The following is a 135,027-nucleotide window of genomic DNA, read 5'->3' as shown; positions in this document are numbered from 1 at the left end:
TTGAAATCCACTCTTTCTCGATACTTGTGTAGTTGGAGCACTACCTTAATTATTTAGAAGTGTTTCAGTTAGTCACATATGTAAAAACAGCACTATTCACTGTTATTACGGGTGCCATTCATTTCACTAATTCCCTTTATTAAAGTGTCTGTCAGTGATAGTGATCCTGTCATACTATTTTATCTCCATGTGGGTGTCGTGATTCGTGTCCTCATGATATACTAATTTGAAATAAAGTGTGTAGTTGCTGTTCATTTATACGTGTCATTCTTATTTAGAATTGTGTCCTCAAATCTCTCCATCCATTGAGGTCAGTACAATAGTATATTTAAGATTTGCAATCACTTATGTCAAACAGTAAATGCAAAAAAGCAAAGCATATAACGGAAGATTGTGTATAAGATACTAAAAGACATATTGCATATATTTTCTTTTGAGTGTTCATCTCTGTTTACACGAAGTTCTAAAGGCAATCATAAGGCTAGAACATTTAAGTATGTTAAGCTGTGTGACATCAGAACATGCTTGTTATCAGATGGTAAATACTATAATAAATGTCACTATGTATTTGTTTAGTTCGTGAGTCGTTTGTTAAAAGAATCTAAACACATCCTATCTGCCTAAGAAATAGTGTAATTCCTGATCAATATTTAAACCGCACTCCGTGCTTCTCAATTTTAAAATCCCAAATGCTTCCTTTCTTCGTAGAGTCAGTTCCCTATTACCACCCCTAGGGTTTCTGAGAACATGGTCTATTCCATAAAAGTCAAAACGTTTATTGGTGGTCTGTTCCGAACACATCGATATGTGAGCAGCTAAAGGGTATCTCATGTCCCCATGTCTTACTGCCCGTATGTGTTCCCAAATTCTCTCCCGTAGTCTTCTGATGGTACTGCCAATGTATCTTTTGCTGCATCTACATTCAATGGCATAGACAACAAATTTTGTGAGACAATTGATATTTGTCCTAATCTCATATACTCTGCCACCTGGTCCTTGGAACTCTGTTTTTTTGGGATAAGCCCACTTGCATGCCGCGCAATGTCCACAGCCAAAGAAATCACGGGTGTGTTGGGTTTACCAGTTTTCTCTATTCTTAGGTGTGGGATAGCTCGGGCTTAAAATGTTCTTAAGTGAGAGACCTCGTCTGTAGGAGATGTTTGGTTTGTCTGTGATGACGTCCTTTAGAGATCCATCGGCCTTAAGTAAATGCCAATGTTTGTTCATGCTGCGTTTGAGCACCCCTGACCAGTTGTTATATCCTGTGACCATTCTTATCTTTTCCTCGTCCTCTGTCATCACTGACCTGTCTTTCAAAGTGTCATTTCTTTTTATTCGATCAATTCTTTGTTCTGCTTTTCTCAATGTCTTTCTGTCATATCCCCTGTTCTTAAATTTCATGAGGACTCGCTTCTTACATGTCAAATCTGTGTCCACACTACAGTTACGTCTAACCCTAACTAATTCTCCGTAAGGGATAGAGCGTATCTGGTGCGGTGGACGTGAGCTAGAGGTGTGAAGTAACGAGTTGCAGGACGTTTCTTTCCTAAACAGTCTGCTCTGTATATAGTAGTCCTTTACATAGAATTCTACATCTAAGAACGAGATTTTACACTTGCTCTGTTCAGAGGTGAAGTGAATGTTATATTCATTTGTGTTGAGATGTTCGATAAACTCAATTTGGCTTGAGACCCAGTCCATATCATGAAACAGTCATCTATGTATCCTCCCCAATAGAGTATGGAGTCATTCCAATTGGTACCCAAAGGGCCCCAGATTCTCATCGCCTCAAACCAACCCATAAAGAGATTCGCATACGAGGGAGAAAATCTGGAGCCCATAGCAACACCTTGTTTCTGCCTATACCATCTCTCTTGAAACAAAAATACATTATTGTCCAGTATTAGTTCCACCATCTCCATTAACATCTCTGTGGGATTCCAGGCACTAGCAGATCTGCTATTGAGCATTTTTCTGATGGCCAATAGTCCCACTTCTCTCTTGATGCTAGTATATAGTGCTGTTACGTCTAAGGTCACCATGATCATATTTTGATCCCAATTAAAATCTGCCAGTATGCTCAGAATATGCTCAGAATATGTTTGGTGTCTCTGATGTATGATGGTAGGTTCGTTACCATTGGCTTTAAAAATATGTCCACATATATTCGGATATCCTTTGTCGGGCCCCCAATGCCCGATATAATGGGTCTACCTGGGGGAAAGGGCAACCCCTTATGAATCTTAGGTAATGTGTAAATACACGGGAATCTTGGTCTGTCCACTTTTAAAAATGCAAGTTCATTATCGTCAATAAGACCCTGCCCATGCCAACGTCTCAGTTGTGTTAATGTGGTTAGTTGGAACCCAAATCGGGTTGATTTGTAATGGTTCATAACATTCTAGATTACCAAGTTGAGTGAGGATCTCATTATTGTAATCTACATGCGCATGATCACCATTTTACCACCCTTATCTGCCACGCGTATGGTGATATCACTGTTACCACTCAGTTCTTTCAATGCGTTACGTTCTTTAAAAGATAAATTATCTGTTTTGATTTTGGATATAATGTTTCTGTCATCATGTTTGTCTAGATCTGCTATCACCATTTTGTGGAATAGGTCGATATTATTGCCTGAAAACAATGTTGGGGTCCATTTGGACTTATCTTTTAAATTGCTAGAAATGCTGTAGTCAGTAGTAATATTCAGATCCCTCATGATCACATCTGCAGTCATCACTTCAATTGGTTATCGACAATAACATCCTTGTATCTAAGACATCTTGTATCGAATTTTCACCCAACATTAACACACCAAGATTCTTGTGCATGATTTTATTACCAGAATTTGTGGATTCAAAATGTTTCTTTAGTTTCAAACACCTTACAAATTTAAACAAATCAACTTTGACATCACAAACATTTCCAATATTGTTTGGGCAGAAGCTCATTCCCTTGGTCAATACAGAGAGAGCATCTTCTGAGAGGCACATGTCGGTCAAATTAACAACACTCACATTATCTACTTCTTCGGGTTCCAGGATCTGGTCCTGACTCAGGGCTGTTCTTCTACCCGAACCACCTTTTTTGCCCCTCCTTGTTTTTCTGCCTGTGGTTGACGCCTGTACTCTCTGTTGCCCTTTTTGATTCTCGTGACCTCCAATAAAAAACTATTGCCAATAGTAGAGGCATTATTGGTTCCTTCCGACTCGCTACCACTAGTAGGAACTGTACCGAAAGAGGTGGAGCTAGAGCCGATAGAGTTACTTTCTATGTTGACCTCTTTAGGCACCAAATGATCATACTTTTTTGCGAACGTGAAGATGCGACCGTCGCAATAATCACGTTCGTCCCTCCTTAGTTTCCTTGCTTTGCGTATTTTGATATCCGCGATATGGCGTTGAATAATGTCATTTAAGATGGCATAGTTTTTAGTGGTACCTTCTGGTATATTAAGGTCCTTAATTTCTGATTCAAGTAAATCTATATCTTTTGGTAGCTGCACAACCTTCCTCCCACAATTTTCAATCAAGATCTCCATGAGTTTATTTGAGTTGTTTTTTAATTCTTTTTCCCACTCTGTTAATAAGTCCGGTTCTAAATCTTCATAGGTGGGAATGATTTGTGATCTTAAACCTCTTGGAATCCTTCTAATCTTGATATAATGTTTCAGGGTGGCAGCATCCCACCACCGTGACAATTCATTTTTCTTTAGTCTTTCTAACTTGACAAATTTCTCTCTTGACCCCTCTTTTCTAGAGGTCTGTCCACCTTGTGCAAGTGAATTCAATGGTCTGTTGTTGGCAATATTACTAAAGAGGTCTATTGCCTCTTTATCTCTGTTTGGTCTCTCATTTGTGAGTGAGGTCATTGTGCCTTTTGGGCTGCCACCTATTTTCAAACGATTAAAATTTGGGCATGTGGTATTGGGTATAGGTATTTTGGCGCCACTAAAAAGAATCACACATTCAATTTCCTATCTTCCATTAATTATGACGGTGCTGCAAGGTGTGGAGAACCACAAACTCCACAAAAGAAAGCGTCAGCTAGCATATATTCAACTTGTTCCCCAGCACACGTAAATGAAAAGCTTTAGGGTATTCACGTTTGTAAAACAAATCATAACAAACAATGTGTGACAATGAATTGTAAGTCCAATCTTCTTTCTCTTTCTTTTTCTTTTTATTCAAAAGGCCTTCACAATAGCTCCCAACAGCCAACACGTGTTTCGTCGCATAGGAATGTAGTTCCACGACTTTCTCAAGGCTGTACAAGTAAAAACATACAAAAGGCCAATGTATAGAGTCAACATTTAAATTAAATAAGTGTCAATCATACTATGTTTAACACCAAAGTAAAAACTTGTATGTTTAAATAAAAAGGTGGACAATTCTCTTCATAGAGTATTTCAAAATTGAAAACTCGTAATATTTAGAGTGATTGTTAATAAGAATGCTGGAATGTGGGATTTAAAGCTATAACCCAAATATAGATGGAGAGAAACAGAAGATTTGGTCCTTATATCTCAAAAAACACTCGCCGTTCAATTTGCAGCAAGTTGGTGAACGTTCTAATGAGTGCGCCACACCAAAGTGCATTTTAAAGTTCTAACACGTATTCCGTGACGTGTACCCGTCTGTTAGAAGTGCCTAATGTCCATCTGTGCTTTGTTACCACTGGCAGGGCAGTAGAGAGGTCAGAAGAGAGGACCAAACGTAATTGGCATAAAGAGCCACCTTTCTCTCCAATCCTTCATACTTAAATTTTAGAATGTCCACCTCAGTATCTGAGCAAATGGCTCAATATACAGGTTCAAAGGGAGAGGGGATAGGGGACAGCCCTGTCTGGTGCCCCTGGTTATCTTAAAGGGGATGGTTAGATTACCATTAACCAACAATTTTGCAGACGGGTCTTGATAGATCAACTGGATGGCTCTACGGAATCTTATGCCAAGATTAAATTTTTCAAAAACAGCTGACGAATGCACCCAGTTAACCCTGTCGAAGGCCTTGGTGGCGTTTAAGGTCATTGCTGCAAGGGAAAGCAAATACGTTGTGGCTAGATCAATTGTGCCAATAAAATCATATGTTAGATCATATAGATTTCTTCCCTTGACAAAATCCTTCAGGTCAACATGGAGCATATCTCCTGATACCACTCCCAGTCTATCGGCCAGGACCCTAGCAAAAATGTTAAAGCCTGCATTTAACAATGAGATGGGTCTATAAGACTCACAACTTGCTGGGTTCTTCCCTGCCTTTAATATCAACATGATAGTTGCCTCACCCCACAAACCTGGCAGCTTTGCTCCATCGCATAGGATCTCATTGAAAACCTGGGTCATAGCTGGAATCATGACCTCCCTTAGAGTTTTGTAAAGTTCTATTGGCAGACCATCCGGGGCCTGATGCCTTTCCCCCTTTGCTAGCTAGAATGGCCCTCTCAACTTCTACTTGTGTAATGTCCTGGTCTAAGAATTCCTGTTGGGTTGCATCCAAGGGATTGAGCGAGCTCGCACTGAGCCATTCCACAACATCGGACTTATTAACTACCTTATCTTCGAGATATAGGTTCCGAAAAAAGTCATAGAAGGTGCCCCCTATCTCTTTATCTGTGGACAAGACGGTGTTGCTGCCAACATCATCTATTGCTTTGATCAGATTGCGCGTCCTATCTGATTTTACCTACCAAGCTAGTAGCCTACCCGCCCCCTTACTATATTCGAAATGGGCAAGCTTACTCGCCTCCCATCTCTTCATGACCCTCATCTGAAGAGTGGTAGCTAACTGCTCCTTTAGTTCTTTAAGTCTGGCCATTTCTCCTGCTGTTTCTCCAACTCTACCACTTTGTTCCCTCTATGGTCTTCATCTCTGCTTCTATTTGGGCAACTTCTTCCCTATATTGCTTATTTCTAAAACACACCCTACTCATGACTATCCCCCTGAGAAACGCCTACAAGGAGTCCCTTACTATGGAGGTCGATGCTGACCTTATATTGTGGCTCAAAAAGCCCTTCATCTCTTGCGTTAGATGTTTAATCTCTTCTGATTAAGAGTAGCGTGCGATCAAAAGTCCAGACTCCACCACTCTGCCTACTTTCCAAAGCTAAATCAAGGCATACTCCTGAGTGGTCGGATAGATGTGGTGTTAAATAGCCAATGTCCTTAATTTTTCTCCTCAAGCTATGACTGACCAAAATATAATCCATTCTTGATTTGTGGCCGTACTTCCTATTATAATAGGAAACTCCTAGCTGGTGGCCAAATCTTTCCCTCCCGGAATCGCAGTCTCCTTTCTGCTTCATCATTGAATGGAGATATCCCTGAGATGTAGATGGAGTAGTGGCTCTGCTATTCATTGACTTATCCAATTCAGGGTCTAGCACAATGTTGAAATCCCTAGCCATGATTACTGGGTCTGGAAAGTTTAGCAGACTTGCAAAAATAGATTTAAGAGAGGTAGGATCATCATGGTTTGGGCCATAATAGCCAACCAGGGTGAGAAGAGAGCCCAAGATGATAACCTTCAGAATAACCCGCCTACCGCCAGGGTCAACCAAGAAATCCAACAAATGAGCTGTAGCTTGTTTCTTAATTAATATCGCCACTCTTTTAATATTGGCACATTGACTAGTACAGATCATGTGAACCACCCATTTTAGTTTCTTAAATATCTCAGTTGACTCATCCCTTGAAGTGTGTCTCCTGCAAAATAATGACCTGCACAGGAGAATCCTTGATGTATTGTAGAAATGTATCCCTTCTGTGCCTGACGCGAAAGCCATTCACATTCCATGACAGGAACTGAACCATTCTCACGGAGGTTTAACCTTGCGATGCATGCAAGATATAGGAAAAAGGGATCGCCAACACCAGACCAAAACATCTGAACCCAACATAGCTAGGCCGGCTGACAGGCAGACAGCTATCAAACTAAGGTGAATGAGGAAATTTGTATTATTTTTTTTCCACATGCTCCCCACCCAGTGCACCCCACCCCTTCCCCCTCCCTGGAGAACCCACCCCATTATTATCCTGGACAGACGCAAGTCCTATCTGTTACACCCGGGGACTGCCCGCACTGTCCCCTTGTAGAAACAATGGAAACTAGAATCCTCTACAATCAATCATAACTTACATTTTTATTTATTTATAGATATTTCCGTATATAGCTTTATATATAATTCAATATAAGCCAGATTAGTAGTGATGATATGATGTACCCCGCCACTAACGCCTACTTACACGTGGCTAGAAACCGGAGGTGGGGCATTCCTAGCTAGGCATTGCCTTTTTTAATGCTTTCCAATAACTCATCTGCCTCTTGTAACAATCTCAGATTATGCATCTTGTTTTTGTGCATAACCTTCAGGGCCACTGACACTAGCTTTTTGAAGTCATCTGGCTTACTCCCCAACTCCCATTGCCTGCCTAAGGTTGCTTGGGCAAGGTCGTAGCGTATCTCGAATGAAAAATCCTTCACCCTAAGTGATTTTACCTTTAGGGCCATATTGAGGATTTTTTCCTTCAAAGAGTATGTGTGGAAGTTGGCAAGGATCTTCCTGGGTCTGGTTCTGTTGGTATTTCTTCTGTATGGGGCCCTATGTGCCCTTTGGATACCCTCCTCAGATTTCTCAATCTGCAAATGTCTCCTTCAATAGTGAGACAATTTAGGATTTTAAATTCTCCCTCTCCTTCCCCTCCAGGACATTAAAAATGCGCAGATTACTTCTCCGGGAATTGTTCTCAAGGCGCTCTAATTTATTCTTCTTTTAGCTCTACTACGGAGCTTTCCAGAGTCTCAATCCTTGTATTAAGGAGGTTGATCTTCCTACCCAATGACTCCCAGAAATTTCCTAATCTCTGCCTGATTGGACTCGGATACTGAAAACCCCTTCTTGATGTCCTCCACGAGATTGCAAAATAATGCTTCTAAGGACGCCGGTGGGGCCCCCTTCTCGGCCGCCATGGGTTGGACTCCTCCCTAAACATCGTGTACAGTGTTACTCAGAGTCCCAGCATCACCCCTTGTTCCACCTATCGCCTCTGTATTTTGCACCTGTGAGGTGGTGGCGATCAATGGTAGGGAGCCCCCAAGGCCTCCATTTGCTCTGAAATGGGCTCCATACGGAGCAAGGCAACAGACCCCCCTGCTGAGCACTTCTCCCTGTTGTACAACGTCGACCACAATAGGTTGTACTTTGAAGTATGATCTGAGTGAAGGAGTAATTCTTACTTTGGGATCAACAGTCTCAGTTTAAGACTCCCCCCCCCCCCCCCCCCCCGGCTCCCCCCCTGAATGCTTCGGCCTTTAACTTCGCACATCCGAAAGGTAGAGGAGATATTTCCTGACTACCCATTTGTGTGGAGGGAGGGGAGCCTGTCCTACTGTCCGCACAGCTACACTTCTGCTTCCTGAGGGCCTGTCTTTCCCCTTCAAACCTTTATTCAGAGGTCCCTGGGAAGCCCCTCAATACCCTTTACCTCACTTGTTGTAGAAGAAACAACCCCTGAAATTTGGTCTGGGCGGCCCACCTGTACCTGTTTGGGGGGGGGGGGGTCCGAGGTACCTCAGAGGCAGCGCAGGATTTCAACCATTCTGTCTCTTCTGCAGCAGCAGCCTCCTCCTCCTCCACAGCCAGGCAGACCTGATGTGTGCTGCCACTGTTCACGCCGACCTGGAGGAGGCTGCCCTGCAGCTCTACGGCCCCTACTTAGCTGGAAGTAGATTGTAAGTTCTGAACGTATCTGGGGGAGCAGAGGGACAGAGATCAAAAGCAGGCAGCGGGGCTCCCCTCCGGAAGTATGCTCCTGACAGTTTTGTATCAATGTGCCATGTGTCTATGTGACGCCGCCCGGCCTCCGGGATGTGGGCAGTACGGCTGTGTATACTGCACGGACTAACGGTTAAGGGGAGGACGGGAAACCTGCATTATTGACATGCATCCTAGTTGCTGTACGTTGTACTTGGTCCTGCAATAAAAATGGTTTGACAAAAAAAAAAACAATGTGTACCGCTGTGGAGAAAGCTTGCTCATCCATTGGGCGGGCTCTTATCTCACCTCTCAGGGAAGAATCCACAGTGACAGCCATCATCCTGCACATTGATGTACCAGGAATGGAGCAAGTCATTGTGCCGTTCTCTTTAAAACTAATTGTCATATTTAATTTGGCCATGAGGTCTCGTCCCAAGAGATTTACTGGGGACTGTGTTGAGTAGAGCAGGCGTTGCTGAATACATTTACCTCCTATTTCCATTGGTACTGGCTTGGTGAAAGGGACCCTTATTATTGCCCCAGAGAAACCCTGTGTGTCTGCGCTCTGGTTGGAGATGGGCAGTGCTCCTTCCCTGATGCAGGAAAATGTAGCACCTGTGTCAACCATAAAACTGTAAGTTTTGTTGTTTATCGTGACATACACATCTGGGTCCTCTCTGATATTTGTGAGGCACGATAACACGGGACACACTAGAGTTGTCTGTGGGCTGTCCTAACTTGAATACCCTCCAGCCTGGTACTGCTGGATGGTGCCCTGTGAAAAGGGATTGGTGGGGGGCAGTATCGTGACAGGAGCTTGTGTCTGTAGCACCATTTGGTACACAGGCATCTGTGGCTGAAGTAACTGTGGCTGTGCTTGTCGGATCTGGGGCTGCATTTGGGCCATCACAGGTGCCTGTAACTGTACCTGCTGCAGCATTGGCTGCTGTGCTGGGGAAGGATAGGAGTATACCGCTTGGGGCGGCAGCGGCTGCTGCTGCTGCTGGTAGTATTGTACTGGCACAGCTTGTTGTGGGTGTCCTCTACCCACCGACCTCCCTTCATCCCGTATTTTGTTATAGCATTCCCTCATAAGGTGTCCTGGTCGCTGACAGTAGTAGCACAGTCGTGCTCCTGGCTGTGGCGCAGGTCTTTGGAAAGCCGAATCGTCTACCTCTCCCCCGCATCCCAGTATTTGCATACCTCATCTGCTCATTACCATAATACTGCTGTTGTTGCTCATTGGTGTATGCCTGTTGTTGCACATTGTTATGGATGGGCTGTACCTGTAGGTTTGGTGCAGCTACCTGTGTATTACCTCCTAGTGCATTCTGGGCATCTTGTGGGAAATTAGTAACAGCAGTCATTTGACTCACTGGTGAAGCTACCATCATCATGTCAGGGGTCTCTCTTTTCTTAAGTTTTTGCTGCACTAATTTAGCTGCTGCATTCTCAATCGCTAATAACCTTTTCTTCTCCTGTTCCTGCTCCTTTTTGCAAAAATGAATGATGTGGTGTTGTATCTCTGGCCATGGTTTGCATTCCATGGCTACTATTCCATCTAATTTGTCCTGTACTGCAGTGGGCAGTCCCTTCTTCACTGTGTGGTAAAAGAACCTACAATTACCCCCTGTTACGTCCCATTTTTCTCCCAACTCCTGATGCCATTTCTCCTTCATTCTTGAAATGTACTGTGCTGGGTCTTCATTGCTTTGCATTGTCTGTGACATCAAAGAGCCAATGTCAGGAACGTCAGGAAACTTCCTACGCAATTCATTCCATAGGGGTGATCTTATCTTATTGAAGGGGTTACCATCACACCGTGTGTTAGTAGTAGACAGTCTTGTGTCAATGCGTGTGAACATATCCTCTGCATCCTCTCCAATCAAGGAGGTGAGCAGACTTTTTACATCTCCAATAGCCAATGGGACACCTGCAGTGTGTTTTTCAAAGGCCTGTATCCATTTTCCAGCACCCTCTGTGAGGGGTGGGAGTTGTTTCTTCAAATTGTCCTTGTCCATAAGTGACCAAGGAACATATAGGGGGGGATCTTTAACATTTTTAAATAGCAGGGGTAGCTGGCGTGTCACCCCTGTAGGCCTTGTGTTGTCATATCTATGTGAGTATTTCTGCCAAACTCTTAGGCCTTTGCTCATGTAATCGTAATCCCAATCGTCATCTCCTGCCCCCTGCGGAATACATTCCTCAGCTGTGGCCATTTCTTCTGGTTCAAATGACCCATCTCGAGGCCAGACATTCATTTGAGGTGCATTAGCTTCTGTCCAACCTGCTAAATTATCTGAGAATGGATTGACATAATAGTCAGTCCCTTCTCCAAGTATCACTAGCTCATTTGGCGTCAGACCATTGGTCATTGACGGTACTGGCCTGTTAGGGGCCATGTGATGCAGAGTTCTAGATCTTGTTGTTCGCAGTGTTGCAGTACCTGATACGTCATAATCTTGTGGGATGTCATCAGGTCGCCCATGGCTACCTAGCACTGCAAGTCTCTCTCTCTCTCTGTCCTTCTCTGCCTTCTCCATCTTGTGTCTGCCCGTTCGAGCACTCTTGGCAGATCAAAATTATCAAGATCCATCTGTTGTGCCTCTGGCCTACGTGGTGTGACTACGGGTGGCACTGCCTGAGGTATGTGCATGGATGGGGGTGTGATAACTGTTGGCAGAGCTTGCGGTATGCTTGGGTTGGTCGTCAGGGGAGCTGCTGCGTTACTCTGAGGTGAGGCTGGGGCCATGCTTTGGACTTCCTGAGTAAAGTCTATCCATGGCTCCTGTTGTGGTGGGATCATCGGGACCCCACCACTACGTGAACCCACCGGGCCTGCAGCTCCAGCCAATTCACTTAGTGTTGGTGGCTGCCCTCTTCTAAATTGGCCTAAGCCACCCATCAGTTCAGTGAGTTGATCCTCTACCCTATCCACTTGTAATGATAATCGCTGTATTGTTGCCGGGTGGCCAGTGGGGCTCCCTGAATGCTGCTCGTGTGACATGTCCCCTGATTCTCTACCCGTTCCTTGGTGCAAGTCGTGCTCTGTTCTCCATCTGCTGATGTCCGCCTCAGTGATTATTTCAGGACGATATTGTTCACTATCCCTGTTCCCTCCATTGAATTGTAGCAAGTACTCTTCCTCTCGCTTGGGACCTGTGTTAAGGGGCCGCCACCCGCTATGGTGTGTCTGTATATTGCTGTGCTGCTGGCCAGGGGAGAGGAATGGTCCATAGTGTCTAGTCCTTGTCTCTAAGGGCTCGCTATTTTCAGTGACAAATGTAGGTGCTGTAGGGTTAGGCCTAGGAAGCGGAAGGTGGGAACTGTGCTGCGAACCACCAGAGGCTCCATCACTCTCTGAGCCCTCTTCTTGCTGGTGAGCTGCAGAGTTGGGTGCTGGTGTCAATTTTATTGTGAATAGCGCGTCAATCTGACCTGGCATTCCTGATGTTGCACACTGCACCCCTGGGCTTTGGGAGCTTAAGGTTATTTGGCCCTGCACATTCTCTGACATGCTGTCTGGTGATTCTTCTGAGGGCACTGAGGCAGAAATATGCTCATGTCCTACAGCTGCCTGATCATTTAAATTAGGCTCTAGGTCAGCCTTAACAACTCGCTCTGTATACATGCCATCTGCGTCATAGGCTGGTGGCGGTGCGGTAGGTACTGGGGCCTTTTCATCATTGTTCTTAAAGACTCTCCACAAAGCCAGGGTCTCTTTACGTTTATCTAGCTTGTTACCAGAGTACTTCCCGCCCAGGAACGTTTGAGCATGATCTAGCACTGCCTTATCGAAGGTACCCTCTTTTGGCCAAGGGTGTAGCATAGTCTGTGTGAGCTTGTGCAGCTCTCCACAATGTTATCTTATACATTTCCCCAGAGCAGTAAAGTTCTTTATCACATGTTCTAGTGGTGTTGCCATTATTCCCTAGCGCTGTGTGTGTTCAGGAATAACAGTGTACCTCTACTGGGTGTTACTTTTCAGCCTCACCCAGGCTTATTTATAACAGCAAATTAACAATGTTATTCTTTTGGCAACAGGCGGTTTTGTAAGTATCCCCACAACAATGGGTAATGTGTTATAGAAAGGTGTCCTTGTAACTGCTCTACGATACTTAATGAGGGCTGCTGCTGCAGCTGCTCATGTAGCTGCTGGGCGTGATGCTCACAAACCAGGGGTAAGTTGGGGTCGTTGAGTGCCTGCAGCAGTTGCGTGTGCTGTTCACAGCCTAATGCGTCGCTAGTGAATTGTGAACCTTCCTGTTGTCCCAGGTGGCTGGTGCCTGGAGGAGACGGTGTGAATAGAGGGGATGGTGTAAGGAGTAGTTGGTGAGCGAGATCAGGGCTCCCCAACTGGGTTAATTCTGTGGAGGAGTCTCTAGCAGCACATGGCGTCGATGGGGACACTAGTGGCGACTGCAGTAGTGTATCTAGAGTGTCTCCCACAGAGGGGGTGCTTCGTGGCCCCTCAAGTGTAGGGTCTGGGCTCAGAGTGGTGGGTCTACAGGTTGATACTGGGAGGCGCAGCTGCACTAGGTGCAGTGAAGATACTTTTACCTCAGTGCCCTGTGCTAGTGTGACTCCCAGCAACTCCCACGCTTTGGCTATCAAAGCACTTTGTCGCTTCTTAAAGGTTGCTATAGTCTGTGCGCCAGGATTGTGCACTGCTATTATTCTGTCATCTAGTATGTGCAGAACTATCCCAACCGATTTATGTTCACTATAGCTCATCTGTATCCCTTAGTATTCTATATAAATATACTGCTCTCCTTATGTGTCAGTAGTTAGGGAGGAGGCAGGGTGGTCAAGTATAAGCTCGTCCCCTAATGTCTCTTTGATGGTTAAATAAAATGCCTCTTTAATCTCCCGTTTATCTGGACCGTTATAAACTCCTTCTGGTGAGAGAAGTCAGGAAATTGCAGGGCACCAGGATGTTCACCAAGGCAGGAAAGAAGGACCTTGCTTCGCAGGGGGTTACGGGGCCAGGAGCTGGTGACCTCAGTCGGTATTTCTAATCCTGGCACTACCATAGAAACCTGCACATATATGGTGTCTGCGGTTTTATAAGTTCTGTAACCAAATATTCTTTTCATCTGTGTACCTATGCTGTACCTCAAACCTTAGTGACACCTAATTAATGTTAGCAGCACTAGAAATGGTCAATGGTTTGTAAAGAAGGCAACACTAAACAATATACGTGTAACAATTGTGACGCACAAATATTTTAAAAAAAGAAAACACAATACTTTAAATCAAAAATCACTTCAGTTATCAGTGGCAGATCAATACATGTAGGAGTACAAAAAGCATTTACATTCCTCCCTAGTTATTGAATCTCACTAATAAACCAATCTTCTGCATTTGGCAGTGATATTCGGTTACAATTTAAACCCTACCTAGCAGGCCTCGCCCTAATAGACTCGGTGGAGGCCAGTTAAAAACAACTTTAAAAAAACTGTTATGTTCTTTATACATTTAATACACATTTGCAGATCATAAAACATATTATCAAAAAACAAATAGCAAATAACTGTGCACGTAAATAATATGGCCTCACTAAAATCAGTGTCTGTGTCAGCCAGTGACCCTTACTGCAGTGCCCATATAAGCACTAACCACAAAAAAATGCAACTGTTGCACTTAATAAACCTCTGTATGCATCGCCATACTGCATACTTTGCCCACTGAAGGACAGAAATACATGTGTTTCCTATTTACAATGGTGCACGCACAAAAGGGAAACTGACACACAACCCAAAAATACCCAAAAACACTTAATCATAACATCCAATAAACCGTCCCGGGAAACCTCTTATAATCCACATCAATCAGGCGATATCTATTAACCTGCTAGCTAGGCAGACATGAGATAATCCAGCCTCTTCCCCACTTTGTACTGACGTAGGGGTTCTCCTCCTCTGCCTACAATCAGAGGAGCACCATACTATTGCTGAAAGATTACGATAGTAAATCGAACCTCTCCTCCCCTCTACCAGGCCGATCCCTTGACCCCCTAAAGATGCCCTCTTTATTCCACGATATGCAGAGAGGCACTTTAGCAAGCAAATTCCAAATTTCAAAATACCTCCGAAAAGACTGCAGACATAAACAGTCTCTCCCTTATCCCTTATATCTTTATCATTTATTGTCTTTCTCCATATGTCTGTTTTCCACAAAAAAGATAATATACGAAAAAATGAAGCTAAGTGAGCCCGTGAAAGACGCAAGACGCAGTCGTTTCCTTCTGGCACTCAAAGCACAACAATAGCACACATCTATATATAGCACAGAATAAACACATACATCAGCTAGCTTCCTAACCGTATTCTCCAGCTCAGAATTCCATGCCGCACAAGCCTCCCCAGTTAAAGAATGTCCTTAGCGAGACCAACCAGACAGGCAGACAGGAAAGAAACACTGAGAGTGAGTGTAAAGCACAGAGGTGTACACAAGCGCTCCTTTCATAAACCGTCACCATAAGTCCCCCACATCAGGTAGCATAATACTCACCCGAGTGCTTGTACTCAGAGGCTTCGGCCAGAAAGGAGTCACGAGTGCCCAGTCTGCGTCTCCTCAAACCCAGCAGATCCCTGCCCCCGTCTGCTGGCACTGCTAATCCGAGTCACGGCACCAAAATGTTGGAGGGAGGGTATATAACGGGACAAGGAAGCTAGGGGGCGGTACTCAGAGCCCCGGGAGCCGCCACAGAACTGAGCAGGAGAGGGAGTCGGGGACTAAAGGGGCACCTTAACTTGAGCTGGGGTGCCCGGGAACGCTTGCTCTAAAACTGAAGAAAACAGACATGTGAGACATGGAAATAAAGGCAGAGTAAAATGGCAGTTTAATGAGAAGATGCAACTTCAAGAAACTGCAAGACAAAGGCATAAAATACAAAATACAGAATTCAGATAATCACATGGAGCTCATCATGATACCCTCTGCATCTGCACTCTTGTACTATCAGAGAGAAAGAGAACGCATCTAAAAGTGCAATTGAAGGAACAAGTTACACCAAGGAGAAATGTTTCAGAGTATACTCTAGAGCAAGCATTCCTGCAATTCCAATGAATACATTATTCAAAGAACAATGATGAAACATAACAGGACATTTCATATAGGTAAAATACAACAAAATGCTAAGCAGACACAAGAGCTTCAGAGCTGCTCTTGGGGAAAACCCTACGGAGTCTGCTACCTACAGACAGACACCAAGGTAGTCCAACGAGGTCTGTGGGGGCTCCCCTTTTATTTCTTTTTACGGGCTCCTTCGCACGCTACTTCTACCTACGTATGCTACCCAAAAAAGCCTCGTCTGCAGATTGCACCAGACATGTCGTCATTTACCCACTTAATGCTGACAATGGACTAGGTGAAAAGGTCAGTTTCTCAGGCCAATCGCTTGTCGTAAGTTTCACAGAGCAAGCAGAAAATATAAACAGATATTGTACGCGAAATACATATATACATATATAAATCTCCTCACTTCTCCTAACTTGACGCCCTGCGGTTGCCACTTCCTTGCAAGCGGGAAACCAACCCAGGAAACAAGTGCCAGGCCAGGATGCAGCTTACTGTATGTCCATGTCTCAAGGGATGCTGAACTTTACCGAGCACAGAGCACTCGGGTAGGGTGGGGGCTACTAGTTTGGAGCAGAAAGCCTCGCAGAAAGAGGAACTGAATATGAGTTGGGTCAGATCTGCCATCAGCCTGTAAAATGGCAGAGCTATGGTCAATTTAACAAAGGCTTATATAACGTATAAAAGGGCCTACACAGCACGGTCAAGTGGGAGGGATGTCTCAGGACAACTATATGGGACAATCAGTCCCTTTCTCAATATACTAGGGGCTTACAGAGGAGGTCATGCTGATCACAGGGGGACCCCAACGCATAGTGTTCCCTAGTGTATGTAGGTGTTTTCACTGTATTCTGAGTGTATTTTAACATAGCACTGGCTCTAGGACTGGTTAGTCAGACTCAGTTACCACCAGTATCCGTCTGAAAAAGTTGAGGGTACAGGATGATTGTGCAACAAGGCTTCTTTCTGCTCTTTTGTTTGTTCTTTCTGCACATTATCCTTCTTCCTGCACTTTTCTTCGTCTTTGAGGACTTCTGTTGCTTCTTTTTGCATTTCTGTTTTTTTCTTTCTGTGTGTTTTTTCTTCTTTCTTCACATGTCCTATCTCTGGAGGCATAGTTAGAAATTAGCATTTAGAAAACCTTAGAAATTCACAGAAAAAACCATAGGTTTCAGGGGCGTTATAGTTAGCTGGACTTTTCACTCGTACAAAACAATTGAAATTCCCCCGTTATAGTTAGTTCAGCTAACTATAACTCGCGCACCCGCAATGGACTGCTGATGACGTCACATATTACATCACTCATGACATGGTCAGTGACATCACTGATGACATCTCAAATGACATCACTAATGACATCACTGATGACATCATCCTTGTGATAGAGTGGCAGACCTCCTCTTCCCCTAATATAACCTTTGATACACACATTCAAAAATAGAAACTACAATGTTCAAAACAATGGACATACCAATACCAGTTACAACAACCTATTCAGTAATTCTAAGATCCACATACACATCCACTCATTCACCAACAGTCCTATACAGTCACTCATACATGTACTCACTCATTGTAGGAAGGTGGAATCTGACTATATGGTTGCTCCCACTTTTTTCCTGGTGTTTGAATGGTTTTTGACTAGTCTGGCTGGGATCCTGCTATCCAGGACCCCAGCCTATCTGCTTACTCCCTTAAACAACTTGGTGTGCATATTAGATGCACTAGTGATTGGATACTGTGGTACCTTATGAGCCCCTAGTATATGGTACCTTGGGTACCTAGGGCATTGGTACTTCACAGGCCTACCAGGGGCTGCAGCATGTATTATGCCACCCCTGGGAAGCATTCACAATCTGACACCACATGCCTGCTACTGCAGCCTGTGTGAGGTAGTGTTAGCACTCCTCACTGAGGTATAGGTTCCTATATCTCACCATACACACACATAAACACCTATCAGTCACCCCTCTAGCAGGCCCTAACAATCCTGAGGGCAGGGTGCTTTGTTTACTATGTGAGGGGGTGCTTCTGCCTGAGCAGGACCCCTCTGCAGCTAGCGGAGTCTATTCTCTACTGCTGTTTGTGGATGCAGTTAAACCATATACTCTTAAGTGCATTATAACCTCGCGGTTAATGCTAACTTTGGAATGACTGCATCAAAACATGTTGTGTTTGGTGTCAAACAACTTGGAATCCTACCCCCACACCAATAACTGGTGTGGGAGTAGGATCCCATCCTTCTAGAGGGGACGACATGTACCCACTGTACTACACGGTAGAAATCTTCTAGAGCCCTGGCATCACAAAATGGATGCCACCAGCACAGACACCGGGCTGCCCTCCTGCTGCTGACCGAAACTCGCAGTGGAGGAAGTCCAACAAAGGGTATCCTGTCACAGGGAGGTGTTACCACCTCCCAGACAGGATTTAGTGTATTGGAGATGGGTGGGTGCACTCTTAGAGTGCCTTTGAAGTCCTGCACTGGGGGAGCAGTAAGCTCCTCTGTGCATATGCCAGCTCAAACCGGTTCAGGGGCTACCTGCCCCTGCTCTGGCATGAAACTGGACAAAGGGAAGTGGGTGTAACCACCCACTACCCTGACCCTCCTAGAGGAGTGGTCATAGAGCTAGTCCCTCCCATCTTTTCACTATAAGATACCAAAGCTTGCCAGTGCAACTTAGATTACACCTGGACGATGCTCTACTAAGAAGAATCCTGGCCCTTCGACGTTCCACTATCTCTGGAAGACTGAAGAATCTCCCTTGGAGTCAAGGAGTGACTCCCCTGCTTGGCAGGCACCAAAACTCTCTACAACGGTTGCAAACTTTACCGCTCCTGCCGGAGCCCGAAGTCCCTGCATCCCCTGAAGTGGATTTCCTGACCTCTCGATGGCCATTTTGAGTCCCCAGCGAAGCTGTGGCAGCTGAACCCCACGAGTGACGAGGAACAGCAATACCAGAGAACCATGCACTTATTTCAAGTGCAAGCCCTAAACTACGTCCAACAAAGTTGTGCTTTGGACCACTTGTTGTCCAAGTCCCTAGCAGGTCTAGTACCGAATTTCAGCGGCCTACCACGTCCCGAGTGACCGTGGGCTGTTGTTAAACTTTTCCTGCAAAGGCGTCTTTGCGGTTGCTTGCCTATTGGCTAGTAACTCACCTGAAGACTTCCACATTGACTTCAAGGGCTCCCCTGGTTGCTCTGGGCTTGCCCTCACTTACCTTTGCTGGGTAAGTCCATCAGACCTTGCTGGTCTGCACCATTGCCAATCTTTACTCCACACAAGACTTGCGACTGCCAAGGTTTGTTGACTCCAATCCGGGTGCCGACACTGTCAACAGCTGCAGACATTGTGGGACCTCCCAAATCCAGCTGCTGGTCATCGTCGAGCCTTCTTGGACCTCGTGAGCAAAGAGACAAAACACCATCATCGACTTGAAGAGACGCGACAGCTGTGGTCATCCATCTCGCTTGCCACCGGTCACTGGCAAGTGACTCTGAACTCTGTCCCCTCAATTTCTAGGTCTTCTGCAACACCAATCCATCGTTCGAATTGTATTAAGCAGTGCTTTATCGCATGATATAGTTAAAGTGTTTCCGTGGTCTTGCTCACATGATGCGCTGGACCAATCAGAACAAATTTATCGAGTGCACATTCTAATAAACACCTCCCATGGAGCCATTACAATAGGAAAAATACTGGCGATACAAAGATCATTTCACATCGATGTTGTACAACTGACTGTCTACAACTTAAACCAATTAATGTCTAACAACATAAAATACTGGTTAAAAATGATTAGACATAGATGCAAATTTGACTGCTAAAAAAACAGAGAAATCGATATTATACCATATGCAAACGAGGAGAGACCTGAATTATTTAGCAAAATGCATGATTCATTAGACACTAATGCGGTTCTCTTGACCACTCCTAAATGTGCAATATTTGATCAATCAAACGGCATAAAGCAAGCTGTTGTAACGCCACAAAGTCAATGACTTGAAAATTAATCCTGGCTCCCCCTAAAAAGAGTGCAAAGGCTATAAAGTGCGAGTGCAAAATACCTAAACATGTGCAAAACATACTATTCATAGATATAAATGGCACAAATTTTGGCAACTGTTTGAATCTGTAAACATTAAAGTGCAAGTGCACAGTAAAATCATCGGATAAGTGCAAAGGGGCAATAGATAATCTTGGTTGTCTTTGGCTGAGGCAGCATTGTACACCACAGCCAGAAACATTCAACACCAGTACTCAAAAGGAAGCTCAATGCTCATAGTATAAACCAGGAATAAGGGCCAGCAACGTACTGTGTATGTATAGAAAATCAGTAAAAGACAACAGTACACTGAGAAATGAAAAATAACCAGGTCTAGAATTGCTTCCTAGAACTGTAGGGAGGAGCCTGGCTAGAGAAGAGCTGTAGAATCATTTATAGTTACTTTACAAAAAATTGTGATGGTCTTCCCCCATGTTAAGACCGTTGGGCATGCGTGTATCTAATAAAACAATGAAGCGTGATTCTAACTGGCGCAACTCCTTCTCTCTGTTGCCACCTCACAAGGACTTTGGTACAGAACCAATCACATAATATTTCAGGTCATTCAAATTGTTATGTACATATTTTAGGTGCCTAGTGACTGGGTAATTTGGATCCGAATTAACCGCAGCTCTAAGATCTTGTAAAATGTATATATAAATTCCATCAATACATTATACTCTGTAGAAAAGGGTTTCCTTTGGAAACATAAATACTCATAGTATAATTTGATAATATATACAACATCCATCAATATCATCAATAAATAAATCTACATCATCTAGCGGGAAAGTGCTAACAGGAAATTATTTGCTAATAATACCAGATTACAAGTCCTGGTCCATCTGCTTCATGGTTTAGGGGCAAGCTTCTACTTTTGTGGCACCTGAAGAGAAAAGCACCCTATCATCAGGAATCAACCCAAATGTACTTCCAACTCCTCATCTTTACTTATACAAGCCGGGAATTTTGTGTGCAGGTCTAAGATGTATCTAGACTCAAGGCGTTTCAGGTTGATCATCCTATTCCCTCCTCTAGCATTCTGGGCAGCCGTGTCTATGCAAAATAATTCAGTAATACTGGATCACTCTCATGATTGCAATAAAAATGTCTAGTCACCGAATAGGTGAAGTCATGATTTCTAATCGCTTGTTAGTGTTCAAGAATATGCTTCTTTAGTGGAAAAATGTTACTCTCCACATACATACAGGGGCAGGATAACACAATGGTCTGTGTTACAGTTATAAAACACATTGACCCTTCTTTTTTGTCCATCTGAGGACTGGAACACAGACTTTCTTAACCATCCTACAGGCTTTACAATTATGGCATTTAAAAAATCGCTTGGTGGTGGATAACCAAGTATCCAATTAACGGCTTCTCACACTGCTTTTTTTAAATTTATAAAACAATTGTACTTATTTAACAGGGGAGGAGATGTAGTGCATTGCAAGTTTTATCAGTGACCCCTTTTGGCTCTTAACGGACGCCATAGAGCTGTAACTTAGGTGTCAGAGTGGAGTGAAATTGTTTTAGAATGCTTGGGTTTCCAGTTACTTACAAATTAATAAAGACACGTAATATCAAGCTCCGTGTGTGGCGTATTTATTGGCAGGTGACCAGGCGGGGGAGGACACTACAGGTGTGAAGAAAGATTTGAAACATTTAAAAGCTTTACAACCTACAAATTCATTCTCCGAAAACATTGATACATTTATCAGTTCATCTACTCCTCATATGTTAAATTTAGGATATAAAATTAAAGTAAAACGGTTATGTGCTGGTGCAACAGCGAAGCATTGGTGAAGCGTTTGTCTTAGATCTTGAGTTTCACCGTGACAAAAATTACAATTTCTAGTTTCATCATTTGTATATGTATTCAGAGGAAGCGCACCCAGTCTAATAAAACAGACACTCTCTTAACACCATGTTCTAGTGTTAAAGATAAATACTTTTGGGGTTGCTTACCCTCTACAATATATAATATCAGGGAAAGATTTACAATTGTAAAGTCTTACAGTGATAGGGGTCACTTGGAACTGCATTTTAAAAACAGTCTAAGTTGTGCAAGGGCCCATGCTAGCAGATGTTGTGTCTTGCATTCAAATACTTCCAAGGCCATTTTTAAGTTCACCATGGATATAGTCCATGACCGGAGTCTCTAGCACTTCCTTTTTCAGTAAATCCCTGAGTGTCTTTTGTTGTGTGAAGAAATTTGTAGGCCCAAAAAATTATATTTGTCGTTGCAATTTCATAGATATGAGAGAGTGCAAATTCTAGCCGAAGTGCCCTCAATCTTCCCTTCGTATAGGTCAAGGAAACCCATTTTGTTAACAGGTGTACATTCTATTGAATATGTCCCAGTTTAAGGGATCTTTACTCTATATCAGTGTTTCCCAAACTGTGGTCTGCGGACCCCCAGGGGTCTGTGACACATTCCCAGGGGGTCCTCAGGCAGGCAGTAATTTTAAAAGCACAACAAAGTTCCTTGTAGAATTAGCAGTTTTCCAGCAACAATAAAAGTGTCAAGATAACGTCAGTGATTAATGTACCTGCTGGAGAGAGATTAGAGTTTTGTCAAGTGGCAGCTTTGACTTATCTAATGTAGCATAGAGGGTTAATATGCCTACTGCAAAGAACGTGTACCATGCATTTTAAAAAACAGTTTATGTGCATAGGTTAGTGGGTTACTGTTTTTGTCACAGAGATTCTTTTGTTACTGTGCAGTTCATAAGTGACAATCGTAATCTAGCACAGTGACCTATAAACTGTCTTCAAAGAGCTGCTTGCAAACTGCATGGTGCAAGTTAGAAACATATGTTTTTTCCAAGTCTTTCATTATCCTGATGCTGTTAAAAAAAGTTTATTTGGGTGGAAATACATTTTTATTGTTAGTCAATGCTAACCTCTATGTTACGTTCTGAATCCTGAGTTTGTGCTTCCCCAGACCAAGCACTCTTAAACCCCTTCAGCGCGGCGCGGATTACCGTGCTGTGCTGAAGGTTCTATTGCGCGGGCGGGGCCATGAGGGATCGGTTCCGTCATACGCACAGCGCAACAGATGCGCATGACGGAACCTCTCCGTCATGCGCATCGAAGGGGTTAAAAATGCCTACCAGTATGAATGACATGTGAATCCTACACCATGTAGTCACATTTGCCTTATGTAACATTTTCTATACACTGATTTACACATATGAATCATTGTCTCCATGGGGAAGATTTACAAGGAAAGTGACTCAGTGTGTGTCCCAAGCCATTTGGCGGCGCCGCACTGAGTCACTTTCAAAGCACAGGTATGCGACATATATGTACAACAATATGTCGCATCTCTGTGCTTCCCCTGCGTTGGCGCACAAATTGCTGCCAATGCGCCTCCCCAGGCACATTTGCACCATGGTGCAAGGATGCCTGCGTCGTGGGGAGATTGTTTATATGGAAGAAGGGTTCCCTTCATGCACATAAACAATCAGAAATGGCATTTTTCAAATTCTAAGTGTGCTGCATTAGAACACATAGAACTTGTAAAACGTCATTGTTTTACTGATTGTTTATGTGCAGGAAAGGACACCTTCCTGTACATAAACAATCACCAGAGGTGATATCCTCTTTCTATGCGTGCTGCAGAATGCAACACCCATAGAAAGAGGAAAATAACGAGGATAAATGAATACGTTTCTCCTCATTGCGCCTCCTTACTCCTCCCCTTGGGAGGCATAGCATTCAGACACACTTCTAGGTTTACGATTTCTAGTAAATCTGAAAATGTGTCCGGTTTCATCTGTGGTACGTGGGAACACCCACAGCAACACCCATGGAACGCCCCTTTCACGCAAAGTGCTGTGTGCAAATGGACCATATTTACAAGACCAGGAAAACTCACGCAGGGTGGCTTTTCCTGCCTTGGAAATATCGGGCACTAAAATACGTCACCGGTGCGTCACTTTTTGTGACACACCCGTGGCGCAAGGGGCTTGTAAATCTGCCCCTATATGTGTGTGATGTAAAGTGCTCTGACATCCTTCAATGGTATAAGAGATGCTATAAAACAAATGAAATACATGTGACAGAGGGGCTATGGAGAGATGAGAGGCACTGTTGGAGGGTGATAATAAGGGAATCATCAAGATTGTCTGGTCCTGGTGCATAGTAAGGTCATCATTTACTATTCTTGATACAATTCAATATATAATTATACATTTGTTGTAGAATGCACCATTGTTTCCTACATTTTCTTGGGGGGGGGAGAGCCTCCCAAAGCCCCCTTTGTAGTGGTCAGGCTCACTCACTGCACTTGGTGTGCACTGTGTGGGGACTGGTCTGAAAACATTTGCCAGGGCTGCTTTGGGTTTCCAGTCTGGCCCTGGCAGGAGCCTCGTGCTGTGAAATAAAACCAACCATTTAAAAGTTAGTCACTGAGATGCAGCACTAACCTTCCTGTTTTTTGCAAACTTTCAATATAAAATACTAAAATCTTCAGTAATTCGAGTATATGTTTTGTGTGCACACGTGTGTTTATTGTTTTCGAATTACTGTTTTAATGTTTGAAATTAAAATCATACAAATTGCTTGGGGGTCCCGGGCTTCCAGTGGTGACTCAATGGGGGTCCTCAGGAGTCAAAAGTTTGGGAACCACTGTTCTATATAGCCTAGGATTTGTTTAAAGTGTCTCCACCTAGAAGATATATAAAAATTGTTTAATTTGCATAGATCAAGGCATTGTTCCCCTACTGTGAGAAGTGTTGATTGTTATCTAGGTGTCAGGGAAAAAAACTCCAAGTATGTATAGAATTTACAGTTTCAAATGTTGTGCCACCCAAGGACTAGGAATAGGGATGAAAATGATTTCTTCCCTTAAAGACAAATATTTGGTTTTAGTGATGGTGATTTTAAAGTCATTTTTCTCCATATATTCATGTAGAGCCATCAAATTGCTTTGGAGTCCAATTGGGTGAGATCAAATAACATCTCCATAAAATAATACATGAAAATTAGGGTATGCACCTAAACCAGGCAGAACCCACCACTCTAGTCAGGGTAAGGGAGTTGCATACCCAGGAAAACCCCTGCTCACCCCCCTTGGTAGCTTGGCACGAGCGGTCAGGTTTATCCCAGAGGCAATGTGTAAAGCATTTGCGCAACACACACACACCAGTGATGTAACAAATGCACCAAAAAAGAGACTCTACACAATATTATATACACTACATGAGATGTATTTATATAACACATAGACCACAATCACATTGCCAACTAGGAAAATGTCAGCATCACAGTGAGGGCAATAAAGTGAAGACGTGTATGTTGCACATGTCAGAAAAACACCACTGTGCACAATGTGCAGATCCTGAATTGATACTAGTTATCTTGTCATATCAGGACATAAAACGACAAAAATCATAATATCAGGGCATAAAATGCAGGATATAACATGCTTAAATCTTAATTGCTGAGCATCCTATGCAAGACCTAGAAAAGTAAGGGAAAGCAACATATACCATAACAGCCGGGCTGGACATGCAGCAGTTAGGTTATGAACCCACACATTATAAAAGGGTCACCATAAACAGCACTGGTCACAGCACCCTTGCTCTTCTACTAGGCCTGTTATGGTAGCCGGTATATAATGTAGGGCGCAGAACCTCTGGGCACCTCCTACATGGAATACAGTAATCACTGCTCTCTGACAGGCTGCCGGGTCACCTGCCTACCTACAACAGTGAATAGGGTAGTTTAAGTGGAAATGCCCAAAGGGACCTCTGAGGATTCCTTCCTGCCTGGTGAGCTGAGGCCTTGAAAAGAAATGCCCCAAAGGTATGTGGCACACAGGGGAGTAACACACTCCCCCTGCAGGCTACATGGAGAGGAGGACACGCACATGACACCGTCTCATCTGATGACACTGCAACTTTGCATTTTTTTTTTTTTGCTTTTCCCACATTGGGAGTTTGATTAAAACAAAAACTAATGGTCCTAATGCACTGGGAATGTTTTCAGTGTCTGCTCGTTTTTATTTTTCCATCTTAAGGACTGACAGGGTTTTTTCTGGTGGTCCTGAGCAGGAAAAAAATTACTTTGGAATGTATGGTTCTAATACAGCAGATAGTCTGGCCTCTGGTGACCGACTGCACAATATCCTACGAGCCCCGGGTCAATGGCTTCCACCAGCACAGCCAGTTGAGTAGTCCCATTGGCAGAGACATAGCACTTTGGCAGACTCATGATAGAGTAGGCAGCCAATGGTTGGCCAGGATTACTGGCCTGAGATAGAGTACCCGGTCCCCCGAACTCTAAATAAGGTCATTGGTTTCTATAAAAAAAAAAATACATCCATGGGTACCACAGACTGATGTCCGCAGATTTATAAACATTGAATAAAAAGCGAACGCCTTCATTCCCCTAGTTGATGCATCTTTTTTCTAATCCAATCAAATTCAGGAAACATCATTGTGTTGTCACCTTAAAGATCCTGTCTGCCAGTGAGACAATGGTCTTGTGAATTTAGTCACCTTAGTGAACAAACTCAGGCTGCATCGTTGCACTTGTGGCATCTTGTATTCAGGTGAGGTATTCCACACCTGCAGTGAGTGCTCTCTGCTTGCTTCACACACATTGCTTTATGCAGTGGGGGCTTCCTATGAAACACACACAGTTGGATGGGGGGGTCGCTTGCAATAAGTCTAACCACTGGTAATAGCTCAGGGTAGCACTCCAACCCATTGTTCTTTTGCCCACTATGCTACCTCAGTTTGAACCCAGCCATATTCAATTCGATCTTGAACCTGCTCCAATGGTAACAGTCCAGCCCCAACTGCTAAGCCAGGACCTCCCTGAACCGGAACACAAGCAGGCCAGGCCCGGTTTTGTCCTAGTTATGGGCTCAACAGCCAGGTACAGCTTGGTTCCAGTGACACAGTGAGCATGGGGCCCACGCCTGGGCATACCCAGGCCACTTAGAGGGGTACAAGAAACGTACAAAGGGTGATGGAAGGCTGCTTGCAATAAGTCTAACCTCTGGCAATAGCTCGGGTAGCACCCCATCCTGTTCTTTGGGTGACTCCTGTACCTGCTGGTCAATGAGGTGCACATGGCAGCCCCTGGTTACATACCTGACGTGCTGGCACTGGGCACACACAGGCATCAGGACGCACCGTTGGCATTGACCTTCGACTTTTCTTGCCTCTCTCGTGGAAAGTAGTGCCTTTGCCAAGCGCGACCATCGGGAAGGGCGCCCTTAGGACCCGGCTCCCCCCGCCCCTGGGACACACCTCCTTGGGGGGCGTTGCTTGCCCGGCAACCTGATTGGTTGCCGGCCAGCGATAGTCCTTCCGGGTCACCACATCGTTGGTGCAACGTACACTTCCTGTAGGGATGAGTGGAGGTGGGGCTTAAGGGCTATTTAGGCCCGCTTCTCTCCTCCACTCATTCTCTTTTCCTGCCCGGACGACTACTATCGAATCTTGGTTGCCCGCAGTTGGCGTTGTCGTGACGATCGTTGAGGCTTTTTGGATTTTGTCGGCGGGTCGTGGGGTCTGCTGCTCGTTCGGGTGCCTTGGCTGCGGGGTTGCATGCTGGTCGGGCCGTGGAGCTTGCGACGGTGATCTGGTGGGCGGCGTAGCTGTTTTTCAGGTAAGGTGCTTGGGGGGGGTGTGGACACGGGCGCAGCTTCCGGGGTTTTGTGGACGGCAGTGTGGTGAATTGGTGCTGCTCCCGCAGGGCTCCGGGTGTGCCGTGGTGTCCTGCCGTCCCTTGCATCTGCGCACTAGGCACGGTGTAAGGGTTGTCGCGTTGGTTTCCAGGCTGTGGTGCACGGGGTATTGATTCCGGTGGGGGCGGGAGTTTTCGCCAGCATTTCTCCGTGTGTTCCCGCGCAAATTAATGAGGAGACGGGTGGAGCGGAGGCTCAGGAGCGCAGGGAGTGCTAGCGCTTGAAGTGTAAGGGGCGCCGTGTGCTGCGGAGGATCGGTAGAGCGGGTTCGCACAACGCTGCAGCGTGCAGGGGGCGTGGCACCGGTACACGGGGGTAAATTTACCACCGGAGCGCGAGCGAGCTTGGGGCTGCAACGGTCGAGGGCGCTTGGAGCGGGGGTGTTGTGGTGGCAAGCTTTAAGGCGTTAGGGCTTTGGGAGCAAAGTGGTGAGGGTGACTGGGCTTAAACGGTACAAGACTGTTGAGAGGTTGGAGTTGCCTTTCTTTGATCTGGCTGTGAGGAGAAGCGAGCTGCGTAGTGTCTTAGTCAGACAGATTCAGTTGCTCCACCATGCCTCCCAAGAGAAATCAAAAGAGGAAAGAAGGGGAATCAGAAATCGCTCAATTGTTAAAACTAGTGTTGGCAAAGATGAGTAGGGATGAGGACAGTGAGGGCGAGCTACCAGAGGACGCGGGGGAGAGGCGCCCGACTCAGTCAGTGAAGGGGGTCCAGAGCCAGTAGCGCCTGAGCGCCCGCGGAGGGCGATAGTTCCACCAAAAGCGGCTTTCCCCCGTTGGTGAAAAAAGCAAGGGGTGGCAAGAAGAGGAAAGTGGTAAAGGGGAGTGAGGGGTCTGTACCAGTTAGGCTGGACTTACAGCCAGAGGTGCCTCAGCTGCCAACAGGGCCTGCGCCAGATACGTTCCCCTCACCGGTAGCCCCCCTGCCTGCACCCGCACCGGTACCTGCATTGCTTCCCGCCCCTGGAGTGCCTCAGGCTCCAGTAGCCCCCATACTACCTCCTGCGCTAGCTCCCGTAATTCCTCAGGCACCCGTGGCTCCTGCACATATGCCTAAACCAGCGCCTAAGCCCATATCGGCTCCGGCGACGCTACATGAGGGGTCGGGGATGGCGAGGGATGATATTAGCTTGATTTTGGCTGAGATTAGGGGGGCCTTCAAGGCCTTGGCGCCGGCCACAAGTATCCCGGTGCCCCCGGTCCCAGTGGTTACTACAATACCAGCGGTGCTGCCAGTCAGGCGGGATGATAGGTAGCTGACACTAATATACTAGCAACGGTGGCAACATTGTTAGCTCAGCTGGGGGCGCCAGCGACGATCAATACAGCAGCTGCCCCATGGGTTCCGCAGGCAGGAGGTGGGGTCTTGGCGGAGCTAAGCAAACAGGTGTCGCTCTTAAGTAAGACACAAGAGGCAGCGGCAACTGCGAATGGACCAGCGGTGGGTCAAGCGGCCCCCGCTCAACCAGCGTCAGAAGTGCCCTCTGCAGGTAAGGCAGTGGATGCCGGAAATAAAGGTGGAGGCAATGAATGTAAGGGGCAAAGTGGCATGGAAACAGTGTTGTCAAGGAGAGGTAATTTGGCAGCACATGTGGCGCAGGACGTGAAAGAGAAGATTTGGAAGGGAGAATTTGTTGACATTTTTTCACTTATCAGACCAAAACGTAGGTAGGAGGGCAGTGGAGAGAAGGACAAGAAAGAGGGTTCCTTTAGAGAGAGAAAGCCAAAAGTGGAGGAATCCATCTCCAATTGGCTGTTTGGCTTTAATGTGTTCTCCATTGTAATGCTTGAGAAGAAGCCAGAGTTGGCAGTACCATTGATATGTTACGCGAATAAGATCTTAAAAGTGCAGGTGACTTATGGGAGGGTGGCTTGGTTAGACTACGACAGGGATTTCAGGTGGGCCAAAGTAGAAGATCCTGATATGGGGTGGGACCAGACGGAGGTGAACGTCTGGCTGGAAAGTGTGAACAAGTTGCCTGTGAGGCAGCCCTTTCGGACATCTCAAGGAGGCCCAGGGGAGAAAAAAGGGACATGTTGGGCGTTTAATCGAAAAACATGCACTTGGGCCCCGGGGACATGCAAGTTCAAACACGCATGCGCTTACTGCGGCCACCCCTCCCACCCAGAGTTCAAATGTATCAAAAAATCCAAAGAAAAAGGGAGGGAGTCCAAGCCTCCTCCGGTACAATGATTTACCTACGCCGGTCAACGTAGGGAAACTGATGCTCTGGCTAAATCAGTACCCTGACAGGAAGGCAGCCAGAATTTTGTATGAGGGGTTTCCGCATTCCCGCAATAGGGGTTCCACCAGTGGGCTACTGTAAGAATTTATTGTCAAGTCGTATGCACCCAGAGGTGGTTGCAAGTAAGGTAAACAAGGAAAAGGCTCTGGGGCGGGTGGCGGGTCCTTTTGGGTTGCCTCCATTGCCTGGGTTTGTTTGCTCTACCCTGGGGGTGGTGCCTAAAAAAGAGCCTGGGCAATTCAGGATGATACGCAATTTATCAGCCCCGCAAGGGGCGTCTGTAAATGATGCCATAGATCCGTCTTGGTGCTCGGTGACGTACTCTTCTTTTGATGCAGCTTTACAGAAGCTGCGAGACTTGGGGCCACACGCTTTGCTGGCAAAAACTGATGTTGAGTCGGCCTTTCGGCTCTTGCCGGTGCATCCAGAAGACTATCATCTATTGGGTTTTCAGGTGGACTCCCGGTAATACTTTGACAAATGCATGCCAATGGGCTGCGCTGTGTCATGCAAATATTTTGAAATGTTTAGCACGATGTTACAGTGGCTATTTGTGGTAAAAACAGGGCATAAGGAGATAGTGCATTACTTGGATGATTTCATGATTATGGGCCCACCGGACTCTGAAAGTTGTGGGCGGGCTCTGGGCCAGCTGGTAACTTTGTTTGAGGAAATGGGAGTGCCCTTGGCCCCGGGGAAGACTGTGGGTCCTGATACTAGCCTGTCATTTCTGGGGATTTAAATAGATACCGTAGCAGGGGAATGCAGGCTGCCGTTAGACAAAGTTAGGGCATTTTCACAGGCTATAGACGCCGCCTTAGCAGGTCCCAAGGTCACCCTGCATCAACTCCAGGTCTTGGTGGGGCAGCTAAATTATGCACTACGAATTATTCCTATGGGCCGCCCATTTTCAAGATCCATTGCTCGAGCCATGACTGGCCTCACTCAGAAATATCATCATGTAAGATTACGGGCTGAGGTCAAAGAGGATCTAAGGATTTGGCGTGATTTCCTGAAGGGCTTCAATGGAAAGGTAATTTGGCCGGAACCGGCAATGTCCAGCTCCGAATTGGGCTTGATTACTGACTCAGCAGGCAGCATTGGTTTTGGGGCAATTTTGGGGACACAGTGGTGTAGGGGTGTAGGGGTGATTGGCCATTGACATGGCATAAGAGCGGTTTGTCTAGAAACATCGCTTTCTTGGAACTTTTCCCTATTGTAGTGGCTGTCGAAATCTGGGCTCCTTTTTTCAGGAACAAAACGGTGGTCTTCTGGTCTGACAATATGGCGGTTGTGGAAGCCATCAATAGGCAGGGGGCCTCTTGTAAGCATGTGTTGCGTTTATTGAAGCATCTGGTTTTGGCCTGTTTGAAATTGAATTTGGTGTTCAGGGCAGCGCATATTCCCGGTGTACATAATCAGTCCGCTGATGCTTTGTCACGCCTCAAGTTACAGGAGTTCAGGAAGTATCATCCGCAGGCGGACGAGCGGATGACGGTTTTCCCAGCTTCTCTGTGGAGGATTGGAGTGCCAGATTAGCAGGGCTGGTGGGAGCATCCTTGAGCAAAAACACGAGAAGAACTTACCAGCAGCATTTCAGGGATTACAGGAATTTTGTGGGGCACTCAAGCCGCTCCTCCCTCTTTTCGGCAGTAACGCTTTGCGAATATTTAATGGTGTTGAGGAATCAGGGTAGAGCAGCTTCCTACGCCAGGGCATGACAGCGATAAGCTTCTTTGCAAAGGTGGCTGGAATACAGGACCCTGGGGCTACCTTCGTGGTAAGGAGGGCCCTGTCTGGCTGGGCCAGGCTGGAGGGGTCAAAGAAGGATACACGGTGGCCCCTGAACGTGCAGTTATTGAGGGACATCCTGGGGGTGCTACAGTCTGTCTGCGCATCACATTATGAGTGCATTCTGTTCAGGGCAGCGTTTCCCTAGCATTTTATGGGGCCTTCCGCGTGGGAGAATTGGTAGGCGCTTCGAAAGCGGACCAGGCAGGGGGACTCCAATGGCAGGACACAAAGTTAGTCCCTGGAGGGGTTAGAGGTGGTCTTGAGGCGATCTAAGACTGACCCGCTGGGGAAGGGGTCCATCATTTACTTATCGGCAGCCTCAGGCGACATGGCCTGCCCCATAGCCAACTTGGAAGCTTATCTATTAATACGCCCTAGCTGGGGTGGGCAGGCGCTGTTTATTCACGAGCAGGGCGATTGTTAATCAAAATTCCAGTTCAGTGCCGTCTTTAAACAGGCTGTGAACGCTTTGGGGTTGGATCCTAGGGGTTATTCATCTCACTCCTTTAGGATAGGGGCAGCAACATTCGGTGCGGGCTTACCGGCTGAGGTGGTCAAGAGAGTAGGGCGCTGGTTACTGTGAAGTGGCTTCCGGTTTCTGGATTGTATTATGCTGACATTGCTTTCTTCTCCCTCGCTATTAGTATGTCAACGAAGGTAATCTGGGTGTTGGGACATTCGTTCGTGCGGCGCGCCACGGTTCGGCTGCAGCAGAGGCGAGTGGTGAAACCAGCGGGGTTAAAGAGGACATCATTTTTGTGCCGAGGCGTCGGTGGCTTGCGAATCCGGCAGTTGTGCCAGCTGGTTCAGGAGACCCGAGAACGCGAGGGACTTCCGTCCCCGGATTTGATCATCTTGCACCTGGGAGGAAATGACATGGTGGATCTGGGTCGCATGGCTGTAAGAGAGGACTTACTGACTGAATTTGCCAGGCTGGGGAGGACATTCCCACAGGCCCGGATAGCATGGTAATGCATGATCCCCCGCCGGGTTTGGTCGGGAGGGGTCAGATCGCGGGCCCTGAACGTATCGGTGAGACGCCTCAACGGGGAGTTGGCTAGGTTGTGCTCAGTATCGGGCCGCTTATGTCACATTCCTATCAGACTAATATCTGGCGATCAGATGTTTCACCACGACGGGGTACACCTATCGGACATTGGAACGGACATGTGGATCAAAGCAATTTGGTCCTTTGTGCAGAACCTTTTCTTTGGTGGGGAGGGTGAAGGACCTGTGGCCCCTGGTCACCCTAGTGGCGGAATAGAGGTCACAGGGTTGTGATTTTAAGACAACGGGAGGCCTGCTGGCATACTCCTGAGGCCAGCACTGAGGGGAGAGATGGTAAGCTCTCCGCAGGGAGAATGGGGACACTGGCTGCTGGGGAGGCAAGGGCGACAGGTCACACGAGCCTCCTTGAACAGCCTGGTGGCGAGGGGTGGGTCCCCCGGAAATAGACGGACAAGGACCAAGGGCTGGGGGGCTCACCACTCAAGGACGCAGGTGGGTTGCGCCTTGCGTGGTTCTCAAACGGCGGTGATGCGAGCCTGGAGGCCCCTTAGTGCTGGAGGGTATTATGGTCAAGAATAATAATTAGCTTATAAATTCTGAACACTAGGAATTGAAAGTGTGATGCTTGAATTTATGGCCTAAAAAATTGTCAATGTTATTGATTGTCATGTTTGTGAAGATTTTGTTGTATTATGGCCTGTTTTTCCCACATCTTGAGTAAGGTATGCTTTGTGGCTACTTGGGTGGAGCAGATGGGGGGGGGGGGGGGTCCGGGTTCTATTTGTCTCTGGTTTCTGGGCGCTGGTCAAACTACACATCGACTGCTTTAAATAGAAATATGAGGTGTCGGTACTCCTGCCCAGGTCAAACTACACATCGACTGCTTTAAATAGAAATATGAGAAGTGTCGGTACTCCTGCCCAGAGTACCTGGTTCCTATTGAGAAGTGTCGGCACTTTTCCATTAAACGGACGGTACCGGTGCTGAGAAGTGGTGGTGCTGCTCCTTTCAGATGTAAGAGGTGTATGCTCCCAGTACCGGACAACTTAAATCACTGCATCTCACGTGCGATTAGTTGTGAGCATCGGGCTTCAAAGTAGGAGGAAAAGTATTTTTATTGGATTTCTTTTTATGTATAATCGTCTGGTTCTCAATGGTGACGAAGGGTGGCTGGTCAGGCGGGGTGGGGGTGTGCACCGGAAGTAGTAGTCCGTGCCCATCGGGTGAGATGGTCTGAGGGAAACGGGGTAAAAGACAGTGGGGGGGAGCCTGGGCAAGGTGTGGGTTAGGCAGGGGCGAGCATAGGGGTTCGGGGCGGCATGGCCAGGAGCCGTACGGGCTTGTGGGAGGGAAGCTGCCGATAACTTTTGCTCCGGGCTCACCGCTGGTTGATGAGGGGCGGCTGTGCGTGTAGTTCTTCAGCACTGAACTGTAAGCTGTCACACACAGACACGTATGTGACGTATAAACGCAAGAATACATGTAAATAAATAGCCAGTGCAGAAACTCTGAGAGGATCCTAGAAGACGTCCGGATGTTTGCTGCTGTAAATATGCCATCTGTGACTGTCTCCTCCGACAAACCTGAGTTCTTGACTTCCAGTACCACTTCAGCATCGAGTCCAAAATAGAAGCGCGACGTGGTGAAGTGGAAACCGTATGTGCCCGTGTGAAGGTCGCGGGCATCCTCTCCTTGACATCCTGTGAGAAGAGGTCAAGGGTTGGGGGAGGGCGGGGCGCTGGGCCCGTAGCCATTGTCTAGGATGGAAATGTCAGCCTAGGGCAAGTTCGGCGCGGGGGAGGACGGGACGAAGGGGCGTTGTGTAAATATTAGCAGGAGAGGTGACGAGACGTGTTCCCGGGTTTCGCGAAAACTGTGGCTGCCTGTGGCGCTGAAGAGAAAATGTTATTCCATCACTAGTGACTGCAAAGTGCCCTATAAGTGCCTCGGCCGCGCTCCCCGTGTCTCTGTTTGGTGTGGAGGCTGGCACTGAACTGACGCCAGGTTAATAAACCCACCGTCCGGCTGATAATTAAGTCTCACGGGCTGGGGGTCTCCTCCCGGCTGCAACAGCGCCGAGAGCACACAATCCCCCTTATTCACCCAGTGCCGAGCCCGGCTAGCGCCTCTCACTGCCCTCAGTTCCCAAGCGCCCCCTCTTCACTGACTTTGATCCCGTGTCAGATCTGAAATCAGTTTACAGAGGATTCCCACACAAAGGCTGGGATACCTGTCCATTGTCCGGCGCCATTTGCATTTTATTGGGCGCGTGGCCCTCCAGGGCTGCGAGAATCCGAGGCCTGGAAGTAATACACACTTGTCAAATGCTTTCTTTGTAGTTTCGCTTATTACCTTTGTCACATTGTTGATACATTTTTATATTTAAGTTCACCTTCAATGCACGTATTTTAATTAGCAGGTGCGTTAATAACTAAAACATATATATTTTTAAATATTTTAAAAAAATGATCGTCCTTCTATAAAGCAGTATTACAAGTGAACATAATAATTCTAACTGCAGTTTTGTGGGAACTGATAATGTGTGCCTGTTTCGTTTAGTGTTGAGTCCAATGCTCTTAAAAGAGCTGATGGTTATCCTGCCCTGTCTATGTATGTGTGCAACAACCATCGGCGCCTAGAAGCGAGATCATTCTCAAAGTGCGCAGAATAATAAAAATATTAATATTCATAACTGTAGATTCGTAGTTGTGTGTGTCGCTGTTTATTGATGATGATAATATCTGTTGGTGATTCATCTTTGTCTGACATGTATTCAATACTCAACCACAAAGTATGGAGCCGGGCAGAGTCAAATGTACACACTGTGGTCCTGATGTGAGAAGGATTTCTCCCGGTGTAACTCAGATTTGCATGTGGAAAAAGAAGATGTAATATATGCAAGTAGGAATGTGTATCAACAGGAGAGAATTGGTTAGAAACCTGCTTGTGACGTCATGTGTGTGTAGAATTCACGCATGTGTTTTAGCTTTCTTCACACTGGGCATTCCCGATGGGATATTTTTATCCTACACGCCCACAGCGTGAACCGCGCTCCGTGTAACACCAGCAAAGTGTAAGGTGTGGGATATTCAGGAATACGTGCAAATGCATCTCCTGGACTTTTCAGCGCAGCTGGGTAACGCTTGAATATGCAGGTACAAGTGCTGCTGAAAGTGTGGGGAAAGTGCTCCAGTCAAACCAGGGAGAATGTTGTGATCCGAAACAAAGAGGGGTTAGAAGTTAACGATATTTTAGGAACCTCCCAACCCTTAATACGTTTCTAAAAGCGGCGTTTTTTTTAAAAAACTGGTACGTGGCGAACATGACACCCGTTTCAAAAATATGTCTAATTATTTTATGTATCAGATTTTTCATATAGCTCACACTAGCCGGCTAATTTTCCCATTTCAGATGTCATTCCTGCAGGTACTCGGTGTTCACAGGGCTAGAGAGCGGGAGGCTGAGTCATCCTGTCCCGGAGCAGAGTACCGAGGGCCCCAGAAGGGGGGGGGGGGGGGCATTCTTCGCAGGTTGTGTCTGTCCTGCAGACCCTGAGGATCCCCCTTGCAGATGAGGACGACGAGTCAGTCCTCTCTAAGAGTCCATTAACATCCCCCCCCCCCCCTCCCCACTGGCCCCGCGCAGAGTACTGAGGGTCCCATTAGAGAATTTAACCAGGTCTCGTCGGTGCAGTTGAATATTATAAGATCTTCTCGGTATGTTTGAAAAAAAGCAGGCCTCGTGGGCACACTTGTACATCAGCAGGCCTCGTGGGCACACTTGTACATCAGCAGGCCTCGTGGGCACACTTGTACATCAGCAGGCCTCGTGGGCACACTTGTACATCAGCAGGCCTCGTGGGCACACTTGTACATCAGCAGGCCTCGTGGGCACACTTGTACATCAGCAGGCCTCGTGGGCACACTTGTACATCAGCAGGCCTCGTGGGCACACTTGTACATCAGCAGGCCTCGTGGGCACACTTGTACATCAGCAGGCCTCTTGGGCACACTTGTACATCAGCAGGCCTCGTGGGCACACTTGTACATCAGCAGGCCTCGTGGGCACACTTGTACATCAGCAGGCCTCGTGGGCACACTTGTACATCAGCAGGCCTCTTGGGCACACTTGTACATCAGCAGGCCTCGTGGGCACACTTGTACATCAGCAGGCCTCGTGGGCACACTTGTACATCAGCAGGCCTCTTGGGCACACTTGTACATCAGCAGGCCTCGTGGGCACACTTGAACATAGGAAGGCCTTGTGGACACTCTTGGACATTAGCAGGCCTCGTGTACGTCCGCAATGTTCTGTAAGGTCACGTGAGTTTTGCGAACTCGCCTTACAATAACTGGTCTATTGATTGTAGCCTGATCCAGGGGCAGCGCTCCGTGGGGTGCCAGCCTTTGACATGCCCTGGCCCACCGAGCACGCGGGGTGAGAGTGAGTGTGGTTCAAGCGGTGTGGGGCGCGCACCAGCCTCGCTTCAGACCGTCCCTGCCCAGCGCAGCCGTCCCTGTCATAAGGATGCTGCTAATAGTTGCATCTGCCTGCCTCCAGCTCCCCCCCCCCCCCACACACACACACACACACACACACATCGACAGTCACTGCAGACGGCCTCACATTTCCTCATCTTTGGTAAAGGGGTCCTATAGATTCAGAGTAAATATCGTTCGTCAAAGGTAATTTTTGGAAGGGACATTCTAGAAAACTGTGTTTTTATTAATACCCACTCAGTGCTTTAAATGGGTCGGTACTGTCCGGTACTGAATACGGGCACTTTTTTATTTTGAGGGGAGAGTACCGACCCTTCTCAGAAACAAACAGGTATTTTTACATTTCAAGCACTGCACATGTTACAGTGCCGAATAAATTCATATCGCCCCTCCCCAAACACACACACACCAGCACTCAGACGCCGGCTCTAGCGTCACACAAATACAGAATCTGCTCAGCGGCCAAAATCCCTAATGTTATGTGCTAAAGAACATATGGTGGTATTTTGCCACGAGCGCATCCTTATCGTGCAGCCCGTGGAGCTCCAGAGGATCACAAAGGGGGCCCCTCCTGCCAGTTGCTGGGCTCAGAGGGGGCAGGTAGGGTTTAGGGTTCGTGTTAAGGTACAAAAAAGACGTAGAAAAGCGCCCTGTCAAGGAGCTGAGGTGGGCGGAGCACTGCAGCCCCTCCCTCCCCCAAACACACACCGATCATTAACGAGAGACTTTCACGCGCCCAGGATCCCACCGAGCCCGCCCAGGATTCCAGGTGACCAGAATATCCGAGCGGGAGACTGGCCGGGCACTGCCAGCACCGGTGCCCGTATGCTGATGGGCGATAAGTGTTGGAGCTGTGGACTGACGTTTCACAGAGTGGTGGCTTCAGTCCTCAGACTGCGCGCGCACACACACACACACACATACACATACTCTCTCTCTCGTTTTTATAACCCGCACAGATTAATGATGTTCGCAATACCTGATGTTGCTGTTGTATGGTGCGCATTTTATCCACATTCCTTAAATGCTCCCCAGACCGCATATCCGCAGGGGCGGTGGATAAAATGTCGACTGTCGAGTTTACACTGTGCTATCTTAGATAAATTCGGTATAAACCGAAGCGCACATTATCAAATCTGACCCGATGGCATCAAATAACGACATGTTCGGCGCTCCAGCTGCACCTTATGTTATCTTGCGCTCACAAACGAATGTGGCACTTTAAGTCTAAACTCAAAGGAAACCGCATCGTGGTACTGTAATATGTGCTATGTATGTATTCTATTTGCACTTTTATGGTCTTCTGACCGAAATAAAGTTATCATATGCGCGCAGCTCACAAACACTCGAACATAAAGCGTTCTCCAGGGCCCGGCTCAGAGAGGTCGCAGATGAGCCGTCAGCGGCGCCTTCACGAACAAATCAAGCCCGTAGAAGCGGAAAACGAGTGCAAACTTATTCACGACGGCACTGACAGCGCTCTCTCGAAGACCATGTATGTGGCACACGTATGTACTGTGTACATGCTTGTGTTCGAATGAAATGTGTGCACTTTATGGGAGACATATGCACGATCATGTCACACGTGAACAGTCTAGCGCTTTAAATGAAGTGGAGGGGGAGGGGGGGGGTGTCCAAAGTTCTCGACACCTGTTAAGAGAGTATTTGTTATATGCCTGGACTGTGGTTATTGGGGTTCAATAACTTGTATTCAGTAGAGATTGTTGGCTTATTTAAAAACATCTACGAACATCCTTGAAACTATTTTTTCCTCAAGCTGGCGCTCATTGTAGGGTAGAGGGCACATACTGACGGAGTGGTCGGTTTCGGGGACACGAGTGCCGCTTTTCATATTGTGGCCAGGCTCACACGCCGCACATGCTGCATTTTTATGTTTACTGTCCCCTCTCCGGGTCCTTCGGACATAAGCAGCGTGGACTCTATCGGGGAAGGAAAAGTCATTTTTTAGACTTCCTGATTTTATTGTGATTGAAAATAAATTAACTATATTTCTCAAGGTGGCCAGAGCTAGAGGTAGTGTTCTGGCCGGCAAGCGCATACTGCTATTACTACCCGGGTCATACTCAGGGGCGTAGCTTGCATTGGTGCAGCAGGTGCAGTGCACCGGGGCACGGTTCAAGCAGCCGACGAGGCGGGATGGGTGCCTTCATGCTACGGCCCATGACACACTCCTCTAGAAGGTGCACCCCTCGAGCTCATCGCCCTCCTAACAACCTCACTGACTTCCATAGGCTCGAAAGGGTCTCCCCGTCACCTTCCGAAACAGTGCTCAACAGTGCTCAACTCCGCTGATTTCAACAGGTGGCATCAAGTTAACACGAGCCCAGTCGTTTACCCTTGTTGAATTCCGAACCTAGTGTCTGCCCGGCACCTAACCTGCCGCGCGCATTATTATAAACTAAAGCGCCTATAGCGCTGTAAAGCCCCCACCCCCTTCCTGTTTGGGATCAGTTTGGAAAGAGTACATTAGGTTGGCGGTTGAACTGCCTGGCCCTTGGGGGCGTCGCACCTACCTGTCACCCCCAGGCAGCGCAGCTTCCACCCCCTCCGGCAGGTGCTGCTGCTCGAGCGAGGGGCGGGCACGGCCCAGGGCGGTCTCTGTCCCACCCCTCGGACACCTTCCCGTCAGCGCCCCGCCCCCGCCGGGGATTGGCCGACGCCTCGGGTTTAAGGAGGCTGGGCTCGGAGTGCAGGGTATGAACCGCGGCCCAGCCCTAGTTCGAGTTTAGTGCCAACAGTGCCCGCAGAGTACCCCCCAGAGCCATGAGCAGCCCCGATGCCGGCTACTCCAGCGACGACCAGCAGCAGGGACGGTGCTGCGCGGCTCCCCTGGGCATGATGCAGCCCGGGCACTGCCAGTGGGCACCCGACTCCATGAACCCTCCGGGGGACGGGAAGATGAAGGCAGAAGGCGGCCACCCTCGAGGCGCGGCGGCCGGGGGCTGCAAGGGCGAGCCCCGCATCCGCAGGCCCATGAACGCCTTCATGGTGTGGGCCAAGGACGAGCGCAAGAGGCTGGCGCAGCAGAACCCGGACCTGCACAACGCCGAGCTCAGCAAGATGCTAGGTAAGGGGGTGGGCGAAGAGTCGCGGCGACCAGGCCGAACCTGCCGGGACAGTCCCTTTTCACCAGCTGTCACGGCACATTTCGGAAATGTTTTATTTAACTCTGTCTGCTTTGTAGAGAGTCGGCTGAAGACGGTGAAAACAGGGAGCATTTATCTGAAAGTAATTGAATTATTATGCACGAGGGTGGGTATAAACGTTGTATTCAATATAGTGCCTTGGTTTTGGTTGTCGTTGGTGTTTTTATTTTGGTAAGAGATGTCATTTAAGTTATTGCGCCCCTCAGCAGATGTAAGCTTGCAGTTCTTCCATGGCTGCTAAATGTCCCTAGTTTTCAATATGGCAAAGGTGGGGGTCCATGTGCTGCAGGGAGCAGGGCACGCATGGCTGTAGTCACTGGTTGCCAAAGATCACACATTGCAGCAACATGTTTCTACTCAATGTCATTAATATCAACCGCAATCCTAATAACCAACATTGGCTGCATTAATTCCAAAAGGTTGATGAAATGTAGATCCTGGTAATGCTCCGCTCTTCGATAAATGTCTCCTAAGATTTACACCTTTTGAGACTGAAAGTAGCTACGCGACACGTGTCTTCTGGATGTCTAATTAAATCGAACGAAGAGTGCTTTACCTGCACTGACTCCGTAGGCCTCTTGTTAATTGAAATATAAGTACTTCCATTAACAGTGCTCTTGATGACATTAAAAGTCTTCAAGGCGCTTCCCGTCTTGATTCAATCTCGCATTATCGCGCAGACTGATCTCTGCGGTCCTGCTAATGATGTTTACACTGAGTGTTGCGCGCGACGCTGAAAGTGCTTAGACTGTATGTAAGAGAAATGAGCGGCATTTCCAGAGCCCAGAGCGCCGCGCGCCGACGCCAGCCAGGCAGCACTGCAGCGCCGCTGTCACTGCAGCTCTAAAGACATACTTTTCAATGTCGCTGGGTCGGATAGATGTTAACTGTGTGTGCATGTAACCACTTTTATTCATACTTGGTCTTGGCGTATATTTCTCCATATCCTGAATTAGCACAAGATGCGCGTTTACCTGCGCAAGTGGCGCATATTCATAGCAGCCAGAAAGACCTGTTAAATCCTCTAATTGTTAAGGTGCAGTAGGGGAATCGCGTTTCGTTTTTTTATGGTGTACAACCTCTTAGCTATCAAACGTCGTCAGGTCTCTTGTGTTGCAGGCGCTTTTCCAGTGCTTTAATGGGCAGACCTTTCTAGTGAGAGGGTGCCGGCTCTGTGTGCCCTGCACGCACAATGGTGTGGAGATCAGTGTGCTTGTGTTGGGTGTGTGTGTGTGTGTGTGTGTGTGTGTGTGTGTGTGTGTGTGTGGTGTGCTCAGGGCACCTGTACTCACAGCCTCTCTCCTTTTCCCCCCCACAGGCAAATCGTGGAAGTCCCTGACCCTGGCGGAGAAGCGGCCCTTCGTGGAGGAGGCCGAGCGGCTGCGGGTGCAGCACATGCAAGACCACCCGAACTACAAGTACCGGCCGCGGCGCCGCAAGCAGGTGAAGCGGGTGAAGCGCCCCGAGGCCGGCTTCCTGCACCTGCAGGACCCGCAGGGTGGCGAGGGCCTGGCCTACAGCGAGCCGCAGGGGTACCCGACGCAGGCGCCACCGGGCCCGCTGCCGCACCTCGCCCACTACTACCGGGAATGCCACTACGAGGGCTACCCCCTGCCGCCCCCGGATTCCTCGCCCGCCAACGACATGGGGGACCCCCACCCCGCCTATTACAATGCCCACCTGCAGGATGAGTGCCAAGGGCTGCCCTACAACTACCACCCCGACTACAGCGCCCCCCAGAGCCGGCACCTTCCCCAGGCCGACCCCCTGGGGCACCTGGACTCACAAGGGGGGCAGACTCCTCCTCACATGTACTACAGTCAGATGTACCCATCGGGCCTGGGCGGCCGTCACCTGGACCAGCAGCCCTCGCCGCCCCCGGAGCATCACCCGCTGAGCGCCCTGAGCCAGGCGCAGCAGGCGGAGCTCCTGGGGGAGGTGGACCGCACCGAGTTCGAGCAGTACCTGAGCTTCATGGGGTACCACGGGCACGAGCCTCACCTGCCGCCAGCGGACAACGGCCTCATCTCGTCGGTGCTCTCGGACGCCAGCACCGCGGTGTACTACTACAACTACCCCAGCGCGTGAGTGGCTCCACATTTTATCTCGACTCAGACTAAGACTCCTGCCTACCGTGCTCTTGGATGCGAGCACTGCGAGGTGCTACTACCACTCCAGAGTGTTTGAGGGGACTCCGCATTTCATCCACAGCACCGGCCAAGCACCAACCACATATCAAGACGATTTAACATGAACGTGGGTGCCATGTCAGACGACCCTGAACTCTTCCGCACAGAGGGACGCTTACACTTCAAGAACTGCATGTAATTTATTACTTTCTAAATACTGTGCGGGTTGGACGCTATAGGACGCTATACTGTGGCTGTCTCTGCAGTCCCGAACTCTGTTCATCAGTCATGGAGGCACATTGTGAATCTGTCAGCACAAAAAGTAATTTATTTGGACTCTTAAAGACAATGAACGCTGCAAGACGACCTGGGCTCAAACATTGTCGGCCTGTGCGTTGTGAATACTGTATATTCAGATTATATCGGTTTTGTATTTGTATTTTGCACTTTTACAAATAAAACACTCAAAATGCAGACGTGTAGATGTGGCAGTCAGATCGAAGCAGCCCATAAATGTCCCTGTTATCTCGTGTTGTCATTGGCTGGGGGTTGGGGTAATATTACAAACGCAGTGTTTGCAAGACGTACAAGGTACCGCAGCCGTTCAGTCACCGTTTGCTCCCGTGAAGATGAAATAGCCGCACAAACCAGCGGACTGGGCTATACACAGGTGATATCGCCAACCACCCCCATCCGGTCAAGGGAAGGGGCATTACAAGGGCGTACCTTGAAGGGGGCTGTTCGGGGTGTACCCCCCCCCCCCCCAATGTATTCTGCAGGAAATATAGTTGGGTACAGGTGCTTGCAGTGGGAATTGTGAAGTGTCTGTCAGATTTCACCTGGAATTTTTACGTGTCCACACTGACAACACACACTCCTGCTTTGAAAACCTCTAAAAATGTGAATTACTTTTAAAAATGTTGTTTTAAGAACCCTTAACAATCCACCTACCCCTCGCTTTCACTGCCTCCTAAGACCCCAGCATGCTCAGCTTATCACATAATGTGTTTCAACAAAATGTCCCAGCGTGCTTGTTGGGAAACCTAAAGCTCGCAACCCCCAATCCCATTCACGAAGCTATGCCCCTGGGTGTATCCGGGATTCCAGAGCCAAACTTTATTCCCAAGCGGCTGTGCGCGCCCCCGGAGGCGCGCGCTCTTGTGCCTTGTGTGGTGCGGTGCGTAAATAAAGAGCGCTGCCTAAAAGGTCACGGAGACAGGTAACTACGCATGCGTGGCACAGGCGCAGCACCGCTCATGTTGGTACAGTATGGGAACACGTATATCCTAATCACCTAATGTGTCGGTATCTATCTCAAAATAATATGTCAGTCTATCGAAATATCTATCTCAAAATAATTCTCTAGCTGGCTGTCAATCAATTTCTGTCTCAAAATAATATATTAATGATTATCAAAATAATGATCTATCTAAAAAAGATCTATATCTAAAAAGGATGCTCCATCGCAAAATGGCCTAACTTTCTCAAAAATATCTATCCATCAATTTGTCTCAAAATATCAAGTTATATCTATTTTATCTAAAAATGATCGACCTATCCGTCTGTGTAACCGTCTATTAATGGAGCTGGGATAAGTGAAATAGACTTTGCACTGTGTCTGTGCTCAGCGCCACAACACGGCTGCTCCCTCGCTATAGATATCACCACAGCGCGCAGCACTGCACAAGAGCGGGTTCACAGACCGCGTACCCCTCCTTTTCATGTACCACGCTTCACCGCTTGTGTATAGGCGAGAGGATGTGGTCCGTCAGCTTAAACTGCCGACTTTGGTGCAGGAAACCAGGGTTCGAGCCTCGAGGTCGCGTCCACATCCTGTGATTCCGGGCAAATCACTTGAATCTCCCCGTGCCTGAATGTGGAATGTAAATACGGTGCTCCTGTACAGCGCTCCAATACCTTCGGGTCGAGTTCGCGCTATATCAAAAAAAGATGCAGAATAGTGAACCGTTCTCTGTGCAGGAATGAATTGTTCACTTTCCATAGTAGCGCTTTATCCTCGAAGCAGCCCGCCCTGGACAGTTCTAGTTTTCTAGGTGTAGGAACCCAGCCAGAGCGAGGCCCTTGTCGGAGCCGAGACTGGGAGTGAAGCCGCCAGGCCCGGATGCTCCACTTTAGTTTGGACCATCTCTCTGAAGGCGCCTGAACTGATTGTCGCTGTGATTTACGAGTCCGTCATCGCCGGTCTTTGCTTTCCTGGTTTGCTGGAATCCGCGAGAGTGTGTGTGTGTGTGTGTGTGTCTGTCTGTCTGTGAGATAGCCCAGTCACAAAGCCAATAGCGTTACAGTTCTGTGGCAGATCCCAGGGGGCAGTCCCCATAGATTCGTCCCATCCTCCCCATGTGCACTGATTTCTTCTACTTTCCGCGCACCGGGTTCAGGGTTCAACACACAGGTCCACGCCCACATCAAGCGCCGTGAAGCCTCCATGCAGAGGCAGGTGGCACATTTCTGTCTGCAGGGTCACATCCTGTGGCAGGCACCGAGGCCGACAGTTCCAAGATAAAGGAAGCCCCCTGACAGGGGCGTGCACGCCAGCAGCTTCAAACTGGTCATCTGTAGCTCACCGCACGCCTCGGTGGTGAGCGTTTAACTCACTTAAATATAAAGCCGTTTTCAGTACACTCGCTTAAAAAGCAAGGTGGGTGGGCTCAACATTTTTGCAAAAATATAACAAAAATTGGACTCGGACTGTTTATTCCACTAAAGGGTACGTGCAATTATGAATCAAGTCAGTGTGCCAATCCGCCAGTTTCGTGCACCGTTCTTGTCCCTTCTCCAATTATGAACTTCGCTCCAGGCCATGTGAAATAAAAAAAAAAAAAAGAACCCTGCACAAAATGAGAAAACACATCGCGGGAGCAGCCCAAACTGTGTGTGACATCTTTTGCCGGTTAATTCTATCACACGCATTAACATTATTTAAGAAAAATACACGGCGAACAATAGTTTTTTAAAAGAGAAAAAATTCTATGTAATTTTAAAAACAAGATGGCTCAAATGACTCCTCCAAGTTTAACCCAGTGCAGATGTCTATATTTACCATGGACTGAAGAAAAGATTATCACTCCCGTTTAGTTTCTGCTGGGTATAAAGAGAAAGCCAATCGAAAAGGGTAATTCTGAATTTTACAGCAACGCAAAATTTCTGTCCCAGCAAAAGCGCAACTCCACCCCCCTCCACTATGTGGCCTCTCACCTGAAACCACCGCTGGGTTGATCTCAGTGCGCCCAGTAAAACAAAGTTTCACTCGTGGAAACCTAAACAAATACACCCAACGTTTGTAATCCCCTCAGGGGAAATCTAATCGGGCCCTGCCCGGGCAGCGGGAACCGCTGGCGAGTGTGTGTTTACCGTGCGCTAATCTAATCCCCGGCGCAATCCGTCTCTGACTGCAGGGCGCACACGACTGACTTGTCTCAGGCTCCCGCAGGAGCGCGGGCGGGCCTGCTCAACACGGGCTCCATCCGCAGGTTAAAGTCTCCGGCTCACTAAAGCAGCCTCAGGGTACACCCACCCCACCGGCTCACTACATCTACAGCCTGGTACAGCCACAGGCTCACTGCAGCCGCAGGGTACAGCCACCGGCTCACTGCAGCCGCAGGGTACAGCCACCGGCCACTACATCCGCAGGGTACAGCCATCGGCTCACTGCAGCCGCAGGGTACAGCCATCGGCTCACTGCAGCCGCAGGGTACAGCCACCGGACACTACATCCACAGGGTACAGCCACCGGCTCACTACATCCACAGAGCACAGCCACCGGCTCACTGCAGCCGCAGGGTACAGCCACCGGACACTACAGCCGCAGGGTACAGCCACCGGACACTACAGCCGCAGGGTACAGCCACCGGACACTACAGCCGCAGGGTACAGCCACCGGACACTACAGCCACCGGCTCACTACAGCCGCAGGGTACAGCCACCGGCTCACTACAGCCGCAGGGTACAGCCACCGGCTCACTACAGCCGCAGGGTACAGCCACCGGCTCACTACAGCCGCAGGGTACAGCCACCGGCTCACTACAGCCGCAGGGTACAGCCACCGGCTCACTACAGCCGCAGGGTACAGCCACCGGCTCACTACAGCCGCAGGGTACAGCCACCGGCTCACTACAGCCGCAGGGTACAGCCACCGGCTCACTACAGCCGCAGGGTACAGCCACCGGCTCACTACAGCCGCAGGGTACAGCCACCGGCTCACTACAGCCGCAGGGTACAGCCACCGGCTCACTACAGCCGCAGGGTACAGCCACCGGCTCACTACTTCCGCAGGGTACAGCCACCGGCTCACTACTTCCGCAGGGTACAGCCACGCTGCTCACTACAGCCGCAGGGCACATCCACCAGGCTCACTACAGCCGCAGGGCACATCCACCTGGCTCACTACAGCCGCAGGGTACAGCCACCTGGCTCACTACAGCCGCAGGGTACAGCCACCTGGCTCACTACAGCCGCAGGGTACAGCCACCTGGCTCACTACATCCGCAGGGTACAGCCACCTGGCTCACTACAGCCACAGGGCATAGTCAACCGGCTCACTACAGCCGCAGGGCATAGTCAATCAGCTCACTATGGGCTCCATCCATAGGGCATAGTCAATCAGCTCACTATGGGCTCCATCCATAGGGCATAGTCAACCAGGTCACTATGGGCTCCATCCATAGGGCATAGTCAATCAGCTCACTATGGGCTCCATCCATAGGGCATAGTCAACCAGCTCACTATGGGCTCCATCCATAGGGCATAGTCAACCAGGTCACTATGGGCTCCATCCATAGGGCATAGTCAACCAGGTCACTAGGGACTCCAGCCGCTGGGCGCAGCCAACTGACTCACTACATCCGCAGGGCACAGCTAACTAGTTCACTGCAGGCTCCATCTGCAGGGCAGCCACATTGCACAGACAACTTGCTCATCGCGGCTCCCTTAAGTGCGCAGGCTGCACTGCTCAGCTTGGGCTTTATTCACAGGGCACAGCCAACCATCCCATCATCCGGAGGGCACAGTCAACTGGCATTGGGGTCGGACTGGCCCATGGGGCATTGGGCAGCGCCTGGCAGGCCCGTCTGATTGGTCAGTGTGTGGGACAGCTATTTGGCAGTTTCTGGGCCCAAGTTCTCAAAAGAAGTGGGGGGGGACTAACTAAGTGAGGCAGTATGCAAGTGACATTGCGCTAGCGCATGGTATAACAGAGGGTGACATCCCACGTGGCAACACAGGGTGTGACATCACAGGAAGTGGAATCGCAATTCATTACCTCACAGGAAGTGTGTCACAAGGAGTCCCATCAGATCTTAAGATCTTACCCATATTCATTCATGAGTACATTTCAGCGCATTAGGAGATTTGACTAGATTTTGTGGCATGGTTGTACCAAAAAACGGACACACCCCTGACTCAATCTGGGCCTCAATGTATATATATTTTTTAAAAACTCTGCCTCAAAGAAATTAACAAGAAGGATAAAGGTGACATAAATCTGTTCTGTTCTGCTAAATTGGTTGCAACGTCTGCATCTGTGTGGGGTTAAGGCATCTGCTACAGAGATTTTTGTGTGCCCAGTAAATGTCAGAGAACTATTATATTAATGAAGAGATGAGTGGAGGTTAACACGTTTGCTGGAGAGATCTTTGGCTTGTCTAGTCCCAGTTATATTCAAAGTAAAGTAGCATAGAGGGTTAATTTGTCTCATGCACAGCACATATCATGTAACATGCAAATGACGGATGTGTATTTTATGTAGCTAGGTAAGTGGCTCACTGCTTTTAACACAGAAATCCTTTTGTTACTTGCGATTCATAAATTGTAATCCTTCCAATATAGGATAATGCGCTTCGGGCACCTGGCTACTATACCGTGTAACCCTCACTGGTTTATGCACCACATTCTGTACACTGATTTACACACTTGCATGATTTGTCACTGTAAAATGTGTACATGTAATGCACAGTGCACTGACACCCTGCATTGGGATTAGTAGCGCTATAAAAGAAATATAATAGTGGTATTTAAATTATTTGTGTAAATACTGGGACAGACAAAACATCTGAAATTATTACGGCGTATACATACTTCTTAAATACAGAGACTGAACCATGGCTTTCTTAGGTACATGGGAAGTGGCAAAGAGCTGTGTGCCTTTGTTTGACCCTCCAATGCATAGAACCCGGACCCACCCCCCCCATATCGCCCCCGTTCCACCCAATGAATACCCACAAACCAATCCTTACTCCAAGGTGTGGGAAAATTAGGCCATGTTTAATACAAACAAGTTATTCATGAACATGACAAATCAATAACATTGATAAATTACTAGGCTATAAATTCTTGCATAACACATTTTAATGTCATAGTGTTCTGAATTCATAGCCTAATTTTCTTGTCCCTTATGCCCTCCAGCACTAAGGGGCCTCCAGGCTCGCATCCCCGCCGCTTGAGAACCACGCAAGGCACAACCCACCTGCGTCCATGAGTGGTGAGCCCCCCAGCCCTTGGTCCTTGTCCGTCTATTTCCGGGGGGCCCACCCCTCGCCACCAGGCTGCCCAAGGAGGCTCGTGTGACCTGTTGCCCTTGCCTCCCCAGCAGCCGGTGTCCCCATTCTCCTTGCGGAGAGCTTACCATCTCTCCCCTCAGTGCTGGCCTCAGGTGTATGCCAGCAGGCCTCCAGTTGTTCTAAAAATCACAACTCTGTGACCCCTATTCCGCCACTAGGGTGACCAGGGCCCACAGGTCCTTCACCCTCCCCACCAAAGAAAAGGTTCTGCACAAAAGACCAAATCCCCTTGATCCACATGTCTGTGCCAATGTCTGATAAGTGGACTCCATCATGGTGAAACATCTGGACGCCTGATATTAGTCTGTGTGGAATATGACACAAGCGGCCCGATACTGAGCACAACCTGGCCAACTCCCCATTGAGGCGTCTCACCGATACATTCAGGGCCCGGGATCTGACCCCCGACCAAACCCGGCGGGGGATCATGCATGACCATGCTATCCGGGCCTGAGGGAATGTTCTCCCCAGCCAGGCAAATTCAGTCAATAAGTCTTCTCTTACTGCCATGCGGCCCAAATCCACCATGTCATTTCCTGCCAGGTGCAAGATGATCAAATCCGGGGACGGATGTCCCTCGCGTTCTCGAGTTTCCTTGACCAGCTGGCGCAACTGCCGGATCCGCAAGTCGCCGACGCCTCGCCACACAAATGATGTTCTCTTTAACCCCGCTGGTTTGACCACTCGCTTCTGCCGCAGCCGAACCGTGGCGCGCCGGACGAACGAGTGTCCCAACACCCAGATTACTTTCTTTGACATACTAATAGCGAGGGAGAAGAAAAACAATGTCAGCATAGTCACATCTATTACCGGATGTCCTTTCACAGTAACTCAGGCCGCACATAGCGCTTAAAACAGGATGATGACCAGCGCCCCACTTTCTTGACCGTCTCCGCCGGTAAACCTGCTCCCGCAGCGAGTGCTGCTGCCCCTATCCTAAAGGAGTGAGATGAATAACCCTTCGGATCCAACCCTAAAGCTTTCAATGCCCGTTGAAACACGGCCCTGAACTGAAATTTTGATAAGCAATCCCTCTGCTCGTGAATAAACAGCGCCTGCCCGCCCCAGCTGGGGCGTATTAATCGATAAGCTTCCATGTTGGCTATGGGGCAGGCTGCGTCACCTGGGGCTGGAGATAAGTGAATTACGGACCCCTTCCCCAACGGGTCCATCTTGGAATGCCTCAACACCCCCTCTAACCCCCCAGAGACTAACTTTGTGTCCTGCCATTTGAGTCCGCCTGCATGGTCAGCTTTTGACGCTCCCACCAATTCGCCCAGGCGGAAAGCCCTATAAAACGCTAGGGAAAAGGCCGCCCTGAACAGAATGCATTCATAATGCGATGTGCACACGGACTGTAGCACCCCCAGGATGTCCCTTAGTAATTGCACATTCAGAGGCCTCTGCATGTCCTTCTTTGCCCCTTCCAGCCTAGCCCAGCCAGACAGGGCCCTCCTTACCACAAAGGTAGCCCCTGGGTCCTGCATCCCTGCCACTTTCGCAAAGAAGCTTATCGCTGTCACGCGCGCCCTGGCGTAAGACGCCGGTCTACCCTGTTTCCTAAGCGCCATTAAATATTCGCAAAGCGTTACAGTTGAAAAAAGGGGGGAGCGGCTTGAGTGCCCCACAAAAGTCTTGTAATCTCTGAACTGCTGCTGATAAATTCTTCTCGTGCTTTCACTCAAGGAAGCTCCCAGTAGCCCTGCTAATCCGGGACTCCAATCCTCCACAACAATGCTGGGAACACCGTCATCTGCTCCTCCGCCTGCTGATGATATTTCCTGAACTCCTGTAACTTGAGGCGAGACTAAGCATCAGCGGCTTGGTTATGTACACCGGGGATATGTGCTGCTTTGAACACCAAATTCAATTTCAAACAGGCCAGAACCAGATGCTTCAATAACCTCAACACGTGCTTACAAGTGGCCCCTTGCCTATTAATGGCTTCCACTACTGCCATATTGTCAGACCAAAAGATTACCGTCTTATTCTTGATAATTGGTGCCCAAATTTCCACTGCCACTATAATAGGAAAAAGCTCCAAGAAAGCGATGTTTCTAGACAAATCGCTCTCATGCCATGCCATCGGCCAATCACCCCTACACCACTGTGTTCCCAAAATTGCCCCAAAACCAATGCTGCCTGCAGAGTCAGTGAGCAGGCCCAAATCAGAACTGGACATCGCCGGCTCGGGCCAAATTACTTTACCATTGAAGTCCTTCAAAAATGTTTGCCAAATCATTAAGTCCTCTTTGACCTCTGCCTGTAGTCTCACATGATGATACTTCTGAGTGAGGCCAGTCATGGCGCGAGCAATGGATCTTGAAAATGTTCGGCCCATGGGAATGATTCTCAATGCAAAATTTAGCTGTCCCACTAAAACCTGGAGTTGATGCAGGGTGACCTTGGGACCTGCTAGGGCAGCGTCTATGGCTTGTGAAAAGGCCCTAACTTTGTCTAACGGCAGCCTGCATTCCCCCGCTACGGTATCTATTTCAATCCCCAAGAAGGACAAGCTAGTATCGGGACCCACCGTCTTCCCAGGGGCCAGAGGCACTCCCATTTCCTCAAACAAGGCTACCAGTTGGCCCAAAGCCCACCCACAACTTTCCGAGGCAGGCGGGCCCATAATCATGAAATCATTCAAATAGTGCACTATCTCCTTGTGCCCTGTCCGTACCACAAATAGCCGCTGTAACATTGTGCTAAACATTTCGAAATATTTGCATGACACTGCGCAGCCCATTGGCATGCATCTGTCATAGTAATACCGGGAGCCCACCTGGAAACCTAAGAGATGATAGTCTTCTGGATGCACTGGCACGAGCCGAAAGGCAGACTCTGCATCGGTTTTCGCCAGCAAAGCGTTTGGCCCCAAGTCTCGCAGCTTCTGCAAAGCTGCGTCAAAAGAGGAGTACGTCACTGAGCACAAAGACGGATCTATGGCGCCATTTACCGATGCACCCTGCGGCGCTGATAAATTGTGTATCATTCTGAATTGCCCTGGCTCTTTTTTAGGTACCACCCCCAGGGGCGAGCAAACAAACCCTGGCAGTGGTGGCATCCCAAAAGGACCCGCCACCCGCCTCAGGGCCTTTTCCTTGTTTACCTTACTTGCCACCACCTCTGGGTGCATACGTGCTGACAATAAATTCTTACAGTAGGCCACTGGAGGTACCCCCAACGCAGGAATGCGGAAGCCTACCGAAAACCCCTCGTACAAAATTCTGGCTGCCTTCCAGTCAGGGTACTGATTTAGCCAGAGCATCAGTTTCCCTAAATTGACCGGAGTAGGTAATTCATTGCGCAGGGGGAGGCTTGGCATCCCTCCCTTTTTCTTTAGAATTTTTGAGACATTTAAACTCTGGGTGGGAGGGGTGGCCACAGTAAGCGCATGTGTGTTTGATCTTGCATGTCCCTGGGGCCCAGGTGCATGTTTGCCGATTAAACGCCCAACATGTCCCTTTTTTCTCCCCCGGGCCTCCTTGGGATGTCCGAAAGGGCTGCCTCACAGGCGTCTTGTTCACGCTTTCCAACCATACATTCACCTCTGTCTGGTCCCACCCCATGTCAGGATCCTCCACTCTGGCCCACCTAAAATCCCTGTCATAGTCTATCCAGGCCACACCCCATATGTAACATGCGCCTTTAAGATCTTGTTGGCGTAACATATCAAGGGTACAGCCAACTCTGGCTTTTTCTCAAGCATCACAATGGAGAACACATTAAAACCAAACAGCCAATTGGTGATGGATTCTTCCACCTTTGGCTTTCTCTCTCTAAAGAAACCCTCTTTCCTGTCCTTCTCTCTATTGTCCTCCTCCCTCCGCTTTGGCCTAATGAGTGAGAAAATGTCCACAAAATCACCTTTCCAAATCTTTTCCCTTATATCCTGCGCTACGTGTGCTGCCAATTTACCTCTTTTTGACAGAACTGTTTCCATGCCGCTCAAAACTCTGCATTCATCACCTCCAACCTTATTTGCGCCATCCACTGCCTTACCTGCAGGGGGCACCTCTGACGCTGGTTGTGCGGGGGCCGCTTGACCCACCGCTGGTCCATTCGCGGTCGCCGCCTGCGTTTTACCTAAGAGAGACACCTGCTTGCTCAGCTCTGCCAGGACCCTGCCTGTGAAGCCCATGGGGCAATTGCTGTGCTGCTTATCGCTGGCGCCCCCAGCTGAGCTAACAATGTTGCGACCGCTGCTAATATATTAGCGTTAGCTACCTGGCCCCCCCCCCACCCGATTTGCTGGGGACCTGCCCTTCTGCTATCTCATCCCGCATGACTGGCGGCACCCTTGGCATTGTTGTAGAGACTGGGTTCTCTGGGACTATGGGCATAGGGTTGCTCATGGCTGGAGTCAAGGCCTTAATGGCCCCCCTGATTTCGGCCAAAATAATGCTGACGTCATCCCTCTCAATCCCCGATCCTCCACCCCCTGAATGTCTGGGCAACTCATGTGGTACCGCCGGAGCCATGACGGGCTCAGGCACCGGATTTGTCATAGGTATGGGAGCCACAGGTGCCTGAGGTACTACAGGAGCAGGTGGAAGTATGGGAGCTACCGGTGCCTGAGGTACTACAGGAGCAGGCGCAGGTGGAAGTTTGGGCGCTACCGGTGCAGGAGGTAATGCAGGTACCGGTGTGGGTGCAGGTAAGGGAGCTACAGGTGCGGGAGGCACATCCGGTGCAAGCCCCGCTGGGAGCTGAGGTGCCACTGGTTGAGAACCCGGCATAACAGGCACAGACCCCTCACTCTCCTTCACCACCTTCCTTTTCTTGCTACCCCTTGCTCTTTTCACTAAAGGGGGGAAGGCCGCCTTGGGTGGAACTATCGCCCTCCGCGGGTGCTCTGGTGCTACTGGCTCCGTACCCTCTTCGCTGTCTGACTCGGGCGCCTCCCCCCCAGCATCCTCAGGTGACTCGCCCTCGCTCTCCTTATCCTTGTTCAGCTTCGCCAGTACCAGTTTTAATAACTGGGCAATCTCTGATTCCCCCTCCTTCCTCTTGTGATTCCTCTTGGGGGGGCATGGTGGAGCACCTCAACCTGACTGAACACAAATTAAAATTGGCGCCTTGCTAGCCCCCAATGGCCCGTATTCCAATGCGGTGTTAAAAAACTAACAAGCCCTTATATACACTTTCGTTGTTCACCCCAATCCCAGCGACACTGCTGTGTTAGCCGCTTGTAAACCTCACACCCCTGCAAAGCAACGTCTGTCCTCCGTGCTTTCGGTCTGTTCCCAGCGCCCCTGCCCAAGCCTTGCTCGCGCTACCGTGGTAAACTTTTATTTTTCCCCTCCTGTTAACACACCCCCAGCACGCTGCTTCGTTACGCGTGAAAATTTGCTGGTCAGCCCAGACACGTGTTGTGTTTCCTTACGCCGATGATCGCCGCAACTAACCCCCTGCGCGCCCATAACTCCAAATTCCCACCTCAGCACCTCCAGAGCGGGACCAAGCTACGCAGCGGGCAAGATCCTCCACCCCCACGGGGACCAACACCCTGCACGCCGAGACCCAGAACCCTGCGGGAAACCCCACTACCACACCTGATACCCAGATGCGAGGACGGCAGGGCCACCACGCTACACCCGGAGCCCAGCGGGGGCAACAACAATTTCAAAATACCGCCGGCCTCCCACTGAACCCCGGAAGCCACGCCTGTGTCCCCACCACCCCAGCACCTTACCTGGAGAACAGCTACGCCACCCCGAGATCACCGCCGCACGCTCCGCAGCCCGGCCAGCACGCAGCCCCAACGACCAGCAGCTAAGAAGTCCGACAAGTAAGCAGTCCCGACGACCAGCAGCCCGACCACGACCTCGACGCCTCGACGACCTTCGCGACCTCGACAACCGCGGGGAGATATCCAAGAAGATAGAAAAGGAGCCGTCGTCCGGGCGGGAATCACCGCAAGAGAGAATGAGTGGAGGTGAGATCCGGGCCTAAATAGCCCCCAAGCCCCACCTCCACTCATCCCTACCGGAATTGACGTTTGGCCTAAGATGCGGTGCCCCGGAAGGACTACCCACGGCCAGCATCCAATTAGGTTGCTGGCCATGCCAGCGCTAAAGGGGGTGTGTCACAGGGACGGGGGGGCCGGGCCCTAAGGGCGCGCTTCCTGATGGTCGCGCTTGGCATTTACAGTTATGCGTGTGGCTGAGGATAGCTCTCATTCAGTATACTCGAGCAAAAAAAGGCCTGATGGCCCTGCTGGAATTTAAAATAAATAAGCCCGTTCCCTGCCTGCATGTTGCTTCTGGAAAAAGCAGACATGGTGCAGGTGTTCCTGAATGTGACCTGGTGTCTGAATATTAAACTGGGACAAGTTCAGCATATTTCAGTGGGGTCCAGCTTCTAGGCAGTGAGCGTACATCCTGCAAAAATAGTGGGTGGATGCCGTCTATCCTCGTGTTCCCTCGACTTGTGCCATGTGAATTATGGACTGCTGGGCCTGTTTTTACTGTTGATTTCCCGGATATTAAAATAAACATTGCCTGCAGCAATCACAAATCCATGCATTCTTCCATAGCTTGCAAAACACTTATACAGCATGTCTTAGCAAGTTCAAAATCACCCCAATTGGCAAACCTGGGTCACTTATTTATGTATGAAATTCATTAAGGGGACCACTTTTATGTTGGTGCTCTGGCCTATTATCTGTCCCATTTTGACTCTGACCTGCACAGATAGCCCGACTCAAAGTGGACTCCATTTACAGGTGTGCTCAGGCAGCCCGCTTGTCATTTGCTCCATCCACAGGGCAGAGTCAGCCACCTATTCAGTAGAGAGCAAAACATACAGTTTGGGGTGCTGGAAATGCTGCTCAGCAGATTTTTCAGGTCAGAGTACCATTCCTTGAGTGCAGGTGCATCGCCCAGAGCTAGTCAGCTCACCTAGCTCAAGGGAGCCTTATCAACCACAAACATGGCTCACTCTTCCGCTCACACAGTGAGTGCCGCCATCTCATCATGGGCTCAGACAGCCTTACTCATCTTGGGCTCGGGTAGCCCAGCTCATTAAGAATTCACACATCTCAGCACATCATGGGATCTAATAGCCAAGTTCACCATGGATGCTGCACACAGCCCAGCTCATCTTGAGATCACACAGCCCAGCCTATCTTGAGATCACACACCCCAGCCTATCTTGAGATCACACACCCCAGCCTATCTTGAGATCACACACCCCAGCCTATCTTGAGATCACACACCCCAGCCTATCTTGAGATCACGCATCCCAGCCTATCTTGAGATCACGCACCCCAGCCTATCTTGAGATCACGCACCCCAGCCTATCTTGAGATCACGCACCCCAGCCCATCTTGAGATCACGCACCCCAGCCCATCTTGAGATCACGCACCCCAGCTCATCTTGAGATCACGCACCCCAGCTCATCTTGAGATCACGCACCCCAGCTCATCTTGAGATCACGCACCCCAGCTCATCTTGAGATCACGCACCCCAGCTCATCTTGAGATCACGCACCCCAGCTCATCTTGAGATCACGCACCCCAGCTCATCTTGAGATCACGCACCCCAGCTCATCTTGAGATCACGCATCCAGAGTCATGGGGTCATACAACCTAGCTGATCCTGGGCTCACCCAGCCCAGCTCATCATGGACGCTGCTCACAGCACACCTCATCATGGGCTCTGCTCATAGCATACCTCATCATGAACTCAAACTCCCCAGCTCATCCTTTCTCACACAGCCAAGCTCATTATATGCGTTGCACACAGCCAAGCTCATTATATGCGTTGCACACAGCCAAGCTCATTATATGCGTTGCACACAGCCAAGCTCATTATATGCGTTGCACACAGCCAAGCTCATTATATGCGTTGCACACAGCCAAGCTCATTATATGCGTTGCACACAGCCAAGCTCATTATATGCGTTGCACACAACCCGGTTCATCGTGGACGCTGCACACAACCCGGTTCATCGTGGACGCTGCACACAACCCGGTTCATCGTGGACGCTGCACACAGCCCAGCTCATCATTGGCTACACAGCACATCATTGCTGCTGCATACTCACCTAGGCAGCTGGCACTCCACGGACTCTATTTACAGTGCGCAGGAGGCACTGATTTAGCTCCAAGAACCGTGTTTTAGTACAGCCAAGAGGTAGGGCCATTAGCACGAGGGGCACTGCAGCTATCCTAGGCCAGCTGATTCTTCTAAAGAGGGTTATGGGATGATGCCTGTAATTTAGGGCTACCTACATTGGTTGTTTGAGTGAAGGGTCATTTTTTAAGCGTCGAAGCTCATGGCACGACGTTTTCCTGCTTTAAGCTGTGGTACCAAGCACAGGTGGGGGACCGGCCCGAGACCTACCCGAATCATCCCTCCCCTCAAATGGGAATCCCTTCAAGGGTGATAGACACACAGACACCATCTCTGCATTAGAGAATATACGATTCTCCGTCCGTGTTTATTACAGTCAACATAAACATGACATTTTATATCAACAACATTATTTGATTATTCAAACGTTCTCATGGCATTTACAATATGTACATCAAGAGGCTTTAATTAGAGGAACTAATATATGTCCTTTCCTAGCAACAGATCCTCAAAAAGGAGCCATGGCTGGCCACCCCCCAAGGCACAGTGGCATTGACTATTCCAAATGATTCGGGACTGTGGTCCCATACAGCAAGTTGCATATCACAAGGTGAACTCACCTGCCCCCTCAAGCTAGAGGGAGCATGGGCCAGCATGAAAACTGGACCTCCACCATGCCAGAGCCAACTCAAGAAGGGAATCCCCCCCTGGCACCCAGTAGGGATGGGCCTGGTCAACTGGGCCATAGCTTAGACCCCTGGCGCGGATGCCATTCCCCAACATCCCCCGGGGCCATGTAATTGAGTACCATTAGAGACTAGGGACAATCGCTGTAGCAGGAGTCCCAACCACTACTCTACACCTCCACTGCAACTCCAGCCCCTGTTTTAAGCCAAAGGCTTCCTAATTCAGAATTCACCTGCACTTCAGTTGCTGATGCCAAGGTTGTCCACTTGTTTTGTGACCAAACATGACTCCATCCCCATCCCAAAAAGGAACAAGTCTGTCTAAGGGGATGGGAGGGTGGGGGAAAAAGGCAGCTTCACCGCTGCGTTCAGAGCAGCAGCGTGGCAAGGTACCGGGGCGGGCACAGTAATTAGGTCATTGGAAGCAGCCAGACAAGGAAAACCAGGTAACTATGTGGGAATGCACTCCCCCTTTTATCCTCGCCTGGCTGCCCGGTGATTGCCCAGGCACCCCCCTCACCACCACCGGCCTACTGGCCAATCACCTATCACAGGTGTCCCGTCCACAAAAATTCAGGATTCTGGCGCCGCTCATGGCATCGCCTGCTCCGAACTGACCCGCACCTGTTCTGTGGGCTCGCCATTGGTTTGCTTTGCCCCCTGGGCCAAATCCGCCCGTGGCTCCATTTTGCAGTAGAATACGCCCACAAATGGTCTTTACAGGAAGCAGCTGCCGCCATCTTGGTTTGTGAGCATGTACCTAACCTCTCCTTTTCATTCCAGTTCAGTCGTGGAAATGAATGCTGATTATCTCATTTCTACTGTAATTTTCTGCTTTGAAGCCTAAAAACCAAAAATCTATAAGCCACAACTGGATCTAGTAAAGACCCTTTGTAATTGGTCGACTGAATTTTTCACCACGGATGTCAGTGCATAGTGACAATAGAGCCCGGATCCCCTAGGATGTCCCCCGCCCCACCGTCATGAAATCCCACAATCAATACTTGATTCTTTCAGAGTGTGGGTATAAACGGCCATGTATAATTACAATCAACACACATAAACATGACAAAATGCAGTTATATATTTCACATTTACAAATTCAATATTTACACTTTTAATATCTACAATCATAGTCAAATATCATAACCCCCGGTTATGTGATACCCACTTGCTCCAGCACCAAGAGGCCCTCTGGCTTGCATCTCCTAATCTGAGAACCACGCAAGGTGCAACCCACCTGCGTCCTTGAGCGGTAGACCCAGCCCTCTGGTCCTTGTCCGCCATTTATGGGGCCCACCCCTCTACCACCAGGCTGCCAAGGAGGCTCATAGGGAATTACCAAGGGCTGCTGCCCCATGCCCTAGTTCGTGACCTGGCGCCCTTGCCTCCCCAGCCGGTGTCCCCATTGTCCCTGCGGAGAGCTTACCGTCCCTCCCCTCAGTACTGGCCTAGGGAGTATGTAAGGAGGACTCCCGTTAACCCTGCAAGTCAATGTTCTGTTGCCTCTTTTCCACCACCCTCCCCTAAACCCATAATCTCAGGGACAGGTGGGTGGGTGGGTGATAGAGAAACCATGATTAGTCCTGGGGCCTGGCGCAGGAAAAAGGGGACGTTCCTGGTGGCCCACAGGCCTAAATAGCCCCCTGGCTCGACCCCTCCCCACGCCTGTTCCCCGCCGGAAACGTGCCACGGATGACCCGGCAGTGATCGGTAGGGCTGGTAGCCAATCGGGCTACCCAGCCGGACAATGGGGGCGTGGTGTGTATCCAGGAGTCCGGGCCCTAATGGCACGCTCACTAAATCTCACACTTTTCCATAGAGCCCGGACCCCCTAGGATGTCCCCCCCCCCCACACCCTCATGAAATCCCACAATCAATACTTGATACTTTCGGAGTGTGGGTATAAACGGCCATGTTAAATTACAATCAACACACATAAACATGACATAATGCAGTTATATATTCCACATTAACAAATTCAATATTTACACTTTTAATATCTACAATCATAGTCCAATATCATAACCACCGGTTATGCGATATCCACTTGCTCCAGCACCAAGGGGCCCTCTGGCTCGCATCTCCTAATCTGAGAACCATGCATGGCGCAACCCACCTGCGTCCTTGAGCGGTGAGCCCCAGCCCTCTGGTCCTTGTCCGCCATTTTTGGGGCCCACCCCTCTACCACCAGGCTGCCAAGGAGGCTCGTAGGGAATTACCAGGGGCCGCTACCCCATGCCCTAGTTCGTGACCTGGCGCCCTTGCCTCCCCAGCCGGTGTCCCCATTCTCTCTGCGGAGAGCTTACTGTCTCTCCCCTCAGTGCTGGCCTAGGGAGTATGTAAGAAGGACTCCCGTTAACCCTGCAAGTCAATGTTCTGTGGCCTCTTTTCCGCCACTAGGGTGACCAGGGCCCACAGGTCCTTCACCCTCCCCACACCCGAACAAGTTCTGCACAAATGACCAGATTCCTTTGATCCATACGTCCATCCCAATGTCTGACAAATGTACGCCGTCATGGTGAAACATCAGATCGCCTGTGATGAGTGTGTGGTATATGACACAAGCGGCCCTGTCCAGTGCACAGCTTGGCCAATTCCCCATTGAGTCGCCTCACTGACATATTCAAGGCTCGCGATCGTACTCCGGTGCCCCATGTTCCGCGTGGTATCATACAAGACCAGGCTATCCGTGCACGAGGGAACGCCCTTCCCAGCCAGGCGAACTCTGTCAATAACGCTTCCCTGACCGCCTGACGTCCAAGTCCACCATGTTATTGCTGCCTAAATGCAAGATGACCAAATCCGGGGACTGCTGTCCCTCATGTGCTCTTGTCTCCTCCTCTAGCCGTCGTAGCTGCCGGATTCGCAGGCCCCCCGACGCCTCTCCATAGGAACGACATCCCCTTCATAACCCGGCGGTTTTGACACTCGCTTCTGCTGCAACCGGAAAGTGGCGCGCCGTACGAACGAGTGTCCCAACACCCATACCACTTTTGAGGGCATACTAATGGCGGGAAGAGAAATGAAAAAGTCCGAATGATCATGCCAACATATCTGTTCGTTATTCTACAGTAATTCGGGCAGCACATAGCGTTTGAAACAAGCTGATGACCAACGCCCAACCCTTTATACTGCCTCAGCCAGTAGGCCGGCGCCTGCTGCCAGAGTCGCTGCCCCAATTCTGAATGAGTGCGAAGAATAACCTGTTGGATCCAAACCAAGACTCGCCAATGCCCACCCAAACACGGCCCTGAATTGATATTGTGACAGGCAATCACCCTGCTCATGTATGAACAGGGCCTGCCCACTCCCTAATGAACGGATCGCCAAGTATGCTTCCATCCTGGCTACTGGGCCTACTGTCGCCCCAGGAGCAGGGTTCAGCCGAATCCTGGTCCCCCTCCCCAATGGGTCTGTCTTAGATTTCCTCAAGGCCACCACCAGCCCACCCTGGACTACTTTGGTGTCCTGCCACTGCAGCCCTCCTGAATGGTCCGACTTGGAGGCCCCCACTAATTCCCCTAACCGAAAAGCCCCATAAAAGGCAAGGGAAAAGGCAGCCCCAAATAAGATGCTCTCATAATATGAGCAGCATACCGCCTGCAAAGACCCAATAATGTCACCCAGTGTCTTCACATCCAGTGGCCTTCTGCCATCCTTCTTGACACCTTCCAATCTGGCCCATTCTGACAGCGCTTTTGTGACTACAAACGCTGCTGCCGGGTCCTACTCGCCTGCTAATTTAGAAAAGAATCCTACCGCTGTCACGTGCGCCCTAGCATAAGACACTGGCCTGCCCTAATCTTTTAAAGCTTGCAGGAAACCACATAGAGCCCCTGTAGAAAAACAGGCCACTAGGCCCGTGCACTTAGCAAACATCCTATATGACTTGAACTGTTGCTGGTAAGTTCTTCTGGTGCGTTCTCTCAATGAAGCACCCACCAGCCCCGCTAAAGCGGGCCTCCAATCCTTCACAGAGATGTCGGGAACACTTTCATCTGATCCTCTGCCTGTGGGTGATACCTCCGGAAATCCTGCAACTTGGAGCGAGACAAAGCATCAGCAGCCTGATTCCCTACACCTGGAATATGTGCCACTTTGAACAGCAGATTCAGCCTCAAGCAGGCCAGAACTAAATGTTTTAACAGCCTCAACACATGCTTACATGTAGCCCCCTGCCTATTGATAGCCTCCACCACTGCCATGTTGTCTGACCATAAAATCACTGATTTGTTCTCAAATAATTCAGCCCAAATTGTTACTGCTCCCACAATTGGAAACAACTCCAGAAAGGCTATGTTCCTGATCAGCCCGTTTTCGTGCCGTGCTGTTTGCCAATCTCCCTTGCACCAGCGTTTCCCCAACACTGCTCCAAAACCTACGCTACCCGCTGAGTCTATGAGTAAGCCCAATTCCATGTTGGATATTGTCGGTGCTGGCCATATCACCTTACCATTGAAATCGCTCAAGAAACTGCGCCACACCCTCAGGTCCTACCTGATGGTGCTTTTGAGTCAACCCCACCATCACCCCTGCAATTAACCTTGAGAAGGGGCGCCCCATCGAAATGATCCTTTAGGCAAAGTTCAGCTGACCTACTAGCACTTGGAGCTGATGCAGCGTGACTTTAGCTCCTGCCAATGCAGAATCTATTGCTTGTGAGAAGGCCTGTACTTTGTCCATTGGTAACCTACATTCCCCCAACACCATGTCTATCTCAATCCCTAGGAAAGACATGCATGTTACCGGACCCACCGTCTTACCAGGAGCTAGTGGCACTCCAAATTCTTCAAACATGGCAACTAGTTCACCCAAAGTCTGACCACACTCCCTGATGCAGCGGGGCCCATGACCATAAAATCATCCAAGTAGTGTACAATGTCTTTGTGCCCTGTTCTGTAGACAAACTGCCACTGAAGCATAGAACTAAACATCTCAAAGTACTTGCACGACACCGCACAACCCATTGGCATACATCTGTAATAGTAAAATTGGTGATTCAGCTGGAAACCTAATAAATGATAATCGTCGGGGTGCACAGGCATGAGCCGGAAAGCTGACTCAATGTCTGTTTTTACCATGAAGGCGTTGGGCCCTAAATCGCGCAGCTTCTGCAATGCCATGTCAAAGGAAGAATATGTCACCGAGCACAAGAAAGGGTCTATGGCATAATTCACCAATGCTCCCCTTGGCGCCGATAAATTATGTATCATCCTGTACTGGCCTGGCTCCTTCTTAGGTACCACTCCCAGCGGTGAACACACATGGCCTGGCAACGGGGGAGCGGAGAATGGGCCAGCCACCCGCCCCAACGCCCTTTCTTTACCGACCTTCTGCGACACTACTTCAGGGTGCATGCGAGCTGACAATAGATTATTACAATACTCAACAGGAGGCACCCCCTGTGCTGGAATGCGGAAGCCTGTGGAAAACCCATGAAACAATTTCCTGTCTGCCATCCTGTCAGGGTACTGATTCAGCCAACAAATCAGTCTCCCTATCTTAATTGGTGTGGGTAACTTACTCTTGTGATAGCTTGGACTCCCTCCCTCTCTCTTTTTTGATTTTTTTAATACACTTAAACTCGGGATGGGAAGGGTGACCACAGAACGCGCTGGTGTGTTTACACTTACATGCCCCGGTTGGCCAAGTGCATATCTTTCGGTTAAAAGCCCCTTTTTTTTCGCCTGCCCCCCCGCCCCCCGTGAGGCCCGAAAGGGCTGTTTCATGGGTACCTTGTTATTGACGCTTTCTGACCACACATTCACCTCTGTTTGGTCCCACCCCATGTCAGGGTCTTCAACTTTGGCCCATCTGAAGTCCCCATCATAATCAAGCCATGCTATACCACTGTACATTGTCTGCGCTTATCTTATTTGCATAGCATATCAAAGGTATTGCCAGTTCAGGCTTCTTTTCTAACATTACTGTTGCAAAAACGTTGAAACCAAACATCCAGTTAGTAATTGATTCTTCTACTCTTGGTTTCCTATCTTTGAAAGAACCCTCTTTCCCGTCTTTCTCTTTAGACTCCACTTCCCTCCTCTCAGGCCTGATTAAGGAGAATATATCCATGAATTCTCCCTTCCAAATCTTTTGTTTTGTGTCAAGAGGAACGTGCGCCGCCAATCTACTCCGCTTGGATAACACAGCATCGTGGCCCCGAATTGCCTTAGACCCGCTGTCTGTGCCTTTGCTTGAGCTCTCAACCGCCTTACCTGTAGCGGTCCCTTTTGTCTCTGGTTGGGCGGGGGCCGCTTGACCTGCCGCCTGAGGAGCCGTGTTCAAACCTTTGTCCTGCGCTTTGCCCAAGAGGGCCACCTGCTTACTGATCTCGCTGAGCGCACTCTCCGGGGCTGACAGCGGTGACCATGGCGCTATTGTTGCCCCACCGGTCTGATTCCCTACTGCCGGTGCTGCCTACTGATGCCAGTATACTAGCCATGGGCGCTTGCCCCACCCTCTGCTGCTACCTCCGGTTGGCCTGTGGCGGGAGGGACTACACCACCTAGTGCACCCGCCTGTGTCACTAAACCTCCCCCTTGCCCGCTCTGTAGGGCTGGCGCTATTGCTGGTGCTACTTCAGGCACTATGGGATTTGGGGGATTGGGCACAGGCATCAAGGCCTTCAAAGCACCCCTAAATTTCAGCCAATATTGTCCCCATATCATCCCGTCCCCCAACCGTTAATGGTGGTATTGGCTCTGGCAGTACATTAGGTGCTGGTTGTGGAGGTACATTCGGCACTGGCTGCGGGGGGTACAGTAGGTACTGGGAGCACTGGTTCTGGCTGTGGGGGTTATAATGGAGGCAGCTGGCCCGTGGGGGCTACTCCACCGGTTCCTTGCTCCCTTGGCCCCTCTTATTCACCCTGGGCCTCTTCACCAGGGGTGGAAATGCTGATTTAGGAGGGACAATGGTTCTGCGAGGGCGGGCCCCATCTACTGGCTCTGGGACCGGATCACTCTCTGGCACTGGAGCCTCCCCCCCCTTGATCCTCATCGCTCTCATTGTCCTTGCTCAGTTTAGCCAACACTAGTTTTAATAGCTGTGCTAGGTCAGGGTCGCCATCTTTCCTTTTCTGGTTGCGCCCCCTTGCTGGCATTCTCTGACTTCAAGTAACTGAGCTCTGAACCTCAAATTGAGATATCCCCCCCCCCCCCAATCGCACGCTTAAAAGTGCCCGGAATACTTGTGTATCTTAGCAACGCGTGCCGACTCAAACCTTTAGAGCATGGCCTACACTGCGCTGTGCTCGCGGTGCTGTACGCTCAACTCACTCACTGAGCACACCTCTGTCCTACAGCGCATGCAGCCAATAACTCCCTTAATTATAACTCAAATCCCCTGAAGCGCAGCCTGTACTATGCTGTGCATGCGTCGCCGTACGCTTCAATCGACAGATCGCGCCTTTATTTGACCGCGTGTGCAGTCAATCACTCCACAACTTCAAAAATGCCACCTGCCGTGAGCGCTTGATTAACGTGCACTTTCTAACTACAGGCAATACTTCCCCCCTCGCCACCCAGGATCCCTGGAGGAAGGTGTCGCCTGCCGCAAGCGCTTCAATAGAAGCGCGCCGAAATGCCGTGGGGAACTCCAGACAGCCGCGGATGTCCGATGGGGCAAAAAACCCATTAATTAGCAGAGCATCGCCCTGATTAAAGCACACCGGACACCCTCGGCTGCCCAAAACCCCCCCAAGACCCCGACACCTTACCTCCGGATCCGCGACACCCGCCCGATACCGCGCTAGCCTCAAGATTCTGCCGGCTGCAAAGTGGATATTCTCGTCGGTTCGATCTAGACAATCCGGCACAAACTCCTGCTCCCTGGCCTCTAAGGCCCCACCATGAACTGCAAGGCCACGCTGGAGATGGTGCAATCCACGAGACAGAGAAACCAAGATTAGTCCTGGGGCCTGGCGCAGGAAAAAGACTACGTTCCTGATGGCCCACAGGCCTAAATAGCCCCTGGCTCGACCCCTACCCGTGCCTGTTCCCCACCGGAAACGCATCACGGATGACCCGGAAGTGATCGGTAGGGCCGGTAGCCAATCGGGCTACCCAACCAGACTACGGGGGCGTGGCCTGGGTCCAGGAGGCCGGGCCCTAATGACGTGCTCACATAGAATGTGCTTTCTGAATTTTTGCTTTTCTTTCCCTAGACGTTTTAAAGACTTGGCATCTAACACTCCAAACAGCCCCCGAGCCAGCTGCAAAACTGAGACTTATACACATTGAAAAACCTGCCTTCAGCAAAGCTCGAGAGTGATGGTAAAGCAAGAGTATGCCGCTGTAAACGGGGACTACATTCAGCCCTCAATAAGAATAGCAATTACTTCTTACGAGGCTACAGGACAGTATTTTTCCTGAGGAGAGCATGGCTCGCCCTGCGCACTGCTTGCTAGAGCTGGCCCTCCGTTTCACGCGTAAAATAAACCTATCCCATTAGAGCTGGTCCAGGAGTGTGAGGGTAGCGTGCAGGATAATGCTTGCGGTAAATTATATTGATTTATTGAAGCACCGTCACACGCACGCATGTGCACAGAACTTGTTCCTGGTAAGCACTGATCCTGTCAGGGTTTTAATTACATTTACCGCGTCTCTCTTTTTAGTTGTTAGTACATTAACTGTTTTGCATTCCCATTAAAGGCCAGAATGCCAACTTATTTTTAATTTGATTCTCTTTTTAGTTGTTAGTACATTAACTGTTTTGAATTCCCATTAAAGGCCAGAATGCCAACTTATTTTTAATTTGATTCACAAACGTCTAAGTAAAAGAAGATTACGGGCTTAAAAGACTAACAGTTCGAATGTCACATGTTTACTGTCAATAATGTGTAAAAACAATGTATTTTCATTTGTAAGAGCCATGAAGCACAGCCGCCCCATTATCTGAAAGTAACAATGATTGGTCAATGCATAAGAAATCTGGCACTCTAGTTTTAGTACTACAAAGCGCCTCATTCTCATACTGACATCCATAAAGGCACTGTGTGTGAGGAGGAGCACTTGGAACGTCTCCGCCTTGAATCCAGAGAATGACTGAGAAGGACGGTCCACCGGGGCAGCTCAGTGAGTTAAAAGGGTTGCTGCTGACCTCTTTGAAGCGCCTGGATTTTGATTCATACCAAGGACAAGACAGCCTTACATTCTGCAGTCGATAATATATAGAATTGGTTGATAGAGACGAGCGTTAATTGCAATGCCTTGAAACAATAGCATTGCAGGTACAAGAGCAACATATAAAGGTATTCTAAAAATAAGCTATTGGTGCATGCTCGCCTTCAAACTGACATCTGTGCAACTGGCTGTGGGATTTCAGCACATTTGGCACATGACTCCAAAACAAGGACCTTCCATAGGGCCCCTGAGCCCACCCAGCTGCACCTTTCGCCTGCTGGCCACGAGGAAGAAGTCACTGCAACACATCCTGCAGGATACCCAACACTGGCTTTCCGCAGACAAAGCAACATCCCCTAGACATGACCCCTGGGTTAACCCTCAGGCTAAAATTATCCCTGCCATATTTTTAGTAATATCTATTTTTGATCACCCTCGCAGACCTTGTCAGCCCAAAAAAGAGCATTGAAATATACAAATGGGCAACTATTCTATGTAGCAGCTCGGAGCCCTGATGGTGTGCTGAAGCGCTTTAGTGCATGACTGGCATGCTGCTCCATGGGAATACCAATGATGGAATAGAGCCCAGACCCCCCAGGTTGCTCTCAACCCCGCCCCCTATGAAAACCCACACTCAATACTTGATACCATAACTGTTGGTACAAACGGCCATGTATAACACCATCACACATAAACATGACAAATTGAAATTACTTGTTTACATATTGGACAAATCCATATTCACACTTTTAATATTGGCACTCAGCCTAACCAACTGACAAGGGTCCCTCCGGCTCGCATCCCCCAACTGAGAACCTTGCAAGGTGCAACCCACCTGCTTCCTTGAGAGGTGAGCCTCAGCCCTCTGGTCCTTGTCCGCCACTTTAGGGGCCCACCTCTCTACCACCAGGTTGCCAAGTAGGCTCGTAGGGAATAACCAGGGCTGCTGCCCCATGCCCTAGCCTGTAACCTGGCACCCTTGCCCCCCAGCCGGTGTCCCCATTCTCTCTGCGGTGAGCTTACCGTCCCTCCCCCTCAGTGCTGGCCTAGGGAGTATGTAGGAGGACTCCCGTTAACAATGTGAGTCAATCTTCTGTGGCATCTTTACCACCACAAGGGAGACCAGGGCCCACAGGTCCTTCACCCTCCCCACCACAGAACAAGTTCTGCACAAATGACCAGATGCCGTTGATCCAAACATCAGTTCCAATGTCTGACAAATGTACGCCGTCGCGATGAAACATCTGGTCACCTCTGATCAGTCTGTGCGGTATGTGGCACAGGTCGCCCTATCCAGTGCACAGTTTTGCCAATTCCCTGTTGAGGCGCCTTACAGACACTTTCAATGCCCTCGATCTTACTCTTGGGCCCCAAGTCCGCCGCGGAATCATGCATGAGCATGCGATCTGCGCCAGCGGGAATGTCTGTCCCAACTATGCGAATTCTGTCAGCAATGCCTCTCTGACTGCCTGCCGACATAGATCCACCATGTCATTGCCACCCAAATGCAGGATAATTAAATCCGGGGACTGTTGTCCCTCGTGTGCTCTCGTCTCCTCCACTAGCTGCCGCAGTTGCCCGATTCACAGGCCCCCAGTGCCTCGCCAATGGAACAACATCTCCTTTAAACACGCCGGTTTCGACCCCCACTGCTGCTGCAACCGACAAGCAGCCCTCCGTATGAAAGAGTGTCCCAACACCCATATCACCGTAGAGGGCATACTACAGCGGAAAGAGAAAGGGGGTCATTAGAGTGGTCCCACCAGTGCATTCGTGCGTCATACTACATTAAGTCCGGCCGCACATAGAGGTTGAAACATGAGGAAGACCATCACCCAACCCGCTTCACTTCTTCCCCTGATAGGCCTGCTTCCGATGCTAAAGTTGCCGCCCCAATTCTGAATGAGTGGGACGAGTAACCAATGGGATCTAACCCAAAACTCCTCAAGGAACTCCTGAACACCACCATGAATTGACATTTAGACAGCCACCCCTCTTGTTCATGTATGAACAGAGCTTGCTCTCTCCCTTGTGGGTGAATAGTCAAATATGCTTCCATTCGGGCTATTGGACACACTAGTGCTCCGGGCGCTGAACTGAGCCGAATCGTGGTGCCTTTGCCCAAAGGGTCTCTTAAATCTACGCAATGCAACCAACAGCCCTCCCTGAACTAGCTCCGTATGGTGCCACTGCAAACCGCCAGAATAATCTACCTTGGAGCCCCCACCAACTCGCTTAATCTAAAAGCCCCATAAAAGGCTAGAGTGAAAGGAGCCTCAAATAAGGTGCTCTCATAAGCCGAAGAGCATACTGTCTGCAAGGCGTCCAGCATATCCCCCAGCGTGTGCAAGTCTAGTGGCCTTCTGCAATCCTTCCTTGCTCCCTCTGACCTGGCCCACCCTGTGAGCGCTTTTCTGACTAAAAATGAATTCCCTGGATCCTGCACTCCTGCAAATTTTGCAGAGAAATCCACTGCTGCTATGTGAGCTCTAGCATAAGAAACAGGCCTGCCCTGCTCCCTTCAAGCCTGCAAGAAACCACATATGGCTTCAGATTAAAACAGAGCCGCTACCCCTGTGTGCTGCACGAAAAACCTGTAGGCCTTAAAATGATGCTGATAAGCCTCGCTCAACAAGGCCCCCACCAACCCCGCTAATGCAGGGCTCCAATCCTCCACAGAGATGTCGGGAACACTGTCATCTGGTCCTCTGCTTGTGGATGGTATCTTCGGAATTCCTGCAACTTGGAGCGGCCTGATTCTCTACACCTGGAATTTGTGCCGCTCTGGACAGCAGATTCAGCTTCAAACATATCAATACTAAGTGTTTTAAAAGTCTCAGAACATGCGTACAGGGAGCCCCCTGTCAGTTGATAGCTTCCATTACAGCCATGTTGTCTGACCAAAAAACTACAGATTTATACCTAAAGAAGTCGGCCCATACAGTATCTGCTACCACAAGTGGGAACAATTCTAAGAAGGCCATGTTCCTGGTCAACCCGCTCTCATGCCAAGCTGCCGGCCAATCGTCCCTGCACCAGTGAGGTTCCCAACACTGCTCCAAAACCTACACTACCTGCTGAGTAAACCTAAGGCCTCACTGGTAAGCGCCGGCGCTGGCCACACTACTTTACCGTTAAAATCTGTTAGGAAATTGCGCCACACTCTCAGGTCCTCCCTCACCTCAGACTGCAGTCTCACATGATGGTGCTTCTGATTCAACCCAGCCATCGCTCTTGCAATTGATCTAGAGAAGGGGTGCCCCATCGGGATGATACGCAAGACAAAATTCAAAATTCAACTGGCCCACCAATACCTGGAGTTGGTGTAACGTCACTTTTGCTCCTGTCAGTGCCGAATCAATTGCTTGGGAGAAGGTCTGCACTTTGTCCTCTGGTAACCTGCACTCTCCCGCCATAGTGTCTATCTCAATCCACAGGAAAGACATGCATGTCGCAGGACCTACTGGTTTCCCAGGTGCCAATAGCACCCCAAATTCCTCAAACATGGAGAACAGTTCTCTCAAAGCCTGCTCACATGTCCCCGACGAGGACGGGCCCATGACCATGAAGTCATCCAACTAATGGACGATGTCAATGTGCCCTATTCTGAAAGTAAACAACCAATGGAGCATGGAGCATGGAGCTAAACATCTCAAAATATTTACAGGACACAGCACATCCCATTGGCATACATTTGTCATAATAATACTGGTTATTCAGCTGGAAACCCAACAAGTGGCAATACTCAGGGTGCACAGGCATGAGCCGGAAGGCTGACTCAATGTCTGTTTTTGCCATGAAAGCATTGGGACCTAGGTCACGCAACTTCTGCAATGCTGTCAAAGGAAGAATATGTCACCGAGCATAATGCTAGGTCTATTGCATCATTCACTGATGCCCCCTTAGGTGCAGATAGGTTATGTATCATGCTTAACTGGCCTGAATCCTTCTTGGGTACAACCCCTTACTGTGAACAAACATAATCTGGCCATGGGGGGGGGTAGTGAAGGGGCCTGCTATCCGCCCCAATGCACTTTCCTTACTAACCTTTTGAGATACCACAGTGGAATGTGTGCGTGCAGACAGTAAGTTATTGCAATGGCTGACAGGTGGTACCCCCTGCACGAGAATGCGAAAACCTGTAGAAAACCCCTGGTACAATATCTTGGCTGCACTCCTATTGGGATACCGATTCACCCAGAAATTCAGCTTCTCAATCTCAACTGGCGTGGGCAACCTATTGAGGGGGTGCCTTGTGCTACCTACCTCTATCCTTCAACTTCTTGATGCATTTAAACTCAGGATGGGATGGGTGACCACAAAAGGCACAGGCATGCTTAAACTTGCACGATCCTGCCGGCCGAGTACATATTTTCCGGTTGAATGCCCAGAAGGTCCCTTTTTTCTCGCCTGATCCCCCTTGTGAAGTCCGAAAGGGCTGCTTCATTGGTGTTTTGTTTTTAACACTCTCTAACCAAACATTGACTTCTGTCTGATCCCAACCCATGTATGGGTCCTCCACCTTAGCCTATATGAAAACCCTGTCGTAATCCAGCCATGCCATCCCGCCGTACAATGTGTGTGCCTTTAGGATTTTAATAGCATAAAATATCAATGGTATCGCCAGCTCAGGCCTTCTTTCAAGAACCACTGTGGTAAATGCATTAAAACCAAACAGCCAATTCGTAATTGACTACTCAACCCTTGGTTTCCTGTCTTTGAAAGAGCCCTCTTTCCCAACCCTTTTGTTAGTCTCTACTTCCCTCCTTTTTGGTCTAATTAATGAGAATATATCTAACTCGCCCTTCCAAATCTTTCGCCTAATGTCCAAAAGAACATGCAAAGCCAATTTTCCTGGCTTGGACAACAGTGTATCCTGCCCCTCCAATGGCTTTCACTCCGCCGTTGTCATTCGTGCTTGCATTCTCAGCCCCCTTAACTGTTGAGGCCACTGTTGCTGCTGCGGATTGCGCTGGGCCGCTTGACCCACCACTGAAGAGGCTGTGCTCACATCTTTATCCCGTGCCTTTGCCAAGAGACCTATTTGCCTACTAATTTCATTGAAAGTGCTCCCTAAGGCTGGTGGTGGTGCCCATGTTGCCACTGGTACCTGTTGCCCTGACTCCCTGACGCCGGTGCTGCCAATTGTACCAGCTATGTTACCACAGAGGCTAATATGTTAGCTGTGGTCCCTTGCGTTACTCCTGCTGGCCCCTCGGAATTCCCTGAAGCGGGGGGAGGTATTCCCCCGATGCATTACCCTGTGCTGGCACTCCCCCTCCTAACCCACCCTGGGTCGCTGGGCTAGTACTATTGCAGGAGCTGGGTCCTTCTGGGTACCCTGCCCTGTCTTCTCAATTCGAGGCCCAACAGTTGTCACGGTGCTTGAGGGTTGGGGCGCAGGCATTAATGCCTTTAATGTGCCTCTAATCTCTGCCAACACTGCCCCCACATCACCTTGCTCCGCCGCATTGAGTACTGCTTGCGCTGGTGTGGGAATAAGTGTTTCATTGGATGCTTCGCGGGGTGCCTCATGAGATGGGAGTTATTCCCCCTGTTCTCCTTCCCCATTTATTCCTCCTGCCCCCTCTCCCACCCTTACTCTTCTCTTTACTATGGCGAGTCCTGGGCCTTTTTTCCAGAGGTCGGAATGCTGCCCTGGGGGGGACATTAGTTCTACGAGGGCAATTTTCCCACTCCGTGCCCTGATCCTGCTCTGTGGCCTGCCCCACACCCTCATCTTCATTCTGACTTAATTTGGCCTGGACAAGTTTTAAAAACTAGGACAGGTCGGGATCGCTGTCCTTCCTCTTTGGGTCATGCCCTTTGGCAGGCATTCTATAGCTTCCTTGCGCAAGGCTCACCAACCCGCCTTACCCTATGCTTTGTTGCCCTGATTGCCTGCTTTCCATGCTGTAGAATGGTCTACTTGCTGGTACCGTGATACTAAAGCCGGCCCCTCAAGCAAGCCAGCTGATTCTGCGGGGCAGGTGCCAGTGCTGAGTATGATTAGCGCGTACTCGCTATTCTAAAAACCAGGCACTGACGAGATCTGACTCCGGATCACCTGCTCCCAAGATTAGCGCCTTAATCTGTTATGCCCCCTCAGTTTGAATTGCCGCCCACGGAAATGGAAGCGTGAAGATCGGTTAATGGAAGGTATTGAGATTATAAAGCGTGACCTACAGGCCACACCGGACGTCGGCGGCAGTGCCTAACTCCAAGGGCCCTTCGTTTGCCGGTACTATTGTTTTCCAGCCCCGCCTAGTACTCTGGGGAGAAAAAGAGAGGGGCAGACTATGTTCTAGCACGAACCAAAACGCGGCGATCTAGGCTGCGGTTGTGTTGTTGTGGACGCTGTTTTTAAAAAACTGTATTTTGCTGCTGATTTTAATAGCACGCCTAGAAAGCATTTTAAAATTGTAATTTGCACTTCTTGCACTTACCTGCATTTCCTTTCCCTCGTGACTCCGTTCCGCCCCGGCTCTGTGCCGTTTGTGCGGAGGGTCAGCTTGAGGAGCGTCACTTCCTGCTCGTGACACCACTTCCGCCCTGCACGAAACCTTCGCAGGTTAGCGGTCTAGTGCTCCCTCACCCCCCAGTATTTAATGGCAGTATGGAGGAAGCGCAGCGGACGAGCGCAGCGGACGAGCGCAGCGGGAGCGCCGACTTCGCGCCGAAGTCGCGCACAAGTCAAGCCCGTCTGCGCCCGTCCGCGGCCGACCAGGCCCAGGGCCCTGTCGTAATGCCCAATCTTACTCTTATTCCTCCTCCGATCTCCTGAGACTCAAATCCTCAGGACCCATTCCCGCCCGTGCTGTCAGAGCGGCTCAGGCATGTGGCATATTTGTTCCATCTGACTTCTCGGCACTTGATTCTCTTTACGACCCTTCCCCCTCACTACCGCAGATCTCCGCCTCTTTACTGATTTACTATCTTAATACCCGTTCCCTTATCCGCCATCAGCTTGAGATCTTCCAACTATTGCATCAGAGCTCCATCGATATCCTTCTCCTAGCAGAAACCTGGATCACTGAAGACTCAGCCCCCGACATTCTCGCAGCAATCCCTACGGGATACTACATTATGCACGCCAACCGGCCCGCGGGGAAGACTGGTGGCGGAGTGGCGGCTATCATCCGCTCTGAACATATCTTCTCCGAGATCACGGTGACTTCTATCCCTAAAACTGATTACTTGGCACTAAAATTTACCTCCCCTAAGTCGTCTTTTATTTGTGTTCTCGTATATAGACCCCCCGACTATATGCCTCTCTTTCCCAAACTCTTCAGCGACTCTATCGCCCAACTAGCAATCAACCACGCTAACATCGTGGTGATTGGTGACTTTAATTATTGGCCTTCTGATGTCCATGAAAGCCAATCGTCGGTGGAATTCAGACCTTATAAAAAGCATGAATCTCTCCCAACACATTCACACCCCCACCCATCAGAAAGGTCATATCCTCGACCAAGTCTGGACATCTAACCTCGACATTTCACCTCCTTCAGTTCTCCCTTGCTACTGGTCTGACCATTACTTCATCTCCTTTCACTTACATCTGCACACTCTGTGTCCTCCCCCCCCCGTATTAAGAATCTTATGGCTCGCAACTGGAAAAGAGCCAATCTGCCTGAATTTCACGACTCACTGGCTTCTACTGCACCCACGTCTTTGACCTCACTAGAGGATCAGGTTGACAAACTTGATGTATGGATACGTCAGGCTAGTGACAAAGTTGCCCCTTTAAAAAAGATCAAAGCTAAGCGCCCCCACGACGCACAACGATGGTTTACGGACCAACTCAAAGCGGACAAACTTGCCCTGCGGCAAGCTGAACGCCGCTGGCGTCGCCACTATTACCCACAGCTTAAACTTGTTTACACTGAGGCTTTAAAATCTTATAAACAATCGATCCTGGCAGCTAAAACAGCATATTTCTCACAAATAATCCTGGACTCAAACAACAAAACGAAAGATATTTTTTCAATTGTAAATGAGCTCTCCTTGCCGGATAGGGTCACCCCCCAACCCCAGCCGACCCAAACCCTCTGTGACTCGCTAAACTCCTACTTCATAGAGAAAATTACAACAATAAAAAACAACATCCCGACCCCGGCATCTTCTACTCCCCCTCCTCTTCCCCCTAGAAATACCAGCACCTTGTCGGAGTTCCCACCTATCTCTTTACAAGAATTCGCCTCACTCCTTCACAAAGTCAGTTCGGGATCCCCCAATGATTGTTGCCCCCCGCAGATCCTGAGAGAAGCCTTTCTCGCATGTCCAGGCCCCCCCCTAGCACTACTTAACAACTCTCTTGCTACTGGGGAGGTCCCTCTTTCCTTCAAGCAAGCTGCCGTCTTACCTATCCTAAAGAAACCCAACGCAGATCCCACAATACTCAGCAACTACAGACCCATTTCTCTCCTCCCCTACCTAGGAAAGATTCTGGAGACCTACGTCACCCGCTGCCTGAGCTCTTTCATAGAGAAATCCTCCTTCTTGGACCCTCAACAAGCGGGATTCAGACCCCTCCACTCCACCGAGGCGGTCATAGTAGCAGTCATGGACACCCTCAGGAAGGGCGCTGACAATAACACCTCCCAGGCCCTTGTCCTATTAGATCTCTCGGCGGCATTCGACACGGTCGATCACACCATCTTGATCGACCGTGTCCACAATGCCGGCATTCAGGGAGTGGCCCTTGACTGGCTCAGATCTTTCCTTCACCAGCGATCACAGTCCGTCCATCTTTTCACTTTTTCCGCACCCTACACATCCCTTCCCTGCGGTGTCCCACAGGGCTCTGCATTATCCCCTCCTTTTTAATTTGTATCTCCAACCCCTCTTAGCCTCCCTCTGCAACTCCCCGGTCACAATTTTTAACTACGCGGACGACCTCCAGTTAATTTTTCCCATAGACTCCCTTCCTTCCTCCCGTCTTAACTTCCAGTCCACCATGCTGACCATTGCGGAGTGGATGTACCACAGCCACTTAAAGCTGAACCCTAACAAAACTGAGCTCGTCCTGGTAGGAGGCCCCAATCACCCATGGAATTCCACCTTCTGGCCAACATCTCTGGGGACAGCACCCACTCCTGTGAGCTCAGTCAAAAGCCTGGGGGTGATAATTTCTGAAGATCTTTCGATGAGACCGCAAATCAACGCGGTCACCTCAGCCTGCTTCTTCCACCTCAGGCGGATCCGCAAGATCAGCAGGTTTCTCACCAAAGAAGCCCTGACCCAAGTTCTCATTGCACTCATCACCTCCAGGCTCGACTATGCCAACATGCTGTACGCGGGAATTCCTGCATGCCACCTTCACCGACTACAGCTGGTGCAGAATCAAGCTGCCCGCCTGATTTTCCGCCAGCCCAAACATCAGCACGTCACTCCCCTCCTCCGTAGTCTGCATTGGCTCCCTATTTCCAAACGTTGCACTTTCAAACTGGCATGTTCTACCTTCAAGGCCCTCTCGGATGCAGCCCCCGCGTTCATCTCTTCGGGCTTGACCCGTCACATCCCTTCTAGAGTTCTTCGCTCAGCATCATTTAATCTCCTTGAGGTCCCTAAATTCAAAAGAAAAAAGCACGGTGGCTTGAGCTTTTCTGTCCAGGCCCCCTCCACCTGGAACTCCCTGCCACCTTCACTCCGTCTCTGCCCAAAGTACGACTGTTTCCGCAGACTTTTAAAAACCCTGCTTTTTCAATCCGCATATGACTAACCCTCTCATCCTGGATCACGTTACCTGTCAATGAGCGCCAAGAAACCGATGGTGATAGTGCGCGTTACAAATAATTTTAACGTAACGTAACGTTTAACGTAACGTTTAACGTAACCACCTGCAATGCGTTTCGGCAATTGAGCACACAAGGCAGCCGCAGGGGCCGACGGCGTGAGGGATTTACCTGGCTCAATCAATATTACATTTACCAAGTCCCCCACAACAATACCGCCTTCCCTGTGACTGCCCCGTGCCCCCAACCCCAGGCCCTCGACACCTTGCCTCAGAGTACCGGGAGTATCCTCACTATGACCGCGCGCCTTTTCTGCCCACTGAGCTCTAAATCACTCGATGCCACACTCCCGCTGACTAGTCTGTATTCTCCGACTCCGGGGACTGCTGCAAAAAGCCCGACCCGATCTTCGCCTTCTAAAGGCGAGCGCCGGCCAAATCACATTGCGTCACCTTCTTCGCTCTTCTGGCTGACCTGCAGAGGAAAAAAGGAAACCACTGGAGATTCTACGCTGACGACTGCGACATGGGGCCAGCGCGGGATAAAGAGAGAACGATGACTGGAGCCCCCAGCCATAAATAGGCTCCAGCTCCTCCCCTCTCCCAGCGCCGGTCCCAGCCGGAAGCACGTCACAGCCTGACCCGGAAGGACTCGCCCACTCGCCGGTCACCAATCGGGCTACCCTGGCTCGCTAGGTGGGCGTGGCTGGAACCCCAGGGTGCCGGGCCCTTATGGTGCGCTCCTTGAATTTTGCGCTATCCAGAGTGACTGTTGTGTGTGCTACATGGGCAGTATAGATGCACTGCATGAGGGCTAAGTTGTGCTTTTGTCTTGTTATTGTACCTGTGCTTATGCATGTACTTGAGTTGAAAAAAAAGGAGTGATACATGGGATATTAAAGCATAAGGGACACATTATGCAGAGTTCTTGTACACAGTCAATGCCCATTTGATATTGTAATCTAGGAAGTGTGGTACACCATCATTCATCAGACAAAGTGGGAAGTTTAATTACAGTTCAATAGTAGTAGTACTAGCGATATGGTTATTCAAACCAATGGTTTGTTAACCTCTAGCATAACATTAAAAAACAAGGTCGTTGAAAACCATTAAAATCCTGCACCCCTCTTTAGTGTTAATAAAAATCTACCCACCTACACAAGATGCATCCAAAAATTAAATTTCAAAGACAAGTTTTACTGGATTAGCCCTTGCCCAAATTACATATTTCCCAAAACCGGGGTTAAAAATAACCACAACATTTTAAAGATAAAAAAAATATACACAGTCTATCAAAATGTGCACAGTTGAGCAGTGCACTCCTAGCCAAATCCACTCCCTGACCCATAACCCCAACTCCCCCACTTGCCGGAATAAACCGGGTTAAACCCCACTCGTAATCTCAAACTGCTGAATGCATTGTCGGGTTGGTTAGAAAAGATAGATGGGGAAAGCTGATTCTTGGGCTCAGGATTCCCAGAAATAGATGCTTGACTTCTTTGTGCTTAAATACTACAGATCCCTATTCCTGGATTCCAATCCCCCTCTCTGCCTCAATTCCCCTTTTGATATCTGCAGAGGCGCACCCGTTTTTTAACCCTGTATTTTTTTTGTTTAAAGTTATTTTATTACATTTCAAAATCAAGTGAAACAGGCCAGTAGGTGCCTCACATTCATCGGATTGCAATCCGGCTTTAGATCCATATGTCTGGCTTAGAAAGTACAACAAGGAATTGAACAAAGAATAAAAAATAGCCTCCCTCCCCCCCTAACCCTGTATTATTAATGCAAGAGCCATCCTCACCAGCTGATATCTTACCAGTTTTGCCCAAACTAACTCACTATCAAATTTTTCCTTGTCACATAGAGTGGACATCTTTGCATAATTTCAAGATAATAATTTTTGCCAAAACCGTACACAAAGCCTAGCAACAGTAGTATTCTATGAGTTCACAAGTGGGGGACCGCAGCGAGGCCAGTCATTTCTCAAACCATAAAGACATTTCCATACTCATAAACATATTAGCTGATTTTGCAAAAGGACTCCATGTAAGCCAAAATTCTTGCGTTAGAGAATATACAATTCTCTGGCCGCATTTATTATTATTATTATTATTATTATTATTATTATTATTATTATTATTAAAATTGTATAGCGCACAGCTACCCTTGACAGGGTTTCCCGGCGCGAGTGTGTCCACAATTGTAGACTAAGTAAACTGAGCTAATTACTGAGTGAATAGTAGGGGTGGGCGGAATCTGCGAAATTCACTTTCGCAAATTATCGCGAAAATGTTAAAAATCTCCGCAAACACGCGGAAATATCGCGAAGATGCGGAAGTTTTTTCCGCCCGCTCACGGTATTTTCTGCGTGGTCGCGGCTCGCCAACTTACCCATGCGGTTGCTCGCGGGCGCGGCCATCTTGTTTTCACTTGTCTCGTGGTGCATCGCGAGAAGTAAGACGTGATCGCGTGACGAATGACGTTGCTGCGGGCGCGAACTGTCGCGTGACAGCGCAAATGGCTACCAACAATCCAACATCTCGTGGAGAACGTTACCGGATCGGGAAAACTTGTCGGCGAACGCGGGGATTCAGGTAAGGCGATCGCGCGCACGCGAGAATGTATTATTTTACAGCACGAGCAAGCAAAAGATTTCCGGTAAAATGCGGATTGCGGAAATTTTGACATTTTCGCGCTCTCCGCGGAACGCGAAAATGTCAAATTATCGCAATTTCCGCGAGCGGAAAGGATTTTTAGCCCAGGCCTAGTGATTAGCCAAGTTTTAAGGTCTCGGCGAAACTTGAGATAAGAGGATTCATGTTTCATAAATTAGGGAGGGAGTTCCAAAGTCTAGGTCCAAGATAGGCGAAGGATCGCCCACCCATTCTAGTCAGTTTGAACCTAGGAAGAACTAGGTTACCTAGAGTGGAAGAGCATAGGGCTCGGGGAGGAACATAAGGGCAAATAAGTTCCTGCAAGTATGTCGGAGACGAATCTTGCTTAATTTTAAAAATGTGACATAAGGTCTTGAATTTGACGCTGCTTTCAATACGAAGCCAGTGCAAGTTCCGGAGATAAGGGGAGATGGAAGTTTTCCTAGGAACGTGGCAGAGAAGGCGAGCCGCAGAATTTTGAACCACCTGGAGCTTGTTCAAAAATTCCTTGCTGCCTCCCAAATAAAGTACATTGTCGTAATCCAGGCGAGAGGTAACAAGTGCCTGCGTTACGATTGCCAGTCACGTTCCACAGGAGCGTCAGGAACTTGGAGAAGAGTCCTCAATCTTCCCCTATGGCCTTCCGACTCTATCAGACTCTAGAGTAGCGGATGACACATCAGGGGAAAACAGGGAAACAAAACAAGGGCAGGCGGGGAGAAAAGCAGGTTGTGATGATGGACCACGTCAGGAATAATGGCGCGAATACCCAGCTGCAAAACAAGAGAATGTATTATGCCCTATTCTTATCATACAACCCCAGTGTAGGAACAACACCCATTTATGGCACCTACCACGGCTATGGGTCACAGCTAGTAGGATAGGAGGGTGGAATACCCAGCACAGCTATTGGTCACTGCTAGTAGGATTTGTATCCCTCCCTATAGTCCCCTACGATAAAAGAACAAAGGTTAGGTAAGTATCTCCTCTTTTTAACTAAACATACACTACAAGTACACTTGGCTCACCCCCACAGGTCTCCAGGAGGACTAGATGTAGGTTAGGATGGTAACCCTCCCATTGCTTCACAAAACGAGAGGAGTGTGCTTGTTCTTGTATAGGTTAGGGGAATCTTCTGCCAAAGAATCCAACCACACTAATTATATCCAACATAAAATGTAAACAATAATATATATGTCAGCGCAAAGCGCTGTTACCGTGATTCTGATGATAAAGCGCCGTCACATGAAAACTGCACAGTGGTCCACGCAGTACTCCAAACAATAGTAAAAGGACGGGGTATTAGTAGGGAAGATGATAGAGATTCTCCCGTTACTGTGTAAGGATTGGTCGCAGTACCTGGCTAAGAACCAGGAGCGAGTATGGCCGCCAAGCTGAGCAATAGATTAAGGCACAACAAAAGGGAGCCTCAGCGTTAGACCACACTACGGGGAATCAACTGGTCACCAGGCGGGGCACCAGGTCAGGTCATAACCACCGGGTCAATCAAATCAGGGGAGAACGGGCTCAGGGGAAATGCACGCACTGGAACAAGGTATACAAGACAAAAAGATAGCGACTTTCCCAAACGGATGAAACCGAGGCGAAGGTACACCAAACAGGGAACACCGCAGCTTACAGCTCCGACAACTACGAAACAGACGTCAGCGGAAACCGGAACTTCAGAAATGGAAGTCAGGCAATGGCAACAAGGACGGAAGGGGCTCGGAGCAAGAACGCTAAGCAGCGTTTGAGGAAACCTACGTGACTTAAATGCTAAAAACGTCTTGGGGGCGAACCGCAGGGCATGACAGCCTGGACCACAGTTTTTTGGGTGGAGGCAGGAAGCATCCAGATGATCTTCCGCAGCCACCTGAGGATGGTAAAGCAGATGGCAGTGGTACTAACGGCCTGCTGCCGCATGGACAATTGATTGTCGATGATGAACCCAAGGTTACGGACCTGAGCAACCGGCTGGGGGAACGACCCATTTCCTGAGGCCAGTGGAGAGGACTCCAAAGATGTTTGTTTGCCCAAAATGATGACCTCAGTTTTGTCACCATTCAATTTAAAAAAAAAATGGCATTCATCCACTCTGATACTTGACGTAACCCACTCTGCAAAGAGGATACAGGAGCTTCTTTAGAGGAAGATAGAGAAAAGATGATTTGTGTATCGTCGGTGTAGGAGTAAAGGGAGAGGCCAGCATCCTCTACGATGGTCGCAAGGGGTCTCACATAGATGTTGAAGAGCAATGGGCTCAGGATGGACCCCTGGGGAACTCCATACGCAGATGGGCGGAAAGTAGATGAACAGGAGGAGAAAACCTGGAAAGTGCGATTGCTGAGAAAGGAGGTCAGCCACAAAAGGGCTGAACCTTCCACCCCTGCTGACCGGAGAGACTTTAACAAGATGGAATGAGACACAGTGTCGAATGCTGCACTCAGATCTAATAAAATGAGTGCCATAGTCTCACCTCGGTCAAGACAGGAGCGCAACTTCTCAGTTACTCCCAGTAAGGTGGTCTCAGTTGAAAAATGGGTCCTAAAACCTGATTGAGACGGATGTAAAAAGCCTGAATTTTCAATGTGCGTTGCAAGCTGAAAATTTACATGTTTTTCTAAAATTTTGGAAAACGCGGGTAAAAGTGAGATTGGGCGGAAATTAGATAGGATGGATGGATCTGCGTTTGTTTTTTTTAAAAGGGGGACCACCATCGCATGTTTCCAATCTAGAGGAACAGAGGACTCCCGTAAAAAAGAGTTTAGGAGCATCTTAAAAATTTCCAAGACATCAGGAGATAGTTGTTTTAAAATGTTAGCCGGTAACGGGTCAAGGGGAGAGCCCGATTTTACCCTAGCTAGGCAGTCAAAGAAGGAACCGTCGTCAAGAAGGGGCCAGTTAGAAATTTTTGATATAGCGGGAGGTAGGTTCGTACAGATGGTGTCTGACCGAAGCTTATCAGATTTAGCGGGAACAGGGGGACGGTAGATGAGCATTCCGGATAGTCATTCGAGGAGAAATGGCAAATTTAAATAAAGCGGCTTCGCAGTCAGGAAAGGATTGAGGTTCCAGCTTACACGAGTACTTTGATTTAAAGATAATCGCAATCCCACCTCCCCTCCCGGTGCTTCTGTCACTCCTGACAATAACATAGCCAGGGGGGAGGGCGCATGCGATATCCGGACCGGAACAGGTGTGAAGCCAAGTTTCGGTAAGAAACAGAGCATCAGGCTCACCTGATAAACATGACAAATTTTCAGTTTTTCATATAGAGTTACAATATGTACAGTACGGCATTGTGATTAGCACATGGACATAACTAATACATTAAATTTCCTAGCCAATACTCCAAAAAGTAGTCATGTTTCTCACCCCTCAGGCCCTTGTAGCATCGATTGATTCAATTGACTTGGACCCAGGACAAAATTCCTTCTGGTCCCTCCATAAGTTGTCCTCTACAAGGAGAACTCACTTGCCCCCTCAAGACATAGGGGGCTTGGCCAGCATAACAACTTGTCCCCAAACAACCATACCAGAGCCACCCAATACAGGGATTTCCCCTGGCACCCATTGGGAGATGGGCCTTGGTAACCGGGACATACCTTGGTCCCCTGGCGCACCTACAATCCTCCAGTATCCCCAGGGCTGTGTAATGGAGTACCCTAGCCGGCTAGGAACAATCGCTGTAGTGGGCATCCCCAGCCTTCCAGTAGAGACCATAGTACCCCTGCCCCGGCTTGAGCAAGAGGCTAAAAAATCCAATTCCATCGTTGAATTCACCTGCACTTATATTCTTAATGCCCAGGTTGTCTACTGGTTTTGTGGCCTAACGTGATTTGACATAGGGATGGGAGGGTGGGAAATGAAGAACTCTGATGCTTGAAAGGGCAGTGGCCACATCGATAGTCATCAGGGGCAACCAGGCAGCAATGCAAGAGCAGGTAACCTTGCCTATTCTTTAACCTGCCCTGTCATCCCTGACAACCACTCAAACGATCCCGCCCATCGTGCAGTAACCAATGGTCGCATGCTGTGGCAGACCGTGAAATTCAAAATGGGGCCACTGCCAGCCACAGAACCTGACCATTCCAATCGGCCCACCTGTCTCTGGGGCCTGCCATCTAGTGCCCTGGCTTCATGTCCAATTTAGCTTCAACCCTGATCGCTTGGATCATAGAGCTTGGCGGAAGGTCTAAAAGTGTTTTTAAGCACACTTCTTCCAATTTTTCTCAGCTCTGCTTAGATACTATCCATATAATTTTGGCCTTATATAACAATTGTGGGGGTACAATCGCTTTGTGAACTGTAAGAATGGGATCCAGGGAGGGGCCTCTAATTTCTTCACGCTGCCCACCGTGGCAAATGCCCAGGCTTTCAAAGTTTCAAGGTGCAACTTACTTTTAAATGTTACCCCCCAGATGTTTATAAGAGGAGCACTCCTTTACGGTAAATCATCTTGAAAGAAAGGAAGACTAAAAGAAGAAAGATTGACAATGCACTCCTTGGTATTCACTAGAAAGTTAATAATTACTCAGTCTTGTGTGCGGGTGGGTTTCCCCTTCTGAAGGTGCACCTTCGTAGGTGTAATTAATAATCGAGTACGCACTCCCCTGACACCGGAACTGTGTCCCCTTTACGCACTAAAATTTAATTCCAACTGGAATCACTTTAAACTCATAAATTAAACTGGTAAATTCAAATTACACTCCTACCATTCCAGACTCAATTAGATGAAGCTCATGAGACCAATGTTTGAATGATTAATATTCTTGAAAATGATTTTCAATCAATTCCATGAAAATTGGATATTACATCTCATAACATCCCGATGCATTACAGGCTGGGCCCTTCTTCAGGGGTATGTATCCTAAAAAAAATAACAAGATTAAACGTAATCAAAAACATTGCTTGTAAAATACAGTATCAGAATATTATCACATTAAAACATTAATTTAACAAATAATTATTTAAATAGAAACTATCTCAATATGCATAGTCATAATTGTCTTACTATGAACTGATCTGATGTGAACAGGTGCATAATTTCATCACATGCATCAAATTGTATTGCACAGAATGAATGCAAAAATAATTTTGTACGTATTCATGATTGTTTTACAGTTACCAATATATCCTATAAAATGCATTTATCTTGCTGTATAATAAAAACATTAGAACAGGTCGTATTAGAAAATTGTAGAGTCTATGCCAATGTGCTGTGGCACTGTGAATAATTGTATATGCCGCAAATGAAAAAAGGTTGCACGTGCCGATGATAAAATAGTAAGCAGTGTAAAGCACATACCGTTATGGAATGTTGTTTTAGCTCCTAACCCTAATTCCGGAATAGAGGCATTTATCCCTGAACATGTCTGGGTTGACTATCTTACTAAGCTATATGATTGCAACAAATTGTTATCTCCTGAACACAGCTTACCTACTAGTGCAGGTGGTTTGATAAATAGAGATGATTTAACCATCACACTGGGAACTGTAACTTAGGCGCTTAACAGGTGTCCATCGAATAAAGCTCCGGGACCAGGTGGGGTGCTAGCTGATTTCTCTATGGACAACCTATCTTTCTGGGCCCCCATTTAGGTGAGCGTGCTTAGGAGGGCGATTAGTGCTGCTCCGCCTATCAATATCCTGATGCACAAAAAAGGAGACAGAAGTGACACCCATTATTTTCGTCCTACATGGTTGATCGATGCCACAGCCAATATGTTGGACAGGGTTCTGCAAACCAATTAGAAGGCTGGGTAAATGATAATTGCATTTTCATACCTGCCCAGCGTGGATTTACACAGGGACTAGGAATACGAGACCAATGCTTGAATCTGCACATGTTGGATAAGTTTGTGATCATTAAAGAGGGTTGTTTCTTCTTGGCGTTTATATGGATTTAAGTGCAGCATTCAACTACGTTGTGAGGGGTAAGCTGTGGACTCTATTAAATTGTACACCTTCTTTTACAATTGCGTGCTGAAGTAGAAGGTAGGATAATTTGTGAGCCTAATGGAGAATGTACCCCATACATCAAGATCAGAAAGTGTCAGGCACGGTTGTGTCATGGCTCCCTTTCCTTTTTAGCTTCTAGATTAAAGGCCTGTAGGATTGCCTGACTGAAGCCGCAGATGACTCCCCGAGGATAGGGACGCAACACATGCCCGTTCTCATGTACGCAGACGACTGCATATTCATGGCTCGAACTGGGTGGAGCCTTCAGAAACTCCTACATAGCTTTGTGTATTTTATATCCGACCTAGGCCTCCCCACAAACAAAGCCAAATCCTATGCCATGGTTTGCGACCATCCAAGCAGCAGGCTAGCACCCTTTCATATTGGTGTTACTCCCTACAAACGTGATTCCACATTCTCTTTTTTGGGGCTACCTTTTGACAGCAGCAGCACTTGAAGCCACCTGAAGAATGTTAGGGTTACGCTGTTCAGGAGGCATCAGCGTCCTTATGTAAATTTGCATCCAGTAAAGGCTCTATGCCCCTAGATGCTGCCATCACTATTTATAAAGCTAGATCAATATCTATCGCTATTTAAGGTCACTGGTGTCTGGGGGTACATGGACTGCTCGTCATTACAGATTAGTGAGAACACATTTCTAAGAAGGCAGTTGTCACTCCCTGGTAGGACTGCATCTGTCATAGGCAATGAAGAATTATCTAGGAGACATAGTAAGGATGGCTCCAACTATGCTTTGACTTTCAGTGTGGTCCAGGCCAGAAGCGACATTGCACGGTCCTTGATTTCCTAAGCTTTTCCGATACAACGGCTAAAATGGTTATGGGGTACATTTGCATAAAAAGAATATATTTACCCACCCTACAAATTGACATAACGCATGAAAGTGCGAATGAAGGTACTTTCTTGAAAAAAGGCTTTTTGTTATCGAAATAACTTATTGGAGAACAAAGTATATCAGAAATAGTACACACACATAAAAACGGTGCTCATGGAATTACACATAATAGACATTTTGAAAATACAAATTACAGTGTAAAAAAAACAATGGCAGAGGAATGATACACAAAGTCTGATATAGCAGAATATCAATAGTACAATGAATGCGTCCTCTAAGTTGCCAAAGGGAACCTTGATGGTGGTTCGACCATGTCAATTTAAAAGGTCATCACCAGGACACAAGGTAAGGATTTTGAAACAACCATCAGAAAAGAGTCTATAATTTGAATAATAACATTTATAAGTGTTGGGGTACCGATAGTCATAAACAAACAAAGAGCCCAACCAAGGGCTAACGAGAAGAGATTAAAAAGAATGAATGCAACAGAAGTCACTGCCAACCACCAAACTGATGTGACAAAGCAGAGGTAAAAAGTAAAAATCCATAGTGAATCTCAAAGTTCTTAAGAAAAAGGGGAGAAGCAAAGGAAAAGAAACCACCTAGTAAAACAAAAAAAGAGTGGATTGAAGTACAAAATGTGAATTATATTTGAAATAAACCTGCTCATAAGTTGAAAAAAGCAACCTTCTTTTGACTAATTGATTAATCACATCAAAAATATCCAGCGATCCAACTGATTTTAGAGCCTCACCATAATCGTAGGGCTCTGCAGAATAACAACACCTATAAGTATTGGCGTGCCTAAGAGGGAGACTAAGAAGTTCATGCCAACTCAAAAGGTTACACGTACTCACAAAAAAAATACTGGTCTCAATAAATCCCAGAAATTAAATCACAAACAAAGTGTTTGGAACAAGCCGACGATGTTCAAAGGACCTCTTCCAAAAGAACACATCTGAAGAAACAGCTGTGATTCACTTTAGACGACCCATAATTAGCCATAAGAATTCAAAAATTTGAAAGAACCGGTCTTACCAGTTGAGGAATAAAACTTCTCTAAGAATTTGTGGTGCTCTCTGTCCACCTAGAAACATTGTATGGGGTACCGCGTTTTAAAGAACACTGATCCCCATCGGCATTAACGAAAGACTGCCCGGGTTTGGGATTCTATGCACATCAATTGACCACATATATATTTCAAAAAGATAATTATAATTTGATGTAATTAAGGGTCAAAAGAGCATAAAAATGTAATTTTTTTAAAAACTGTATATTATTTTTTTTCAAAGAAGTGACTCCGCTCCATGACGCATGAGTGTACATGCCAGTGTGATAAATATATATTAGAAAAAAGACTTTGGTTATTAGTCGCTATCAAATGTAGCCGGAGGAAAAATAAAATATATAAATGGGTCTGCTTAATAGAATTTATTTCGGCAGAGAGAGGAAAAGAAGCGTTTGAACTTCACAGTGGTCTTGGTCACATGACGATTAACAAATGCTGAAGTCTGTTAAGCACTTCACACACGCCGTGTTGCGCAATAGACATAGAAAACAGTGCAACAGATGGTATAAAGTACAAAGTGAGATTCAACATGTTAAAACTTTATGCTATTGTGTCATTTTTGCATATATCACCTCAATAGATGGGTTTCACATGATTATGGCATATTTATTACCCATGATTTACCAATTTTATATTTTTTGTGTTCACATCAACTGATAATTTTCTTACTGCTCTCAATTTCACTTTTAAGCCTACAGAATTTAGGCATTGACTAAAACCTCTATTTGGGCCATACAATAAAAAAAAAAATACATTGTAGATATGGAATCAATTAAGAATACTGACAGTAAATTCAATTTCAAAGACATGGTATAGTACCCAGAGAGCAGCTCTAAATTAGCTCGATCAAACAACATTCAACCATATTATGGATGACTACTTCATTACCACTCCCAATTATTCATCCACATAATATTTCAAATCAAGCTTTAGAAGCACTCGTAATCACGTTAACCCCTTCGCCGTGGCAGGTATTCCGCCGCGGCGCTGAGGGTTTTGGGGGCAGGTGCGGTGGCGCTGTGCTCATGACAGAACCACTCCGTCACGAGCCACGGTTGAGCTGTGTTCATGACGGAGTGGTTCCGTCACGTCTCCGCCCACTGCGCTAATCGCACAGGCGGGGAATTAGCGCCGCGTGGGCGGAGCGGCCGCCAACGGCCGTAGCATGACGGAACCACTCCGTCATGAGCACAGCGCAACCGTGGCTCATGACGGAGTGGTTCCGTCATGAGCGGGGAAGGGGTTAAAGAGCTAAGGAACAATCAAAAGGAGAGGTGATCGTTGCGCAGAACATCACCATGTTCCGGTGCTCTTTAAGTTAATAGTTGCTAAATCAGGAACATTCAGCATTCTCTTTTAAAACAGATAACCTGTAGTCAGGAAAAAAACATTTAATCTGTTAATCAAGGGTTTCTAACATATTTAGATGTAAATTCAGTCAGTTTCCTATAACTAAGTTTTAATAATGCAGAAATCTCTCAGTTGATACTTTAATCACAGAATTGTTTAAAGAGACATTTAAAGACTTATGCAGGAAAAAGGGTGACAGGAGGCTTTTCAATTGCTATAGATGTGAGTGTAATTCCTCATCATTATTGATCCCTTGCGGGAAAGTGGAGCCTGCTTGCAAAATGAATCAAGACTCTAGTATCCGTAACGTGGAGATGCGATCACTTCCTCTGGGGTGTTTTTGTATAGGGTCCAGGCTAAAATACATGGCATTGGTCCAGTCACTCTGGTGAGCCTTCTGAAAGTGTTTGGCTGTGCTATGTGTGCAGTCATTGTTGGTAATGGCCCTCCAATGTTCAAGAATACTTTTCTTTACTGGAAACGTTGTTGAGCCAATTTACCACTTACCGCATGGGCATGTAATGGGGTAGACCACAAATTTCATATTGCAATTGATTAACTTTGGAATCGTCATTTTTTGTTAGTACGTTCTAGGGTAACCTCTTTAATGTTCTCACTATGTTGGCAGGCTTTACATCGTCCACATTTAAAGAAGCCCTTACTTGGTCTCAACCAGTTGGATTTACAGGGTGTTAAGTGGCTGTGAACTAGCATGTCTTTGAGCAACAGATTCTTTTGGAATGTGATGTAGGGTGTCTGTCCTATCTTGTCTTTTAGGATAGGGCCTTGTTTCAAGATGTCCCATCTACGTTTGAGAAGTTTTCTGAGATCTTTGGCCTGACTGCTGAATTTGGTGATAAATCTGATCGGATCGTTATCATCTTTGCTTTTCTCGTTCTCATGATGTGCTGGTTGGAAAAGGCCCTCTACTCTGGTTTAGTTACATATCCTTTGTTCTGCTTGTTTTAGCGCCTTCCCTGGGTAGTTCCTTCTCTTTAATCTCTCAATCATTGCTCTTTTGATTTTCTGATACAATTCCTCAGAACAGAAATTTCTTTTAGTTCTGAGAAATTCGCTAGAAGGAATGCTCCATTTGAGGTTGTGAAGGTGGCAACTAGATGCATGTAAGATTGAATTTCCTGCTGTACTTTTTCTATGTAGTTCAGAGGAAAGGGTTTCATTCGCTACAGTAAGTCTTAAATCTAGAAATTCTATATTCTTTTGACTTTGTTGCATAGTGAATTTGTGATTCAAGTTATTTTTGTTCATCTCGGAAACAAATACAGTAAATTTGTTTTCGCTGCCTTCCCACACAATGAATATATCGTCAATATACCTCATTTGGTTAGTCCATTGTTCAAATTTACTGCTCCAGAGTACTTCCTTTTCCCACCAGCCCACCAGGAGATTAGCGTAACTGGAGGCAAAGCAAGTATCCATAGAAGTCACTTGTATTTGTTTGTAATATTAGTTATCAAACCTAATTGTTTTTTTACCTGGGTGTGATGTTTGACAGAGAGGTTATCTACTGAGTGTCACTTTCATACTGTATGTACTTTATATAACTTCAGTTTATGTGAAAATGTATATAAATCAATGCACGTTTGGGCATAGTCAAGTGGTGTTTCTGGACAGAAAGTCAAAGCAAGTTTAAAAACTTTCTCCTCAGTTACAATAATCTTTCTATCTGAGAGAATATTTACTGTTAGTTGTTGGTTCTTGTCCCCCATTATTATTATTATTATATTTAAGTTTGTAAAGCGCTCAGCTACCCGTAGGTTTCCCGGCGCTAAAAACCAAATGAGAGGGGGAGAATCAGAAAGGAAGGCTGTTACATATTGAATAACCAATTTTTTACCTGTCTGCGAAACTTAAGGTAGCAGGGTTCAGTTCGCAACCGGAGAGGAAGGGAATTCCAGAGTGAGGGGGCCAGCCAGGTGAAGGAGCGGCCACCCATTCTGGATCTTTTGATTCTAGGAACCGAGAACAAATGCTGATTAGATGATCGCAGAGTGCGGGGGGGACAGTAGTGCTGTGCCAAGGAGTTAAGATAGGGAGGGGCCAGGCCAGCATTTATTCTGTACATGAAGCAAAGGGCCTTAAATTTTGTACGGCTTTCAATGCGGAGCCAGTGCAGAGTGCGTAGAGAGTTGGAGGTAGGGGATGTATTGGGGAGTTTACAGAGCAGTCGCGCTGCCATATTCTGGACTGTCTGTAATTTACGAATCACCTCTTTGCAAGCTTCCAGGAGAAGAATGTTCCCGTAGTCCAGTCTAGAGATGATTAAGGCCTGGACCACGGTTTTCTGAGTATCCTGGGGGAGCATCCAGATGATCTTACGCAACCACTTAATGATAGTGATGCAAGTGGAGGAAGTCTTAACCACGTGGTTTTTCATAGATAACTGGTCGTCAAAAATGACGCCGAGGTTGCGTGCTGTTTTAGATGGAATAGGTAGAGTGCCCATTTGAGAGGGCCAGTGTTGGTATTATGGCCAAACAGAAGAAGCTCTGTTTTCCCCCGTTCAGTTTCAGTTTGTTATCATACATCCAAGCTGCGATGTTACTGAGTCCTGTGCAGAGGGAAGAGGGGGAGGAGTGAGAACCCGCAGAAAGAGAGTAGATGACCTGGGTATCATCTGCGTACGAGTAAATAGTGAGCCCAGCTTGCTCCGCAATAGTAGCCAAAGGTCTGACATACAAAATAAAGAGCAAGGGGCTCAAGATGGAACCTTGCGGAACACCGTACGCCGATTTATAGGTTTGGGAAGCTGATGAGGAAGAGAAGACTTGGAAGGTACGGTCTGATAAAAAACTAACAAACCAGTTGAGGGCTGAGCCGGTAATGCCAGATGATCTAAGGGCATTGATAAGAATGGGGTGGGAAACCGTGTCAAATGCGGCACTCAAATCAAGCAAAATGAGAGCCACGGTTTCCCCCCTATCCAGTCGGCATCGTATGTTTTCAGAGACCCCCAATAGAGTAGATTCCGTCGAGAAACCAGACCTAAAACCGGATTGGGATGGATGTAAAATTCCCCTGGATTCAACATGGGAAGAGAGTTGAGAGTTGATGTGCTTTTCCATAATTTTTGAGAAAACTGGGAGAAGTGAAATAGGATGGAAGTTAGATGGAATGCTAGGGTCAGCATTGGCCTTTTTTAGCAGAGGCACTATCATCGCATGTTTCCATGCAGAGGGTACTGTAGCTTCTCTAAGGGAGGAGTTAAGAAGATCCATAATGAGTTCAAGGGACGAATTGTCAAGCATTTTTAATATTTGAGGGGGAAAAGGATCCAATGGGGAGCCGGATTTGATTTTACTGATAATATCAGAGAGAGTATTGATGTTAAGAGGATCCCATGTGTCGATCAACTGTGAAGCAGGAGGACCGGTATCCTGTGGGACCCCTGAATCACAGGAGGTCGTAAGGTTAGATACTGTGGGGGGGTCTGCTGTGCAGGGGTAAGGGACCTATCCTCTAAAGTCACTCGATCAGAAGATGTGATTGGGGCTGGTAGGTGAGACAGAGAAGGAGGAGGGGCAAGTTTTTCAAAATCAGAATAAATGGTATCAATTTTGGCGATAAAAAATTCAGCCAGAGAGCTGCACTGTGCAGTATCTAGACAAGGTGGTTTGGGCTGACACAGTACACCCAAGAGTTTTTGTACTACCTTAAAAAGTGCTTTAGGATGATTTTGTGCCTCAAGGATAGTTAGGTTGACATGTTCAACTTTTGCAGTTTTGCATAGAGAGTGATATTTAGTTAAGGCAGCTTTGTAAATTTGCTTGTAACACAGATCATGTTTTATGCGCCATTTGCGCTCGAGGTTTTTGCAGATGGTTTTTTCTTTTTTTAAAGCAGCTGTAAACCAGGGCCCCATTATTTATTCTTTGCTCCCTGGCCCCTTGTTTCCATACCAGGATTGTTTTTCTTTTCTCTGTTTTCGTCTACTTGGGCTTTTCCCTTGACACCTCTTCCACCTCGGCCCCTTCCTTTTGCTTTCCCATTGAAGGAGTGTTCTTTGTCCCTTTGCAAGAGGTGAAATTCCTTGGAAAAAGATTTTTTTTCGGCATGAGCGGCCAGGGTGCTGTCAAGTGATTCCTGGTCCAGATTTAATCAGTACATGACTCCCATCTTTCTTTATCAAGTAATCCCAATGCTTTTTCTTTAGATAAATTTATTCTTTGTGTTGCTCCCAAGCTTTTTGAACTAGGATTTGTAACATTACCTTTGAACAGGCACTGGTATTGTCCATCCACTCCTTTGGAACTTGTAATTTTGAGCTGGCTAGTGTTGGTATTATGACAATTCTTAATCCTGTGAGATGCGGTTTACTTCTAAGTAATTCTATAGAGAAGTGGCTTCCCACCACCTAATGACTTTTTTCTTCGTTGTCTTTCTAGCAAATTGTCCTTTGGTTTAATGGTGGTTGAGTTGGCTCCTATGAACGAGGAATTTGCAGTGTTCGAATTGCGTTGTTGCGTGTTGCGTTTTTTTTGCAGATTAACGTTGGGGAAGCCTCCCGGCCCCTCTAAGAATTCATCTGCCATTATTGGTCCAATTGTTCAGCATCCAACCACGGCAGAAGGCATTAGTGCTGCAGCGTACCCTGGCGAAGCTTACTTTCATTATTATGGAGTCTGAAAATTCAGTTATCTCTTTTCTTTATGGTGGTCCTACCATTGAGAGGGAGGATGTTAACGCGGACCCAACACAGTCCTGTGCGGCCCGGGACCTCACTGATGTCTGTTGCACACAGTTGAGTATTCTTCTGTCAATTCACAAGCCGTTACTGATGCATGAAGCGGGGATCCTCACGAAGAGTTGGCGGATTAGAGAGACGCCCATCCACGCAGGCCTGGGCTCCTTAGGCAGACGCCGCAGCCATCATATAACAAGCTTCCTCTCATTTGACGGTAAGGAAGGAGTTACATCGGTTGGGTCTGCTTAATAGAATTTATTTCAGCAGAGAAAGGAAAGGACGCTTTTCGACCTGACACAGGGGTCTTGGTCACATGACAGTTAACAAATGCTGAAGTCTTTTAATCACGTCACACATGACGTGTTGGGCAATAGACCTCAAACAGTGCAATACAGGGTATAAAGTGCAAAGTGAGATGGTAAATGTTAAATTTCTTACTGCTGCAAATTTTACTTTTAAGTCTACAGAATTTATACATTGAATAAAAACTCTATTTGGGCCATTCAATGTTTCTGAATACATACAGGAGATAGGGTTTGAGGGTTTGGCATTGGACTGGTTTCGCTCCTTCTTAGAGGGTAGAACTTTCCAGGTCATTGTCCCACCCTATCACTCCCAGGATTCGGTGATCAGACACGGGGTTCCACAGGGATCTACATTGAGCCCTGTGCTCTTTAACATCTATGTACAACCCTTGGCAGTGATGGCAAAAAGCAGAGGGCTGTCGTTGGTCTCTTATGCTGACGACACCCAATTAGTCGTCGTCTTTTCCAAGAATTGTAGAAACAATCTTATTAAATTTAAGGAGGACTTGCTAGCAGTCGCCAACTGGCTGACAACTAACTGTTTGCAGCAAAATGCCAGTAAAGTCAGAAATTTTGCTGTTCGGAAGAGATAGTGAGATGTGGTCAGAACAGTGGTGGCCAGACCAACTAAAACCAGCACCACCGCCAAAGGAGGCGGTCAAGAACCTGGGCTTCTGCATTGATAGAGGTCTCTCGTTTGACGCACAATCCAAAGTAGTCGCAGGGACATGTTTTGGGCTTCTGAGAGGGTTAAAACCCCTACTTGTTTTTTTTTTAGCCCAAAGTTCGGCAGACTATAGTACAGGCCACAATCCTATCTAGATTGTATTATGGCAAGTCCCTTTATTTAGGTGTCAACAAATCCTGTATTCAGCGCCTTCAGAGAAAACAAAACGCAGCAGCCCGCACTTTATTGGCGCTGCCGAAAACCTGTTCTGTGTCTAGGTCCCTACCAAAACTACACTGGCTTCCGGTAGAGAAAAGAATTCATTTCAAGACCGTTGCTCAGAAAATCTTAACTTAACAAGCCCCCCAGGGTTTTATTAGACCTGCGAACACCGTATGTTCCAAGTCGCTGCCTGCGGTCTGTGGACCAATGGCTGGCATGCACCCCCAGAGTTTTAAGAGCCAGAGACGTTGGTCGTTATTTTAAAGTTCTGGCGGCTAAACTATGGAACTCCCTTCCGGCTGCTATTAGAGGGCTTCGAGATCACCTAGCTTTCCGGAAAGCCATAAAGACCTGGCTATTCCCAGCGTAACTCTCTTCCCTCTCCTGGGCTGTCACTACTTACGGGTATTGGTGGGGCAGTGCTGGGACACCCCGTTGCTGGCGTTGCAGGGATTCTGCTCATGTACAGAACTATGCGCAGGAAACCAGGACCTCAGTGAATTGTGGTGTACCAAAAACTCACCTCAGAACCCAGAACCCCTATCCGACCAGCATCAGTGTCCCATTTGTTATCCGTATTTATCTCAGCGGTCCCAATGTATAGACAACCCAGAGCAAGTGACTTAGTGTATTCTCAGGAATGGTGGAAATCAGAAATACCTGTTCGTTATTATTCTCATATCAGTCCACAACAAGAGTAAACAGACACAGTAAAGTTTAAAGAGTTTATTTATAAACCTCGTGTCCTAAGATGCAGTACTTTGGCTAACATAAGTAGACAAATGATTAAAATCAAAACCATCAGCATAGTTACAATACCATAGAGAATGAAAGGAGAAATCATAATATAATGACAGTGTAATACAGCCACCTTCCTTTCGCTAGTAAACTAATATTATTATTAGACTAATAGAAGGTCTCTAGGCTTGAATGGGGAACCCCATACCGTAAAGATCAGCTTAGTGGAATCACATCACAGGTTCAGGTATACTCTGCTCCTGGGAAAGCTCTTCTTCCGAATGTGTGTATCAAGCATGCAGCCTGCAATATTAAAAGCGCTTGACTCTCAGGTATTTGCAGCTGTGTGCGGGTTATGGCTAAATAGTGGGCCGATCAACCTGAACCCAAAAACATGCACCGTCTAGCGAGCCAGACGGTTTCTTTACACAATGTTCAGACCAAGGTCGCAGCTCACGGCTAGGGATGTGAACAACAGACAGTTCTCATGTGAAGAAAAGGCGAGCAAGCATTTCTCAAATAATAACATGTAACTGTAGTGTCGTGTGCAAAAGCAGCAAAAGTGGCAAGATGGCTTTCTAACATCTAACGCGGTTATGCTAACTTAGCAATGTACGTATATAAATTGCAGCCCTCACTACACTGGGGCAGCTATGCGCTGTATACATCTGTTAATAAATACATTTTAGTTATGGAATTAAATAAGAATACTGACATTGAATTCAATTTCAAAGATGAGGGTATAGTACCCCAAGAGCATGCATACATACACACACACACACACACACACACACACACCCACACCCACACACCCCTCCCTCCCTCCCCCACCCTCCCACCACCTCCACAGCCATGCGATCATTGTCTATTACATCAAATCTGCAGTGTGGAGAATTTGGTAATCAAAATATATGATGTTACTAATACCCGCAAGGTGCATGCGCTTCCGTTAAGCACTACTTATTAGCATAGGAAATGTAGGTCGAACGGGAAGTTGCGATCCAATACTTGTTATACTTATGAGAAATTAAGGTTCCTTGAGTGGAAAAATCAATGCAAATGTCATCATGCAAAAAAAAAAACGCTTAATATTCAAAAGTTGTATCAGTAAGGACTGGACGAGAGAATTACCGCAGCCACAGTATTTTGAACACCATTTAGATATAGGGAATTAATAAAGAATCAGAAAAGCCAAACAATCAGAATTTTTTTTTTTGTTTTGTTAAAAACTGCGTCTTGGCCAATGATTAGCCAATAATAAGTAATGCTCATACTTATAAGTGCATTAAATCGAAAGTTGGAAGAAAAGTAAGAAAAAAGTAAGAAAGATCAGCCAATTGTCTAAAAAGATTCTTTTGGGGAGACAGGAGGGGAAACAGGGAGACATCGATTAAATCAGAGCAGGTGAGCCCTTGGTTGGGTTCATAGTCTATAGGATAGGATATAGGTTTTTAAAGCGCTCGATTGCCGTAGCGTCTTGGCGCTGGTGAGTGTGGAATTGTTTCAGTTTTATGTAGGGGCTACATTGAAGCAAACAGCCAAGTCTTCAGGACCTTCCTGAAGGATTGGTGATTTGGCAAAAATCTGAAGGAAAAGGGCAGCTTATTCCAAAGCTTCGCGGCACAGTTTGAGAAGGTTCTTCCACCCCATCAAACTCTCCTAGTCCTGTTCACCTGAAGAAGACCCAAGGTACTGGATCTTAGAGCACGACCGGGAGTATAGGGGATCAGCATTTTTTGAATGTCTTTAGCTCCTCCCCCATAGATAGCTTTGTGGACCAGGCATAACGCCTTGAATTCCACACGTTGTTGTACAGGAAGCCAGTGTAGTGCTCTAATTCCCGCCAAGGTGGATTGGTCTCTAGGAATATTCAAAAGCAGTGTTGCGGTGGCATTCTGTAATGACTGTAACCTACTCAACTGGGCTTTGTTTATCCCCAATAGTAGAGCATTACAGTAGTCAAGCATGGACAGCAGAAGGGCCACCACCACTGCCTTTCGTAGTTCCTGCGAAATAAAAGGAAAGATCTTTCTCAAGGTCCGTATTACGAAAAAGCATGAAGAGGTAAGGCTATTCACCTGGGCCGAGAAATTTAGCTGTCTGTCGAACAGAACACCAAGGTTTCTCACCTTGGACATGGGGCGGGGGCATTGGCCAGCCTTCAGGGGCCACCAGGAGTCGTTCCACAGGGATTGCCACTGACCAAACTCAATGATCTCTGTTTTGTCTGTCTTGATCTTCAGGAAGCTATGGTTCATCCAGGTCATGATTTATAGAATAAACGTGTGAAATCTAGCGGCTGTATCATCTGACTGATTGGCCGTCGTGATTATAAGCTGGGAATCATCCGCATAAGACACTAGGGCGAAACCATGCTTCCTGATGAGTCTGGCCAAGGGGGTGACATAGATGTTAAACAGCGTAGGTGACAATGCTGATCCCCGAGGAACCCCACAGGGAAGATGGAAACTGTCAGACTGAAAGCCGTCCCAATATAGGCTCTGCTCCCTGCCCTCCAGGAACGATGAGAGAAGGGACAGAGCTGGGCCCTCAATACCGATCTCCTGTAGTCTCTGTATTAACACCGTGTGGTTCACTGTTTCAAAAGCTGCTGACAGATCTAGCAGTACGAGAATAGCCCTCTGTCCACTATTCCTCGGATCTCCTCGGCTGCTACGAGCAGAGCTGATTCTGTGGAATGCTGTGAGCGAAAGCCATACTGCGTGGAGTCTAGCAAATTGTGGGTATCGAGATAGTCAGTCAGTACCCTGTTTACTGATTTCTCCAAGATTTTAGCTGCTATGGGCAGGGCAGCAATCGGGTGATAGTCCTTGGCTTCAGAGGGGTCTAAGGTGGGTTTTTTCAATATTGGCCTGATAGTAGCTCTCTTACAACAGGTTGGATAACTACCTGACTCCAACACTTGGTTGATTAAGGGAGTTAATTAGTCTCCAATTCTATTTGCGGCCAGGTGCAAAATCATAGGAGGACAGGGGTCTTTAGGTGAGCCTGATTTTGTAGCAGCAATAAGGTTACATGTTTCTTCCTTAGTGATTGCTGGGAAGTTCATCAGACTGGGATGTATTATACCCTTCTCGACCTGAGGTTGCTCTAGCTTATCTGGGCTCGGGCGAGTGTTCAGAAGATCATTGTAAATTAGTTGGACCTTGTGCTGAAAGAATGTGGCTAATTTATTGCACATGTCTTGATCGGGCTGGAACATGTTAGCTTGCTGTGGTTTGGAGAGCAGGGTGACTCTTTTGAAGAGCTCCTTAGTGGAGTTACCTCCTTCCTCTATCTTGGTGGTATAGAACAGTCTTTTAGCAGCAATTATTGCGTCTCTATACTGTTGGAGGGCACGACTGTAGCTTATTTTCTTGTCTGAACTATAGTCCAACCTCCAAAGGCGCTCAGCCTTTCTGCAGATTACCTTTAAACCTTTGAGCTCAGAGCTATACCAAGGAGCGGAGGGTTTTGATCTCCTAACTGTTAGCAGTTTTTCAGGAGCCACCGAGTCAGCTGCTGTCGCGAGCCATTTGCTGAAAACAAGTGCTGCCTCATTATTGTCCTCACTGAGCAGGAAAGGAAATTGGCCAAGGGCCGTGTTTAGACTGTCGGCATGGACCCTAGTCCATTGTCTGGTCTTTACCTTTGATGGTTGGATGGGATTGCTGTGTTGGTAGGACGGTCCTAATATTGAAATAGACCGCTTTATGGTCTGACCAAGGAAGAGCAGTAACTCTGATCAGGTCCATATCTATGCTATTAGTGAAAATGCCATCTAGGATATGGCCTGCTTGATGGGTGGGTTCGTTTACTAATTGGCTGAAGCCAAAAGCTGCCAAATTATCAAGAAGTTTGCTGGAGTCCGGGTTGTTAGTTAGTTCCAAATGATAGTTAAAATCGCCAAGAATAATGACGGGCTGGGGATCGACACGGGATTCTAGATGTCATTAGTGCCTGTGAATAAGCGGTCCTAGGACCAGGTGGGCGATGGATCAAAAGTCCCTGAACCTTAAAGAAATTACTTAAGTATATAGTGAAGTATAGCGCTTCTGCTGGTAAGTCAGAGATAGTTTCTATTCGTATTTTCAAGTGGTCCCGGTGGACGATCGCTATACCTCCCCCTCTCCTCTCACTTTATCGTGTGCGATAACGGCATAGCCCTTGGGAAGTGCTATGTTCCAGTCTGGACCCAAAGCTTTGTCGGTCCAGGTCTCAGTCAGGAAGACTATATCAGGTGTGGTGTTTTGAATCGAATCCGCGATCTGGTATTTGTTTTTACTGTCGGACCGCACGTTAAGCAAAACGCAGAGTAGTTGCTGTTCCTGACCTAACTTAGTGACTGCATATGGGTCTTGCCTAGGGGTATCCTTAAATAATGTTTCACCCACCCTGTCTTTACGGGTGTCTCACCACGTAACTCCCCGGTTTCTGGCTTGATCAGGGCCGTCGGTTCTACCTTGGCTTATCCGATAAGCACATTTGATACAGGCAACCTCCTCTGGGTGTCTGTCTGACGGAACCAAGCCATGCATTCTACAGGAGGTCAGATCTAAGTCCATCAGCTGCAGTCTGCTATAAGTAGTTACCTTTAAAGCACCAGGGGTCCTGGCGCTGGTCGCACTCCGGGTGCCGACGGGCACAGACAGGCTTGCCTTTGGCGCAGCTTCGGCGCGCACGGACGCCCCAGCACGCCTTATATGGGAGTCAGGAAACATCAACTAGCGCGTCAACCCTGGTGCAGTGCGGACCCGCCTAACTTCCGGGTACCACCAGGGTCGAGCGGCGAATGAGGCAGAGGTAGAACGCGGGAGGGCAGCAGCAAGGTGGAGTGAGAGTAAGTCGAGTTTTACAGAGTTAAAAATCCACATTCAAATTCAAATATTAAAAGTTAGAGCTAAAATCACAATACGTGCAAATGAGCGCAAGAGGTCTAGCAGCAGGGGGAGTGATTAAAGGAGGTTTGGAGCAGTCCCAACAAATGCTAAAACACACACGCTACACACACGCTATCCATAGTTATGCAATATTAAAACATATTCAGTGAAGATTACATAAAATATCATTGTGCAGTGTGGATCTATGCAGCCAAAGAACTTTAGAAGGGTAGATATAATGCAGAAGAAGTAACTATTATCCGGACTCCAATATTTTTCCAAAAGGATACTTAAACTCATTGTGGTCTTTGATGGATGAAAGGCATTTTAATGCTAGACCACAGAGCTACATTCATCCATGGTGTTAAGACCTTTGTTGATGCTGTCACATTTCAGAATCCAGCAACATTTGCCTTGATTTAACAAAATTAGGATATCCTTCCCCAGGTGGCTTTTTTATTTGTTCAATGTTTGCCAGCGTATGTAATTTGATGTATCGTTATGCTCCATAAAATGTGATGCTAAGCGTGGATTCAGATTCTTACATCGAATGCAACTCTTATGTTGCACCAACCGTGATTTCGCTTTCTGAGTTATCTATCCTATATAGATTAAATTACTAGGACACCAAAGGGAATAGACCACATTTTGAGCGATACAATTTGTATCGTCCTTTAGATTATGAAATATGTTAGCGTGTACAAATTGTTTTGTGTTGGTGGTAGAGTCACACATTATGCAATATCTGCTTTTGAAGTGACCCCCAAGAAGTAGCCAAATCCGATTTAGTAGGCTTGATAGAGAGGCCGGTACATAGGTGGTTTTGGATATTACAGCCTCTTCTTAAAATAAAATAGTGGCAAATCATTTGTAATATCTATATACTGAATAAGAGGCCAGTATGTTTTAACAATCTTAGTCAGTGTTGCTTTGTGTGCTGAAAGTGGTCACACATGGCACCCTCTCCATGATGTTCTTAAGATGTGGTGTCGGTAGAATTTCACTAGGATTATACCACGGTCTTTTTAGAGAGCGTTTGACCAATCTGGTGGGCTAACCACGAGGTTCTAACTTTTTTTGCCAAAATATTTACCTCATGAAAATAGTCTCTTCTGAACTTAGAATTTCTTTGTATTAGAAGGAAATGACCAAAGGGGAGTTCGTCCTTCAAACCCTGGCTCCTATAAAGAAGTACTGTGGTGTTTCGGGCCGTGCAATTTAGTTACTAGCTTCCCATCATGATGGTCAAGTCTAACAATTCAATAGATTCTCTATTAGGGTGTGATGTAGAATTCAAATCAGGTGAACATGTATTCAACCACCCAAGGAATCTACTTAGTGCAGAGCTCTCCCTTCGTCAAATAAAGAAGACGTAGTCCATATAGCATCTCCAATGATGCACGTTCTAAAAAAGGGGGTTGGTCATCTGGTTATATATGTACTTCATCTCAAAATTATTCACAAACTATATGGCAAAATTGGGGTTATAGATGTTCCTTTGATTTGTAAATAGTACTGACCGTCAAATTCAGAGTCAATGAATTTGTAAGCAAATCGGTAATAAATTCATTTGGAACTATGGCTAGACTAGGTCTCATGTTCAGGGCTTTCCTTATGACATCAATGCCTTCAAGCTGGGGGATGTTGGTGATCAAGGATTCAATGTCCAAGCACACCAACTGACCCCAAGCTGAGTCAAAATTGATATCTTCAATTTGTCTGATCATGTCACTGCTGTCACAAATATAACAGCAACTATCCATTGCCAGATCCCTTATGAAGACGTCAACATATTTGCATAATGGTTCGAGAACGGAGCCACAAAAAGACACAATAGGTCTTTCTGACAGGCATGTTAGATTCTACTGCATTTTTTGGCAACATGTAGGACTGGATTCCTAGGGAATTTTGAGATAACATATTCAAATTCATGTGCACTTAAATATCCCAATAGTTTCCCCTTAGAAGTGAATTCAAGAATAACTTTTTGGATTTCTAATAAGGGATTAGCTCTCAACTGGGTGTAGTGGTTGTCATTGGAGAGTTGTCTTAAGAATTCTGTTTTATAAGATGTTATCTGCTGTACCACGATCACCCCCCACCCTTGTCCATGGGCTTTATTATCAAATCCTTGTCGGGGGTATACAAGGGTAAGTGGGTCATTTTATGTAAAAAATCATTACATGCAATTGACAGATCTGAGCTATTCACTAACCCATTGTGTATAAATACCCGGATCAGACCACTTGTTAAGGGAGAACTTTTAAATCAGGTAGCTGAAGAGAGATGGAAGGCTGAACTAGGAAAGGAAATTGTGGTGCCATTATTTCCCCTCATGCACGTCCCCACATATCGATGCCATACCACCTAAGGGTTCCTCGACAATACAGATATTTTTTGTTAAGGTATTGGCTTGGCCTGATTAACTTTTTTGTGGGCTACACTTCCAATGTGCAAACTGCAAAAGAATTGGCTCCATGCCCATGCGATTTTATTACACCTCAATCTCAAATACACATGTTGTTGTCTATGTGGGCTGTACCATGAGCAGAGAACACTGATCTAAACTCCTCTTTTAAGGTATCTAAATGTCAGGCAGGGTACAGAAGCCTTAATGTATTTGCAATTGCTTCAAACTGACCATGTATGTGTTACACTGTACAGACTTATTTTCCCACGGTTAAAGCGGGGGAATGAGTCTTTCCAAATATATAGTCTACCTTTGCACGTAATGGCTACCAGTTTTATGCCCTGTCCGATTGAGGGGTTAGCTCAAAGGGGCTTTTATGTCTTTTCTATTTAATCAGCTGGCAAGGTCATGTTCAACCATCCCTCTATTTTAACATTAATGATGAATTGATAGGGGGCTATGAAATTGATTTTAGGGATGTGTTTTTAAGAAAGGGTTAATGTCTACAGTTTGAGGCATTTTATCATTGACTCTGATAAAAACATGAATTTCTTGCTTGTTTGGACAGCTTGCTATGGGGATTAACCCCCTTTTTAAGTAGCTTTATATATGTATGCTTTTATGGTTTATCTTTTAATTGAATAAATCTTATTTGAACTTGAATTGTAAGCAGTGTAAAGCACATATCTACGGTGAAATTATAAGTAGTGTGAGACCAGATGTAAACATAAGCAGTGTCCATAACCCGTCTCCACACTAAGCTTTTAGCTCGTGTGTGCCAGGCGATGAACACACCAGCATAGAAATTGCCACTTAAGCAAGAAACAAAATCCCACTTGACCTGTATTTCTTCTTTTGGGTCTAAATAGTACTGTGTGTTATGACCCAAAAAACAGTAATCAGTATACATGCCGTATGAAAGAGGATATTTTATTTAAGATTTTTAAGCCTACTTAGTTACCATCAGCAAATGTATTAATCTCACATACTTAATGATTTTACTATAGTTGCCATGTCGTAACATGAACATCTAATGTGTAACATTTAATAAAAACGAAATATAAGACAATATACTCAAACAATACAGAAGTTACAAATATTACTTTATCTCCCATACTGCGCTCACTCATACATACTACAAGCATACCTATCAGACAATCCTAACATACCACACCCTAGCACCTCCACACACATACTGAACAGATCAAAACAACTGGGAAGGTATTCTCTTTCAACCGTTGAGGTGGTATGGGCTGGAAACACTTCTAAAAACAGTCAACAAAGGTTTCGGTGTGGAAGTGCTTTATTTCAAACACCTTCTTCAGGACCACACTAATTGGGAATACTTCTTAAGGTGAGTGTGGGGGTGGATACTGTATTCCCACTCTGAGGGCACAAATCAGTCTGAAGTTCTTTTTTATTGAAAGGTCATATGCTCCTCTATACCACAGGGGTTGCTGTAGCCAAAAATAGATGGTCCTTTAGAATCCACTTACATTAAATTATCCCTCTGCACATTGATGAGATGTCCTTATTCTATATTATTGTGTCCACCGGACACATCATGTCTGTAGCCTTACTCTCAAGTGGCAGTGGTTCTTGGGAATGTTAGTTGGCAGCTACCAAACTGGCGAAAAAACAACCGTGGGACCAATGCATAAAAGAGCCACTGGCAGCAAAGATTAAGTGGGCCACTTATAAAAGGTTAAGTCCATGTTTAAATTCTTGTGGCCAAGGGTGGACCCGTCCGTGCCTGTCAAAACTGGAGGAGGCTGGGCACACCTCTTTCACCTGACCCCATCTTAAGGTATGATGCCCATCACTATCCCTGCCCTGATTGCCATCCCTGCATGATTGCCGCCCCCTTGTGCCGCCTGCCTCCCCTTGTGCCGCCTGCCTCCCCTTGTGCCGCCTGCCTCCCCTTGTGCCGCCTGCCTCCCCTTGTGCCGCCTGCCTCCCCTTGTGCCGCCTGCCTCCCCTTGTGCCGCCTGCCTCCCATTGTGCCGCCTGCCTCCCCTTGTGCCGCCTGCCTCCCCTTGTGCCGCCTGCCTCCCCTTGTGCCGCCTGCCTCCCCTTGTGCCGCCTGCCTCCCCTTGTGCCGCCTGCCTCCCCTTGTGCCGCCTGCCTCCCCTTGTGCCGCCTGCCTCCCCTTGTGCCGCCTGCCTCCCCTTGTGCCGCCTGCCTCCCCTTGTGCCGCCTGCCTCCCCTTGTGCCGCCTGCCTCCCCTTGTGCCGCCTGCCTCCCCTTGTGCCGCCTGCCTCCCCTTGTGCCGCCTGCCTCCCCTTGTGCCGCCTGCCTCCCCTTGTGCCGCCTGCCTCCCCTTGTGCCGCCTGCCTCCCCTTGTGCCGCCTGCCTCCCCTTGTGCCGCCTGCCTCCCCTTGTGCCGCCTGCCTCCCCTTGTGCCGCCTGCCTCCCCTTGTGCCGCCTGCCTCCCCTTGTGCCGCCTGCCTCCCCTTGTGCCGCCTGCCTCCCCTTGTGCCGCCTGCCTCCCCTTGTGCCGCCTGCCTCCCCTTGTGCCGCCTGCCTCCCCTTGTGCCGCCTGCCTCCCCTTGTGCCGCCTGCCTCCCCTTGTGCCGCCTGCCTCCCCTTGTGCCGCCTGCCTCCCCTTGTGCCGCCTGCCTCCCCTTGTGCCGCCTGCCTCCCCTTGTGCCGCCTGCCTCCCCTTGTGCCGCCTGCCTCCCCTTGTGCCGCCTGCCTCCCCTTGTGCCGCCTGCCTCCCCTTGTGCCGCCTGCCTCCCCTTGTGCCGCCTGCCTCCCCTTGTGCCGCCTGCCTCCCCTTGTGCCGCCTGCCTCCCCTTGTGCCGCCTGCCTCCCCTTGTGCCGCCTGCCTCCCCTTGTGCCGCCTGCCTCCCCTTGTGCCGCCTGCCTCCCCTTGTGCCGCCTGCCTCCCCTTGTGCCGCCTGCCTCCCCTTGTGCCGCCTGCCTCCCCTTGTGCCGCCTGCCTCCCCTTGTGCCGCCTGCCTCCCCTTGTGCCGCCTGCCTCCCCTTGTGCCGCCTGCCTCCCCTTGCTTGTGCCGCCTGCCTCCCCTTGCTTGTGCCGCCTGCCTCCCCTTGCTTGTGCCGCCTGCCTCCCCTTGCTTGTGCCGCCTGCCTCCCCTTGCTTGTGCCGCCTGCCTCCCCTTGCTTGTGCCGCCTGCCTCCCCTTGCTTGTGCCGCCTGCCTCCCCTTGCTTGTGCCGCCTGCCTCCCCTTGCTTGTGCCGCCTGCCTCCCCTTGCTTGTGCCGCCTGCCTCCCCTTGCTTGTGCCGCCTGCCTCCCCTTCCTTGTGCCGCCTGCCTCCCCTTCCTTGTGCCGCCTGCCTCCCCTTCCTTGTGCCGCCTGCCTCCCCTTCCTTGTGCCGCCTGCCTCCCCTTCCTTGTGCCGCCTGCCTCCCCTTCCTTGTGCCGCCTGCCTCCCCTTCCTTGTGCCGCCTGCCTCCCCTTCCTTGTGCCGCCTGCCTCCCCTTCCTTGTGCCGCCTGCCTCCCCTTCCTTGTGCCGCCTGCCTCCCCTTCCTTGTGCCGCCTGCCTCCCCTTCCTTGTGCCGCCTGCCTCCCCTTCCTTGTGCCGCCTGCCTCCCCTTCCTTGTGCCGCCTGCCTCCCCTTCCTTGTGCCGCCTGCCTCCCCTTCCTTGTGCCGCCTGCCTCCCCTTCCTTGTGCCGCCTGCCTCCCCTTCCTTGTGCCGCCTGCCTCCCCTTCCTTGTGCCGCCTGCCTCCCCTTCCTTGTGCCGCCTGCCTCCCCTTCCTTGTGCCGCCTGCCTCCCCTTCCTTGTGCCGCCTGCCTCCCCTTCCTTGTGCCGCCTGCCTCCCCTTCCTTGTGCCGCCTGCCTCCCCTTCCTTGTGCCGCCTGCCTCCCCTTCCTTGTGCCGCCTGCCTCCCCTTCCTTGTGCCGCCTGCCTCCCCTTCCTTGTGCCGCCTGCCTCCCCTTCCTTGTGCCGCCTGCCTCCCCTTCCTTGTGCCGCCTGCCTCCCCTTCCTTGTGCCGCCTGCCTCCCCTTCCTTGTGCCGCCTGCCTCCCCTTCCTTGTGCCGCCTGCCTCCCCTTCCTTGTGCCGCCTGCCTCCCCTTCCTTGTGCCGCCTGCCTCCCCTTCCTTGTGCCGCCTGCCTCCCCTTCCTTGTGCCGCCTGCCTCCCCTTCCTTGTGCCGCCTGCCTCCCCTTCCTTGTGCCGCCTGCCTCCCCTTCCTTGTGCCGCCTGCCTCCCCTTCCTTGTGCCGCCTGCCTCCCCTTCCTTGTGCCGCCTGCCTCCCCTTCCTTGTGCCGCCTGCCTCCCCTTCCTTGTGCCGCCTGCCTCCCCTTGTGCCGCCCGCCTCCCCTTGTGCCGCCCGCCTCCCCTTGTGCCGCCCGCCTCCCCTTGTGCCGCCCGCCTCCCCTTGTGCCGCCCGCCTCCCCTTGTGCCGCCCGCCTCCCCTTGTGCCGCCCGCCTCCCCTTGTGCCGCCCGCCTCCCCTTGTGCCGCCCGCCTCCCCTTGTGCCGCCCGCCTCCCCTTGTGCCGCCCGCCTCCCCTTGTGCCGCCCGCCTCCCCTTGTGCCGCCCGCCTCCCCTTGTGCCGCCCGCCTCCCCTTGTGCCGCCCGCCTCCCCTTGTGCCGCCCGCCTCCCCTTGTGCCGCCCGCCTCCCCTTGTGCCGCCCGCCTCCCCTTGTGCCGCCCGCCTCCCCTTGTGCCGCCCGCCTCCCCTTGTGCCGCCCGCCTCCCCTTGTGCCGCCCGCCTCCCCTTGTGCCGCCCGCCTCCCCTTGTGCCGCCCGCCTCCCCTTGTGCCGCCCGCCTCCCCTTGTGCCGCCCGCCTCCCCTTGTGCCGCCCGCCTCCCCTTGTGCCGCCCGCCTCCCCTTGTGCCGCCCGCCTCCCCTTGTGCCGCCCGCCTCCCCTTGTGCCGCCCGCCTCCCCTTGTGCCGCCCGCCTCCCCTTGTGCCGCCCGCCTCCCCTTGTGCCGCCCGCCTCCCCTTGTGCCGCCCGCCTCCCCTTGTGCCGCCCGCCTCCCCTTGTGCCGCCCGCCTCCCCTTGTGCCGCCCGCCTCCCCTTGTGCCGCCCGCCTCCCCTTGTGCCGCCCGCCTCCCCTTGTGCCGCCCGCCTCCCCTTGTGCCGCCCGCCTCCCCTTGTGCCGCCCGCCTCCCCTTGTGCCGCCCGCCTCCCCTTGTGCCGCCCGCCTCCCCTTGTGCCGCCCGCCTCCCCTTGTGCCGCCCGCCTCCCCTTGTGCCGCCCGCCTCCCCTTGTGCCGCCCGCCTCCCCTTGTGCCGCCCGCCTCCCCTTGTGCCGCCCGCCTCCCCTTGTGCCGCCCGCCTCCCCTTGTGCCGCCCGCCTCCCCTTGTGCCGCCCGCCTCCCCTTGTGCCGCCCGCCTCCCCTTGTGCCGCCCGCCTCCCCTTGTGCCGCCCGCCTCCCCTTGTGCCGCCCGCCTCCCCTTGTTTGTGCCGCCTGCCTCCCCTTGTGCCGCCCGCCTCCCCTTGTTTGTGCCGCCTGCCTCCCCTTGCCCCCTGTCTGTTCGGCCTTCCATCTCACCGCCTAACTGCTCCCCCTGCCCCGTTGCCCCCTGCCCCGTCGCCCCCTGCCCCGTCGCCCCCTGCCCCGTCGCCCCCTGTCCCCCTACCCCCCTGCCCCGTCGCCGCCTGCCCCCCATCCCTGCCCCATCGCCCCCTGCCCCGTCGCCCCGTCGCCCCCTGCCCCATCGCCCCCTGTCCCCCTACCCCCCTGCCCCATCGCCCCCTGTCCCCCTACCCCCCTGCCCCATCGCCCCCTGTCCCCCTACCCCCCTGCCCCATCGCCCCCTGTCCCCCTACCCCCCTGGCCCCGTCGCCGCCTGCCCCCCCGTCCTGGCCCCGTCGCCGCCTGCCCCCCCGTCCTGGCCCCGTCGCCGCCTGCCCCCCCGTCCCGGCCCCGTCGCCGCCTGCCCTCCTGTCCCGGCCCCGTCGCCGCCTGCCCTCCTGTCCCGGCCCCGTCGCCGCCTGCCCTCCTGTCCCGGCCCCGTCGCCGCCTGCCCTCCTGTCCCGGCCCCGTCGCTGCCTGCCCTCCCTGCCTGCCCACGTGCCCTCCCTGCCCCCTCTGCCCCTGCCCCGTCGCTGCCTGCGGCCCGACGCCCCTGCCCCATCGCCGCCTGCTGCCCGATGCCCCTGCCCCGTCGCTGCCTGCCGCATCCGCCCAAAGGGGAGTTTCTCCTTCTGCCTAATGGCCATTGTCTGTTTTCCATACTTGGGACTGTCATGCTTCCTATGATAGTACAGGCATGAAAAATGAGTGATGGTCATCCCTCTCTAAACTGGCCAGAGCAACCGTCACTGTGACTCGATGGCAAGTGGTAGGTGGGCCTTCAGGTCAAAGGTTAATGCGGGAAAATACAAGGCTCTTCCTGTGTAAGCCAATCACTTCCCCCTACTCTTGCATGGAGCATGGGAACTGTGAGATTGGTGACGGGGAGGACCACTTTTTTATGGTGCTGTTCCTGTCCATCATACTCTAATTGAATCCCTCCACCCCCACAGGATTCAAGTAATGCTTCATAGGTGATAGGAGGAGAAGTAATATTTCCACCAGTGCATGCATCAGTCTCCATTGGGGACTGGGATTTTTGTGGTCAGTCTCATGGCTTGTGCTTTGAATCATTATGGTGGAGATGGGAAGCTAGATGACCTTTAGTCTGTGGTGATCCAGTGGTGAATAGGCTCCTGATTTGTGTTTTCACGGCCAATGTGGGCAGGGTAGAGCACATGGCCACAAGGGGGAATTTCACATCTGCAGCAGGTTATCCGAGCTAAAGCCCACCGGGTAGATGAGAAGGGCCAGCGCTAGGGGTCCAGGTTAGGGCCCAGTTGCCCAGGACCATATCCCAGAATGTAGAGAGGAGGGGGGTGTTCGGAGGGCCCTGTGGGTCACTTAGGCACTGTTAATTGGTCCTTTTTAATTTTAGGTGTCCTTCGTAGGGAATATAGAAACAATTTTGTAGATATATGAATGTGTGGGTGGATCTTTTGCTAATAAAAAAAATGGCATGCAGTGTGATCGATCCATTCAGGGGTGATAATAATGAGTCTGCAAGCTTAGTTATGTGACATCATTGTATTTAATGCAAAGTTACCTGAAGCTGTTTCTTCTCTGATATGTGCTTATTATGGGTATTGGACAATATTTGAGTGGGTTAGAATATGACCTTTGATGTTTTTCTCTCTTAGCACAAAACAATTTGTGTCTGGTTGTTGCTTGTGCTGTATCATCACAGCTCGCTAAGTTTTACTTACTGCTGCGACTCTACATGAACTGTTGCTTTCTTTTGCCTTGTTCCTAGTGTCTGTGTGCTTTGGCCATTCTTTATTACTTGTTTTCCGATTTCCTTTATTGCTACTTTAGCTTCTCTATTCTGTTCACATGCAGATTCTTAGTCTTGTATTCCAGTGTTCCTAGTTCAGCCTCCATACTTCCAGTCCTACCCTTGTATATGTGAGCATTCCTTCTCCTATATTTCAGTGTTCCTTTATCTGCGTAGTTCCAGTTTAGTCCTGTTCTTGTCACTTAGAATCTGATCCTGCCTTACCCTGCGACCTGATTCTGTATTCACTGTTTCTTTCTCAGTTCCCTTTGTCCTCTCATGTGCTGATGTTGAAATTTTAGTTTTTACTTTAAGTCATTAAAGAATGTATTGTTCAGTTAATGAAAGTTTACAATAAACAGTGAATAACTTGAAAAAGGGCTAAGAATCCATAGACTCTACTCTGGAATATTCAAATAAGCAATTTTTTTTCCAACTGTGAATCTAGCATGTTGCTGAAAAGTTGTGTCGGGTCGGAGACAGTCATTAGTATATAGTGAGACTCTGGACTACATCTGGGCCGTTAGGTGTACGAAATGGCAACATGGTTCCAGACAGTGATTAAAGTCTGTTTACGGAGTTCAAAGACTACTGCATAATTCATGAATCTTACCATATTATAGCCTCAAAGGATAGTTTTGTGAAGGAAGGCCCCCCCTGCACTACAGCACACGGGTGCCTACGTTGTCTCTAGGCAGCTCAAAGCGGAGACAGCCTGGGTGGGACTGAGACAGAATATAGGCATGGGCACCAAAATAAGTGGCCCTCATTAGCAAGCCAGGTAGCTAAAAAAAAATCCCCAAATTTGCAAATAGGGCATTTTGAAATTGTAATTACATGTTGTATAGATGTTTTTGTAAAGTATAGGAGACAACGTGCATTTCTGTTTGCTACAGGCAATTTTTGTGGTAATACCAGATAAATCAACAGTGGTAACTACCCACCAACCATTAAGCAGGCCCACAAACCTCTCAAAACCCGTCCCACACATTGACCTATCATACTAGCTAATCGGGCATTTCGTGATTGTCCCATAGGTCAGTCCAACTCTGGATAGAGCAGAACTGTGCCATTTCTTTAAAGATATGGCACAGTCCTGCTCTCTCCAGGTGACGAATCGCAGCACAGCAACTTTGCTGCACCATTTGTTAGTAAATCTGGCCCCTAATGTCTTGGCACTTGTAGTCAATTCAGAGAGCCTTCGTCAGGAAAGGTGGTGTATGTCATTTTTATTCCATTGAGTATGGCACTCTAGAGTCTTTTGAGCTGTACAGAGATCTGCATTAAAGAATTTATAATAGAAATGTGACAAATCCAAAGCTACAAACGAAATATAATGCAATGATAAGATTATAGGAGGAGTCGATGCTATTCGAAAGTTGCTTGTTCAAAATCCACATTTTCAACTGCAGCAATCTCAATGGCAGATGTGTCTAGTTTCTATGCAGAAAATAGCTGAATCCGCCTAGAAGAAGGATGGATGGATAAATTGATGTTTTTTTCCCCTTAATCAACTCTATTTGACCGTACAGAGCAAGGACCTATATCAGCGATAATTTGCCTTCCACAAGGCTTCATAGAACTTGGGTCATGGCTACATAGAAAAGATGGCTACACCATACATTACCATCAGAACCTACAGTTGACCATATTGAACCTCATGCATCCACAAGTCTTGAGATTACAGAAATTTGGACACAGAGTATTGACTGTTGAGTGTGGATCTGTTGCAGGCATAGAACCTTACTTGGCGCAGATTTATAATAAAAATGACAGATTTTTAATGACCAGATTTAGACTGGACCTTTTACACCACATTTTAGCTGTTCCCGAGGGATTCACAAAAGATATTGGTTCAAAGGGTCCCTGTGGCTGCGATCTGGGATCTCCACAGGATACCCTTCATTTTGTATTCTTTTGTCCCCTGTATGAATTCCCGCGGGATGTCTTTTTAAAACCCATCCTAAAAGCGAATAAATTCACCCACGTCAGGGTAGCTCCTTTATATTTAAAACTTTCTGCGGAACCTCTTACACTGTTTTGCACTGTGAACTTTTTAAGACTTGCTGCAAAATTGAGGAAATCGAGACGCGAGACATAAGTTATTTCGTTGTCAGTGTATTGGAGGTGGGGTTTCGCTTCATGTTATTTGATACGTACGATGTATATAATAGTAGTAATAGCCAAAGAAGTATGTAAATGACGTATTGGATGGTTTAGCGCATTGGGGATGTTATATGGTATTTTTAATGATAAAATTATTTTATAATATGTGTTTTAAGCATCTATGATCGTATATTTTATTCTGGACGATGGTTTTTGCACTATATAGTTTTTTGCACCCTGCACTTTAACAAGTAATAATTGATGAACTTATAGCCTGCCAGTTGTTTTGTGTAACTTAGTCATTGAGGCTATGGACAGGACATTCAGAATCGACCTATTTTGTCTTGCTCCCACTGTGTTAATGAGTTTTAATATGTGAAGTTGTTTGTAATATTATTTTGTAACATGTGTAATTATTTTTGTTCTTTTCTTGGATGTTTTTATATCCGAATAAAGATATTTTGATGATGAGTGTGGAACTCAATCACCTTCACTAAAAGAAATGGCAAATTATTTATATGTTTGTTACACTCAGTTACTCGCCAAGAAATACATATTGAAACACTGGCTACAGAGTGTAGGCCCTAACATTGATATAGGGTGATCTGCTGATCCCTCATGATTAGTTGCAGAGAAGACACACACTGCAAGGATGAGGACTGAGGAGAAGTTGGTGGCGTCATATGCCTACTGTTCTGACTGAACCCCTTGAGTGCTCTACTTGATCTGTGTATTTATTTAAATGTATGGTCAACCTTGTCTGCAGAGTACCACCTACCAGAGCTGTTGGATAGATGTTTTTACACATTCTATGTTGTTATAATCAAAAAGAGAGAGGAGAACTAGAGAGGCTAGTCAGTTTCCCCAGTTTATGTGTTAGTAATCAATGAGAACTAGCTCTGGTTTAAATTGTTTGTATGTCTGCGGGTGGAAAAAAAAAACATTAGGTTTTTTATGGAGGCCCTCACCCACCAACCTAGTTGGTGGCATGCTTCATCATTGGGCCCCACCCGAGGTACCGAGTGTACCTCAGGTGTGCTTCGACGCCAGATTACTGCGGAGCGGGTTTTTTTGGTTTGTGAGGGTGCTGTGAGTGTGCTCTGAGTGAGGTTTAAAATACTGTCCTGGGTGTCCCAAAGACAGTTTTAATGGTGGGCCCCAGGAGGTCTATAAAATCAAATGCTGTGGGACGTGCACAGTAGGCTTATGGCCTCCGACGTCCTGTGCGGTCAACTAGTTTCAGCCAGGCCTTTTCTTCTACTGGCTTTCGTCAGGACCTTTATATGTGTTGGGTGTTACAGGGGTAGTTATGAGTTTGTCAGTGCCCTGTGTGTAAAGCACACGCTACGGTATTCCAACTGCAACAACGGCGGGCCCTTCTTGCCGCACCTCACACCAGTTCTTGAGATAAATGTGATAATTGTCGTGCAATCCACCCCATACGCCAGCCGCTGAATGGCGCTACTGTGCTCTAGATCAATACAACATAAACAAATGAAAATGGCGGTGCACGAATGAGATAGTCCAATGAGCCAAAATTTTATAACTAAATGTCCTCTTTAATTTCAATTCAATTTCAGTAGATAAAAGGAATGGTCAGCCAACGCGTTTCATTCCCTCAAGGGGAACTTCATCAGGGATGTAACATGATAAAACAACATGGATATTACAAATAAATCATAAAGCACAGGACTAGCAACACGAACAAATGACCATATAATATGTAAATTATAAAGACAAAACAGATTTTTGACATTTTAAAAGTGCCCATAAAATCAAATAGATAAACATCTAAAACATTTACATCACAATATATACATATATACAAACAAATGTTTGAGTAACGGCAGCTAAATTTTTGAAAACTGTCCACCTGTTGGGTATTAATAAACACATGTTAAATAAACCGCAACAGGTATTTTGAACATCCAAGCGAGATCAGAAACTATATGCTAGAATAGTGTGATTAGAAGAATCCATAAGTATAAACAGAAAAAGTGAAAAAGAAGAAAAGAAATATAGACAAAGTGGAGTAGATGTGTTATAGAAAACAGTCCAGTCCAAAAGAAAAGCATACCTTGAATCAATATGTATGTTCTTGAGAATAAAGCAAGTCTTGTGATTTCCATGAAGTATAGTGTATTTCACAAGTACTTCAGATTTCTGTAAAAAAGCACAATAACCCAATTCATGATAAATGGCAATCTGTGCCCAAAAAAATTCTACTGTAACTATAAATAATCTGGAGTAAATCTCTCTAATAGCGCTCACTATTTGGTGGATATATAACAAAATTATAACATGTCAAACAATAACTCACTAATCGAGAAAGTGAGAACAAGCTAAAAAAACGCCTAAACCGGTGGAAACTAGGACCTATGAAATACGCACGGCAAAGCTGAAAAATATCCAAACCGGTAGAAACTAGGGCAGATAAAGTGTGCACGACCCAACCCGGCGCGCACACAAGAGACGAGCAGAACGCCCCCAGTCTCGATCAACATCAATGCTTGATCTGACCATGCCATGTCGCAAGTGGAAAAGCACAGAACCACACAAAATAACACAAAAAATAAGGGCATGTCCCAAAGGGAAGTAAAAATTGTCATCCTGATAGTGGTTGTTCCACAACGGGAAATTCCACTGCAGTGTGTACGATAACCCACAACCACGGGCATAAACTACAGATCGCCCCCTCGCATACAATCTTACCGGCAATCGCCTAAACAGAGTTCCAGATGTGACGGCGTGTTCCTCGTTACAAAGTAAGAGGCCCGCCATGACATATAAATATACGGGACTCCGCCCCCTCGTCAGAAAAAAACAATCGGTATGAATGTAGACCACGGATCATGGTCTACATTACCTATAACTAAATCAGTCTCCATTTATAGACAGTCAAAAAAGTAAGGAATCAATTGTGTTAAAGGTATTTTGTGTAAGATAAAAATCCAAGGAACATGTAGAATTAATATCTAAATAGTGCTTCCAAAATTCTAGAAGTCTGTAGGTTGAAGTGAAAGCGTGCAGTATTTACGGTTCGCTGCAGCGTCTAATTTAAATTAAAACACAGAAACCAAAAGTGGTATCATATGTAACGTAATTCGACTAAAGCAAAGTAATAGAATACACTAATCTCCAATATGAAGTAAAGAGCAAGCAGTAATGGTCATCTACGCGGCAAAAACGAAACGCCATTTTGAAACGGGCAATGTGACCCGAAGGAAGTGGATAGATACGTATCATTTACGATAGTACATTAAACAAATGAAAAGTTTGTAAAAATACAACCTATGAGTATTTAAATTTATCAATCCGGACCAGGGAATATGCATCGCATGTGTAGACTAGAATAAAGTAACTGAAAGCACTAATATCCAATATGAAAAATGAAAAAGAAGGAGTGATGGTCATCAATGCGGCAAAATTCGGACGCCATATTGAAACGGGCAATGTAACACGGAAAGGTAGATAAATATGTATTAATTACAATAGTTCATCAGGCAAAAAGAAAGCAGTGATAGCAAAACCTATAAGAATGTCAATTTAACAGTCCTGACAAAAGAATGTACATAACGTCATACATACAAATTGAGACTGAAAATGCAACCCATGCTAGCTATAACTCAATGCGTTGGGGATATAAGAGAAAGTAACCAATTGAAACTAATAAATTGTCATGGATAAACAGGCAGTTGAGAATCGATATAAAATAAATATCAATCTGATTGTTATGAGCCAAAAAATATATATAAAATTGGAGTGTTATGCTCAACAAGGTTAATTAACTGGTAAATTATTAGCGAAAGACAATAAAATGAAATAAAGCGTAGGACGTTCCCGGAAAGGAAAATCTGTACAAGTAGGTTTAGATCAACCCCAAAAGTACGTGGCATCTTATATCCAAATAACAGGCATTCCAAGTGGCCATAAGGGGGATTCAGATGTGTAAGCGCATGGGTAATATATCATATCCCATCAACCAAAAGTGATGAGAATAAAATATCACACCTTCTTTTTAGATGTTAGGTCAGCAAAAATCAAGATACACCATAAAAAGAGAAACAAGAGAAAAAAGATCCAGATTCTTGTCACATCCAATAAGACAAGACAAAGTGTGAAAAGCGCTAGGGGCTTAGGTAAGGAACAAGTATTGGAATATGTAATCCCACCCAAATATCATAATCCTTCACCAAGTGTTTATAAAAGAACAGAGATAGAAGGTATAAAGGGAAAGGAATCATTGGGGAGGGTTATAGCCACCAATTTTTTTCCCATCCATTTGCAATTGTGCCAACATGTAATGAGCATATATCGTGTGTCCCACCATTACTGAGGATAACAAAAACTCATGACTGTTGGAACATGGGTTTACATACATTAATCATTTTCAAGGAAGTAATACATTTCATTATCACTATTAAATCCTTGAATGGCACTATGTAATCTGCAAACCCATTTCGCCTCACACTGCCTGAGCTGAAGTTCACGATCACCTCCTCTCTCTGCACTTTCCACATGTTCAATAGCTTGAAACCAGAAATTAGCAAGACCCTCATGTTCATTGATAAAATGTTCCGTCATGGGATATCTGGAGTCACGTTTGAGTATAGCCCTCCTATGCTCCTGAATCCTGATCTTTAAGCTGCGTTTAGTGCTGCCTACGTAAATGGTTCCACAAGGGCATCCAATCACGTAGATTACGATCATAGTATTACAATTAATGAAATTATAGATGTTATAATTTCTAGAGCCATTATATGAAAAATTCTTAATTCTGTTAATCCCTAGTTCACAATTATTACACATTGTGCAAGTAAAGAAGCCTTTTGGTTTGGATGGTAGCCATGTTGATTGCTTGTTGTTACATTTTCTAATGTAACTAGGGCATAGGTCATTTCTTAGAGTTTTCCTGCGCCTAAATGTGATTGATGGATTAGTGTAAATTACTTTTTGTAGACCGGGTATCTCACACAGGAGATTCCAATGTCTCTTCAGCAGCTTAAAAATAGCGCTGCTATGTGAGGTATACTGGGTCACGAACCTGATGTTATTATCACTATTCTTGGTTCTAGCTTTGCTCTGTTTTTTTATTATTAAGGTGGTCTCCCTGGTTAGTGCACGTGCCCTATTTTCTGCCCTTTCTAAAATCTCTTTTTTGTATCCCCTGGCCAGAAACCTTTTCTTAACTTGTTGGAGATTTTTGTCAAAATTAGATTCCTCACTGCAGTTGCGTCTAACACGTACCATCTCCCCATATGGAATGTTCTTGATGGTAGAGCTGGCATGTGCACTTTCTGGATGCAAATCTGCATTACACGTGGTGTCTTTGCGATATAAAGTGCTCTGGATGTGCCCATCTTGTATGTAAAATTGAAGATCCAAGAAGTTAATTTTCTCATTGCTAAATTCCATTGTGAGTTTGACATTAAATGGATTAGAGTTGAGGTATTCAAAGTAGTCTTGGAGTTGTGAAGCAGTACCCGACCAGAGGCAGATGATATCATCGATGTACCTCCCCCAGAACACGATGAAATCAGTCCAGGGGGAGGCACATCTTCCCCATGCATGCCCCCTCTCATACCATCCCATAAAGAGACAGGCATAAGAGGGGGCAAACCTGGATCCCATGGCCGTGCCTCTCCTCTGATGGTACCAAACATCATCATATAGGAAATAATTCCTATTGAGGACCAATTTCAACATTTCCATGATCATTTGATTTTGGTCAAACTGATCAGCATTCTCTCTGTCCAAATAAAATTCAACAGCCTTGAGGCCATACTCATGTTGGATACAGGTATATAAACTGGTGACGTCAAAGGTGACAAATAGAAGTTCATCGGACCACTCAAAATCTTGGAATTTGTTTAAAATATCCTTACTGTCCTGAATATAGGAAGGGAGATCTAGGACATGTTTGTTGATTCTGAGGTCAATAAATTCAGACATTTTCTCGGTAACTGACCCAATACCTGAGATGATGGGTCTTCCTGGAGGGAAGTTTGCCTTTTTGTGCACTTTGGGAAGAATGTAAATACAGGGAAATCTGGGATTCTCTGTTTTAAGGTACCTGAATTCCTGTTCACTGATCAGAGCCATGTCCCTCCATTCCCTTAGCTTCAAATTGATTTCAATAATCCGTTCTCGTGTGGGATTGTGGTCCAATCTACCATAGCAGTCATTATCCCCAAGTTGCCGTTCAATTTCACCTTTACATTCTTTTATATCCATGACCACGACGTTACCGCCCTTATCAGACTCCCTAATGACGATGTTATTGTCATTTTTCAGCCTTTTTAGTGCTAGTCTCTCTCCAAATGTGAGGTTGTGTTGTTGATTACTCATACACCTACTCTGTTTTTCCAGTTGGTATAAACCCTCACTCACCCGCTCAGTAAAGATATCAATATTACCGTGGTATGTCATTGGGGTAAATTTGGACCTGGGACGTAATCCACTTTCTTTCGTAACGTTCTCACTGATATCAAAGTCATCGAGAATTGTGTGCATCCCCACCTCCTCCCCATCACTTAGTGATAGTAAACATTGAATGTTTTTAACCTCCGCTATTGTGAGGTCAGTTTGTTTAATCTCATCAAGGAGTTTATTCGGAGGCAGTTTGTCTTTGAAACAATCTTTTAATTTTAACATTCTACTTAACTTGAAAAGATCTACATGTACATTTGTGAAATCACCACCCTGTGTAGGGCAAAATCCCTGCCCCCTACATAACAAGTTTGTCTCATCAGTATCCAATATTTTACTGGATAAGTTCACCACTCTTAGATCGGAGTACTCCCCATCCCCCTCACTTGTTGTCACCCCAATTTTTACTGCTTCTGTTTTACTTTTCCCCTCTCTGACCTTCTTAGTGAATCCTCTGATGCACCTTCCTTGTCCCCGTCTGTCCCCTCTCCTTGTCTTTTTTGCTGTTGTGTCTTTTTTGCTTGATTGCCACTTATCTTTACTCTGGCCATTTCTTTTTGAAAGGTTGTGGCTCCCGCCCCTAAAGGGTGTGCATTGGGATTAGTATTCGATGATGTGCTCCCAACAGATGATAGGGAGGTGCTACTTACTGATCTTGTATCTTCACTAGCTTCTCTGGATCGTTTTTTATCATCTGCCACCAAAGTTGTGTCATATTTTTTGGCAAATGTATAGATCCTCCCCTCCCTGTAGTCTCTGTCGTCCCGACTGATCTTACATAGTTTCTTCTCTTTTAGGTAATTTTGATGCCCCTCAATCACTTTCTGAAGAATGCCATAGTTTTTGTCAATTAGTCCTTATTACCACAAGTTTCAATTTCCTTTTCTATAGATTCAATCTCTGATAAGAGTTTCGCTCCTTTTTCTATGGCATGTCTGATCAAAATCTGCATCATTATTAAAGAGGCACCTTCTAGGTTCGCCTCCCATTCATTTAACAGTTCCTCGCTAAGATCTTCAAACGTGGGGAAAATAAGGATACGTAGCCCTCTTGGCACTTTCTTATTATCTATATATTGTTGGAGGGTCACCCCATCCCACCATCTTGATAGTTCTTGTTTTTTTAAACGTTCCAATTTGACAAATAAAGCACGTGGTCCCAATGTGTTCTGTGTAGTGGGTCTTGTTTGTGGTAGGTTGGTATTTCTTCCAAATAAGTCCTGTGCCAACTCTTCTCTATTATCATCAAAACATGGCCTTTTTAGGTCTGGATGATGTTGAGTGCTTGCTGACCCAGAAAGAACAATATTCCAACTGCAACAACGGCGGGCCCTTCTTGCCGCTCCTCACACCAGTTCTTGAGATAAATGTGATAATTGTCGTGCAATCCACCCCATACGCCAGCCGCTGGATGGCGCTACTGTGCTCCAGATCAATACAACATAAACAAATGAAAATGGGGGTGTACGAATGAGATAGTCCAATGAGCCAAAATTTTATAACTAAATGTCCTCTTTAATTTCAATTAAATTTCAGTAGATAAAAGGAATGGTCAGCCAACGCATTTCATTCCCTCAAGGGGAACTTCATCAGGGCTGTAACATGATAAAACAACATAGATATTACAAATAAATCATAAAGCACAGGACTAGCAACACAAACAAATGACCATATAATATGTAAATTATAAAGACAAAACAGATTTTTGACAACATTTAAAAGTGCCCATAAAATCAAATACATAAACATCTAAAACATTTACATCACAATATATACATATATACAAACAAATGTTTGAGTAACGGCAGCTAAATTTTTGAAAACTGTCCACCTGTTGGGTATTAATAAACACATGTTAAATAAACCGCAACAGGTATTTTGAATATCCAAGCGAGATCAGAAACTATACGCTAGAATAGTGTGATTAGAAGAATCCATAAGTATAAACAGAAAAAGTGAAAAAGAAGAAAAGAAAGATATACAAAGTGGAGTAGATGTGTTATAGAAAACAGTCCAGTCCAAAAGACAAGCATACCTTGAATCAATATGTAAGTTCTTGAGAATAAAGCAAGTCTTGTGATTTCCATGAAGTATAGTGTATTTCACAAGTACTTCAGATTTCTGTAAAAAAGCACAATAACCCAATTCATGATAAATGGCAATCTGTGCCCCAAAAAATTCTACGGTAACTATAAATAATCTGGAGTAAATCTCTCTAATAGCGCTCACTATTTGGTGGATATATAACAAAATTATAACATGTCAAACAATAACTCACTAATAGAGAAAGTGAGAACAAGCTAAAAAAACGCCTAAACCGGTGGAAACTAGGACCTATGAAATACGCACGGCAAAGCTGAAAAATATCCAAACCGGTAGAAACTAGGGCAGATAAAGTGTGCACGACCCAACCCGGTGCGCACACGAGACAAGCAGAACGCCCCCAGTCTCGATCAACATCAATGCTTGATCTGACCATGCCATGTCGCAAGCGGAAAAGCACAGAACCACACAAAATAAGGGCATGTCCCAAAGGGAAGTAAAAATTGTCATCCTGTTAGTGGTTGTTCCACAACGGGAAATTCCACGGCAGTGTGTACGAAAACCCACAACCACGGGCATAAACTACAGATCGCCCCCACGGGCATACACGCAGTCCCTCGCATACAATCTTACCGGCAATCGCCTAAACAAAGTTCCAGATGTGACGGCGTGTTCCTCGTTACAAAGTAAGAGGCCCGCCATGACATATAAATATACGGGACTCCGCCCACTCGTCAGAAAACAACCAATCGGTATGAATGTAGACCACGGATCATGGTCTACATTACCTATAACTAAATCAGTCTCCATTTGTAGACAGTCAAAAAAGTAAGGAATCAATTGTGTTAAAGGTATTTTGTGTAAGATAAAAATCCAAGGAACATGTAGAATTAATATCTAAATAGTGCTTCCAAAATTCTAGAAGTCTGTAGGTTGAAGTGAAAGCGTGCAGTATTTACGGTTCGCTGCAACGTCTAATTTAAATTAAAACACAGAAACCAAAAGTGGTATCATATGTAACGTAATTCGACTAAAGCAAAGTAATAGAATACACTAATCTCCAATATGAAGTAAAGAGCAAGCAGTAATGGTCATCTACGCGGCAAAAACGAAACGCCATTTTGAAACGGGCAATATGACCCGAAGGAAGTGGATAGATACGTATCATTTACGATAGTACATTAAACAAATGAAAAGTTTGTAAAAATACAACCTATGAGTATTTAAATTTATCAATCCGGACCAGGGAATATGCATCGCATGTGTAGACTAGAATAAAGTAACTGAAAGCACTAATATCCAATATGAAAAATGAAAAAGGAGTGATGGTCATCAATGCGGCAAAATTCGGACGCCATATTGAAACGGGCAATGTAACACGGAAAGGTAGATAAATATGTATTAATTACAATAGTTCATCAGGCAAATAGAAAGCAGTGATAGCAAAACCTATAAGAATGTCAATTTAACAGTCCTGACAAAAGAATGTACATAACGTCATACATACAAATTGAGACTGAAAATGCAACCCATGCTAGCTATAACTCAATGTGTTGGGGATATAAGAGAAAGTAACCAATTGAAACTAATAAATTGTCATGGATAAACAGGCAGTTGAGAATCGATATAAAATAAATATCAATCTGATTTTTATGAGCCAAAAAATATATATAAAATTGGAGTGTTATGCTCAACAAGGTTAATTAACTGGTAAATTATTAGCGAAAGACAATAAAATGAAATAAAGCGTAGGACGTTCCCGGAAAGGAAAATCTGTACAAGTAGGTTTAGATCAACCCCAAAAGTACGTGGCATCTTATATCCAAATAACAGGCATTCCAAGTGGCCATAAGGGGGATTCAGATGTGTAAGCGCATGGGTAATATATCATATCCCATCAACCAAAAGTGATGAGAATAAAATATCACACCTTCTTTTTAGATGTTAGGTCAGCAAAAATCAAGATACACCATAAAAAGAGAAACAAGAGAAAAAAGATCCAGATTCTTGTCACATCCAATAAGACAAGACAAAGTGTGAAAAGCGCTAGGGGCTTAGGTAAGGAACAAGTATTGGAATATGTAATCCCACCCAAATATCATAATCCTTCACCAAGTGTTTATAAAAGAACAGAGATAGAAGGTATAAAGGGAAAGGAATCATTGGGGAGGGTTATAGCCACCAATTTTTTTCCCATCCATTTGCAATTGTGCCAACATGTAATGAGCATATATCGTGTGTCCCACCATTACTGAGGATAACAAAAACTCATGACTGTTGGAACATGGGTTTACATACATTAATCATTTTCAAAGAAGTAATACATTTCATTATCACTATTAAATCCTTGAATGGCACTACGTAATCTGCAAACCCATTTCGCCTCACACTGCCTGAGCTGAAGTTCACGATCACCTCCTCTCTCTGCACTTTCCACATGTTCAATAGCTTGAAACCAGAAATTAGCAAGACCCTCATGTTCATTGATAAAATGTTCCGTCATGGGATATCTGGAGTCACGTTTGAGTATAGCCCTCCTATGCTCCTGAATCCTGATCTTTAAGCTGCGTTTAGTGCTGCCTACGTAAATGGTTCCACAAGGGCATCCAATCACGTAGATTACGATCATAGTATTACAATTAATGAAATTATAGATGTTATAATTTCTAGAGCCATTATATGAAAAATTCTTAATTCTGTTAATCCCTAGTTCACAATTATTACACATTGTGCAAGTAAAGAAGCCTTTTGGTTTGGATGGTAGCCATGTTGATTGCTTGTTGTTACATTTTCTAATGTAACTAGGGCATAGGTCATTTCTTAGAGTTTTCCTGCGCCTAAATGTGATTGATGGATTAGTGTAAATTACTTTTTGTAGACCGGGTATCTCACACAGGAGATTCCAATGTCTCTTCAGCAGCTTAAAAATAGCGCTGCTATGTGAGGTATACTGGGTCACGAACCTGATGTTATTATCACTATTCTTGGTTTTAGCTTTGCTCTGTTTTTTTATTATTAAGGTGGTCTCCCTGGTTAGTGCACGTGCCCTATTTTCTGCCCTTTCTAAAATCTTTTTTTGTATCCCCTGGCCAGAAACCTTTTCTTAACTTGTTGGAGATTTTTGTCAAAATTAGATTCCTCACTGCAGTTGCGTCTAACACGTACCATCTCCCCATATGGAATGTTCTTGATGGTAGAGCTGGCATGTGCACTTTCTGGATGCAAATCTGCATTACACGTGGTGTCTTTGCGATATAAAGTGCTCTGGATGTGCCCATCTTGTATGTAAAATTGAAGATCCAAGAAGTTAATTTTCTCATTGCTGAATTCCATTGTGAGTTTGACATTAAATGGATTAGAGTTGAGGTATTCAAAGTAGTCTTGGAGTTGTGAAGCAGTACCCGACCAGAGGCAGATGATATCATCGATATACCTCCCCCAGATCACGATGAAATCAGTCCAGGGGGAGGCACATCTTCCCCATGCATGCCCCCTCTCATACCATCCCATAAAGAGACAAGCATAAGAGGGGGCAATCCTGGATCCCATGGCCGTGCCTCTCCTCTGATGGTACCAAACGTCATCATATAGGAAATAATTCCTATTGAGGACCAATTTCAACATTTCCATGATCATTTGATTTTGGTCAAACTGATCAGCATTCTCTCTGTCCAAATAAAATTCAACAGCCTTGAGGCCATACTCATGTTGGATACAGGTATATAAACTGGTGACGTCAAAGGTGACAAATAGAAGTACTGCGGACCACTCAAAATCTTGGAATTTGTTTAAAATATCCTTACTGTCCTGAATATAGGAAGGGAGATCTAGGACATGTTTGTTGATTCTGAGGTCAATAAATTCAGACATTTTCTCGGTAACTGACCCAATACCTGAGATGATGGGTCTTCCTGGAGGGAAGTTTCCCTTTTTGTGCACTTTGGGAAGAATGTAAATACAGGGAAATCTGGGATTCTCTGTTTTAAGGTACCTGAATTCCTGTTCACTGATCAGAGCCATGTCCCTCCATTCCCTTAGCTTCAAATTGATTTCAATAATCAGTTCTCGTGTGGGATTGTGGTCCAATCTACCATAGCAGTCATTATCCCCAAGTTGCCGTTCAATTTCACCTTTATATTCTTTTATATCCATGACCACGACATTACCGCCCTTATCAGACTCCCTAATGACGATGTTATTGTCATTTTTCAGCCTTTTTAGTGCTAGTCTCTCTCCAAATGTGAGGTTGTGTTGTTGATTATTCATACACCTACTCTGTTTTTCCAGTTGGTATAAACCCTCACTCACCCGCTCAGTAAAGATATCAATATTACCGTGGTATGTCATTGGGGTAAATTTGGACCTGGGACGTAATCCACTTTCTTTCGTAACGTTATCACTGATATCAAAGTCATCGAGAATTGTGTGCATCCCCACCTCCTCCCCATCACTTAGTGATAGTAAACATTGAATGTTTTTAACCTCCGCTATTGTGAGGTCAGTTTGTTTCATCTCATCAAGGAGTTTATTCGGAGGCAGTTTGTCTTTGAAACAATCTTTTAATTTTAACATTCTACTTAACTTGAAAAGATCTACATGTACATTTGTGAAATCACCACCCTGTGTAGGGCAAAATCCCTGCCCCCTACATAACAAGTTTGTCCCATCAGTATCCAGTATTTTACTGGATAAGTTCACCACTCTTAGATCGGAGTACTCCCCATCCCCCTCACTTGTTGTCACCCCAATTTTTACTGCTTCTGTTTTACTTTTCCCCTCTCTGACCTTCTTAGTGAATCCTCTGATGCACCTTCCTTGTCCCCGTCTGTCCCCTCTCCTTGTCTTTTTTGCTGTTGTGTCTTTTTTGCTTGATTGCCACTTATCTTTACTCTGGCCATTTCTTTTTGAAAGGTTGTGGCTCCCGCCCCTAAAGGGTGTGCATTGGGATTAGTATTCGATGATGTGCTCCCAACAGATGATAGGGAGGTGCTACTTACTGATCTTGTATCTTCACTAGCTTCTCTGGATCGTTTTTTATCATCTGCCACCAAAGTTGTGTCATATTTTTTAGCAAATGTATAGATCCTCCCCTCCCTGTAGTCTCTGTCGTCCTGACTGATCTTACATAGTTTCTTCTCTTTTAGGTAATTTTGATGCCCCTCAATCACTTTCTGAAGAATGCCATGGTTTTTGTCAATTAGTCCTTATTACCACAAGTTTCAATTTCTTTTTCTATAGATTCAATATCTGATAAGAGTTTTGCTCCTTTTTCTATGGCATGTCTGATCAAAATCTGCATCATTATTAAAGAGGCACCTTCTAGGTTCGCCTCCCATTCATTTAACAATTCCTCGCTAAGATCTTCAAACGTGGGGAAAATAAGGATACGTAGCCCTCTTGGCACTTTCTTATTATCTATATATTGTTGGAGGGTCACCCCATCCCACCATCTTGATAGTTCTTGTTTTTTTAAACGTTCCAATTTGACAAATAAAGCACGTGGTCCCAATGTGTTCTGTGTAGTGGGTCCTGTTTGTGGTAGGTTGGTATTTCTTCCAAATAAGTCCTGTGCCAACTCTTCTCTATTATCATCAAAACATGGCATTTTTAGGTCTGGATGATGTTGAGTGCTTGCTGACCCAGAAAGTACAATATTCCAACTGCAACAACGGCGGGCCCTTCTTGCCGCACCTCACACCAGTTCTTGTGATAAATGTGATAATTGTCGTGCAATCCACCCCATACGCCAGCCGCTGGATGGCGCTACTGTGCTCCAGATCAATACAACATAAACAAATGAAAATGGGGGTGCACGAATGAGATAGTCCAATGAGCCAAAATTTTAGAACTAAATGTCCTCTTTAATTTCAATTAAATTTCAGTAGATAAAAGGAATGGTCAGCCAACGCATTTCATTCCCTCAAGGGGAACTTCATCAGGGCTGTAACATGATAAAACAACATAGATATTACAAATAAATCATAAAGCACAGGACTAGCAACACGAACAAATGACCATATAATATGTAAATTATAAAGACAAAACAGATTTTTGACAACATTTAAAAGTGCCCATAAAATCACATACATAAACATCTAAAACATTTACATCACAATATATACATATATACAAACAAATGTTTGAGTAACGGCAGCTACATTTTTGAAAACTGTCCACCTGTTGGGTATTAATAAACACATGTTAAATAAACCACAACAGGTATTTTGAACATCCAAGCTTTTTCAATTTGGTATAAGGCGCCAGTGTTACCACACTATTATGCTTTTTTTATTTAACAAATTATCAAGATAATCAGAAAAACTATAGCAAGGCTTTTACAGAACAACTAAACTGCAATATAAAAAGTACTGTATCACACTGTGGATATTTGCGATGACACTTTTATTTTTTACTTATGTTTTTAAAGATTTTGATATCTTCAACAGTGTCAATAGGACTTCTAGCAGGATAGAGAAGTATTTCTCTCACTTAAGTTCTTACTGCTTTTGCCTTCATCTCCATCCATAGAAATAGGTCTGGCTTTGATATACAATTGGATTCAGATAGCATTTATGCATGCCTGTGTTAACACATTCAACCTAGACCTATTGACTTTAACAATACTTGTTTTGCTTGTGGTATATTGTGTGAAAGACTGAAGAATATGCTAGCTCCTCCAGTAATCCAGCATCACACCAGGGATACATTTCTCCTTTTACATATTCAAGTAAGATTGAAATGCTTTGCTCTGCAATTATAGGAAATTCCTAGCATACTTTTAATGTCTAGCTAAACTTTCATGCTGTGAATTTCTGACTTCCCATCCTAGTCTTTGGCACTGGAGTGGATATGAGCTCACATCCTACTTGACTGCCATGATGATTGAGTTATGTGTTGGTAACAGATTCATGAACTCAGGAGACACTCAAGTTAACAACCAAAATGGACGGTGACTATGAAAGACTTGGCCCTAAGTTAATTAGTCATGACTGTACCCCAAAGTACTTCACATGTAGGATAATGTATCTGTAAGTCTTAAATGTACAATAAGAGTTTATTACAAATTATATAGGAGTTTTTGAGATTACAAAAAATGAAAACCGCAGGACAGAGTATTGTTTGATTTCACGTAACTCCAAGGTAGATTGACAAAAACATGATATTGTAAAGTAGAAGCCATTTTCTCCTTTTTCATAGCGGAAATCAAAAGAGTTTGTAGAAGTTTCTGCTTTTTTTTTTTCTCCTGAAAAGCATATTCTTTTTTTATTTTACTATTCAGAGCTGAGGATATGTGTTTTATCCTGGGCGCTGGATAGTGGGCTTCTAGAACGTAAGAAAAAATGAAGCCAAACAGAAGACAAACCAAATTTATATTTTTAGTCACATTTGTCAATGCACTTCCCATGGCCAATGGTTCATGTCTGCAGGGTGATAAGATATGAAGAACGACGGTTTTTCATATGAATCTAGCTTCAATTACCATTTTTCTTCATTTGTTTTGTTTTAGGCAGAGTTTTGATGATCCCTCTTTTCCTTCAATATAAATAAATACACCAAATATAAATATTTAATAATCCAAAAATAAATAGCATTTTTAGAATGAGAATGAACAGTTAAATGGATGATACTGTGATATCTTGACATTCAGATTGTGTGACAGAAGTACCGCTTTTGTGTTATGATTGCAGTAACAGTACAATTGTGAGGTCAGGAATTAACCTGTTTTATTACCTGGACTGAATCTGGATATGTTTTAAGATGTATATGGACACACATTTCCACTGTTCAACAAGTTTCTTATAATAAAGAAAACAGTCCTTCCTACGCAGGTGGAGATCTACCATTCAATAAAGCGATCACTTAATCGTATATACTTCTAGAGTGTACGCTTTTCCCTGAGTCAACCGTTAAGTTCCAGGGCGGATGGAACCCTAGCTGTGCGCTTGTGCACCTGATAAGCTTCCTCTTTTCCTCCTCAGGGGGGTGGCACTCTGCACCGTCTGGCCTGGACGCATAAATTTGGGTGTAAGCAGCTCCTTGCGGAGCCCATCGGCTGCTGGCCTGCGCCTGGGCAGGGGTTCCACCTGTACTTCGCCTACGACAGTAACCTGCTGAGGTACCCGTCTGCCTCCGGCTGCAACACAGGGAGACGGTAGGATTTCAAGCTGGCCTTTGGCAATCGGCGAACATGAGAACATGAAGGCTCAGCTACCATTCTTCAAACCCAGGAGATTAAACTTGGGAGAGTGGTCTGGTAAATGAATATTTACAATTTAAGTCGCGCAATAATTACACCCCATGCTGTTCTTGAAGCGTAAAAGGCCATTTATTAGGGCAGGATGTCAACACAATACTTCAACCAAAACATAAACTTTAACTGTAAACAATCCCCACCCCAAACATTTCATTCTTCATCCATTCCGCTCACTTTTTCTGCACACTTCCCGTTCCCTTCTGTGACCTCTTCCGACTCTCCATTCACCTCCTTGCTTATCTTTCAATACCCACTCCTGTATCTTCCGCTAACGCAGTCTTGCATCCTGCCCCCCATCATTCACCTGTTTCTCCCCCCCCCCCCCCCCACAGGAGGGGTGGGTGCGCCCATCCGAGACTACCCACCCCTCCAAAATACTGCCAACTAAAGCCTACACAACCCGTCCTAAACTGGCACACTTATAAATAAACCATCCTTGCCCTCAAAACTTGTAGGGTGGGTGGGCGGTCCACAAATTCACTCCCTCCCCAGTGGTATCGGGCACAGGAAGAGGGCGATTCTCCTCCCCTCGCCCTTATAACCTGCCCCTAATCCCCACCACCTGACTCCAACGGCTGTGTCCTTCCGGCCTATCACTTGAATAACCCAGGGGAAGACTGGTCTGTGACCTTATATCCCCCGGGGGCCACATTCCCCGGACAAGCAAGAATGTGTTACGAGTGGCATTTACATACATACCTATTCAGATCACAGTCCACTAGGGAGCTGGTGAAGACCTGACCTATTTTCAGTCTCCCATCTCCACAGTATAAGCAGGTTATCTGTATGGGTGCCAAGCAGAATTGTTTTCCTGCAGAGTATCAGAAGAAGCTAGAAACTATAGAAACAAACAACTACGAGGAACCAATGCCAATAATGCAACAGATTTAAGCTGCGATGAAGAATGTACAGCAAACTATGAGTTCAAGGAATTCCTGAAATGTAGTGGTCTGGCTTTTGACTTTTGCTAAACAACCTCAGATCATCAAAGACCATCTTTTGAAAACAGCTGAGACTTGGATGTTCTGATTTGGTGGCATCCTAAGACCCTGGCCTGTAGCTAAAGTGCCGGGAAACCCTATGTGGGTAGCTGTGCGCTCTATAGGAATTCAGTAATATTTATTTAATGAATGTTGGGCTACACCTGCAGGCGAGACTAGGTTGTCTGGACAAGAACGAACAAAAATCATGGCCAGGCTTCCCTCCTCCCACTACTGGGCCTCCACAGGTCCTCATACTCCGCGGTACACAGAGGACCATGGTGGCGGTGGTTGGGTTGTTGTAGAAGGGATTCTGGCATCCAAACCAGAGTACGAGGACAACCTCCTTTATACCTTTATATCCAAAATGAAGTCTGGGGCTGTCAAGCTGCATCTGTCATTACGAGAGATGTTTCAGGCTATGGACTAAAAGTGTCTGACGAAGAGATTGTTTGGCGTAGGTCTGGGGCCTACTTCAAGAGTTCTTGGTTTACTTGACTTGTAGGCTGTGAACAATGCTTCCTTACGCTAGTTCATATGGCTGAGCTTGTACCAAACTTATCACGCGTCCTTAGGAATAAAAATGCTACTTTCCCTGTGGGAGCTCACAATAAAAAGTAGACTGTAAACATGACTAAATTCACATACTGAATAAAGATGCTCACAGGCACATTGGTAATGAGTAAAATGTGCATGAGGGGCAGGCCCAGGTCTGTGGCTGGGCAGAGCAGGGTGCATCCCTTATTCTCAAATGGGCAGACCAAGAGCATGCCTGTGCTCTCTCAGGGTGCCCTTCAAGGAAAACATGGGCCTAGTGTTGGATTATGCAGAGGAGGGCAGACTGTAGGCAGGTCACAGATATGCCATCTTCTTGCATTTTGTTCTCTCATACAACAAAGCGCATATGTTGGGAATGCATATTAAAGAACATCATTCCATAAGTGAGTAATCAAAGACAAGGTTCCACATAATAGCTGACATGAAACCATTCTAGTGTGGTTCTTTGAGAGAAATTCTCATTCAAATCGGAACAAGTTTTCATTGACACAAACACAAAATGTGCATAAACCGGAACCTGCTCAGCTTTGTGGATGAGTAAAATAAACAGTTTTGTTACAAATATGATAAATACCCTTAAACATAAAATCAACAATCCCTAGTATATTGAACCTATTCCCAGTCAAAGCTGATCTATCACACGTACTACCTTTAGTTCACATTAGACACACTGCCTTCATTTCGTTCAAAATTTTAAGATTAGGTTGAATTTGTGATTATTGAATCACAATCTTTCCTCATTTCAAACTTCATATCTTTTGTTTTCATCAACCTATAATTGATATCCATATTTTGTTATTTTAATACAGGTATGTTCTGCTTCAGACAACTTACATTCCGTATGCCACTGTAAGCCCTTCCCCCAACTTACCAGGGAGAAAACATTTTGTGTCTCTTTGGAAGGCATGCAGTTGCAGAATTAAATCATGGCACACTGTGTTGATCTGCTATAGTCCACCTTTTGCAAATACTGATCTTGTATAATGGAATTAAATGTCATATATTTTCTGCCCTCTATCCATGAAGTCCTCAAACATCCCTGTGCACTATGGATCTAACTTTGAAGACACAAATAGAAGCTGGCATGATCACTTTGATTATGCTGAGGACCATGTGGTCGCTTTTAAAGCCCTACAGTGTTCTCACAGTGGTCCATAATTTCACCACTTCTACTGCAGCTACCTCCAAAACAGCAACCAGAATAATCATCTATAGGTATCCCCAAATACAGATCCAAATTAACCACTGGCATTTGGTCAGGTAGCACCTGGGGTAAAACCAAACTTGGCGCCTCTCCCACTCATCCTCTTGATAAAATATGTATTCCAGCTCTGATCAATACTTCTGCATGCAGCTTCTACTACCTCTAGAGCTTGCACATTCTAAAGGCCAGCCCTGGTTCATCTTATGCTGGAATTGACATAGTAGGGTACTTGGCTACGTTGCCCAATATGATATCATCCAACATTTTTGCATCTAAGCCTCAAACTAACCTGTGCTTTATTCTAGGCAAACATATGCTTGGACAGCAGCGCCCCCTTTTTAGTGCCAATTCGAAATAATACCAGGGGAAAATCAAATTTTCCACACACACTGAGATCACCACTGTGCAAGGACACCTGCTAATTCCAGCTGCTGTAAAAAATAAAAAAAAACTTCCCACATAGATGCAAGGATAAACATGAATATGAGGAAATACTATCTTGGTGTGTAACAAGCCAAGAAAAATATCAAGGCACATCAGAATCTCCAAATGAATGCAAGCCCTGTCAGATATAACTGAGCTCTGTATTACCTCCTTTTTCAATTCCTTATTACAGTCATTACAACTTAAGGAGCTTGTCTACTCCTACTGAATGTTCTTTAGCCCAATTGTATATTTTAAGGCAGACACCCCTCCCCATAAGAGGTGCACTCACTTTTTAAACGTCATGTTTTGTTTTGTCTGTCTCCGACAGACTCGTGTACAGGAAACTGCAGGACAAGATTTCACAGATTATATTTTTTTATTCTCTCTGTGAGGCTTCGAGATGGTGAAGAAAGACTGCCCCTGTTCTTATGCAATTGTCAGTGGAGCTGGACAAAGTATGGAAGATGCGTGGAGGAGTATGTGGGTAGGCAAAGACCACCAGCAAGGATGCAGACACTGCGGCAACCAATACACGTTCTTCAAACCAAAATGAGCAGTGTGCCTAGCTAGAAAGGGACAGTGAAGCAACTCCTCAGGTGGTAGGTCCTTTCCAATACGTTTTGGATACCTCTAAAATCTTTGGGTATTGAACAGTGCCAAACACAGATACAGTCTAGGCCTTAGCTCAAGTACTTTATAACAGATGTTCATCTCCTTATGTTTGCTTTGTTCATCCTTACTCCTATTTCATGGAACAAAACGAAGCAATGACTCTGTGGGAAGTATTGGTGTAGGTAGCAAAGAAAGGACAAAGACAAGGGATTTATGTAATCCTGTTCCAAGCAGAAAAAGCTTCTGGTGTTTTCAACCCTGTCTTGTATTTAAATTTGGTAAACAACTGAGATGCCTCAATCAATTTTAAAATTGACTGCCCACAGAAGATAATTTAATTGGTATGAAAGGGAAAGTTCATAGTGAAGCTAGACCTCCAGCACACTTATCTTTTGCCTATTTACCTCTAACCTTGGGTTTTTGAGTAGTGTGCTAATCGGCGCCAATTGCTTCAACACCTTCTTCAGGGGAATTTAGGAGGGCTGGGCATATGTAAGGACGTGGAGGCTGGGGGGTTTCTGAATTTTGAGGTTTTATTGATTTCACAGAATTTAGGCTAGTAAGTGTCTGTGGGCTTCAGTGAGGTACTTGTGTTGACAGTCTTTTCTTTCTTCACACTATAACTGATGTTGGGCTCCCTTTTCTTCCCTCTAGGTGTCCCCCCCCAAAAGGATGGTGCTGCCAGGAACCTTCGAAAAGAAAGAGCGATAAGTATGAGGTTCATAGGATTTTCCCAGGGCAAGGAAGTTAAAGATTCAGAGCCATGCTAGTTTCTGAAGGACTGGAATGCAAGGGCAAGCAAATTACTGCAAGTTTTGGGAGACATAGCAGCTACTGTATTCTTTGTTCCTGAGCAGAGTGTCCTCTAGGGATTGTGGCTTGCCTACTTTTTAGTCTTTTGAAATTGTTATTTATGGAACTGGAGATGCTATTTCGTGCAGCTCAGGAGGTGTGCCACAAATTAAACTGGTGGCTCAACCCCTCACATCTGGGGACAGGGGCTCCTTTGAAATTGGTTCAGCCAAGAATCTTCACAACGGATGCAAGTGGCTATAGATGAGGGCCACCATGGGCTCGGAGGAGATTCAGGGCAGAGGGTCTCCTCATGCGATTAATCAATCCTCCAATTGAAAAGATATTGAAGTAGTCAGACAAGCTGTACTGAGATTCTCATCCAACATCCAATGGCTTCTAGTAGTTATCAGAAAAGACAATTCAACCACACATTTTTTGCCTGAGCTAATTTTCTACTGGGAACAGGAACAATGAATCCCCTTTCAGTAGTTTATATCAAGGGAAAGAAAATATGGCAGCAGACAAAATAAACAGGACATTTCTCTTCTCTCAGGATCTCTGGCTAAATTCTTTTTGGTTCAGGAAAATTTGCCGGAAATGTGGTCTTCCAAGGCTAGAACTTTTTGCACAAAGAGAACTTTGTTTCAGATGTTTGTCTTTGGGCACAGTGAGATGGGGGCTTGGTCGATAGATATGATGTTTTGCCATTGACCTTGTGCTCGCCTCTCTGTGCTTCTCCTCCTTTTGCACTAATTCTGAGAGTCCTAATGAAGATCAGCTGGGAGAGGGCTCCAAGGATTATGAAAGTTTCCCTTTGGCTTCACTTTTCTTGGTTTCCTCTCCTTCATCAGATGGGGAGGGATGAGGAATGTGTCCTTACAGCTTTGCCTTTACCTCGTCTAAATATTAAAATGAGTCCGGCAGCCTTGAGCAAAATGTGATTAATGGTATGGAAGTTGAGTGGATAGGTCTTCAGAGCAAGAGTCTTTTTAGAAGTCTAGCTATAACTGTCCAGGTTTCTACAAGGGGTCCTACTCTTCTTTCTTATACCACACAGTGTAAGTCCTTTAGAAAGTGGTGCTCTTTCAAAGGTTTAGAACCTATTTCATATGAAGAAATCCAAGGTTCCCTCTTTTTTTGCAGGGGCGTTTTGTTTAAGGTTAAGTCTCTACCTCTTTAAGGAGTCAGTGTGCTGCAATTAAAGCATTTAGACAACTTTGGGGTCGGGTTGTTTCCCAAGAAACCTTTGTTTTTAGGATGCTGTAGGGTTTCACTTTCCCTAGGCCCTCAGTAAAAGAACTGGTTCCACATTGAGATCAGTTGTTAGTTTTGGAGGCATTGCAAAACATTTTTTTCAAGCCTCTGGAATTGATTTCGTTACAGTGGAAAGGTGTCTTTTTTGCAGGCTGCCTCTTCAGCAAGAAGAGTGTGAGAGCCAGAGTCTCTTTCCTGTACACCTCCTCATTTGTGAATGTTTCTAGATAAACCTATCCTCAGAACAGGACTTCCCTTGAGGCCAAAAGTGCTAGCTTCTTTTCATGAAGAACAAGAGGTGATTTTGTGACAGTTGGTTTCTAATTGTTCTTCATCAGATCAGCAGTGTAGATGTTAGGAGAGCAGTTCTAGTATATGTTGGACAATTTTCTTTTTTTCTGGAAGGTAGATTTGGTGTTTGTGAATTTCAGCTATTTTTGAAATGGTTTTTAAGCCATCTGTTAAACCTTTAAGCAACTGTGTGAGATGTACTATTTCTTTGGTATACAAAGAAAAGGGGGTTCCTTGTTTGGGAGAATACAAATGAGCTCAACACGGGGTGGTGGAGGTAACTCAGGACCCTGCAGCCTCTGTGGTGCAGGGAGTCCCTCAACCCTTCAGGGACTCCTCATACAACCC

At 47.0% G+C, this 135,027-nt stretch overlaps 1 protein-coding gene and 1 pseudogene across 1 annotated transcript; both read left to right on the top strand.

Annotated features, from left to right (window-relative positions):
* The first annotated feature begins 39,854 nt into the window (after positions 1–39,854).
* Positions 39,855–42,910, top strand: LOC146831337 (transcription factor Sox-17-alpha-A-like). The gene is made up of 2 exons (XM_085605616.1): positions 39,855–40,229; positions 41,627–42,910. The coding sequence occupies exons 1-2, from the start codon at positions 39,926–39,928 to the stop codon at positions 42,394–42,396; spliced, it is 1,074 nt and encodes a 357-aa protein (XP_085461742.1). The 5' UTR covers positions 39,855–39,925; the 3' UTR covers positions 42,397–42,910.
* A 25,230-nt stretch (positions 42,911–68,140) lies between these two features.
* LOC146831336 (gamma-glutamylcyclotransferase-like) lies at positions 68,141–129,498 on the top strand (annotated as a pseudogene).
* The last annotated feature ends 5,529 nt before the right edge of the window (positions 129,499–135,027 follow it).

The sequence above is a fragment of the Triturus cristatus genome, chromosome 5_1 (assembly GCF_964204655.1).
Source record: "Triturus cristatus chromosome 5_1, aTriCri1.1, whole genome shotgun sequence".
NCBI lineage: Eukaryota > Metazoa > Chordata > Amphibia > Caudata > Salamandridae > Triturus > Triturus cristatus.
This window is presented reverse-complemented; position numbering and strand designations above follow the sequence as displayed.

Bases quoted from the DNA above. Each gene is read 5' to 3' on its own strand.
- LOC146831337 (XM_085605616.1), top strand. From the start codon at position 39,926: ATGAGCAGCCCCGATGCCGGCTACTCCAGCGACGACCAGCAGCAGGGA. The intron at 40,230-41,626 runs GTAAGGGGGTGG...TCCCCCCCACAG, and splicing joins CGAGCTCAGCAAGATGCTAG to GCAAATCGTGGAAGTCCCTG.